General features: G+C 41.8%; 8 protein-coding genes across 35 annotated transcripts; 5 read left to right on the forward strand and 3 right to left on the reverse strand.

The window, feature by feature from the left end:
• Window positions 1-5,771: 5,771 nt before the first annotated feature.
• c2h19orf67 (chromosome 2 C19orf67 homolog) lies at window positions 5,772-18,513 on the forward strand. Of its 3 annotated transcripts, none has more exons than XM_062970753.1 (7): window positions 5,772-6,271; window positions 8,577-8,877; window positions 10,611-10,755; window positions 12,292-12,392; window positions 12,863-13,048; window positions 14,344-14,466; window positions 17,656-18,513. In XM_062970753.1, the coding sequence occupies exons 2-7, from the start codon at window positions 8,600-8,602 to the stop codon at window positions 17,801-17,803; spliced, it is 981 nt and encodes a 326-aa protein (XP_062826823.1). In that variant the 5' UTR covers window positions 5,772-6,271; window positions 8,577-8,599; the 3' UTR covers window positions 17,804-18,513. The 3 variants fall into 3 exon arrangements, with proteins under 3 accessions (XP_062826823.1, XP_008102419.2, XP_062826822.1); XM_008104212.2 differs by lacking the exon at window positions 5,772-6,271 and adding an exon at window positions 6,478-8,089 and having other exon boundaries at window positions 10,614-10,755; XM_062970752.1 differs by lacking the exon at window positions 5,772-6,271 and adding an exon at window positions 6,482-8,089.
• Window positions 18,514-24,866: 6,353 nt separating this feature from the next.
• On the forward strand, window positions 24,867-29,848 carry LOC103277817 (methyltransferase-like 26 B). Of its 2 annotated transcripts, XM_062970761.1 has the most exons (6): window positions 24,886-25,181; window positions 26,439-26,598; window positions 26,740-26,799; window positions 28,675-28,742; window positions 29,079-29,157; window positions 29,267-29,848. In XM_062970761.1, the coding sequence occupies exons 1-6, from the start codon at window positions 24,988-24,990 to the stop codon at window positions 29,318-29,320; spliced, it is 615 nt and encodes a 204-aa protein (XP_062826831.1). In that variant the 5' UTR covers window positions 24,886-24,987; the 3' UTR covers window positions 29,321-29,848. The 2 variants fall into 2 exon arrangements, with proteins under 2 accessions (XP_062826830.1, XP_062826831.1); XM_062970760.1 differs by having other exon boundaries at window positions 24,867-25,181; window positions 29,079-29,848.
• Window positions 29,582-42,501, reverse strand: hgs (hepatocyte growth factor-regulated tyrosine kinase substrate). 3 transcript variants are annotated; one of them, XM_062970759.1, is made up of 21 exons: window positions 42,342-42,501; window positions 40,065-40,149; window positions 39,148-39,223; window positions 38,863-38,955; window positions 37,470-37,593; window positions 36,368-36,420; window positions 35,972-36,040; window positions 35,676-35,800; window positions 35,300-35,378; window positions 35,131-35,220; window positions 34,523-34,618; window positions 34,166-34,204; window positions 33,910-34,053; window positions 33,418-33,631; window positions 32,942-33,114; window positions 32,644-32,784; window positions 32,351-32,528; window positions 32,078-32,211; window positions 31,319-31,447; window positions 30,823-30,918; window positions 29,582-30,349 (listed from the first exon to the last, which is right to left on the reverse strand). In XM_062970759.1, exons 1-21 carry the CDS (start codon window positions 42,376-42,378, stop codon window positions 30,236-30,238), a joined length of 2,289 nt encoding a protein of 762 aa, XP_062826829.1. In that variant the 5' UTR covers window positions 42,379-42,501; the 3' UTR covers window positions 29,582-30,235. The 3 variants fall into 3 exon arrangements, with proteins under 3 accessions (XP_062826829.1, XP_062826828.1, XP_062826827.1); XM_062970758.1 differs by having other exon boundaries at window positions 33,418-33,628; window positions 35,122-35,220; XM_062970757.1 differs by having other exon boundaries at window positions 35,122-35,220.
• A 36-nt stretch (window positions 42,502-42,537) lies between these two features.
• arl16 (ADP ribosylation factor like GTPase 16) lies at window positions 42,538-57,100 on the forward strand. 19 transcript variants are annotated; one of them, XR_010002959.1, is made up of 8 exons: window positions 42,560-42,732; window positions 44,115-44,173; window positions 45,221-45,334; window positions 46,295-46,410; window positions 47,463-47,534; window positions 51,892-52,043; window positions 52,744-52,803; window positions 55,403-57,100. XR_010002959.1 is itself a non-coding variant. In XM_062970768.1 (7 exons), exons 1-6 carry the CDS (start codon window positions 42,645-42,647, stop codon window positions 52,790-52,792), a joined length of 498 nt encoding a protein of 165 aa, XP_062826838.1. In that variant the 5' UTR covers window positions 42,561-42,644; the 3' UTR covers window positions 52,793-52,803; window positions 55,406-57,100. The 19 variants fall into 19 exon arrangements, 10 of the variants coding, with proteins under 10 accessions (XP_062826840.1, XP_062826832.1, XP_062826833.1 ...); XR_010002957.1 differs by having other exon boundaries at window positions 51,892-52,803; XR_010002958.1 differs by having other exon boundaries at window positions 51,892-52,803; window positions 55,406-57,100.
• On the reverse strand, window positions 51,009-82,358 carry tmc6 (transmembrane channel like 6). Of its 5 annotated transcripts, XM_008104209.3 has the most exons (20): window positions 75,252-75,980; window positions 71,770-71,894; window positions 70,827-70,958; window positions 70,493-70,651; window positions 69,726-69,831; window positions 69,445-69,538; window positions 67,456-67,710; window positions 65,630-65,823; window positions 64,428-64,572; window positions 63,627-63,782; window positions 61,857-62,029; window positions 60,006-60,087; window positions 58,207-58,304; window positions 57,420-57,515; window positions 55,517-55,592; window positions 54,892-55,025; window positions 54,294-54,470; window positions 53,274-53,352; window positions 52,703-52,783; window positions 51,009-51,928 (listed from the first exon to the last, which is right to left on the reverse strand). In XM_008104209.3, the coding sequence occupies exons 1-19, from the start codon at window positions 75,305-75,307 to the stop codon at window positions 52,727-52,729; spliced, it is 2,394 nt and encodes a 797-aa protein (XP_008102416.2). In that variant the 5' UTR covers window positions 75,308-75,980; the 3' UTR covers window positions 51,009-51,928; window positions 52,703-52,726. The 5 variants fall into 5 exon arrangements, 4 of the variants coding, with proteins under 4 accessions (XP_008102416.2, XP_062826825.1, XP_062826824.1 ...); XR_010002953.1 differs by having other exon boundaries at window positions 52,703-53,352; window positions 75,252-75,982; XM_062970755.1 differs by adding an exon at window positions 82,264-82,358 and having other exon boundaries at window positions 51,009-53,352; window positions 75,252-75,638.
• Window positions 82,359-85,623: 3,265 nt separating this feature from the next.
• On the forward strand, window positions 85,624-108,031 carry tmc8 (transmembrane channel like 8). Its single transcript, XM_008104207.2, has 17 exons — window positions 85,624-85,715; window positions 86,027-86,138; window positions 86,694-86,863; window positions 89,316-89,467; window positions 93,390-93,542; window positions 93,792-93,871; window positions 94,207-94,346; window positions 95,906-96,053; window positions 96,867-97,037; window positions 99,751-99,899; window positions 101,242-101,365; window positions 102,180-102,277; window positions 103,314-103,497; window positions 103,806-103,936; window positions 104,025-104,180; window positions 107,086-107,164; window positions 107,605-108,031. The coding sequence occupies exons 2-17, from the start codon at window positions 86,079-86,081 to the stop codon at window positions 107,665-107,667; spliced, it is 2,058 nt and encodes a 685-aa protein (XP_008102414.2). The 5' UTR covers window positions 85,624-85,715; window positions 86,027-86,078; the 3' UTR covers window positions 107,668-108,031.
• An 11,526-nt stretch (window positions 108,032-119,557) lies between these two features.
• syngr2 (synaptogyrin 2) lies at window positions 119,558-128,371 on the forward strand. The gene is made up of 4 exons (XM_003217130.3): window positions 119,558-119,766; window positions 123,808-124,045; window positions 125,747-125,886; window positions 127,089-128,371. Exons 1-4 carry the CDS (start codon window positions 119,635-119,637, stop codon window positions 127,284-127,286), a joined length of 708 nt encoding a protein of 235 aa, XP_003217178.1. The 5' UTR covers window positions 119,558-119,634; the 3' UTR covers window positions 127,287-128,371.
• A 176-nt stretch (window positions 128,372-128,547) lies between these two features.
• On the reverse strand, window positions 128,548-138,254 carry tk1 (thymidine kinase 1). Its single transcript, NM_001291393.1, is given in 7 exon segments — window positions 128,548-129,668; window positions 129,805-129,924; window positions 130,073-130,162; window positions 133,194-133,287; window positions 134,861-134,974; window positions 136,154-136,185; window positions 138,139-138,254. Coding segments are annotated over 7 exon segments (702 nt in total). The 5' UTR covers window positions 138,205-138,254; the 3' UTR covers window positions 128,548-129,482.
• Window positions 138,255-141,480: the final 3,226 nt, after the last annotated feature.

The following is a 141,480-nucleotide window of genomic DNA, read 5'->3' on the forward strand; positions in this document are numbered from 1 at the left end:
TATGCAAGCAACTGTCCCTTTTTATTATTTCCATGACTCAATTGAGTCATTCTGCAGTTTGTATCACAGATAACCCCTTGAAGAGCCACAGTTACAGGTAAGCCACCTGTCCACAGTTGCAACCAAAGCAGCATTCATGGTTTCTTTACTCCAGTGTGGATTTCCTCATGCTATCGTGATCATCACCCCAATCTCTTGATTGTGATAGCAAAAAGCAACCCTCATTCCCCAATGTCACTTTTTTGAGCTTTAAAAGAACATATACTTTATGATTCCCATATTTGTCAGACAACAAGTTTCACTCACCCACGTCTGAAAAAGCAGAATTTGATGGCATGTAATGGTATGCCAAAGGGATCAATTTCATTTTTGCTATTCTCCACAATTTCATGTTTCACAGTAAATCCTCACAGATAAAGGGGGAAGGGGTCCTACTGTATCCAGGCCTCAACAGAAAATAGTAATTTACTACACAACTATAGGCATTAAATGCTTCTGGGAAAAAAAACTGAAGTGCATATGGAACTAAGGACAATCTCAGTGCTGAGTTTCCTACAGTTGCATAAAATTACCTATTGTTGAAGATCTACAGTAACTGTCAGAACCTTAAAAGATTTATGGAATAGTTGGGAAAGATCCTCCAGATGCTATTGGACTGCAACCCCCATTATTCTTCACAGTAGGCTAGTCTGATAACATCCAGAGGACCACTATTGCTCTAAGACAGGTAAGAACTGTGGAGTACACCAAATATTGCCCTGAAGATCCTAGTAGTCTTCACTGCTGGCTAGACTCGCTGTGGCTTTGGGGACTTTCAGTCCAACAATATCTGAAAGGTTGCATGGTTCAGTCCTGCTTTAAGGCTTAAGGAGAAAGGGACAAATAGGGCACAGCCTTCATGTCCAAAAGCTTTCAATGAAAACTTACAAAGTACAATGTTTGTATTTGTTTGAAAGGGAAAATGCAATGCTTTCCACAGGTAAGTTAAAAGAGCTTAGGACACACATCATAACACACCCAGCTCTGCCTCTTAACGACATACCACCATTTATACTCCATGTGATACCTACTGATTTTCTGCACCTGTCAATAATGCAATGCAGCAGCAGTGGCACAAGTAAGTGGTAGAACAAACAGAGAGGACCAAGGCCATTATACCACCCTGGTTACACGTGGTCCTACCTCATTTGCAATGCTAAGCACCATTGGACTTGGTTAGTTCTTGGATGGAAAAAACCAAAGATTTATATTTAGGATTAGGAAGCAATTGTGTCTGAAGCCTCAAAAGCTTTTGTCAGGCAGAGTTGAAGCATGGGTCTAGATGGGCCCAATGATCTGATTCAGTGTAAGCCAGCTTACTATTTTTCTGACCTTTTGGTTTTTGACACAAATAAGAACAGTGGTGCCCTGCTAGAGAAAGAAACTGGATTGTCAGCTGAATTACAGATCATTATAACAAGTAGAAGAGGAGTTCATGATAAATATTCACAAGTTGCTGCCTTGCCATGAGCAACACCTGTGCAAGCAGAATCCTTACCGGACTGGGTTTCTTTCTTGGTCGGTCAAGAGGTCTTTATGATGCTGCTACTTGGGAAGTGTTGAAGGTATGTTGGAGAGACAGACTCAGGCAGGCCAGGTAACCCACAAGCAAGCATTGCCACCATGAAGATGCCAAAACAGAAGGATGAAAATGGCCATTCAAACTGGTTTATTCTCCCTCATAATAGGCCTGCCCCTTAATTTCCCCTTTTAAAAAGTAAAAAAGAGCAAGGGCATAGCTGAGTGGATAAACCATGCTTTCCACTAGCTTAATACAACAATTATGAGGCATGTGGTTTCAAAAACGCTTGGAACAGAATCAGAGGTTCTATGGATGCCCTCTAGTTCTCTGCATTATTAGGAAAAAGTAATAGTTCTATAGATAAGCAGTGCAACGATTGCTTAAAATCTGTTAATTTTCCTGAAAGATATGGCCGTCAAAGTGCAGAAACCCATAAAGATGCCACACCTTCCAACATTTTACAGATGGAAACAGGGATGGTTGCGGCCATGCATGATAAGAGTCTGGTCAAGATGGCAGAAGTTATTAATGAGGGAGAACATGCAAACTAGGAGAAGCTCTAGCAGTTTGCTTTTGCCTGAGTTTCCTCCTCCTGATAAAAGAGTGCCTTTCCTATTCTGTACTCTGTAACAAATTAAGTAAGCTAAGGACAAAGGGAAGAGACTGGGGGTGGTGGAGGATTAAAGCAGTTTAAAAATGGGATGACAGAAGATTAATCAGGATTGCTTCTGCCAAACCACAATTGGAGGACCTACAAAACTAAAGGCATGTTAGCATTTCTTAATGGGACCAGCAGCCAAAGCTATGCTGAAACCCAAATATTGGCTTCAAAAAGATAAAATGGATCTAAATTTAGGGAAGAAGACTTCTTGAATAATTAATTGTAATTCAGAAGTATTGGTAAACTGTTCTCTGTGATCTTCAAAATACTGTAGTCTAAAAGGGAAAAATAGCATAGAGATTGATGTATCCAAATACATGTTTTGGATTTTATCCCATCAAACTGAGAGCAAAAATCACTTTTCTTCCTTCTAAACATTCAGATCTTTCTCTTGGGGCCCTTCCACACAGCCATATAACCCAGAATATCAAGGCAGAAAATCTCACAATATCTGCTTTGAAGTGGGTTATTTGAGTCCACACTACCATATATTCCAATTCAAAGCAGATAATGTGGGATTTTACTTAACTGTGTGGAAGGGGCCATAGACTGAATAGTGTGACTTGGAGCTCTTCCAGACAGGCCCTATGTCCCAGGATCTGATTCCAGGTTTTCTGTTTTAAACTTGATTATATGAGTCTGCACTGCCAGATAATCTGGGATAAACAGAAAACCCGGGATCAGATCCTGGGATATAAGGCCTGTCAGGAAGGAGCCTTGGTTTCCATGGCTGAGGAGAGGTTCAAACCCTAATCTTTCACAGTTCTGATCCAATTATGAACTCACTGAACCAGGCTGGCTCTTTCAAGCAGTGCATTCCCAGCCACAGATTAGTGCCTAATGGATTAGTAAATAACCTTTTATTAAAAAGGAAACCTACTTTGGTGCAGGACAGTTCAGAAAAGAGAAACAACATCAGTACAGTAGAAACTCTACATAAGAATATCCCAAGATAAGTACCTTGCAATTTACAAATCCTCACTTGGCCTAGAGCAGTGGTTCTCAACCTGTGGGTCCCCAGATGTTTTGGCCTACAACTCTCAGAAATCCAAACAACTGGTAAACTGGCTGGGATTTCTGGGAGTTGTAGGCCAAAACACCTGGGGATCCACAGGTTGAGAACCACTGGCCTAGAGTGACTTTTTGACATTCAAATGTGGTTTTTCCCTAAGAACAGTGCAAAACCAGTTCTAAACCAGTTCTAAGAGCAAAGCAGAGAGAAACAAAACTTGGATTGGAGTCTTAGCCGGAGCAGCTGTGGCACTTTTTCCTGCGAGGCAGAAACTCCAGCTCCATGTGATTGCTTCCCCTGAATCTGAGATGAATTTTCAATGGGAAAATTCGCTTTGAGATACAAATGTTTTGACTTAAGAACACAGACACAAAACGAATTAAATTTTTCAATGCATTGCTGTACTTCAAAGTGGGGTGCTCAGTCACTTCCCACACATTGTATGGTCTTCCAAAATGTATTTATTCATTCAAATGCTTTAGGAATTCAAATCATTGTGACAGGGAGATCTGATTTGCAACCAATTACAAATATCTGCTCGTTTTCACAATCTATGTACATTCACAGGGGAAAGAAGCAGAGGAAGAGGTAATTATTTTATGTTTCTCAGCAAAGGAACCTTGTGCAGCCATGCTTTTTTGCCATCTAGGACCATTTGTGGTTACATCAATTCTTACGGGCTTTGGGATAAGGTGGTGAAGAAGGCCCTCTTGCCTTTATAGAATGCTACCAAGATAGGTGGGAAAACTGTATTGCCTCTCGTTTTGACCCCTACCATATATCACTGGAAAAGTCCACCTTGACTGAGGCAGGGACAGACTTCAGCTCTGCAGGCATTTTGGACTTCAAATGCCACAATTCCTGGCCTCGGGCCCTTTCCTTAAGCGGCTGAGGGGAAAAAGGAAAGGGCCGGAAGTCAGGAATTGTGGCAGTTGAAGTCCAAAACACCTGGAAGGCTGAAGTTTGCACAAAATGGATTGTTGTGGGTTTTCTAGGCTGAATACCCATGTTCCAGAAACATTCTCTCTTGATGCTTCGCCTACATCTATGGCAGGCATCCTCAGAGGTTGTGTGGTCTGTTGGAAACTAGGCAAGGGAGGTTTATATATCTGTGGAATAATGTCCGGCGGGGAAAAGAACTTTTTTCTATTTGGGGCAAGTCTGAATGTTGCAATTGGCAACCTCGATTAGCATTGCATAGTCTTGCAGCTTCAAAGTCTGGCTGCTTCCTGCCTGGGGAATCCTTTGTTCTGAGGTGTTAGCTGCCCCTGATTGTTTCCTATCTGGAATTCCCCTGTCTTCTGGGTGTTGCTCTTTATCTACTGTCCTGATTGTAGAGTTTTTTTCCATACTGGTAGCCAGATTTTGTTCATTTTCATAGTTTCCTCCTTTCTGTTGAAATTGCCCATTTGCTTGTGGATTTCAGTGGCTTCTCTGTATAGCCTGACATGGTGGTTGTGAGAGTGGTCCAGCATTTCTGTGTTCTCAAATAATATGCTGTGTCCAGGTTGGTTCATCAAATGTTCTGCTATGTCTGGTTGAGTGAGTCTGCACTGCAATGCCTTTCATGTTCCTTGATTCGTGTTTGGGCAATGCTGCTGTGTTTGGTGGTCCCTGTGTCTGCAGCTGCATGGTATACAGTAGACTCCTGCAGAGGGAAGAGGATCCCGCTTATCCTTGGCTAAACGGAGCATTTGTTGGATTTTCTTATATCAAAATGTAATATGAGTAAAATAATTTAAGATGATTTATAGCAGCCTGCAGGGTCAAAATAAAATGGCCAACGTCCTATAAGGTTGTCCTTATGATGTCCTAATTATATTATTATTGGTTTAAATAAAAGGTAAAGGTAAAGTTTTTTCCCTGACGTTAAGTCCAGTCAGGTCTGACTCTGGAGGTTGGTGCTCATCTCCATTTCTAAGCCGAAGAGCCAGCGCTGTCCGTAGACACCTCCAAGGTCATGTGGCCAGCATGACTGCATGGAGCGCCGTTACCTTCCTGCCGGAGCGGTACCTATTGATCTACTCACATTGGCATGTTTTCAAACTGCTAGGTTGGCAGAAGCTGGAGCTAACAGCGGGCGCTCACTCTGCTCCCGGGATTTGAACCTGTGACCTTTCGGTCTGCAAGTTCAGCAGCTCAGTGCATTTAAATAGCTGATTTTAAAGTAGATATAACTGATTTTAATGTTTGTGTATATTTATAATTATCTTATGTCTCGGCATGGAGTGTTTGCCGTAAATATGTTGTGCTCTGCCCTGAGTCCCCTTCGGGGTGAAAGGGTGGAATATAAATGTTTTAAATAAATTATTATTATTATTATTATTATTATTATTATTATTATTATTATTATTATTATCCTCCCAATAGGGGGCTGCCCAAAATGCCCCAGGGGTGTGAAATATATATGATGTATATATAATGTATTGCTTATTTCACATAGACTCTGAGGTTTCTCATTCAGTTTGTGTGACACACCTGCACACTGCTGCTAGCACACTAATATGTCATGACACTCAGAGCCCTTCCACACAGCCATATAACCCAGAATATCAAGGCAGAATAACCCACTATATCTGTTTTGAACTGGGTTATCTGAGTCCACAATGCCATATAAGCAGAAAATGTGGGATTTTATTCAGCTGTGTGGAAGGGGCCACAGTTTGGAAAAGTCTGGCTTCCTCTTTGTCCACTTCAGAAATTCTTACGCTTCCCTCGTTGTCATCATTTTCTCTTAACAGCAAGCCTGAGTGGCCCGATACTTTGAAAGCAAAGCCAGGCCATCTTTTATAAGCAGTGGCCTGCGTTTATGAAGTAAAATCCAGATTTCCTGTCAAGAATGCTGGTGGCAGTTATAATGAGGGCAGAAAGAATGCAAAGAAGCCAGAGGCCAGGCTTCTTTACAGAGCAGCTGAGCCACAGAACACGGGGATGTCGGTTGGAAAGTGTCTGAATTCAAAACCCGGATGGCAGTTGGGGTGGGGGAGGGGGAGCTAGCCAACTGCCGCACCTGGCAGCCTGTAGCAAGCGCTTGCAGGTGAGGGTGGAGGCTGAGAACAAAGGGGACTTGACAAATGATTGAAAAATGCTCCACCACACACATTATATATCAGGCATGGGCAAACTTGAGTCCTCCGGGTGTTTTGGACTTCAACTCCCACCATTCCTAGCAGCCTCCGGCCCTTTCCTTTTCCCCCTCAGCCGCTTAAGCGGCTGAGGGGGGAAAGGAAGGGGCCGGAGGCTGCTAGGAATGGTGGGAGTTGAAGTCCAAAACACCCGGAGGGCCCAAGTTTGCCCATGCCTGTCATAGATATACAGCTCTGTCAATTTTATTCTTTCTGCTTATTCTAATTCAGGGGTTCTCAAACCTTTAAAGCCGGGTGCCGGTTCACAGTTCCTCAGACTGTCGGGGACGCCGGACCATAGTTTGGAAAGAATATGAACAAATTTCTATCTTATTTGTAATGCAAGCCCCCCATGAAAGAACAATACAATATTTAAAAGTATTTAAAATATTTAAAAGAATATTTTAACCAACACATACTGACCAGTATTTCAGTGGGAAGTGTGGGCCTGCTTTTGGCTGATGAGAGAGTCAAGTTAATTGGATTGTTGTTGTTGTTGTGGTGTGCCTTCAAGTTGTTTCAGATTTAGCGCGACCATATGTTTAAAGTTTAGGGTGGGGGCCGGGTAAACAACCTTCGGCCCACAGGCCTTAATTTGGGGGGCCCTGTTATAATTTCAGCCGTTACGCATAATTATTGTAATATGACTTTCCAATGTTTAACCACAATCTTTCTTGGACGTTTGGTGGTTTAAGTTGGCCACTGCTTTTATACATTAAGCTAATACACGATTTCCAAGTTCTATCAAACAGATTGTTGTGTTCTCAAGGGCTTTCATGACCTTAATCGATGGGTTGATGTGAGTTTTCTGGGCTGTATGGCCATGTTCCAGAAGCATTCTCTCCTGACATTTTACCCACGTCTATGGCAGGCATCATCAGAGGTTGTGAGGTCTGTTGGAAACTAGGAAAGTGGGGTTTATATATTAGTGGAAAGTCCAGGGAGCGAGAAAAAACTCTTGTCTGCCTGAGACAAGTGTGAATGTTGGAAACCATTTAAATCCACAATCAGGTGGCCAATTTCAACAGAAAGAAGAAAACCATGAAAATGAATGAAATCTGGCTACCAGTATTTTAAAAACTCTAGAATCAGGACAGTAAATAAAGAACAACACTCAGAAAACAGGGATTTCCAGACAGGAAACAATTAGGGTCAGCTAATACCTCCTAACAAGGGATCCCCCTAAGCAGGAAGCAGCCAGGCTTTGAAACTACAAGGCTATCAATGCTAATCAAGATTGCCAATTGTAACATTCACACTTGCCTTAAATAAACAAGAGTTCTTTCTCCCACCCTGGACATTCCACAGATATATAAACCTCACTTGCCTAGTTTCCAACAGACTTCTCTGAGGATGCCTGCCAGAGATGTGGGTGAAAGTCAGGAGAGTATGCTTCTTTAACATGGCCATACAGCCCGGAAAACTCACAGGAACCCAGTGATTCTGGCCATGAAAACCTTCGACAACACAGGAAAGTAGACAGTTTATTCCATCATTATAAATTTCATTGCCCCCACATCAGATGTTCAAGAAGCCTCCCCATATGTTCTTAGCATATGTGTGTGTGCATGTTTTCCTTCAAGCCATCTGTCATTTTACTATTCTAATGTACCTAAAAAGGCATGTGAGTCTGCTTGTAGAGAGGGGCAAAGGTCACCAAGAGAAGATCCTGAATTTGAATGCAGGACTCCATTATGTCTCAGTGGCTACAACAGGATGGAAGGGTGAAGGTTCGTCTTTCACATGAAATCTGGGGAGCATCTACACCATAGAATCAATGTGGTTTGACACCACTTTAACTGCCATGGCTCAATGCTATGGAATCAAGGAAGCTGTAGTTTTACAAGGTATTTAGCCTTCTCAGCAGAGAAGACTGGTGACTCACTAAACAACAAATCCCAAACTTCCATTGTACTGAGTCATGTCAATTAAAGTGGCATCAAACTGCATTAGAATGATACATACCTAGAGACATAAATCCATGTTTTTATTTATTTATTTATTACAGTACTTGTATCCCGCCCTTCTCACCCAATAGGGGACTCAGGGCGACTTACAATAAAAACACATATATAAAAATAATACAGAACATTCAATCAATTAAAATTAAATATAATAAACATTCATAAAAATATACATATAAATATACAATTGGTTTGAGAGCACCTTTGGAAATAGGTGTGTTGCAATGTTGCTTAGTTCCTTTTCTCTTGGCAGATTCCTCAGACAAGTGCCTGAAGATGGCAAGCAAGCAAGGATACAGTTGCCTCTCTGATGGCTCTGTGGATGTCCAAACTTCTAGCTCTGAGGGCACTCTGAGCCACAGTCCTCACAGCCCGGGGCTGTGTCTCATCTCCCCTCCTATTGCTGAATCCCATTGGCTGAGTAATGTGGCATCACAGCCTGAGTCCCCATCGGAAATGAACATCATTTTGGAGGAACTTCTGGCTCCCATTACTGAAAAGCTCAAGTATTTGCTGAAGAAAGCAGAGGACTTCCAGACATACCTGTTGTACAGGTGACAGCTGGTTGAGGAAACATATACAGGAAGCATCACCCTTTGGGCAAGAAGCTTTGGCCTTCTAGATGGCCACAATTTCAACCCCCAAATGCCCCCAATCTGCATGGCCAATAGGAAAGGTTTTGGGTACTATACTGTACTTCTTAAGCTATCTGATATATGGGATGAACAATTTTTCCCCAATGAGCTAGGAACTAGTACCATATGTGTGCCCACTTGTTACAATTAGTTTTTTTCTTAGAAGCTATCTGGCCATTAGTCAAAGATTATTCAAGGTCCATGAACCACTTCTTTGAATAGCATTGTCTAATGCATCTGAAAGGCTAAAGATTCCCTTGATCTACTCTTGACTGTCCAGGCAGTCCACTCAGGATTTACTGAAACATGTTTTTGGAAATAAGAAAGAGCTGCTGATTGATGAGAGAATGGAAGGAAAGAGGAAGAGAAGATAGATGAATGGATGGGCTGGTTCTCAAGCAATGTTATGTCTAAGGTTGCAGTGTCCACAGGATTAATTTCCAGAGGTGGAGGGCTAGAAGCAGAGAGTAGTGAGGAAAATCAGTCCCACACATGCATACCCCCAGTTCTTTTGAGCTCATTTACCTCATGCCTAGGACCTGGAGAAAGCACAGAAATGTCTAACTTAACCAGAAAAATTTCCCAATCTGAAGATTTGGGTGACATATAATGTCTTTCTTGTGATTCCTCTGACTTTTCTGAGAGGCTAGAACAAAATTGGAATGGTCCCACTACCCCACTGCTTTATTATTTATTTTGTGTCAAAAACATTGCATAAATAAGTATAAAACTGATAAAAAAATAGAGGGAACATGAGCGGTTAAATAACTTTTGACTGAAAACGGGCAATAGCGACCACATTGTCTGTAGCTTTCTTCCTTTATGCATGAGACAGGATATTATGGACAAGCATGCATATGCAGAGTTGTTTGCTCTGCTCCACAGTCGCACAAGGTGGAAGATTCTTCTAAGTAGTGCCGTTTTGCCAGGTTATCTTTTGATCTGTCCACTCCACTTCTGAGTCTGTTCAGAGACTTCCAAGTTGCCCATTTTTTGTTTGCTCTGGAGGCAGACTCTTGTGGGGGGCCACCCATTTGGGATTTCCTGGTTTAGCTGCCCAGAGGGATACTCCTGATACTCCTGCTGTTGCTGGGGGAACATTAAGAGGAGTGGTGGTTCTCATGAAGCTTTTCCTTGATTTGAGTCTACTGGGAGGAGGCAGATAGCCATGCAGAGGATGGCTTTCACAGTGTTCAACCTTACTTCTCTGCCAGTTAGCAGCAACTCAAAATTCTAGGAAACATTTGACTTTTATATAGGGTGGTTAGAAGCTGCAGAGATTTCCTACATCCTGTTGCTGGACTTCCCAAGCAATTTGCAAGAGATGAGAGACTGAACTTGGTCTCCACACTACTGGGAAGAAGAATAAATGGGGCACTTTAGGATGGGGAAGTCTTATGTGGCTGGCTCAGCCTTCTCCAACCTGATGCCCAGCCATGCTGGTTGGGGACATAGGAATACTAATCCAATCCATCTGAAAGACTCCAGGCTGGGAAGCATAAACTAAGATCTTTTAAATGATTCATTATTTGAAAGGGAAAGTGTCTTAAAAAAATCCATCCCCTAGCCATGTACTGTTTTTAATGTGGCACCTATTAATGAGAGTTGAGCAAAAGAGTGCACAATGACTTATAGTGGGCCTCCTATTTTAGCAGGGACAGAATGCAGAAGGAGCAATTTGCCAAAGCTATGCCTACGTTCCTGCAGATGTGCCAGCCATACTTCCATTACCTGGAATCCACAGCACGCAGCTGCACACCTTACTTAAGACTCCCACAGGAGCCAGTCAGAAGGCGGGTGAGTCTCCCTTAGGAACAGGAATAGGTAGAATTGGGAGGTACGCTTTATCCAACCTGGTTTCAAACATAAAGGACATGCTATGTGCACCTTTGTGAATCTAATCTAAGGAAGAAGAAAAGGTTTCTAGGTAAGGGAGAAGATGCGGATGAAATCAAACTACATCTTAATTTGGCTCAGGGAAGGAAACTGAGATTAATTCAAAAGTTCTGTTTTATCAAGGCTCCCCCTTCAAAATCAACATCCTTTCTGTGAATTTCCAAAATGGCACCAATTTCAGCTTCTTTTTCCTAATGTCCCACTCACCCGTGGTCATTCTCTACCTCTTTTTTTCTTTTTCTTTTCTTTTTAAGATCCTATAATTGTGAAAGAGGTAGAGAAGTTTACATTTAGGACTAACTACCAATATATAACATATTGTTTCCTCTCCAAAAGCTATATATGGACAAACTCCAAGCTAGCAAACTATTTTGGAATGAAGTAAGATGCTGCACCTGAAATTAAACTAACAAAGAAATGACATGGGAAGAATGTTAGTACAATAGAAATATATGTCTAGATTCTGTGTTAACATTGTAGCAAGCTGATTAGCAAAGCATGGTCTATGTTAATAAGAAATGTCAATACCCCCTTAGACTCAGAAAAAGTCCAAGAGAAAATAACTATGTTCCTGATAGATGTGACTCCCAAAGAAGCTTTAATCATACAATCACTCCATCTCATCCACATAATTTCTCCAGTATTTTTTTGATAGTGTCCTCTTGATTCCCTATTATCTTTTCCAGTTTTTTTTTTTAAATCCCAAAACCAGTTGTTAAGACAGGGAAGACAGAATAATTCTGTCTTCCCTGCCTTTTACCACCTTATTGACATTTCATCGTTGGCAAAATGAGTTCAGACTGAAAGCTGCTGGACCAGTGTATGCTTCTTTTTCCTTGGACAGGGAAAGAGACAGCAGGAAACGAGGACAGGTGGCATATTTCACATTTGGGGATCTTGAATTAGCAGGCAGCAGAGTATGTATGTGTTGCCCTTTAGCTCAATGATGATCCATGAAGTCTTTCCAGTTTTGTGTTCTTTTAGAGATGCTACAACCTCTAACATTCCTAGCTGCCTTGCACTTCCAGTGTGTTGTATATGTACCTTCAAGTCATCTGTTGCCTAATGACGACCGCATTAATTTTTAGGGTTTTTTTTAGACTAGGAATACCCAGAGGTAGTTTCCCTATTTGTTCCTCTGAAATATAGCCTACAGCACCTAGTATTAATTGGCAGTCTCTCATCTAAGTATTAATCTGCTTAGGTTCCAAGATCAGACAGAAGTTGGTATCTCTGGAGTATTTAGGTGTGGGCCACCAAAGCTGAGGGATTATCTGAATTGCAGCCTTAAACCATATATAAGTCTAACTATTAGAGAGTAGACAGTTTGGTAGTGATTAGTGGAATCTTGACCACATTTGCTGAAGGCTCTAACTTTTCAGACTCCATTATCAGAAGAAAGTCTAGTCCAACTTGACTTCTTTATTTATCCCACAGCTCTTAGAGATCTCTCAGCAATTGGCTTGCCAACTTGAGCAACTAGTTCTGATGTATGCTTCCTTCAGCTTTGTGTCCTTGGAAGACACAGATCCATCCAGGTATGACAGTTTCCAAGAGTTGAGCTTAATTTATTTCAGCGTGCAACAAGTAGTTCCCATGTTATGAGGTCAGGAACAAACTAATTCAGAGGACTTGTTCTTCTTGGTCATTATAATATATAGGAATAAGAAAACTGGCTCTTCCAAATAAAATATGCAGCAAACATTGTACTGTACTATGAAAGACACAATATCAGTCTAAAAATTATTAAACTAATAAAATAATTTAATTTTTAAATGCATAAAAAGTCAAGATTTTAAAAAGATTTTATTTTAAAATTGCTTGACTGCCAACTTCCTCAAGTTAGTTACATTTTTGTTTCTTGTTTTTTATTCATTAGTTTTTGTTTATTAGTTTTTGCATACACTTTGAAAGTGATAATCTTCCAGCTCTGAAACTGTATTTCTATTTTATTTTGTTGTGTATATTCACATGCAATCCTATCTTTCTGTTTAAAAATCTCTACTAGTGTTTCCTGTTTCTTCTGTGGCAAGTTCTGGTTGAATGAGATGCGACAAGTTTCCATCTTTCGCTATTCCATCTCCGCACCCTACACAGCTGCTCATGTTCCCCACAATTTATACAAAAAGATGCGCTGGAACATTGACATCTTGGAAAAGTCTGCTGGCCGGAATCAAACACCTAAAACAGAATAGTGAGTTGCCAAACTCATGAAAGATGGACAGAGTGTGAGAAAGATAGACAAATGAATGACAGGCAGAGGGAGAAGAACAGTTCAGACCCTCTCCCATTTTATAGAGCTTTCTTTTCTTAGAAAATTGGAGAAAAATGAAGCATGGGACAATATGTTAATGTATTTGCTTCTATCCCAGAATCATTTCTAAAATACAAGTAGTGGTTTGACTTTTATATGCTTTGTTGTTTTCCTTTTCTCAGTTTCCCTCTTCTTTTCTCTTCTCTTCTCTTCTCTTCTCTTCTTTTTTTGAGAGATGGGGGGACAGGTATGAATACTTATGCCTGACCCATAGAGGACTCTAAGAGATAACATTTTATTTTACTAATTTTATGGCTTCTCTTGTTATTGTTTTCACCTCTTTCTTATAAAACAGCAAAACCAAAGCAGTCCAAATATAGATATAAACTCAATTTGCAATAACCATATGCATGAACTGCACTTTTAATTTACAACTTCCCCATATTTACTCAAGTCTAATGCATCATCAAATCTAATGTGCACCTCAATTTCCAAAACCCTGAAAACAAAAAAGTATTTGCTGGCGAATGTAATGCACAGTGGCAAAAGTACACCCTTTGTAATTTAGCCAAAAAAAGGTGAGTGTTGCAGTTGCTGCCTGCTTAAAATTCCTTCATTATAAACAATTATGTTAGAACACCAAAGCTTCCAGCAATGGAAAAGAAAACCTTGAGATGCATCTATGTTGTAAAATAAATCCACTTTAATTGCCTTGGTTCAATGCTACGAAATCCTGGGGGCTGTCGTTTGACAAGGCCTTGAGCCTTCTCTGCCAAAGAATGCTGGTACCTCACCAAACTACAAATCCCAGGATGGCACAGCATTGAGCCATGACAATTAAATGAGAGATGATGTCCCTCAAATAGGACTTCCAGGTGCAGATCCTGAAGCAGCTTCCCCTTTGGCTTTTTCTCAGCACTAAGATTACTGTATGACATGAATCTAACATGCACGCTAATTTTGGAGAAGTTATTTAGCCAAAAAAGGTGAGTGTTAGATTTGAGTAAATATGGTAATTTCCTGCCAGACCAAGTTATATGTTATGTTGCTACAATAATAAAGTGACTTTCAATTTATCAAAGACATTAATATCACATTTTCATTTTGAAATATAACATATATTTCCCTTTCAAAACAACAAGAATGTGTGGTGGGTTTCATTACACTTCTGCTCCTGGAGCTTTCTTGAGGCTTTCTCATTTTAGCCCTTTGTGATTTTGCCCCTTTTCTTGCAGCTATTTTCTGTGCTTCCGTGACACTGGTGATGAGGCAACTGTGAAGATGCAGAAGCTCTGGTCCATTGGACGCTGGGTGCCTGTAGATCCCGACAGCGAGCATAGTGCTGATGTGCTCTCCTGGTAGGTATGCAAGATGGCAACGCCAGTCTCTACAGAGAAAGAAAGCCTTCTGGCTGGCTGTGTCTAACATTAATGAAGTAAAACTTGAGATTTCTTTGTAATTAAACCACAACTACATTGTTAAATGAGCCTCTCTTGTCTTAAAAACAGAACAAATGCTTTGCTAGAATCTATCAAGTTTATCAAGTTCATCAGCCTTTGAAAAAATCCCAGTAGCCAGTAGGCAGGAAGCTGGGCAGTGAGCTAATAATGGTTCACTGTCTACCTTCTCTCCTCTCTTGGTATATAAACAGCTAGATCACTGTTTACTGAGTGTTGCTATGGTGAAAAGCATACTCCATGCATATTTATATGACACACAATCTCCATTGAGATGCATTGTTTTCTTTTGAATAGCTTCAGGCATGCATCTAACCACAGTTCACTGGTTGCTTACAATGTGATATTTAGGGACTATTCCAATAGCCAAATAGAAAAATATTGTCCTTCTGAATGACTGCTGAAATTGCTCACATTTTCAGTTGGACCCTTACTTGACTATTATACGTCTTGCAAACATTATTAACTATTCTGATTATCATATTTAAGCTTCTTGGTCAACCCTAGAAAATCACATAAGGTATCTTATTTTAAGAGGTCCTCATACCCTTCGATGTAGCCTGTCAACAAAAATTAAATACGGTACTGCTCTGCAAAGACACCAATTCACAGAATACTAACATATTATATACACTCATGGTTTGAGGACTACAGTTATGGATTTTGATATGACCCCTGAATAAATTGAGGGTCATTCTGTGGAGAGGGGAAAGTACCTCTGGAACCAGCTACCTCTATCTGCCAATTCCATTTTCCTGTGTAATCATTTATAAAGACCAGAAGTAGTGCCATGAAGGAAAGAGTGGTTCTTTTAGGTTCTCCTAAAATGGGCAAAGCTCTTGCCTTTTGCCACTCAGAGGAGGGGACAATTTCTTTTTGATTAGAGTTAAGGCACAGTATGTACAATTATTCAAGTATAAGTCAGCCCACATTTTTTGGTCTGATATTTTGACAAAAAAATCTGGATTTATTCATGAGTATATAGGTTTGTTTAATATAATTGGCTTATGTTTTAAAGGTGGGAAGGGAGTTAGACCTTTGCAATATCAGAAATAGATATACCAATGCTTATGTTGTCTTTGGCACCAACAAAGATGTCTAACAAGAAATTACTGTATATACTCGAGTATAAGCCGACCCGAATATAAGCCGAGGCACCTAATTTTACCACAAAAAACTGGGAAAACATTGACTCCAGTATAAGCCGAAGGTGGTAAATTTCAGAAATAAAAATATTTGGGTTGGCTTATACTTGAGTATATACAGTATTTAAAATCAGCATTAAATTGATTTAAACTGTGCTGCTACTCTCATTAATGAGGATTACAAAAAGTTTGATTTTGTTGGCTTGTGTAATGTTTGTAGCATTGAGGTTGGTGCTTTTAGTTGTCACCCAGTTTGGGTCCCCATCCCTTTTGATTACCGTATATACTCGCGTATAAGCCGACTCGAATATAAGCCGAGGCACCTAATTTTACCACAAAAAACTGGGAAAACATTGACTCCAGTATAAGCCGAGAGTGGTACATTTCAGAAATAAAAACAGATATCAATAAAATTACATTAATTGAGGCATCAGTAGGTTAAATGTTTTTGAATATTTACATAAAGCTCAAATTTAAGATAAGACTGTCCAACTCTGATCAAATCATTATTCTCATTTTCTTCAATGTAAATGTGCTTATGTATCCTTTTAATAATAATATAGTAAAATAATACATGTAATAATAAATAGAGTAAAATAATAAATGCAATAATAATAATATCAGAGTGAAATAATAAACGTAATAATAATAATAATAATAGAGTAAAATAAATGTAATAGTAGCAACAATAATAAAGAAAAATAATAAATGTAATAATACCAATAATATAAAGAAAAATAATAAATGTACCATATATTCTCGAGTATAAGCTGACCCAAATATAAGCCAACTAGGACCCTCACCTGAGTATAAGCCGAGGGGGGCTTTTTCAGTCTTAACAAAAGGGCTGAAAAACTAGGCTTATACTCGAGTATATACAGTACCTAAAAATCCTACTTACTAACTTAGACGATCCCTCGTAGTTCAAGGATGATGGTCCTCCATTTCTTGGAAGATGCCTGTGCGTGATTTTTTTTAATGTGTGGAGGTCGGTGCACGGCCGGTCAACACACAGTCTTCACAAATTGAGGTCCCAGCAGCACAACGAGAGTGGCTTCTCAGTCTGTTGCAGACTTCTTCCGCTTTCACAGCTGTTGTAACATGTACCATGTTATCCTCCGCCTGCTCTGCCGTTGAGGTCTTTGGGTCTTCGGATTGTTCTTGGTCTGGATTCTCCCCTGTGGCCACTCCTGGGAGTGTGTGACTCCTGTGGTTGTGCCCGCAGGTTCATTGGAACATGCAAGCCCCCTCACAACGTCAAGGTGACAATCCTAACAGTCAGGCTAATATAGCAACTGGTGTGTTGGACTGGTACTTGGTTAAAGAGATTCAGGTCAAATTTCCCACTGAGCCATGAAGCTCACCTTAAGTGAACCATATTCATTTAGCCTGGCCTGGCTCTCAAGGTTGCTGTGCGGTTAACATGGGAAAGGACAAAATACATGTATGCTGTTGTGAATTTATCAGAGGATTTAAAACAAATGAAAGAACAGACAAACAACTTTTCACCACTGATCATAATTTAGCGGCAATTTCATGGCCTCTTTCAAACTTTTGCAATATGGGGAGCATCTAAAACATATGCCACAAACTGCTCTCCTCTATTTTTGGTGAGTGGGATGTAATTTCCCACATATTTTTAGCATGGTAAAAACAAAATGTAGCTGAGGCTTGCTGCTTGGTTCAATATTATGACTCACAACCGATGATTGAAAGATGTTCATGATGACTACAATAAAGCATCAAAGAAGCAACCATGGAAATGATAAATCTTCAAACACTGAATGTCATCTGATTCCCTGCATAGTTACCTGTCATTGAACAAAAGCCCTTCTGTAGTCATGCTGATTGACCATTAAAACAAGGAGAGTGAGCTTCCAGGGCACCAGATAAAGGGATACCATGGAAATTGTCAACACTGACTTTCTCTCCTTTCTCTGCACAGGGTCTTGTGTCACCACCCCATGGGAGATTACCAGCAGCTCCTGACCATTGGATTTGAGGAACCTTCCCACACCTTAGCCACAGACCTTTTTGTGCAGATGTTTAATGCTCAGTGTTCAGGCCTGCTTAACCAAGAGTCGTCCTGCTAGACGAGCCAAAGGAACAAGTGCAGGAAAAGGTGGCCCACTCATACTTTAACTGTGTACTACAAAGTCCAGCTCTTGCTTCATAACATTACCAATACTAAAACAGTAGGTACACTGTGCTGGGTGCTAGCATTAAAATACAGCAAGATAGGACTAGAATACATGCTTAGAGGTATATTAGTTTAGGATTTGGGCCATTTTTGTTTGATATGAGACCAAAACTATCTTGGTTCCCCCATCATTCCTGCTCCTTTAGCTCTTGTGCTTGGGTTAATTACGCTACAAATTTTAAAAGGCTTTGGTGGCCACTGCCATAGTTTTTCCCATAACAGGTTCTTGAATGCAGATGCCAATATTGTTGATATCAATCTTATCACTGGCATGTGAAGACCCTTGTGGTCTCCATTACATGCTACTGCAGGACAGAAGTGGAAGTGCAATTTTCCTTCTTTCAGGCACAGGTTCCATTGAGAAACACTTTGTGTTGGGCCCTTGCTGGACACAGGCTAAGTATCTAGTTTTACCAACTTGGGGTCCATTTCCTTTTGAGGGCAAAGTCTCTTTGGCCCTACTCCCTTCTGACCTTTAAACATCTAGCAGTGACTCAGGACCAATCAAAGTCTCTCAAGAAGTGGTATCCCAAAATGTGTTGGATTGTTTTTAAGAAAACATATAGGATTATTTCATGAATAAAGGAACATATTCTGTTTTTACATATTTTTCCATATTGGTGGCTACTTTCAGTTTTGGCTTTGATGAAGGTGCAGAAGACTGCAAGAGTGGACAGCCTTTCCATTCATCTCCAGTTTTCCTTTGTTATTCACTGACTCACATTTCTACTATCAAGGGTGGCACAGAACTAAAATATAGCTTTTGAAAACAAATGCTACCAAAAGCATTAACAATTAGTAAACAACAATAAAAGACCATAAACTTAACAATTCAAGACAAATAATATGAGTTCACCCAAATGCTAGACACACAAACATGCCTACAATGCCTCCAGCAAGACTACAAAGAAAGTCCCGCACTCATTTCTGGAGAGTAACTATAACAGCCTACAGGTGACCATAGACACAACCTACACCATCCACTACAGCACTACCTGCAGTCATGGGAGCTTGAACAGAATCTCTTTAATGCACATATAGAACTAGCATGATATAGAGGTTGAGTGTTGGATTGGGAGTGCACCTACATTGTAGAATTAATGCAGTTTGATACCACATAAACCGCCATGGCTCAATGATCTGGAATCCTTCGAGTTGTAATTTGGTGAAGCACTAGTATTCTTTGGCAGAGAAGACTATGTACCTGCTAAAACTAGCCATGCCAATTAATATGGTGTCCAACTGCATTAATTTTAGACTGTAGATGCAGCCTAGTAATAATAATGATTCTTCTTCTTCTTCTTCTTCTTCTTCTTCTTCTTCTTCTTCTTCTTCTTCTTCCCCACCTCTTCTCATGGCTCGAGGCATGTTACAAAACAATTAAAATACATAAGTACAGCAAATACACTACAAACACACACTAAAATGTACCTCCATAAATGTTACACACCAAAATGTATCTCTACAAGGTACATAGTAAAACAGACAAAACAGAAATTGAACGAAGGACACTAAAAATTCATGTTTAAAGACTGTCTGGGTAGGCCTGCTGGAAAAGAGAGGTCTTTGCATGGATTTAAAATTCCAACAGCTAAATGAGTTTTTCCAGCAGGTCATACCACAGTCATGGGGTGGCCAATGAAAAGGTCCTCTGGGTGGTAGTTGCCAGTCAGGTTCTGGCTGGTTGGAGCAGACACCCCCTAGAAGACTGAAGTGTGTGGGGTGGACTGTATGGGAGAAGGCGATCCTTTAGGTAACCTGGACCCAAACCCCATATAGGACGTTAAAGGTCAAAACCAACACCTTGTACTTTGACCGGAAACTAATTGGCAGCCAGTTGAATGATTTTAGGGTAGGTGTGATATGCTAACTCCTAGATGTTCTTATAACCAATCTAGCTGCTGTATTTTGAACCAGCTGGAGTTTTCGAACTTGGTACTAGGGTAGCCTAATGTAAAGCGCATTGCAGAAGTCCAACCTTGAGGTTACCAGTGTGTGCATTACCATCTTCAGGTCCTTCAAATCTAGGAAGGGGTGCAGCTGGTGTATCAGCCAAAGCTGATAATAAGAACTCCTGGCCGTCACATCTATCTGGGCTGACATTAGGAGAGACAGATCCAGCAGCACCCCAAGCTGCGAGCACAGTCTTTCAGGGGGAGTGTAAACCCACCCAGAACTGGCTGACCCACCTCTGTTTCCCAGTGAGGACCCTTGATAGCAAGCCGGTTTTCTCTGGATTTAGTTTCAGTTTATTTTTCTAGCCCATTACTTCCTTCAGGCATTCATCAAGAGGACACATGCTATCCTTAGCTGAAGCTGTTTTTGAAGGCATGGAGAAATATATTTCGGTGTCATTAGCATACTGATAACACCCTGCCTCGTGCTTACAGATGATCTCTTCTTGTGGCTTCATGCAAATCAGTGGTTCTCAAGCTGTGGATCCCCAGGTGTTTTGGCCTACAACTCCCAGAAATCCCAGCCAGTTTACCAGCTGTTAGGATTTCTGGGAGTTGAAGGTCAAAACATCTGGGGACCCACATGTTGAGACTCACTGATGTAAATATTTTTTAAAATAGTACACTGGAAGGCCAGGCTTCTGATTCCCTGGTCAGTCATGGAAACCCACTGTATTACCTTAGGCAAATCGTACTCTGTCATCCTTAGAGTCATCTTAAGGCTGCCCTGAGTCAGAAATCATTTAAAGGCATGCAACAATAGCAACAAAATTCATGAGAGGATAATCTTTGTCTACATTCCACAAATGATCTTGTTTAGGAGAATCTATATGCAGCATGATCTACTATAAAGATCTGAAGTTTCTGGCAAGCTCATCTGAGAAGAGGGACTTTTTCAGATATATTGGGCAGTGGTTCTCAGCCTGTGGGTCTCCAGATGTTTTGGCCTTCAAGCCCCAGAAATCTTAACAGCTAGTAAACTGGCTGGGATTTCTGGGAGCTGTAGGCCAAAACACCTGGGGACCCACAGGCTGAGAACCACTGATTTAGGGCTTTGTAGTCAATACTGGCATCTTGAATTGAGCTCGTGTGGTAGCTGCATTTTACCAAGATGCAGCTACAAACACTTTTCAAGAGTAGCCCCCCATAGAGTGCATTACAGTCATTTTATTGAGAGATAACAAAGACATAACCCACTGTTGCCAGATCTGCCTTACCCAAGAAAGGACACAGCTAGCACACAACTGGCACTGTCATTTGTTGCTTTGGAGTTGATATCCAAAACTTCTAGGGGCAAAAGTTTCCACTCCCCTACTTTAATTGACTTTAGTCTGTGTGGTTTAGGAGAAATACTTCTGAGTACCCTATTCCTTACCTTTTAAAACCCTATGAAATTAATGGGTTTATCAACTGAAGAGGTGACTTGGAGGTTCATAGAAAAAGACACAGTGGTTGTAGTGGTTTGAGCACTGGACTATGATTCTGGAAACCAAGGTTCTAATTGCTGTTTGGTCATGAAACCCACTGGGCAAGTCCGGTTCTCTCAGCCTCAGAGGAAGGCAATAGCAAACTTTGTCTGAAAAAACTTGCCATGTAGCTATGATCATTTCACCTTGGAGCAGCATAGATCATATAGGACTTGAAGGCAAACAACAATATGCAAATCCCAGGTTGTTTATTATAAAAGATGTACCACGTATAAGGTCTAAAGGTGCTTAGCAGCAAATAATAAAATACACTCTGGCCTTTCACAGCCTGCAATAATATTAAAATGAGTTGAAATTCCTGACATGAAACTCCAGGCTCATAAATTTAACACAAAGCTATGCAAATAGATAGGAGCATGAAGAATAAAAGGACTTATTTGTTACGGATACAATATTTCAAGTGCTCCAGGATAGAAGCTATCAGCACAGATTGGCCAGATCTGCTGACCAAGGAATACTTTTGGTTAAAACTGGGTGAAGAAAGGCTGAGTCAGAAAGGAGTGAGTAGACAACAGGAAAAGAGAAGCACTGCCATCTAGTGGCACAGTTAGGCCATACCGTTTATTACTTTTTAAAGAATGTGCTCAGATGTACACAAATAAAGATACAATAATGTACACCATCCACAAAATAGTGATATCTTTTGGGGGCCAGCTAAAAAACACAAAACACATTATGTGAGCTGTTTCTTTCTTCATCAGCCAAAGATAGTTAAAAATCATGCAGTAGAAACAAAGTGATGATGTTAGAATTGTAGGGCTACTCTGTATCCGATAGTAATTCAGTTGTGGAAATCCATTGTATATCTAGGGCAGTGATTCTCAACCTGGGGGTCCACAGATGTTTTTGGCCTTCAATTCCCAGAAATCCTAACAGCTGGCAAGCTGGCTGGGATTTCTGGGAGTTGTAGGCCAAAAACACCTAGGTACCCCAGGTTGAGAACCACTGATCTAGGGGATAGATTGTCTTTACCTCGCCTTCTCACCTGGAAGCTTCACTCAGATTTTAAACCCCCAACTTAAGTCTCTCCTTTCCGCACCTCGGAGCCTCTTCCAAATTTTAAAAGTACTAACCTTTCTCTCTCTATCCAGCCTTGCCTAAAGTTTAAAGTTCTCTCTTCTTCTCTCCTTTGCCTTTCTTCCCACCTCAAAATAAACACTGACATCCTCAAGGAAACCTGCATTTGGAAACCTGCTATGGCAGACTCCAGGGCCCTTGGAGTCTATTTAACTTTGCAGCAGAGAAGGGGATTTTGACATCCCCATCCAACTACCCTTGTCTGATGTTCCTACACTAGATCTATAAGCTGGTCAACTGAGAGACAGACACATAGATGCAGATGGGTATTCACAGTGAGGAGGCGGAAGTTTACTCAGCTTCTGTATCCCAATTCTACCTTGTTTTTGGACGAGAATGGCTACAATCCTATAGCATGTAACATATAAGCAGAGGTGGCTTTGGATTGGGTGAGGGAAAATATAACTTTGGGATGTGTTTATTTGAAAAGGTATTATAAAATAATTTTATGGGTATTGGATTGTGCAGCTACTGTTTTTAATGTATTGCTTTTATAAGCATAGGACCACAAAGGAGACTCTAGGTATTCCAGTTCCAAGACAAATAGGAAGTGGGCATGGATGTAAGGTAAAATTCTGCCTCCTCACTGGGAAACCCCATCTGCATCTACAGCTTCACCGCTACCCAGATTATAGGACCAGGAGGCAGATTTAGTACACCAATAATCTCCTCAAACAAGGGTGGTTGGATGGGGATGTCTCCGAACCCCCTGCTTGTCTGCAAAGGTTTTGTTCATCCAAATGGTGGGGCCCCTGTTTGAAGGTCAAGTTTTCTTGAGAGTGTCAGTTTTGGCTAGAGGAAAAGAGAGGAAGAAAAAAAATTAAAATCTGGACAAGGCTTTGCTTGAATATTATTATCATTAACTTTATTTTTATCCCACCTTTCACCCCATAAAGACTCAAGGCAGCTAACAGTGACATGACACAATACAACAGAATTTAAAAACAATCAGATGTATATACATATGAATATAAAATTTAAAACCAATTAAATATTTGTGTCATGCATGTAAAAATTTAAATACAATTTTAAAAAATTAAACATCCCCTCCCCGAAATAGAATAGCTTCATTTGTTATTATGCTATTGCACAATGGAATTTCATACCTTCCCCCGCACACACCACAAAACAATACACCCATCCCTCCACACACACCCCACCACCACCACTACCCAGCCCCCAATGCCACATCAGTGCAAAACCACGGAGTTCAACATCGCCACAGCTCTAGGATAAAAACTATCCTTCAGTCTGTTTGTCCTTGTCTTTGTCACCCTGTACCATGTGCCAGATAGCAATAATGGAAAAAAAAATATGCCACTCCAAACATCCCCCCCCCCAAAGGTTTCTTTAGGGAGGGAGTTCAGGAGTCTGGTAGCAACCAATGAAAAGGCCCACTCTTTCTTCCCATCAAATATTAATTAAAAAATAGTAATATTTTATTACCCACCTCCCTTGATGACTTGAGGCACAATACAACAAAGTCAAAAGCATATGAACATAATAATAATAATAATAATAATAATAATAATAATAATACTTTATTTATACCCCGCCACCATCTCCCCAACGGGGACTCGGGGCGACTTACATGGGGCCATGCCCAGGACAATACAATATAACAAAATATAAGAACAACATAAAATATATACAAGAAATTATATAAATAAAAACACAAAAATATTAAAAACGTACACTAAATACAGATACAGAACTGACATACAGTAGCAAGAGAATGCAAATCAAAACTGATGGTTGAAAATTAACTGAGTCAGAAGAGATGGGTCTTCAAATGCATTTTCAATTCCAACACCTTGTTTAGCTGTCGGATCTCTTCTGGCAGGTTATTGCACAGTGTAAAAGGCAAGAGGGGTTGGGCCCCACAGCTGGCTGACATTACCTTCAGCAAGGCTACAGTGAGCATCAGGATAAGATGCTCCAAATGTAACCAAGCGCGTAAGAGAGAAATAGTGCATTCACAGGCTTACAAGTGGAATTGTGGCCAGTAAGGACCTTGAAGGGTTTCCTGGGCAAGCAGGGTCACAGGCATGGGCAAACCTCGACCCTCCAGGTGTTTTGGACTTCAACTCCCAGAAATCCCATTCAGTTTACCAGCCATTAGGAATTGTGGAAGTTGAAGTCCAAAACACCCGGAGGGCCGAAGCTTGCCCATGCCTGGTCTAGAACATGGCCGCCTATTTTCACACTGGCCTGTGCTTGATGAACCTTACATTTGCACCTGGGACTGAAATAGTCTTTTTAGTTTAACAAAATCAAGGGTTCCAAAGGGACAAATGTGACTTAGCTCAGTACAATTCTATCATATATAGAAGCGAAACACATTATTTTGGCTTGATTTCTATTAGACTGGCCTGTTTTGTACCTAAGCATCTGGGGCAACACAGGCCTTTGCGTCACCAGACAGGTTCATCTTGGTGTAATCTCCTTTGTGTTAATAAATCTAGCTTAAGGCATCTGAACAGAGCAGGAGGCATCAGACAACAGGCAGCAGTCCTGGGAGAAGAGAAGAAGGCAGAGCGTATCTGGAAGGTGCAAAGATGCTGGTCTCTCCTGTTGCTGAGAGGAACAAGGAGAGTATTCTGGAGGTGCTGGCTGATTACGTAGATGAAACGTGCTCAGCTTTTGGGCTGGAACTAGGTTCGGGGACAGGACAACATGTGGTGCACTTTGCCCAGGCTCTGCCTACTGTCACCTGGCAACCATCAGAGATCAGTCCAGCTTCACAACAAAGGTACACCAGTCTGTAATATCAGCATTGTTTGGATGCAGTAGGGCGGCTGTATAAAAGGTGAAGTCTTCCAAATGTTATTGAACTGCAGCTCCTAGCATCCCTCACCATTAACTATGCAGGCTACAGCTGTTGTGACTTACAATTCAACAATACTGAGAACTGCACCGTTCCTAACCCTGCTGTAGGATGGTGTGTCCTCCCTTTTCATCAGAAGATAGAGGAGCGGTATAACAAAATAGCTAGAACAGGGATGGGAACTGTATCTCCAGGAGTGAAACATAAGTCAATCCTGTTTGATGCTGGGTGTTTCAGTCCAACCTCTGGAGGCAAAAACTGTCCATTTCTGTGAGCTAGATTCTTACTTGTCTGTTCTGTACTGGAGTGATCTTCTATTTGTGTATGTTATTGGTAAGCAAAAGGATGAAAGAGTTACTGACTTCCAATCAACTAAAAACCATGTACTATAAAAAGATGTAGTAACCTACAACTGATCTGTACTGGTTTTAGTACTTTTTTTGCTATGACTGCTTAATCTGTTTGTGTAGTATATTAAAATCAGTGCAGATATTTTGTGCCAACTTGCAAATGAGAAATAAGGAAGTTGAGGAGTCATATAGAGAATTATGAACATTGATTATATTGCATAAAAATATGAAAACAAGGGACAGTTGCCAAATTTAATTGAGGGACAAGTGTAAGGATATCTAGAGAGTTTTCTAAGTAACAAACAAATGAATGCTCCAGATGAGGGAGGAAGCAAAATGTGGATGGTTGCAGGGGAAAAGCTTTAAGAAAAAGTGTGAGACATTCCTATCCGGTTAGAATTTATACAACAGGTGTTTTCCATTTCCAAGTAAATCTTACTTCTTCCCTTTACAATAGATCTCAGAGACATAAGCAACTCAAAATGGCTTGCTAGAGTGTGGCATAATGAACAGCTTGTCACCAAAAATAACCCATATACTAGTAACTGAGTACCTATTAATCATATATACATAACAAATCCACCCTTGTAACTTGTAGAATCACAGCTGAATGCATTCAGCTATCTTATTACCAAAGCACAGCAGTCTAAATCAGGTTCAGTCTTGATCAGCTTTAAACTGGAGCGTGTGATCATACAACTGCAATTGACAATCTGCTCTACTGTCTGAATCCATCTTGCTGCTAGTTCTGTTTTGGATGGGGAACTATGAAATGTCATTTCAATTTTTGTACCAGTCACAGAAACTTTATACTTTCCCTCTTTGTTCTCAGTATCTCAGCTTACATCCGTGCCACCAAGGTGACCAATGTTCGAGAGCCCCTCTTCATAGATGTGTCGCAGCCGTGGAACCAGTGGGCTGGCTTAGGTCAAAGCTGTTGTGACTTCATTGTCATTATCAACGTGTTACACATGACTGATCAAGGTCTAGAGGTATAACATGAGAACCAGGGGAAACCTACACCAATGGTATTGGAATTGACCCTTTCTTGGGAGTTATTACTTGACACTTTGTTCAGTGGGTGGTATAAAGAGAAAAATATTGTATTGACCTCACATTTGTTGTTATTGTAGGGAATGTTTAAAGGCGTAGGACAATTGCTGAAACCTGGAGGCATTTTCTTAGCCTATGGTGTAAGTATTAGGAACTCATTCTTTTCTGCTCATCCACTATTCAGTTTAAGGTCAGTATGAAAGCAATGCTTTTGAGAATAAAAGGAATGACTAAAACCTTTCAAGCCACCTGAACCTTGTTTTACCTGAATATTACCCTCAATTATTATCAAACCAGAGGGATATTCAAACTGGGCAGGAGACAACAGTGTGGGGATCTATCCACCTTTTGGCTCCTGTTATTTTGCCTAAGAAGACCTTCCTTTCCTCAGCTGCTAATACAGGCAATTCAAAGTTCTCTTGCTTTAAAGGAATATTTCTCAAACTCTGCTCCTCCAGATGTTTTGGACTTCCAATTCTAATTCCTAACAGCTGGTAAACTGGCTGGGATTTCTAGAAGCTGAAGTCCAAAATACCTGGAGGAGTACAGTTTGAGAAACCCTGCTCTAAAGTATGGAAGTATTTTGATCTGAAGCATATCTGTTTTATTATGCAATTTGGAGGGTTTTTTTAAAAATGTATACAGTACATATGCATCTTTGAATGGGAAGACTGTGGGAAAAGACACAGTATAGGCAGTCCTTGAGTTATGAACAACTTGTTCTTCAGTTGAATTTGTTCTTAAGTTGAATTTGTATATAAGTTTGAAAAGATACATTTTTACGTGTAACTCCAACCAAATGTAGTTTTAGCATTGGATTGCATAGGGAAGGGTTAATACCCCTGTGGCGATGTTCTTCTGTGCCCATTCAGAAGATTTTGCCTCACTTCCTGTCCCTGTGACAGAAATTGGATTTTGACAAGGAGAGCAATGGCCAACCTTGACAAAATAGTGAAGAGCAGAAACATCACACTGGCAACGAAGGTCCGCATAGTCAAAGCAATGGTATTCCCCATAGTAACCTATGGCTGCGAGAGCTGGACCATAAGGAAGGCTGAGCGAAGGAAGATAGACGCTTTTGAACTCTGGTGCTGGAGGAAAATCCTGAGAGTGCCTTGGACCACAAGAAGATCCAACCAGTCCATCCTCCAGGAAATAATACCTGGCTGCTCACTGGAGGGAAGGACATTAGAGGCAAAGCTGAAGTATTTTGGTCACATCATGAGGAGACAGGAAAGCTTGGAAAAGATCACGATGCTGGGGAAAATGGAAGGAAAAAAGAAGAGAGGCCAACCAAGGGCAAGATGGACGGACGGTATCCTTGAAGTGACTGGGTTGATCTTGAAGGAACTGGGGTGACAGCCGACAGGGAGCTCTGGCGTCGACTGGTCCATGAGGTCATGAAGAGTCGGAAACGACTAAACAACTGAGCAGCAGCTGCTAGCTTGTGGAAATAAGGATTGGTAATAACACTTCTGTGCAGACACCATTTCCTCTTCCAAGAGTAAATTTCTCTTCCTAGGGGTAGATCTCTCACTTCCTGTTGTCCTACACCCCCATTCTTAACTATGGGTTGTTTGTAAATCAGATGTTTGTAACTCAGGGGCCGCCTTTATTTGTATTTATAACAAAGTATCCATAAGAAGCAGTGAGGATTTATCAACTACCAGAATTGTTCCTATCCTTTTAAAGACTGGGGTAGGGATCCTATGGCCATCTAAATAACATTGGATGTGAGCTCCCATCAAACTTTCCTGGCATAACCAGTCTTCAGGAATAATGGAAGCTATCACCCAACACAAGATACACTTTCTCTGATCATTTTAAAGTCCAAAGCCAATGGTATCTATCCAGGCTCTACCTTCAGCTAACCATAGTGGCTGAGGTTTTTCCAATCCTATCTTAAGGCCTCTGGGTCTCCCCCCTCTCCCCTTGCCCACTAAGGTCAAAACCCTTTAGTACTCCTGTCTCTTTGGTGGCTAAATAGTAATTCTCACACTGTTTCCACTCTCCAGCCTTTTGCAATTAATGGGATCATCCTCCCGGAGTGCAACGTGAAACTAGACGAAATGCTCCAAGCCAGGTACGTTAGAAGGATGAAATTCCTTCTCATAAAGTCTCAAACAAGATTCTATTTTTGGTATCCATCAAAGTCCTGATGAGATATTAAAAATAGGGGAAGAGTGAAGGGACTACGTAAAAAGTTTAATTACATGTTCCTTATTGCCATTACACTTAGTAAGAACAGCATAGGTTATGCATATTTCAACAAGAATCCCTAAACTTCATCCTCCTCTCCCTACAGGATTGTGTGTAGTTCCTAATTTATTTTTTTCCGTCCTTGAAATAGGCTCTAAGTCCCTGTTGCAAGGAAGAGGGTTCATGTTCCAACTCCTAACGCAATACTTTTACATGGCAGGAATCCTGAATGGGGGCTGCGAGATGTGGAGGAGCTCCGTCAATTGGCAAACGTCAATGCACTCCGGCTTGAGCGCATGGTAAGAACTGCAGAAAACTCCAGGCCCCAGTCTGCTTTTTCCCTCCACTGCCTTCCATTTTGCATGTATCTACCTATCCTCTTCCATTCTGTGCCTTTTTCTCCCACAGCTGGAGATGCCTGAATATACAAAATGCCTGATCTTTCGGAGGAGGGAGTTATGATCTCTGACTACAGCCTGAGTAGCGAAATTAATTCGCAGTTTTGACAAGAAAAACAACAATTAAATTCTGAAGTAACAACGGATGCAACTGTAGCTTCCTTGGAAATTAGGTTTTAAGGCATGGCTTCCCTGTATCTCAAATTTCAAAGTGATCCCTGTATTGCTGTACAGCACACTTACACAACTGTGCTAGAGAGTTGCTCCCCATGAAAAGACAAAAGGAAAAAAAAAAGGCAGGACATACAAGGAAGCACAGACTGAAAACATTTTAAATTACTTTAATTGTCACTGGTTCCATTCTGTCTACACCAGCCACTACGAGAGACACGACTCTTCAAAAGCGGTGAAGATAAGTGAGATGGGGGAGGGGGGGGTATGGGCCTGGAATACAAAATGCTGAAATTCATGGATTCTCAAAAGGTATTGAGAGGGACATGGGGGAAGACTTTATTTGAAGGTGGGCAGAATGAAGGCCACTTGATTGGCAAGATGCAACCATAGGATGTGCGCCGGGGGGGGGGGGGGGGGGGGGGACAAGAATGAAGGCCCAGGTCATGCTCTGGGTTGGACCCTGTTTGTTTTGGTTCTGGAGCATGCTTTAATGCTGCTTCCTGTAATGGCACATGTGCTCAGGTCTCCATCTAAAATGGGGGATGGGACAAGCCCTCTCCACAACCAAGAAATGACATTGAGGGGATCTGGATACATTAGTCCCATGCTTCAAGGTAGAGATTCTCTTAGCAGCACTTTAGATGGGGTGGCAGTGTGAGGCAACTCAGGGCAAGCTCTCAGTTCTCCCTTCCCCACTGTGGGGGTAGCGCAAGGAAACAGCAATGGTGTAGCAGTGACAAACAGATGATAGTGTTAACAATGTCTTAGAAACCCACCCCTCCCTGTCACCATCAGCAGACAAAGATTAGTCAAAGGAAATTAGCTGGGCCTCTCCACTGCCCCCTTGTGCCTGCTGCACCTGGGCCGACGCCGGCTGGGGAGGTGGCTGCTGCTGAGGAGGGCCTCCTGGGGGCGCCATCTGCAAGGAGACAAACAGAGAAGTTAGGAAACGGAGCCCTTTGGAGTGAGTAGGCCGAAGCCTGTTAGAGTTAGTGGGTCAAAGTTAGTGTTGTCCTCAGGGGTGTGTGAGAAGGCTGCTGTGCGTAAAGTTATTGTGTTATGGAAACCTTGTTTTTGTAAATAGTACAACCATATTATTTTGCTATAAAGAGAAGCCTCCAAAGGAAGAGGTAACATTGGCCTGTGTGTTTGTTCATTTTATCACGTTTGGCTACTAGTGCTGAGTCACGCTGCTGCTAATACTCTGCTCTACGTTTAAGCGGAGGGTCTTTTGATAATAAGCCCACTCGCCCAACACAAACACCTGTAGGAAAGGGCTAGAGAGATCAACATCCATCAATGCTTAGCTTAAGGTGACCAGGGCATTGGCCCAGTCTGCTACTGAACAACAACATAAAACACATTCTCTTGAAACTAATTAGAGAGACTTACCTGCTGATACATAGGCTGTTGTCCTGACATGTAAGGCTGCTGGGGTGGCAAGCTACTCAAACCTGGCTCTTGGCCAGGGAGGGTTGACATGAGGTTCTAGCAAGGAGAAAAGAGAGTGTGTGTGTATCAGAAACCCCAGTGATCCAAGAAGCCACAGCCTGGACAACAGGCACCTTGTGGTTTTGTGCCATGAAGTCATTTCTGACTTATGGCTACCCTTAGGCAAACATATCTTGGGTATTCTTAGTAGGATTTATTCAGGGAGGGTGTACCATTGCCCTCTTCTTAGGCTGAAGTAAGACCTGCCCAAGTCATCCAGTGGGTTTTCACAGCAAAGTAGAGATTTGAAGCTTGGCCTCCCAGTGTGCTAGTCTAACACTTAAACCGCTATAAGACACTGGCTCTCTGGCACCTATGCACAGAAATTGGGTGTTCTCCACCAGTCCTTTTTGTGAGCTAACCATCTTCACACATCCATGCAAAAGTGATTCCTTACCTGCATGTTGTAGGGTTGGTAGCCCATTGAAACTGACTGATTGCCCATGTAGCCCATTGTGCCACCAGATGGTGGAGGAGCCTGTGTCATGGCAGGGATGGTCTGGGGTTGGGAAGAGGCCGCTGCATTCTGCAAGGCAAAGAGGGCAGGGATGGGCAAAGGCATGGAAGAGCATGTAGCATAAAATGATTCTGATCTTCTGCATTTCAATAGTAAGGAGTTATACAAGGCCAAAATGTATTGTACGTATACCACTGGCTCTCTTCCAGAGAATTCAAGGCAATATACATAGGTTTTTACATTTCATTCTCACAGCACTGTGAAGAAGGTTAGATTATGAGACTCGCCCAAGGGAGCTTTATGGCTTGACAGGAATAAGCTGGGTTTTGCAGCCCAACACTAACTACAGTCAGCTCTCCATATTAACTGGGTAAAGGGGCACAGTCCCCCACGCCCCAAGTGGAAAAATGTAAATAAAAAACAGCCACATTTTTGCATGAGAGAACACCTTTCTAGCAATCTCTAGTTCCTCCAGCATGACTCTGGACATCTTCCACTGAGAGCTGACCAGAGAATCACACTGAATTATCTAGAGATTACTAGAGAGAAGATTTTAGTCAAATCCTTGAATAATCAAAGCTTCAAAAGTCAAATAAGCAAATGCAGAGTTCCATCGGTATTTCACTAGGGCACTCCCTCCTCTTCCAAACAGTCTTAACCACGCTGGGTATGGGAAGGGACTTGTGGGTCTGAACTTACCTGATAGCCCTGGGTAGGAGTAGGCTGGTAAGAGGAATAGGCGGGGTTTGTAGTGGGCACTGGCTGCCCTTGTGGAGCTGTCTGTGCACTGTTAGTTCCAGTTGAGTACATATAGGTGCCCACCATGTTGGGATCTGAAACATAGGTCAAGAATGAGTAAAAGACATCCTTCTAGGATCTGCTCAGTAGTCTAGGTGTTAGATCAACATTCAGTTTGAGAGGCTTAGGCTAAATACCTTCACCTCTTCTTACTTTCTCCTCTACTGTTCTTACCTGTTCCTGCCACGGACATTGCAGTGTAGGGCCCAGCACTACCCTGGGCGGGTTGGCTCATGTACACTGTATGCATGGGTGAGCCCTCTACTGAGCTTGCTGGGCTGAAGGTGGCTGGGAAGCTTGTGGGGCCTGACGGCTGGTAGATCACCCCGCCAGCTGGAGGCATGGCCTGCAGCTAAAAAAAATAAGAAGTGAGGCCAGGGAGGGTGAGTTACTTCAGGTTCTACCCTTGCCTAGTTCATAGGGGGAAGAAACAGGACAGAAATGTCTGGTCTCCCCATTCTTCCTACCTGGGCATAAGGCAGGGAGAAAGCAGGCATCTGCGCCCGCATCTGGATTGTTTGCTTCTGTTGCTCCAAGCGCATCTGGCGCTCCTTTTCCTGCTCCTGAAGGCGCTGGATAGCCAACTGCCGCTGCATCTCCAGGTATTCCTACAAGTGAGCAACATGCACATTGGAGATTTAGTCCTTGGGCCACTGTGCTTCATGTTGTGCTGGGTTCTGCTACTTGCCAGTCATTTTTCAAGAAATAGCAAACATATCCTTAGGTTATGCAGTCACACTTTGCACATGCCAGTGGAAGGCTCACCTGTTTCTTCTGCCTCATAATCTCCAGCTTCTGGGCCAGTTGGATCTGTCGCTGTCGCTCTGCCTCCTCAGCAGCACGGCGCAGCTTCTCTCTGTGTTCCTCTCGCAGAGCATTCAAGGCTCCCCGGGCATCCCGGATCTGGGCAAGTTTATCTTGAAGTCCCTCATAATACACTGGGGGTTGATGGGAGAAAGGCAGTGTCAAGACTCTCACCAATGACCACTTTTAGACATACTTCCCCGAGACTGAGCAGCTCCCACCTGGACTAAAGCAGGGGTTGAATTCTCAATGAGAGCCAAAGGCCAGTAGATGTTGGGGTAGGAAAAGGGGATGAGATGGGGTTTGTACCAGAAGGACATAAGGTTGCCAGATAGCAGGCAATGATTTAAAGGGGAGCACAATACTGCTACATATCCATACACACACACCCCTCCCCGGTCTCCAACCCCACAGGGACTGGGATTCTGAGAACATACAACGGCGTTCATCCAGCTGATTCAGCAACTCCAGAAGCTGGGGATGCATGCTGTTGATGGATTGGAAGAGTGAGAGCACAGCTGAGTCATTAGTAATGCTCCGTCCCCGGAGGTGATTGCTCTTCATGCGGTTGACAAAGGTGGTGACAGCATTCTGCAAAGCCTTCAAGAACTGCTCGTGGCTCTCATCCGTCTCTCCATTTTGGTACTGCTGCTGAGGAGGAATTGAAACCAGGAAGTTGAAAGAACAATTCCCAATCCAGTTTACAATTTTAAGAGTACTTTTTAATCCAGGATTACCACTCTCATCTCCCCTACATTAGAAGCTCCTTTATAACATCCCTTTCCCTAAAAAGACAACACCCAGAACAAATGTGACACACCCTAAACGTCAATTCCTTTTGACCTGGCTGCTTCCACTGAAGAAAGAAACAGCAGTTGCCCCCATTTAGCCCACGAGACCTGTGGAAACACAGGAGAGAAAGTTCTTACCTCCACTATGCTGAGTGGGGCAGGCTGGACCTCAGTGGATTGGGCTGCTGGCTCCCCCATAGACAGTGGGGCCGAAGGTGTTGGGCTCTTGCGCACTTCCTCTTGCTTCTTTTCCCAGTAGTTACGGTTCAAGTACCGAGCCAACTGTCAGAAGATAGTGAGAAAATGAAAGCCAACTCAGATGTTTGTAGTCAAGCACTCACAAAGACCTGCAGCCATCTGGTCTAATGAGATTGAAGAAGTGGGGTGTTCTTACCTCAGGGTCAATATCCTCAGCTAGAGGTGCAGAGGAATTCTGAAATGAAATAGACACCAGATTCACTTTACTTTGTCGAAGAGCATTCATGAGGACTATCCTCAACTCACCCAGAACCCATCAGGGGCTAATCTTAAAAGCTTGAGGGCATTAGTACTGAGAGGTAAAAGGGGAGTTGCTTAAGCAAGGGACACAAGTTGAAAGACCCACATGAATCCCATGGGTTCAAACAGCTTGGGTAAAAACTACATAATTTTAATCAGTGATGTGAACCTAAGCATCAACAAGAAACTCTGGTCTTACAGGCTCCTGGATCTGAGTGCCAGGTACCAGGTGCTTCCTGAGCTGAACACTTACCACAGGTGATGAATAGAGAGTGCTGACTGGAGGGGCTGAAGACGTAATTGGTGTTGGTTCCGCCTTGGGGTATGTGGAAAATGTGCTTTTTTGCCTCTGCAGTGGGAAAAAATGATAAAGGATGTAATCTCCCAACTTGTAACAGACCTTTGTCAACGTGAAAGAGGAAATGGAGTATCTATTTTGCCCATTTAACAGTTGCCATGTTCAGCCAAATCTTTACAATATTGGCATGTGTGTGATGAGCGCCTTAGTAGGGCATTTACTACTCTCACACAGAAATAATATCTGAAAAGTAGTAAGGTCTCAGGTATTGGAGGTAAATTTGATTTGCATGGTATCTGGAATTGATTTCTGGCTCAGTTGATCCATAGCTTTATCCAACAGTGGAGGTCTTTTCTGCCTTAGAAGCAGGAGAGATTGAACCTCAGCATGAGCTGTTTCACAGCAGGAGACCAGTGCTGTCACAGAGATAGAGCCTTTATTTACTCCAAACATGGAGCTATCAAAACTCTTTGGCTAACACAAGGCAGCCAGCCATAGGGGGCCTACATGGCATTCATGTAATAGAAATCCCCCACCATAACCAAGACACAAACCATCCTTTCCTTCTCCTCAGCCTCTGACTGTGACAATGCAATTGCCAGCTGCAGCTCCTCTTCCTCCTGCAGAGCAGTTTCATCACGCTTTGGAGGCAGCTGCAGAAACAGTAAAGGGTAGCTGTGTAAGCAAGGTGAGCAAGGGACCCATCTCTACCCCTCCCATGTAAGCACTCACCTGAGACTGCTGAGAGAGGGGACTGGTCAGGTACTCAGGAGGAAGCTCTGTGCTACCAGTCCCTTTGCCTTCTGCTTTCCTGTGTGGACATTAAGGCCAAGGTCATGATCACTACTGATGGCTACCTTGCTAATAAGGTGAAGAGCCAACGGGGTGGGGGGGGGGGGGAGGGGCTCAACAACTGCTGCTAAACTGTGGCACAATGATTTATAATAAGCCAATTAAGCTCTTGGCTCAGGAAGCTGCACTTCACAGAACAGACAAACAGGAAAGTCAATTGAGTTATTATAGGAATGACTCACACCTGCAGAAAAGGCTGCCAACACCCATCTGTTCCCAAGTTTTAGTACCATAACCCACACGCTTCAATACTTACTTGTTGAGGTGCTCATAACAAGGCTCGCACACTCGCACCTCCTTCTCTATGCCAAACTTAGGGATGGTGGAATACTTAGAAGAGCACTTCCCACAGAAAATCTGCCCACATGCCCTACAGTGATGCTGTGGAAACAGTGGATAGGTTAAAGGTAGCAGCCAGTCACTTCAAAAAGACATCCACAAAGTGGAGAGAGCTTAAAATATTGTCCTTGCATCCATTTGCTCTCCCCTGGATGGCTCTGTGTTACCAAAATGGGAGAGCTAAGGCCTGGCCAAGGGAGCCACAGCACTCACCTTGCGAGTCACCACCCCAAACTGGACCCGGCACCGGTGACACTCTTCCGCATCCACCCAGTCAGGAGCCTGCCACATAGAAGCAGAATAATTCTTAAGTAACAAAAATGGTGTTAAGTTTTGAGATGATCCAAAGGGTGTAAAGAGCATTCCCAAAAACAACAGTATGTTTTAATGATCAGGCAGGAAAAATGCAGACACAAGCATTAGTGAGCACAACTGGAACAATGTGGATGTTACAGAAAATTTATCTCAGGGCTCAGAAATTATGGCACAGAAAGAAGCTCAGCTCAAATTCTCAGCACTGGGAGCAGTATCAAGTTCTAAATATCATAGAAAAAAAACAAAATAATGTCCTTGTTCATGGTATGGCCCTTTCCCAACTGGAAGACTCACCCTTTCTGCTGCAAACATGGCATCACTCTCTTTGAATTCTGGAAAAACATGACCTGCAGATAAAATTAATGCTGTTATTTCAGTTGACTCCAGCTGCTTGTGCCCATGTCCTTAAGATGGGAACTGTATGTCAGGCCTGTCAGATTGTGTAAGTTCTGTCCTGAGTGCTGCTTCTAGTTTAGAATGCATCAAAGCCATTACCTTAATCAAGAATGATCTCCTTTCTAGCTAAACAACAGCACACCAGCTCACTGCATAGAAGATGAGTCTATAATGTTTGACTCAGCCCAGCAGACCTTCCAAAAGTCAGTCCATGTGATTTCTTGGGCCATAATATAGCATGCATTCAGGAGATCTAGGTTTACATTTTCAGTCCTTGGAACAACATAGGTTACCAAAAATGAAGAAAAAACCTAAAGTAGATGAATGTTTTTGGAGGGAAGGCTTTCTATGTCAAATGATGCAGGAAACTCCTGCAACCTACTTAAAACATAACCTGTTGCTTTTGGATAACTTTGGAAAAGGCATTTCATCCTTGGAAAAAGGGGGGAAAGACTAGGTCCAAGATGGCCACAAAATAACTTGGGCTAGTGCAAATTGAAGAGCCTCATATTGTACACCTCTGCATTTGAGCTTATTCCTATAATGCTGAGTAAAAGTCTGTCACCACTTTCTTTAAAACAAAAAGTGGGGAATATGTGTCCCTCCAGATACTGTGGAGACAGCATTTCCCATTAGTTCTATCCAGCCCAGCCAAATAAGAACCGCAATTAGACACAGCTTCTCCATATCTGACATAAAGCAAAATGCATCAAAACAAACTCTCCACATATACCCCACTGTTCCAACATGCTTAAAACCATGCTCCTCAATACAGCTTGTCAAGAGACTTGTTTCTATTTTAAAACTAAGAAGCTAAGGCCAGGAAATCGGACTTCGCAATTTCTTCTGGAAAATGTAGCTATTAGAACTGCTATCAGCACTTGGTGCCAAAAACTTCATGCAGAGGGTCTCTAGGAGACAGAAGCCTCCTTGGTTCTTCTCCCAAGCCACCCATCCACCCATTTCATATCTTAACCTAAATTCAATCTGTTATCTTTACCTTCTACTTTCATGATCTGATATGTATCCTGGACGACCTTGTATTTAGGCTCATTGCGGAAAGCATGGGCCCATGCTTGGATTAGGTACAGGATCTTGTTGCGAACATTGGCTTCAACCTGTCTCTGTAGAGATAGGAACAATCAAGATAAGGCAGTACTCACATTGAAGTAGAATCTCAATTCTCACAGGGAGAGCATCAGGATATCTATTTTAGGATATGAAACTCAGAGCAATGCCTCATCCCATCTAGCTCTAGAAATCTAACCTCAGATTGTCTCTTTTTCTTCTTAACTCAGTACCTGCATACCAACACCTCTACTAGGGGTTTCTTCACAAATTTACTCCAGCTGCAAAGGTAAATGTAGGTTTAATGAATTAATATTTTGGAGCCAGAATGCTAACCGAATACTTACGATGCCCCAACACCCTAGCTAATGCAACCAAGTTAAAAGGAAGTAGCCAAATTTACTCCAGCTGCAAAGGTAAGTGTAGGTTTAATGAATTAATATTTTGGAGCCAGAATGCTAACCTAATACTTACGATGCCGCAACATCCTAACTAATGCAAGCAAGTTAGAAGGAAGTAGCCAAAGGTGTACAAGTCAGACTGCTGGCTTCTTAACATATAAATGTACTGTCTTTCATTGTTGCTGCCATCCCCTCCCCTATAGCACAGTTACAAGTTTAGGCCTTTGCTGGCAGGGTCTAAATGGACAGAAAACATCTTTCTTATAAATAGCACAAGAGCAAAGTGAAAAACAAGTCTAAACAAAACTGACACCAAAAAAGACCCTGTGGTTGTACGCATGTATGTATAGAGCTACACCAAATTAGTCCACTAATCCTTCTAGTTCTGTATGGTGTCTAAGGACTGGCAACAAATCTCTAGGGTGCCACAGGCCTTTGCTGATGTACCTGGGAAGGTGTAGAATGTGGTATGCAACCTGGGAGTTCCTTGGCCCAGTGGTAGGGAAGCAAGCAAAATATGTGCTCTACCACTAAGCCACAGGAATATTTCTAAACTTCAGTGAGAATAAATTCAAGATACTCATTCTTTCAAGTGTTATGTCCGTGATATTCTACATCAGCTAGAACAAATGGCTTTTGTCGTTCTCTTATTTTTTTGAAGGCAGTGAAAACTTTCTGCTTATTTGGCAGTGGTCAATAAAGATCCACATTCACTAGAAGATGTGACTGCAATCTTTTGTACACATTCTTAGGCATAAGCCTTATTGAAGTCAACTGGGCCTGCCACTCAAAAGATATGTATAGAATTGTATTCTACAATTCTGAATTTTCTCAATAAATCTCAGGCAAGTCGAAGCATATCAAAGCTGCTTCACTTCTGTTTTAGCACACTTTGGTACTCTCTAGACATATTGTCCAAATTACCTTCAGCAACTCCTTCAGTTCTTCCATAGTTTGTTTGTTAGCCACTTCATCATGGACTGTTTGTCCACAGTTCTTTACCACAGACTCCAATACCTAAAAAAGAAATACACAAAAGTAAGTACAGTCCACTTCTAAATCTCAACAACCTTCGATGTTAACAAAAGGTTTGATCCTTCTCTGAAAAAAATATGCTGGTGGCACATCTTAGAGATACAAGGGAAGACAACCTTTCTTTTATGACCAGAAAGACAACAAGTTGCAGAATTTCTGTTTACTTCATCTTACCTCCAGTGCATAAAGGGCCACATGTGGATTTTTGTCATTCACTTTCTTCTTTATTGCACCCACAGCATATTTAGCTCTGGACAAAAAGGAAAAGAGAATGACAACTGAAAGACTACAATTCAGTGAACAAAGCCATTGCTAATATGTAAGATGACAAAGACAATGATTGAACTAGTCTAAATAAATGGCTAATTAACAAATCAAATTTATTTACCTCAAGATAGGCATACTCTGCATATCTATGAATTTTCTATGAGAATTTTACCACTAAAAACAGGCTTGACTAAGCAGTTTCATTCTCAGTAGTTGTACTGAGAAAGCTCTTTGAAACATCTCTAGTCCCTTCTTAGCTTCCTAATTTTTCTAAAAATCAATTATTTGCCAATCACAGAATCAGAACATGTAGAATTGAGGTGAGACATGCAAATACCAAGTTTGTCTCTTGTGTTAAGCTGAAATTTCTTGTTAACATTAGATCAGTAATTTTTTAGGATCAAAACCCGTGGACTTTTTTCCTCTCTACTCCATCAGCAGAGGATATAATTCTAGAATGTCTGCCATCAACAGATGATGAATTTGATTGGCCTGACAATCCTGTTCTTTGAACAGTGAACATTTTTAGCTTCTTCAGAGATGTACTGTTCAGATTGCACTGATTCCTGGAGCAGGTTTAGGATATTAATTGCTCATTTGAATGGCCTGAAGATATTTCTGGATGAGCAAGTTCCAGAGAGCATTACAACAGTACGGATAATGTTGCATCTAAATGCAAAAGATCCAGATCCAAGTCTCTGTCCAATGAATAATGGCGGGCAAACCATATATTCCTATCTAATCACAAAGGAGATATACCAGAGGAAAAATAATGTACGAAGGGAATGAACAACACAAAAATTGATATAGATAACAGGACTTACTGAGTATCACCCTGACGAATCATATCACAAATCTGTAAGATGGACTCCCAGTCTGTCTCCAATAGAAGCTGACTGGTAGCTTTATCTGCAAAACATTGAAGCAACGATTCATCTCCCAAGTTAAATGTTATATTTTGTCTTTGCTGTGGAAAAGCATGGGGATGTATTATCCTTTCTTGACATTTCCTAGGCAAAGATTATTAAGATTTTACAAAGATTTTACAAAGATAACGTCAGTACATTTTTTATGTGAGTTACTTTTTTACTGTTATTAACTACACACAAATGCTGAAAAAAACCTTTCTATCCTCCAGTAAAAGGCACTGAGATATACAGATGTTGTATGTTGGCAAATGAGCCTGCATATGTGATGTCTGCTCCTTTGGTTCTACCATTCCTGTTTTCCAATCTGTCTACTCTTAATGACTGGAACTCTTTCTCTCCAGAAATCACATTCTCTTCTTTCATATCCCCCAGTCAAAAAAACTTGGTCTGTATTGTAAAGCATTTAGTGTAAGCTTTTTCATCCTACATCTAAAACAAAGTCTTCTTTTGTATGTGTTTTCTTTGTATAACTTCAACCCTTTCTGCAGCTTTTCTTTCATCATGGTTAATACTATAAGGTTCTTTGAACAAAACATGCTCACGTTACAATGATGTGCCATGTTCACAGAGCTCTATATGAAAACAATATTAATACTTTATTTGTAATCCGCCCTATCTGCCCCGAGGGGACTCAGAAAGGTTTCCAACAAAACAGGCAAACATTCCATGCCATAAACAGACAAACAACAATGAACTCAAAAACAATAAATAAAAACAATCACAATATATAACTTTTAATAACTAATGCAAAAAGTAACCAAAATTATTAAAAATTAATGACTTAAATAAACGAAGTGTAACACATCACAAACATTTACCACATAATAGAACTAACAGCTAAAAGGCATTAAAATATGGGGTGAATTACAGCAACCAACAGGACTGAGGTAAGTTTCAAGTATGTAGATGAGGATATATATAAAGATGTACTAGTTCTCCTCCTCTCCATGAGCCCAAATGCATAAGTGGGTTTTTAGAAGCTTCTTAAAGGAGAGAAGGGGGCAATTTTTAGTTCTTTAGGAAAGGAGTTCCAGAGGCAGGAGGTGATCACGGAGAAGACCCCGTCTCTCGTCCCCACCAACCGTGCATGAAATGGGATTGGGACTGAGGGTAGGGCCTCCTCTGCTGATTGCAGTGCCCATGCTGGTTTGTATACATAGATGTGGTTTTGCAAATAGTCTGGGCCCAAACTGTTTTTCTACCAAAAAGGGTAGAAAAGGCTCATAATGCAGACACATTGTCCTGCGTGAGCACCACTCCATATGATTAGCTGATCATTTGTTGACATTAAAGACCAGCTGACTAACCTCAAATATTTTCCTCTTGTAACATTTGACCTATAAATGCATCCTTGACTCAGTGTGATGTCAGCATTTGGCCTGACACTTCCTGGACTTGCAGAGCCTGATTTAAGCATAGCAATGAGGTCATCAACACTATAAAACATGCTGGCAGATACAATTGCCTTGCCCTAGAATTTAAATCGGGCCAGTTTACTCAGTAAACCAAAACCTCAGTTCTGACTTGGTAAAATATCCTTCATCTTCCAGCCAAAATAGCCAAAAACCTCTTTCTCAAATGCCTAATCTAAGATCAAGGAAAACTGCCATTCCGGATCAATACAACTGAGGCACAATAGAGGATCAAAGGCGTCAGACAGCCCAGCCGGCCATTTTGCTTCACCCTTGGCAAGTGGGGGAGAGGAATAAAAGGGGGCTTTGTGGCATCCATATAAACTTTGGCCCTCCCCCAATCCGCGAAGTCAATGTCCACAGATTCTGGGACCCGAGGCCCAAAAAACATGGAAAACCAAATGTTGAAAAGAACGGATATAATGGATAGACAACAGGAGGAAAACAATCGCGGCCCAAAACTTCGTTTCGGCCCCATCGATACTGCTACATAATGCAGTTCTAAACTGCATTATATGGCAGTGTAAACTGGGCCTTCGTTTTTGACACTGTAAGCTTTCTAATCACAGCGGCTTTTAGGAAGGAGCCGTTCTCCCTCAGAGGAGTGACAAGACTGGCCTTCTGACTCAGCTCGGCCCGCATAAGCCTCGGGCAGGCAGGGAAGGGGGGGAGGGAAGGAGGATTTGAGCTTCCCCGCTCCCGGGCTGCAGCTGAGCCTCCGGCAGCCGCTACCCTCAGCCTGCTCCCCGCCTCCAGGTACCGAGGAGCCGCTCGAAGGTGCCTCCGCCTCGCCCCATGTCGCCACTCGCTCGCTCAATCACCCCAAGACCAGAGAAGCCCGTCCGCTGACTCTGCGCCGCCAGGGAAGCTGTTTCCGCCACCTAGGCCCCGCTTCCGGATTCCGCACAGCGCCGAGGCGGGCTTTCCGGCGGCAGGCGCAGACGATTGGCAAGCGTGGAATCGGAATGACAGCTTCTTCCGCTGCCGCGCCTTAACCAATGATGGAAGCCTGAGGAGATCGCGTTGGCGGCAGTGCCCGGAAGAAGGGTTGGCCTCGGTTGCTATGGCAACGGCTGCCCGCGAAGGCGCCATGTACCTGCTTTTGGGCGGTTCGGGCGCCGGGAAAACGCTACTGGTTAAGCGGCTGCAGAATATCCGGACTATCAGAAGCGGAGGGGACCTGGCCCAAGCCCGGGGGGAGAGGCTTGGGGCTTGAAGTGCCGGGAAGAGGCGGGAAAGGGGGGAGGAGGTTTCAGGGCCGGGAGGGTCAGCCTTTGGGCTTTCCTGTCCTTTGGGGCCCTTCTACACTGCCATATAATCCAGATGATTTTATCAGATAATCCACATTATCTGTTTTGAACAGGATTATATGAGTCTACACCAGGAACGGGCAAACTTGAGCCCTCCAGGTGTTTTGGACTTCAATTCCCACCGTTCCTAACAGCCTCAGGCCCCTTCCTTTTCCCCTTAAGCGGCTGAGGAATGGTGGGAGTTGAAGTCCAAAACACCTGGAGGGCCAAGTTTGCCCGTGCCTAGTCTACACTACCATATAATCCAGTTCAAAGCAGATAGTCTGATTGTATATGGCAGTGTAGAAGGGGCCTTGGACTCACTTGTGCAGCCCCTTAGCATGGCTAATGCTGGCTGGGGCTTCTGGGGTCCCCCTTGCGGGCAGAGGGGACGTTGGGGTTCGGTGACCAGGCCCCCGTGGGTGCCATGCCAACATTCATGGGTGCTCAAGTTCCATTATATACAATAGTGAAGTTGTGTCCCTTCTATAAAAGGGTAAAATAGAGGCTTGTCTTTTGGAGTTTTGAAAAATTACCTTCAAGATGTGGATAGTTGAACCGGTGGATACAGAGGGCCGGCTGTATAATTTCACCTGCCCAGTCTCACAATACTTGTGGTTCATGCTTGCCGCTTGGCTGAGGGACGCAAGGATTGCCACACCAGATGGAGATTACCATGTGGGTCAGTTGAGCAAAGTCAAAAGGCAACAGTACCTTCAGAGTGGTGGCAGAAAAAGAAGCATTTCCCCCATTGAGGAAAGCTGGATAACCCAGACTCTCTCCCAGCCTATTCCAGGGATCCCCTGAGGGCAAGTAAAGGACTTTATGACAATGTGAGCCCCAGATCATCCAGGTTTTGAACTTTGGCACCTGTTCTTCATTGTGCATGATGCAGGCTAGTGCTGATTAGGACTGTAGGGTTAAAAAATTTTGTGTGTCAGGAGCAGCATGAGAAACTGCAAGTCGCTTCTGGTGTGAGAGAATTGGCCATCTGCAAAGACATTGCCTAGGGGATGCCTGGATGTTTTCCCATCCTGTGGGAGGCTTCTCTCATGTCCCCACATGAGAAGCTGGGGCTGACATGCTCCCCAGATTTGAACTACCAACCTTTCTAGGGTTAGAAATGGCAGGCCGCCATGGTCCACTCCCATTCTGCCCATTGAGGCCCAGTATGTGTTCATTCTATAACCCTGAGTCCCTCTCTTTTGTATCACTGCCACCTTCCTTAACAATTTTCCTCGCACAGCTTTCCTCTAAGGATGGCGCCAAGGAGCTTGGGGAGCCACCAGCCACACTGCCCACGGTATTGTATTCATTATGGATATTCTTTCTTTATTTATATCACATCCTTCCCAGGGTGTCTTCTCTTTTGTTCAGTGACAGTATGTTAGTTAATATGGTTCAGTGGCACAGAGCACAAGATTGGGAATGTGATGAAAAATGTTGATTTCAAAACACAGTGATGTGTGATTTTTGGTGCGTTTAGCTCAACAGTTTTCCGAGCTATCTGCTTGCTCCAGGTGTGAAATTTGCAGGTATTTCATTTGTAAAAGCAGTAATGGGGCAGGCTCTTTAATGAGAAATTTTAACGTTCAATAGATTTTCATTATTTAAGCGATAAAAGTACCAATGACTCAGCTATTCATTTCAATTGTGTGAGTCTCAGACTCTCAATCAGTGCAATTGGGCAGCAAGAGGAGAGGAGAATTTCATTCTAAAGATAAAACAAGCCTTCCTGTCCTTCCTGGTTAGACACTACTAACTGAATGTAATGGTTCACAGCGCAAGAGCTAGGGAGGGGAAGACAGCTGAATGTTTTATGGTTCTCATTCTTCAAGAGTTCTTCACAAATGGTTTGGTTTCTCTGTCAAGGGTGAACTAGTTGAAATACCTTGCTCTCCAAATAGCACCGGGAATAGTGATAAAATGTCTTGCTCCCTCCATGAATGAGAAGGATAAAGAGGGAATTAATATCAGTGCACCAGATTTGCAACCAGAAGATACCTAGTGAAAAATGTATTTTGGCCAGGCACTAGGCAGCTGTTCATTCAGACTAGAGCCAAGACAAAAAACCTGTTGTTCTTTAGATGTTGCAAAATCCCAATAGGATGATCAGTAGATGGAAATGATGGAAGCTGTAGCTCAACAACTTCTGGAGGGCCATAGGTGACTCAATCTTTCAGTAGATAACTGAGCTAATGAACTATTGGTTTGGCTGCTTCTTTTGTGCTGACTACTTCAGGATGCTAAGAACACAGATTACACATGATTTACTGGGCTGCCACTGACTGGTGTTGGCAGCTGAAGGTGATGTAGACAAATTGCAGAATAGAAATTTGTTGCATTTCAGGTGGGCACAAATCTTACAGACCTCTCACTAGGAAAGAAGATTACAGTGCGGGAATTGGGAGGATGCATGGGCCCCATCTGGTCCAGTTACTACAGTGACTGCTGCTCTGTCCTGGTAGGAGCTCTGTTTGCATATACTGTATATTTCACTCACCCCTCTGTGGTTGGCTCTTTACTTTGTTTCAGTTAAGCATAAGCACACAGAAACTTTGTGCAGACCTGCTATGTTTTGCACTGGAATTGGTAGGGCTTATGCTTGCCTTACAATACATTGTTTCTAAGATACTATTCTGTGCAGTGGACTGGATTTTCTTGGATTTTAAAAATCTTTCATGATGTTGTAACTTGTGGTCACTCCAGCAGTGATACTAAGACATTTGTATAAGCTGCTGTTTTTTATTTTTTTTGTATAATTTTATTAGGTTTTCCTTATACCTGAATAAGAAATAGAGAAGGGAGGGAGGGAGGGAGGGGAAAATAGGGAAGGCAGAGATATGGGTGGGAGGAAGGAAGTGGAAAAAGGGAGTTAGGACAAAAATGATTAAAAGTCCCACAGTTGTAAGCTGCTGTTTTTTAAACTATGGGTCCTGACCCAAATGGGGACCCTTTAGCTTAATGTCACAAAAATTTTGGCAACAGTCAAAGATTTGTAAATGATACCTATTTACACAAATCTGTTAACAACATGTAATGGTTACAGTAGACTTTGCAAAAAATATGCTTCCACTTTAACAAAAAAAAATCAGTCTTAACTTTCAGGAAAATCTGCTGTGATCCTAAAAACGAACCAGACATTCCACAGCAGGCATGGGCAATTTTTGGCCCTCCAGGTGTTTTGGACTTCAACTCCCCCATTTCCTAACAGCCTCAGGCCCACCTGGGGGGGCCAAAGTTTGCCCATGCCTGATCCACAGGCTATGCGCCATGAATGACAAGAGACTGTGTATATAATCTGTCTTTTCCTGCTGTGCTCAGTACTGGGAAGTTCTGGCACTTGAACCAAAAGCTCTCATTGCTTGTTACCGATATTTGAGCCTGTATATCTCTCTCTCTCTCCTTCCTTCTGTCTCTGCAGTACATGATTGACGCTGCCAGGCCTACCCAGATTTCTTCATCCTGTGTACAACTTCTGTCACTCCTTTCTGCTGAAAAGCTAGCATCAGTTCCTGTTCTCATCATTTTCAACAAGATGTAAGAAATGCTTAACTTGCATGCCCATTCAGGAGATCAGACAGTAAGGAGGAGGGAACAAACAATGTATTGAGCTTCAGTAATTATCGATAGGCGCATCAAACCCAGACCGATGGAATAACTACATCATGTTTCTATTTGGGGAGTCTTTCTGAAAGCAGTTCAGCAAGCAGATAGGAATGCATAACTATTTTCTTTCTTCTCTGGTTCTAGAGACCTACCCTGCTACATGTCCCTTGTGGAAATGAAGTCATTATTCCGAATCCAAGATATCATTACCTTCGCCAAACAGCCCATTGCTGTTTTGGAGACGAGTGCCCGGGATGGCACAGGCTTATCCAATGTATTGCAGTGGTTCAATTCCACTCTGTGCAATTAAAGCTAAGCATTACAGAAGCTAGGGCTGGTTCTCAGCTCAAAGACCTCAATGAAACAATAAATATAAGAAAGATTGCTGGTCAACAGGGATGCATCTGGAGAACTGAATTAGGAAGTACAAGCAAACTGAACCAACTGTCCCCTGCCGGCAGTGGGCAAAACATTACTTCTATAGAATCGGATACAATATAAAATTGCAAATAAATATTTTTCTGTTGAATCAATTCATTGCCTCTTGTTTGACACACTGAAATGCTACTAGGTTTCTAGAGCAGATTGCATGCTGCTAGACTTGAGACTTGGACATATTGAGTTGCTTCATTCTACTGGTGAAAAGTTAATCTCATGTAAAAAAATCTATATTGGCACCATTGGAGCCAATGGAACTAAACCATAAACTGGTAAAATTAGCCCACCTCTATAGTTTCATTGCTACAATGCTGGCTGCTTCAAATGATAAAACTATTGTCATACCACTTCCATGCCCATCTTTGCTCAAAAAGGATCCACAAAACAAATATTCTCAATAAAGCAATTTGTGAAAATTGCAAGAGCGAGCAGCAGTCTAAACCCATGAATCTGATTTTACATGCTATGATGTTATTGTGTCCCTTCAAGCCTTTTCTGACTTACGGATTCCCTAAGGTGAATCTATCCAATATTTTTCTTTGCAGAATTTGTTCAGAAGAGGTTTGTCATTGTCTTTTTCTGGGGCTGAGAGACTGTGATGTGCCCAAGGTCATCCGGTGAGTTTCCATGGTTGAGTGGGAATTTGATCCCTCCAAGAGTGCTAGTCTGACATTTAAACTATTACACTATGCTGTTGCTTTTATATGCTATACCGGGGTTTCATAAACTTTTCCACTTCCAACCCCTTTCAGCCCAAGAAATTTTTATGTGACCCTGGGTACATACCGTGTTTCCCCGAAAATAAGGCAGTGTCTTATATTAATTTTTGCTCCCAAAGATGCGCTTGGTCTTATTTTCAGGGGATGTCTTATTTTTCCATGAAGAAGAATTCACATTTATTGTTGAACAAAAAAAAATGAACATCTATTATATACTATACAGTAGTTGTCATCACAAACCATCATAACCAGACAAACTGAATCCTATCAAGAATTTCTTGTTACAGTCGAGTCTCACTTATCCAACATAAACGGGCCGGCAGAATGTTGGATAAGCGAATACGTTGGATAACAAGGAGAGATTAAGGAGAAGCCTATTAAACATCAAATTAGGTAATGATTTTACAAATTAAGCACCAAAACATCATGTTATACAACAAATTTGACAGAAAAAGTAGTTCAATATGCAGTAATGCTACGTAGTAATTACTGTATTTACTAATTTAGCACCAATATATCATGATGTATTGAAAACATTGACTACAAAAATGTGTTGGATAATCCAGAACGTTGGATAAGCGAGTGTTGGATAAGTGAGACTCTACTGTACTACCATTATTTCCATGTACAACAATCTATGGTACGTACATTTACTGATCCTGCATGTTCTGGTGTTCTGTTCAGCGGCATGCTTCCAAACAAAAACTTCGCTAGGTCTTACTTTTGGGGAAGGCCTTATATTTAGCAATTCAGCAAAACCTCTACTAAGTCTTATTTTCTTGAGATGTCTTATTTTAGAGGAAACAGGGTAGGGATATAAAATAGGTATAAAAATCAAACATTTACTGCTAATAAATCATCATTTTTAAGTCTTGCTAAACAGAATGCTTTTCTGTTTTAGGAAATACAGCTGCAGTATCTTCTGCAGAAACCACCATAAAAAATGGAGCAGATTCATGTAAATATCTAAAACAGCCACTAGGTGATGTTCAGAAAACTTTCTGTTGCCAAGTTTTTCAGGAACCCAACATTGAGCTTAAAGGACCCCATTTAAGAAGCAGTCTGATATACAACCCTTCTGCCAATCTTCTTTTTGTTCTAAGTTAATTGCTGTTCAGTCAGCTTTGATGTATGACAGACCTATGTATGAAAGAACTCCAAGACACCCTGTCATCAATAGTCCTGTTCACATCCTGCAGATTCAGGGCTTGATTGAATCTATACACTTGTAATGCAGTCTTCCGCTTTCCCTACTGCCTTGCCAAACAGTTTTCTTTTTTGAAAAAAAAATGTAATGCAAACATGCATGTCATACATTTCCAGTCAGTCTTAATATCTTATTACTCACTTATGTCACCAAACTGTAATTTTCCTCTAAAACTTATCCATACATAAACAAGAAAAAAAATCAACCCCCATTTAAATTTAAAATTAGCTATAAAAATTAAAAAGCACTACGTCCATAGAGACAGTAATTCTGTCTATTTAATTTGTTGTCTAGTTACAGGTATTTTCCGTCTATTTCTATTATGTTTTAATCCTCAAAACCCACAGATATCTTCATATTATCTTCTTTAGGAAGATTATGAAAGGTACAAATAATTTTGAAAGTTCTTTGTTCTTTGTAGATTTTTAAAATCATAATTGACATCAGTTTCAGTCACTTCCGCTAACTTTAAAATCCAAACTTGTCTGAATGACAAATCTGTTCTTTTTCCACTGCTCAGCATAAAATATTCTTGCAGCTAAAACCGTGGAATGCATACTAGGTCAAATTTTTAATTTGTTCATTTGATAAACTCTCAAAAAATAACGTTAGATCTAAAATTACCTTAATTTTGTAAATTTCTTGCATCAAAGATCATATTTTCTACTTAGATGTGTTGTCTCATGATATGGCAAAACTAGAATAGTCTACATTATTATGTTCCTTTCTTATCCCTCCTAATTCTTCCTGGCACAGCATCAGTAAAAAGTATAACAGGTCCATTAGCCTTCTTTCTTCAATAATCTCTTGGAGGATAGCATACATTCAAACTACAACCACACTCTGAGGACTGGATACTGTTAAATGTGTGCGGTCAGTTTTCAGTGGATAATAGAAGCCCTGTCTTCATTCAAACACACACCATTTCTCTGAAAGTCAAGAACAATAGCTCATTGTTCCATGGTGCCAGGCCATTTTTCACTAGGACCATTTATTAAGGCCTTATCAGTCAGGAGGTGGGAGAGAAAGAAATCTTTCTCTCACTACATTAAATAACAGGTAACTTTTAACAGTTATACAATCCTAATCATGCAAATCTGAATACAGAAAATATGGCAGTAGGAACAACATGCAGTGACCTTATGCCATGTATCATGTATTCTAAATATTGACTTTCTTAGGCTTCATGAAAACTGGTGAGATGGTTAATGAAAAGTCATGTACAGAGTTGAAATTTTTTCATTCCCAAACCCAGTCCCACAGCTAGCCTGTTCTATGTGTGGCAGGAAGAGGCTAAATCATCCTCTATTTGTGAATTAGTGCTCAGTAGTGAAAAATACAGTAGAGCCCCATTTAACCGAGCTCCACTAATCCGAGCGTCCGTATTATCCGAGGCACTTCCGAGTTCAAGAGAAGGAGGGAGAGGGAGGAGGAAGCGCCCTGCGATCGCTGCTCATGAGGCACTTGCCAAAGGGCGAGGCTTGCTGAGAAACGTCCTGTGGAGAGCCCACATTTCCCCAAGCAAGCACCTTAACCAGAGGGAAAAGAAAACTCTTCCCTTTGGTAAAAGCGCTTGCCTGGGAAAACGTGGAGGCATTGCTCCGCATTGCCCCAGTCTCAGCCCTTTACCAAAGGGAAGAGAAAACTCTTCCTTCCGGTAAAGGCGCTTGCCTGGGCAAACGTGGAGGCGTTGCTCCGCATTTCCCCAATCTCAGCCCTTTACCAAAGGGAAGAGAAAACTCTTCCCTCTGATGAAGACGATAACCTGGTAAAACGCGGAGGCATTGCTCCACATTTCCCCAGTCTCAGCCCTTTACTGAAGAGAAGAGTTTTCTCCCTTTGGTAAAGGCCTGACTGAGACTTTGGGGAAACGAGGAGCGTGTTGCTAAACAGCAACGCGCCCCGGGTTTCGCTAGGCCGGGCCTCCCTATTATCCAAGAGATCCGGCTATCCGAGACGCGGCCCATTCATTTAACTCGAATAACCGGAACTCTACTGTAGTTCTGTCCACAACTGTGAGATACAATGCAAGAGCATCCATGTAATGGACTTGACTAATTTCTTCACAAGAACTTTCTAAACTAAATCAACATTCACCGCAGTTTAGTCATGACACATCATACTGCCAACCAAGGAGGAAATTAAAAGTAATACTGTTGAGGAAGGTTTTTTAAAAAAAGAGTAGTTTAATTACACTAAATCATGATTTTCCTGACAGTAGTTTAAGTAAGTCTCACATTATACTCCCATGTTTTCATAAGTCCAGTACAGGAAGCCCATGGGCCATTTCCATCAATTTCCATCAATTCGGTTTTTCTCTTTTAAAAAAAACAACAAATCCACTTCCATGTTTTTCAAGCAGTTCTAAGATCATTTATTCCAGTTCGAGGAAAATGTCCACGTGCCTGTCCATGAAAGCTGGAATTGCTCTCAAATGCTAGAAACTGTTGTTCTCGGACTGAAAGCAGATAGGAGTCCTCTAGAATCTAAAAACAAAGATGCCCAAGGGCCAACCAGTGAGGTCAATGTTTTCAGCAGCATGGGCCTGTTCCCAGAGCAGTTCCAGCAAGATTCTTCATCTCCATATAATCTTTTTAGGTCCAGAATGAGAATTCACCCTTTGAGCGAAAAATGCTAGGAATATTTGAGCTGTCGTTTTTAATCACAAAGGTCTTTGCTGTCTAGATAATTGTTCCCATCACTGTCCTGTGCCAAAAACCTAACTTTTTTCCAAAGCTCTGTTTTATCGTTTCTTTTGTATTCCTCATTCCAGGTATGTGGATAAAGCACCCTCCTCCTTCATTCCCTTCATTGTCCCTGGAGTGTTCTAAACAGAATGAGCAAATCCACTGTCCTGTTACCCTGCTCCAGGGACAGAATTAAAGATTTCCAATTTCTGGTGCAAAAATGATGTAATGATGCATAATCTTCTTATTGTGAAGTGGTCTCCCCTGCCCAGATTCCTTTGAACCTGGTGGCCATGCTTTAAAATGAAGCTCGGGAGTAACAGGAATGCTGAATTATTCCACTTGTTCTTGCATCTCACAGCTACCTCTCTTTTGATGCTGCTTCCAGTCTCAAGAGCCTTGCCAAGAGAAAAAATACAGAGATGATCGTTTGTTAGGAAAGGAGATGTATATCCAGAGTCCAGCAATCCACTTGCTTGCCCATAATGTTTAACTCACTCCACCTAATTCCAGGTGAATTTGCCAGCAGTTATTTCAATCTGCCAGCATCATGTTCAATTTACTCTCAGTTATACAGCTTGCATCAAGAATATTTTCTAGCAGGAGATTTTCATAAATAAACTGCTTTCACTTTCTTTTCTATATGTCTGTGCAGAGGTCCTCATGCTTCCACCTGTGAAGCCAGCTGAGAGTTCTGCTTGCCTCTTACCTTCTCTAGAGAGGCAGAACCCTATTACTCCCTGAACTGCCTTGGGGCATCTGTAGCTCCTGTTTGTGTTTTATTCATTTCAAAAAAGGAGTAAGCACAGAAATAACGGGTGCTGCAAACATAATTGAAATGCTCCTCATGGAAGCAGTTAGGCTCAACACAGGTAGAGACACACAGGATGCATGGATTCAGTGCTAGGACTTTTGTCCAGGACCGGGGGACTATAAGTCTTATAGATGTTGTCAAACTCTAGTTCCTATCAGTACCACCCAGCATGGCCAAGGGTGAAGACTGGTGAGAGTAGTACTTTATCAACAGCAGGAGGGCCTAGGTGTCCCGACTGCTATTTTTGACCATACAGCAATGTATGTATATGCTAGACAGCCATGCACTCTCCACATCCTCTTCTCTGAGCTGCAGTCATTTTACGCAACTCTTCCGTGTAGAGCTCTGAAGCACATACCTTATCTTCTGCTGCATGGCTCTCTCATTTCCCATATATAGTATGAAGCTTCTCAATGAGGAACATCTTATCTTCTCCTTCCTGGAATAGAGGTATTTAAGGTAAGTAAAAGAAAAGTGACATTCTTGAAAGACCAAAAGGATGTACCATAAGTCTGAAACTAATCTGCTCTGCAATCACTTGTCTTATGAGTCAGTGCAAGAGATTGTGTTTGTTTCTTTTTCTTACTATGAAATGAAAGATTTGGATCAAGAGATTCTGAATATTGCACAGATCCAATATGAAAGGTGCACTGCACCTGCAGATCTTTATGGGTAGACACTTAGCATGCATGTCTTTAATCTGTCAATGAAAATTGGGCCACCAACTGCATCTTTGTTACAGTGTTGTTCCTATCCAGAGTACTTTTCATTTTACTACAGCAGTGACTTTTACTGTGACACAGCATTCACTGACAAAAAAAAACAATTGATGGAGTACTGCCATTTATTTTTGTTTCAATAAAACCCAAGGCTAAAGGGCTTGATGTTCTCTGGTAAGAGACTGGCCCTGCTTTGCACTTGGCACTCACGTTGGCAATCTGCTCCTTCAGGAGGGTGATAATTCTTCGTTGACCCTGCACCACTTGAATGTTGAGGTAGATCACAGCTCTGTAAATCATAAGGATATGGAATATGAAGATTATGCTGAGAAGCTGAGCAATACGTATGCAAAAAATCCCAATATGCGGAAAAAATTGCTAAATGAATCGCCCACAGAAGTATTGTTTTAGTCCAAATTCTCCACACAGAGGAAGGCAATGTTCCCAGGTATTGGGTACACCTAAAACACTCATTTGGATGAGTATTTTGGCCTCTCAGCCACTGTGAGCTACATGAAGCCTGTTTACTTAAATCTGTGTGACTGGACAAGAAGCAACTTGTTTGTGACCACTACAATTACACAAATCGGATTTTTTTTATAGCAGCCTAAGGTGCCGTTGGGCAGACCTCAAGCTTGCAATATTTACTTAGGTCTTCACTAGAACTCAAAGGTCCATCAGCCTGAACAAGGTTCAAAATAGTGGACAGGGAATTGTAAACAAATGTTTGGTTGGTTTGCAGCACCAGGAACTGGAGTACATACAGAAATCACCTCCTGATTCCCCTAAAACTTTTAGCACTCTTAATAGAGAACAAGCAGGGCAGGAAAATTATTTACTGCTTTTCTACAAACCATTACTATCAGTAGATTGAAATATACACTGTGATTGCCCCTTGGCATTAACAGGACAGGAGAAAAATACTTATGTTCTATTTACTGGCACTATTTTCTGTTTCATTAAGAAAAAATTGTTTTAGCAAGTTCTATGAGTCAGCGTCACCAAGGAGGTGCCTCAGCATCAGCTTTTCAAAAAAGTACCAATAGCTCGGAGAATTTGCTTATGTTGCATTAGGCTGAGAACGGGGCACAAAAAACTTATTTATTATATGACAGAAATATTCCATGTGAACAATGTTACTGCCAAACTACTCTGTATATTCTAGACTGTGGTAAGGACAGTGCTTATAGTTTTTAGGTGTAAACAGACAGTGGAGTCCTTTCAACTTACAGCAAAATTCCAGAAATTAAAAACAAAAAGAAGCTATTTTGGATCAGATGCTGATGGATCCAGGTAAACCAGGTAAGGTTTGGGCTAGATTGCTCTAGATCCACTACCCATGTCTTCCCAGAATCATAGATGGTCTCAAAAGTTTGGAAGGGTCCACACATCTCTGAGGGTTTTACTCTGAAAACACAAAAAGAAAAAAGAAAAAAAAGATGAGCATGAAAGGACTAATCAAAAGAGTGTTATTCTACTTGGCACATCTAATGAAATATATATATCAACATACATACACAACCTTTCTACATTAATACACAGGGCAAAGGCTGTAATTAATATACAGTGTGTGCATGTGTATATGTATCTGTATGTGCATATTTGACTATGCACAGGACATGTTTGTGTCTCTCTGTTTGTATGTATATTACTATATAGTAAAAAGAAAAGCAAAGATCCCAAAAAGATACACGCGTAGGATAGTTCTTATTTCAGATGTAAAGGGATGACAAAACTAGAATTACACAAATGTAATGGCTGAAGGTTTAACACGCAATGTCTAGAATGCAGATGCAGCAGATGACATTTTCCCTGAAGATCTACTCACGCCCATATAGTGTAGGAGAGGAATATGGAGGCACCCAGGAATGAAGGGAAGCACAACAAGGTGATGAAGATGGTACTCATGTGGGATGCACGCCAGGGCTTACTGGGAGACTGGCAATTTCTCATCAAACTGGCCTAGGAAGAATATAGTAGGCTAGAATTAGATCACCTCTAAATGAAACTTAACTACACATTGAGGAAGACTGGACACAACTACACCTTCCTTGGTTGCTCCACATCTCCCTTACGGGGTAACACACACCTAGACCCTTGCATAAAATAAAGCAACTTGGGGCTGATTCTGGATGGGAAAATCACCAGCATAGAAAGGGATTTGTCACTGTATTTCTCTCCAGAACTGCAGTCTCCCAAGGTTGTTTACATTTTTTTAACACCCCAGGGTTTTTACTACAAAACTTAACATGTAACTTAGCCCTTCTCAGCACACACAAAGCTGCTTCCTGTTGGCCTAAGATTTATATTGGATTTGTATTTCCTTTATTTGTTTCCAGCAGATCCAGAGGTCCTGCTCAACATGGTCGTACTCCACCCCCCTCCATTTCCAGTTATTTCTATAATCCTTCCTTTTGCTCAGACTGCTTGACTGCAAATAGAAAAGCCACTACCTTCTTTATATAAAACAAGAGCAGCAACTTGAGGATCTGAACAGCAGGGAGGAGTGGGGCAAAGAAGACACCCAGCCTAGAAAAAGAAAAGTGAGGTGGATATTATTAAATCATTTAGCTGTATTTTCCTCAGCATCAGAAAGACTGACATGTTCTACTTTGGGAAGGAAGGCAAGGGCAACTGTGCTGGAAACTGAGGACCTTCTCTATCTACATTTATTGCTATAGGCTTGCTAAGTTAACTAGCAAATGTCCACTTACTACTGCATATCCTAATTTATAAGTCTAGAAATGTTAGTTTAAAAATTGACCCCAAAAACCTGTTTTGACTTATTCATGGGTCAATGTAAGTACTGTGCCTTCACTCTTATGGACATGAATCTTCCCCTTCTCTGAGCAGCTTGGAACATACACTTGTTTATTTTTGAGCTTCCACTGGATTCCAACCAAATATTTTCAGGCCTCTATCAACTACATTGTAAAATAAAACTGATTTAAAAAAAACTGTCTCAAGAAAACTAATCTGGGCCAAATATTCTGTAGTTGTATTGAAGTTTATCAATGCACCGTTCTATCTACAGATTATCCTGACCTGCTGAAGGTATTACAGAAGGAGATACACATGGAACCTAGTGATCTGGACAGTTTAGGGGAGCTGGATGTCATGGACTGTGTTCCAAATTATGCACCAGGAAGTTTAATATAAGCAATCAAAGAGGAAAGAAGAACTGGCTCAAAACAATCTGAAGTTCTACACAGATGGCTTCTCTTTTAATCAATACACAGACTGTACATCAACTGTGTTTTTTTCCTGAAAAGCTTGCACCTTCCTGTAATGGTTTTTATATAGTAGAATTATCTACTATAATGTTCCGACTTATGGCTCTCTTTGGAAATAGTTTGAGAAAAGCAACTAAAGTGAAATGTTTCATCTTGCCTCCTCACAGGCATGAAGAAAGGACATATTCATGCTGATTCCCACATGCTACTTTTATCTTTATTTGTTACCCAGTATCCTTCAGAGACTGGGCAACAAATATCATTAAAATGTCCCTCTTTCTTTAGAATGCCCTGTTATGATCTCAGGCAGGGGAAGTGAAGGGCCACTGTTGAAAGATCTACTTAGAAAAGCTGTAAGAAGAACTATAGCTTTGTGATAGTGTATGAACTGTAAAGCACCCTGGTTTCAACATCCTTTCCGAGGTGGCCAGATCAGAGTTCCTTAAAATTCCAGGCATTTGAGTAATATTGCTCTTTGTATGGCAAGGGTGGAGATGCTGTTGGACTTCAGCTCCCACCAGGTATGGTCTGCCTAGAAAATGCCTAAGCCTGGTGAGAGCCACATCAGAAGGACCATATGTTTCCTGTCCCTTGTATAAATTGAACAGTTCAGTGATATTTTTATATATTTTTAATTCATAATGTATTTTAATAGTTTTAACTATTTATGTGCTGTTTTATATTGGTTTATATGGGCATCTAATTGTTGCCACTGTTGTAAGCCGCCCTGAGTCCCTTCGGGTGAGAAGGGCGGGATATAAATGTGAGAAATAAATAAATAAATAAATATTGCATTGTTTTGTATGCAAAGGGTTTGGGATTCAAACCCTGACACCTCCAAATGTCATTGTAGGAGACAACAGTGAGCTAGTTCGACCAGTGACTTGACTCAAGGCAAGGAAGATGCTTATGTTAATTTGTCTCAGAAGCCACCTCGAACACTTCTTATGACAAAGGATGCACATGCTTTACATAAATAAGCATATATTCTGCGCATCCTCAGACTTTTGTCCAAAAATAGTTTAGTATTTTTATCTTCAGAAGGAAGTAAGCAAATTAAGAACAAGAATGGCAAAAGAGAGATGCTGTGATTTAGCAGAGAATGGGACTGAAAATTTCTTACCAGGTCAGGGATTGTCCATAAATCAATTCCAGCACATTTCTAGCAATGTCAAACTCCGGTCTCTGTTTACGTTGCAGCTTCTTCTCTAAAATCACTCTAAATAGCAGAGAGAAAGAAAATGTGTCTGACTCAACAATTAAATTGTAAGTCTGCTCTTAGAATCTATCAATTAAGAAGTTAAGAAGCCCTCATTATGATAGTACACAAACACATATTCTTTCCCACAGATGCCTTTTCATTCCCATTCCTTTTTATTCAACAACCCAGAGAAAGTCACCCTATTTCTACAGGGCTTGCCCACCAAACAGCAGAAATGTCTGTTAATGCTCCAGAGCTCCTGCCATGAGGTTCAACCCACAAAGTTTGTATTAGTGTGAAGCTTTTTACTGGAGCAGCATAATGTTTTGGTGGGGGGATAGCTTAGCCCTAACCTATGTTCATACCAAAATAAGTCCAACAGCCTGCAACATGACCAGTTTTAGGGCTGCAATGCAGTGGGACAACCTCCATATGTCATGCAGCCAATAGCAAACCTCCCACCAACATCCCAAGATCTATCATGGCTATGTACAAAAGAAGATGTGCTTTATTCTTTTTGCACATGTGAACAATAAGTGGTGATGAGGAATTCTTATGTGTCTTACTATCCCTTAGATTGTCGGCTGCAAGTGAACTCAAGTACATTTTGTCTGCCTGAAGTGACACTGTGTACAGTCTCCAATGATCTTGGGGAGGGAAAGTTAGATTACATTTTGGTTTGAGGGAAAAGGAGTTTCCTGAATGTTACCTCCACATCAGCTCTCCAAAGAAAGTGTCCAAGAGGGTGAAAATGAAATCCATCACCACCAAGCGATAGAGCTCCTGCCCTACAAAGGTCTCCCAGCACTGTGGAAAAAAGATAAGAGCCCTCTGAATCAGAAGAAGCAGAAGAAAGGGCATCTTCTTTACCACCCTTGGAGCCCCTTCCATAGTCCTCACAGGGGATAAATGAGCACCAAACAATACATACGTGTGCAGCAACTAATTTCTGACAATACCCATGTGTTGAACTGAGCAGATTTGAAGGGCCAATTGTCTTGAAAGGAGACATTGGCAAAAAAAAAACCCTGTTCAGTTTTTCCTGCCTTGGGCGATTGGACATGAAATGTATAAAGGTTTTCTTCCCATATAGATCTACATTTATAATTCTTCATTAGCCTGGATCTTCTTGGACCAAATGCAAGAGGTGTGTGGTGGTGACCTGCTCAAAAGTAGAACTATACCAGTGTTTCCACTTCCACTCCTACTGGAAATAGCTTGAAGAACTCTTTCCCAGTGCTCTGTATCAGGAGAAAGTGGCCAAGGAGCTAACTAATGCAGGTGGATGTGTCCCGGGGGGAGACTGGGACCATAACAGGAAGTCAACACGGGCGCTGGACATTAGCTGTTTACTTCTATGTTATCAATGTATGAGAGAAGGGGAAAGATATGGCCTGCCACATGTTGCTGAACTTCAAGGCCTGTCACCATTGGCTGTGCTGATTAGGGATCTCTTCACATGGGGCATTTTTGCCAATTTTTGCCGTTTTTAATCACTGCAAATGACACACGGTAGGCCCCACTCACATTCCTCCCAAAGTGGAGAAGCACTGAAAGGCGCTTTCTCCTCCACTATGGGGAGGAAAGTGTTGTTTGGGTAGCTCCAACACAGCAACCTGCACTTTCCCTGGAAATTTCCCCTGGTGATGGCAGAAACAGTGGTGGGGCAACACTCATTGCCACCCTTTCTGCCATTTGATGGGGGTGGGAAAGGGTACCAAAGCATCTTGTCCCCTACATTTAATGTGGGGAGGAAGGCATGCGGGCCGCCCCAAGCCACGATGCATGCCTTCTTTTTCGCTGGCACAATGGCACAGTCGTGTGAACAGGTCCTAAGGCTGATGAGAAATGCTGTCCAAGAACATCTGACTACAACATCTCCCATCTCCGTTCTAGAGCTCTTCCCTAATTTTTTTTCTCCCAGTATCTCATGGGATGGATGCTTTTGCTTTTAAAATCACAAACATAATAGTCTATGCTGGATACATCCCAGCTCAGCAGAAAGAGCTTTATTGATCTGAGAGATCTTTTTACTTGGCAGAATGAGGAACCTCCTGCCTCTGGCTTTTGAAGCGGGAAGGTTGCAATTGCTGCTGCGTGAATGCAGAAATGCTAACCAGCCCCAAATAACAAACAGCTTATCCTTTTGTTCCACAGATACACCATACTGTTTAGTTTAGCACTATCACTGCAATAGTTTGATTACAGAGCCCCATCTGTAATTAGCAACAGAAAAAGCTGCTGACATCAATGCCCTTTTCCCTTTCAAAAAGTTGCTTTTTGTGACTACAGCTGAAAGTCATGAGCAATCTTGGGGGAAGCTATCTGCGTGCCCACAGCAGTGCATACAGAACTAACAAGAGTAGGGAAAGACTCTTCTGTTCCAAGCATTCAAAGCTGCTTTGTGTATTTGGCCCATTGTTTAAACAAGTCACAAGAGCCTAGTCCTCATCATCTCTGGAGCTATTCCAGCAGCACAAAGCTTAGGGGTTACAAATTCCCACTGACCTGAATCTTTGAAGAGGTCACTTCCCGACTCAGCCAGTGGTAACAGAGCAGGCCTAGAATGACCATCTTAAGAATTAAGTTCCTGCAGACGAAAGAAGAAAAGAGTTTCTAGATCAAGGTAACTGGTGTCCCTGATTTCATCACATAAATCCTCTTATTATTAGGAGCAGGAGGAACTCTACCACTTTCAAAGCTGAAGAACTGTGAAAAGGAAAAGGATGACTCCCCGTGTTATAAACTGCAAATCTGTAGGGTTTAGTGGTGCAAGCTGTCTTATTCATTTATCTGCAACTGTGGCATTGTTATACCTAAGTAACCTAAAGGCACCAGATCCTGTCTAATCTTGAGTTAGCCCTGATTAGTACTTGGATAGGAGACTGTCAGTGAAAACCAGATATTGCAGGCTATAATATACACAGATGCTATAGGCTCTATTTCAGAGAAAGGAACTAGCAAAAGATACATAGCTTTGAATATTCATTGCCTGAGAAATCCCAGTGAAATTCATGGGGGTAATCAAAAGTCAACAGATAACCGAAGGCACATATATACACATGCAGATTCTTCAAACGAGTTCAGCCTCTTTCTCTGTAAAGTTATCCTTAGAAAAACTCTGACGAATAGGTCAGGGCGACAGACAGGGAGCGGGCCAAAGTCACTCAGTAATTTTGTGGCTCAATGGGGAGTAGGATTTGCATCTCCCAAATCTGAGCAAAACAATGTAAATCTTCATGTTCCACTGGTTCCATTCTAAAAGGACTTGTGTGTCTATTCTTGTGCCAGACAATGTTTTGGATTGTCCAGACTGAAGTGGTACTGAGGGATGGTTCTACTTTGCAACACAGTGTTGAAGTAGAAACCGTTTTTTGAGTTTTTGATTAAAAAAACTAGTGAAAATGTAGTAATGGGACCAAAACAATTAGCTCTATTTGCCTGAAAACTACACCATCAAACAAAACATTGGAGAAAGCAGAAGCCACCCGATGGAAGAAATATTTGTCATTAAAAAGTAAGAGTAATATTCCATCTTGACTTCTCCATAGTAATGATTTGTCAGTCCAAAGTAATGAAAGTTACCAGCTCAATAGATAAAAAGCAAGCCATTTTCTATAACCATTAAACTCAATCAATATGCTGTTTAGGTATTGACTGAATTTCCCGCTTTGCAAGAAAACCAGTAAAGATGTGAATATTGCTTATATGTCTTACTGATATGATAAATCTGGGTATATAAAAGCCTTCAAGAACCAGCTGCATAATAGATAATTCATTGAATCCAGCAGTTTCTGCCTCTATTTTGCAGTCTCTGTCCTAGACAAGATGGGCACCAAGCACTGGCATCATTAACCCATCTATGACCCATAATTGGCTTCCTCATACCAAACCACAAAATGAAATTCAGCAACAAATTCAGTGTTATTACTTCTTCCTTTTTTCTGCAAGACCCAGAAATGGCATGTTCTACTTTATGGCTGCTGCCTTGATCCCTGATGCTAATACCCAGGTCCATGGCTGTCGATGGTGCTCAAATCCCTTTCTGGTACAGTGTAGGCAGGAAAGATATAAACTACTACAAATAGAAAAGAGAAACAAGATGTAATATGTCTCCCTTAAATCTGTGTTGCCTGCCTTATAAAAATGGGGCACTGAGATTATCTTGGAGAACAGATTTGTTCAGTGTTCTTCTTGGAAAAAGTAAAAAAAGAAAGGAAAAGGGTCTACAAATCCATACAAACCGGGGGACAACCTCAACACCTAGACTTCTGCTGGCAATGGCCAACACATACAAACTGCAGAAGTAGCAATATTCCCCATCCCCCACTTCATTTTAACTGTCAGGCTTTGGGTTACCTGCAGATAGCAACATACACCTCTAGGACTGGAGACTCCTGCTTCTCCCAAGCGGCCAGGAGGTTGTACATATATGGCACCAACAGGTTTATCAGAGACACCAGCAATGGCAGGAACAGCAGGAGGGCTTCTTTGCCAACACGGTTACTTGCTGAGAACTTGTCCTGGTGAACCTGGGGAAGAGAAGGAATTGCTCTGTGGGCTGCTTTGCCCTCACTTCAAAAACCATTTAGCTGGGAATTCTCTCAGTGCCAACTAGCATGTGCTGACTTGTTCATACAGTAGTCTCACTTATCCAACATTCGCTTATCCAATGTTCTGGATTATCCAATGCAGTTGGCCTTTTAGTAGTCAATGTTTTTGTAGACAATCTTTTCAGTACATTGGTGACGAATTCGTAAATACAATAATTACTACATAACATTGCTGTGTATTGAACTGCTTTTTCTGTCAAATTTGTTATAAAACATGATGTTTTGGTACTTAATTTGTAAAATCATAATGTAATTTGATGTTTAATAGGCTTTTCCTTAATCCCTCCTTATTATCCAACATATTCGCTTATCCAACGTTCTGCCGGCCCATTTATGTTGGGTAAGTGAGACTCTACTGTATTTAACAAAAGCTGAGTTGGACATAACAGAACAAGATTTAAAAGAACCTTTCCTGTGACATTACAAGACACATGGCAGGCATCTAAAGAAAATGGTGAAGGCCACAGCAGTACTGCAATGTCTAAAGAGTTTATTTTCTGGAACGTAGCCATTTACGTATCAGAAGTAGCAGGCTGCTGCTGTTGTGGCTGATTACGGAAGTTCTTGGCCTCATATGTGTTTCATACTAAAATAATGTAATAATACAATACAATAATGCAATAATGTAAATAATACAGCCCCATATCCACGAGACCCATACCCATATTTTCATATACCCACATTCAATAAAATATGCTATCTCTAGGAATTTTCTAGGACCTTCAGGGCAACATGCTTGTGGACAATTTCAATAGAAAGGAGGAAACCATAAAAATGAACAAAATCTGGCTACCAGTATTTTAAAAAACTCTAAAAGCAGGACAGTAAATAAAGAACACTCAGAAAACAAAGGAATTCCAAACATGAAATAAGTAGGGCCAGCTAACACCTCCCAACAAAGGATTACCCCAGGCAGGAAGCAGCTAGACTTTGAAGCTGCAAGTCTATTCAGGGCTAATCAAAGTGTCCAATTGCAATATTCACACCTGCCTCAATCAGGCAAGAATTCTTCTCGCACCCTGGACATTCCACATATATATAAACCCCTTTTGCCTAGTTTCTAACAGACCTCATAACCTGCCATAGATATGGTGAAACGTCAGGAGAGAATGCTTCTAGAACATATCCATTCAGCCTGGAAAACTCACAGAACCCCATTTCAATAGGACACACTACTATTCATAATTTCTTGTTTCCACAGTAAGTTCAGAACCATATCCTCCACAGATGCCGGGGACTGTATTGTATTCAAAAAAATCCACACTGAATGTCTATTATAACACAGAAGAAAGCAAACTGCTGTTAGGTCAGCCATCAAGGTACCACCAGATCCTGTCTTTGGAAGAAATCTAGAACTGTAGCTCTGTGTGTAAAAGGCAACCCTTCAAAAAATAACTCCTACAGAAATACTTGATCCTATCTATTCATGTGACCAGAAACTTAGCCTACAGCAGAGGCTACGCATTCCCTCTTCTGCACCCAGCAAGGGACTCCAACTGCCAGAAAACTCACTCACCTGGTGGCTGTACTCTGAGAAGTAGTAAACACCAATGGCACAACCCAGAACAACACCCAGGGATACGGCCCAGCATATCAACAGGATGGCCATCCTTTGCAGTCTCTTACACAAGTTTAATGGATTCGATCTAGCCCAGTGTTCAGCCAGACACTCCTAAAAAAACAGAATAAACCCAAACATCAGGACAATATGTTAGAAAAAGTCCTAAAATATGATTGCCTAGGCCAGTGGTTTCCCAACCTTTGGTCTTCCAGATGTTTTGGACTTCAGCTCCCACAATTCCAAACAGCTGGTGAGCTGGCTGGGGTTCCTGGGAGTTGAAGTCCAAAAAACCTGGTGACCAAAGGCTGGGAACCACTGGCCTAGGAAGTCAAGGATCACAAAGAAGCTAAACTGCATCTTGAGGCGATGGTGCAGAGACATGTTGACTGTGGGATTCTGGGCATAAATATTTCAAATTCTGTGAACCCCAATTACCTAAGTCTTTAGAGGAACTCAAGTCAGTGATTCTAATGTGCTTCTGTCTAGAGTGAGATTTTTATATATATATATATATATACACACACAACATAAGGTAAAGGCAGAACTATTTTTGTTTTTATCAGATAGTTTGGAAAGTTATCAACACCATAGCCCAAGATGCTTTGGATATGCCACTGCCTTGGAACTTCTTTGTACGTATTTTCTGTGGCCCTGGAGCCAAAAATGCAGGCATTTGGTTTCTGGAGTCCTCTTATTCTATCTATTCAGGGGACCAGTTTCCTACTTCATTTAATTGTTGAATTTCTATAGCCTTGCCTTCAGCTGAGTGCAGATGTTTTCACTCTGAAGTAGGACGGAGCGTTTCTGGATCACCTTGTAGTCCCAGGCACAGAAGACCTTAACAGCCAGCTCCCCTGATGCACTGCCCACTCGGTAACTCTCCCCAAAGGAGCGAGACATACTGAAAAGGGAATATACCATACCAGACTATATGATTAGGAATGCCTTTTTTAAAAAATCCTGTAAGCAAAGTCCTATACAATCTTTCCATTTTAGCTGAGATCCAATAAAATGGATCAGCAGTAGTAAGTAAGTACACCCGACTGATTGCAATGGGGCTTACATCTGGGTAGAAATGCATGGAACAAGTGGGGTAGGAGAACCAGGGCTTGCAGGACATTTTCATTGGCACAGAAAGTGATATCAACCTCTCCTTCACCTTTGGGCTGCTTTCTTCTTTCTGCAGGAGCAGGTAGCTGGTGGCAAAATGTTTCAGATTTTGGGATGCTTCAGATTTCAGACAAGGAATGTTCAACCTGTACTGACTGGCCTTGTATTATACACTCATGTTTTACATCTGAAGTATGAATAAAATAACCTTGACTTTTAGTGTTGTTGCTGATAATATATTAGAATTTTAAAATTGTAGTACAGTAGAGTCTCACTTATCCAAGCTAAACGGGCTGGCAGAAGCTTGGATAAGTGAATATCTTGGATAATAAGGAGGGATTAAGGAAAAGCCTATTAAACATCAAATTAGGTTATGATTTTACAAATTAAGCACCAAAACATCATGTTATACAATAAATTTGACAGAAAAAGTAGTTCATTATGCAGTAATGTTATGTTGTAATTACAGTATTTACAAATTTAGCACCAAAATATCACAATATATTGAAAACATTGACTACAAAAATGGTTTGGATAATCCAGAAACTTGGATAAGCAAGGCTTTGATAAGTGAGACTCTACTGTATTTGAATTAGAAAAGATTTTCCAATATTATTTCTGAGCATGGCTCCTCAAAAGCAAGAGCCATTGAGAACAATGATTTTCCCTCCAAGTGTGTATGAACAGAATACAGGCAAGAAGGAAAACAGAAACTGATGGGGATTACTATGATTTTCAAGCAAATGTTCAAAAGCAAAAAATTGTGGTGGCCAATATGTTTCTGATCCAGAAGAAAGAACGAAAAATATGCCATGTCCTGTGCAGGGTGAGCAAGGGGTGCATCTCACCTGTAGACCAGAAGAATGCATGTCACAAAAAAGGAGACCCCAGTGACAAATAAGTAGGCCAGGGGCATGTTGTAGGGCAGCTGGACCTGACTGGGCTGCCTGCAATGTGTGACATTAGAGCTGGAAGCACAGGGGTCATTCAGTGTGAAATTACTGTAGTAGCCGTAATACAACAGGGTGTGAGTGAAGTATCCCTGTGGAGAGAAGAGAGAAAATTATCCTGGTCTCTTGCTTTGACACTTGATGGCCATTATATGAGACAATTGACTCATGTAAATCGTCCATCAAAGCCAGAAGGAAATTAGAGTTCGATCCTACACTCAGTCATGGAAACCCACTGGGTGAGCTTTGGTAGAGTCACATACCCTAAGCCCCATAAAACCTTGTGATAGGATGTCCTTAGGGTCACTTTAAGTCAGAAAAGACCTAAAGGAATTCAGCAATAACAAATGGTTCATCAAAGCAGTTAACATCAGAAGCTTTACATCTCCTCTAGTAATCTACCAGAATTGAAGAAACATAGGAGTATACCATGCATCATTTTACACATCCATTGTGTAGTTCATACTTTTTAATAGTGTCAAAAGCGACTTGAGAACATACGGCAAGTCACTTCTGGTGTGAGAGAATTGGCCATCTACAGAGACATTGCCCAGGGGATGCCTGGATGTGTTACCATCCTGCTAGGAGGCTTCTCTCATGTCCCCGCAAGCTAGAGCTGACAGATTCACCCCATCTCACAGATTCAAACCAGCAACCTTCAAGTCAGCAACCAACCTTCAGGTCAGCAATCCAGCCAGCACAAGAGTTTAACTAATTGCACCACCGCATCCCCTGCATAGTTCATACTGCAGAGATATGAGGTAATGAGCATGCAGGTGTACATTACACTCACATTTCCATAGTCTAATGGGTAACTGCTGTATATTTGGTCAGGACGATACCATCACATTTTGAGTTAACAGTTGGTCATTCTATTCTGCTATGGCCTGAAGCCTGACTTTCCCAAATAGTGTGCATGTACAATTTAGATGGGGGGCAGGAGGGAGGTAGAGATACATATTTAAGGCCTACAACAGAGAAAGGCAACCCCTGAGGATGGGGAAGTTGGATTGGCTCCCTCTGAACCCACTAGTGCAGTGGTTCTCAACCCGTGGGTCCCCAGGTGTTTTGGCCTACCCGTGGGTCCCCAGGTGTTTTGGCCTAGAAATCCCAGCCAGTTTACCAGCTGTTTGGATTTCTGGGAGTTGAAGGCCAAAAACATCTGGGAACCCTAGGTTGAGAAGCACTGCACTACTGCCTGTATGCCAGTTCTGGAGCAGCACAGCTAATCATGGACAACAGTTGGCTAAAATAAAGGCCCTTGAATTTTCATTCAAAACAAGGCGTGTGAAGACCAATTTATGGATCACATCACACTTCCAGGAAGCTTTTGGGAGCAACAATTTGCTCAAACTGAGAAATATGCTCCACACTCTTCTTGCTTTACAGGAAAACTTTGAGTAACTTTCCTGGTAGCAAATTCAGTAAAATTCAGAATTTGCAGACAATGGGCAACTTTCAAAAATGTGTGGGTGAGAGTGGTCTACATGTTCCTATTTCCTTCTCACAATAGAGAGGTATTATGTCTTTCATTTGCGTTTGGGAGAAAAACTCTCATGAGACAAGCAAGCCATTCTGCTGCATCTTTTTTCTTAATCCATGGTGGGAACAAGGAATAAGGTAAAAGGCATATTTATATTTTCCAGCACATGTCACACGTAGAAGCACAATGGATTGTTCTAACAATGTTAAAAGCACACACAATTTATTCGATGAATACTCACTGCTCCAGTGAAGAGCTCGAGCCCTGTAAAGGCTTCTCTGTTGTGTGTGGCAGGAGGGTAAGCAGCCTGCATGGCAACTACAAAGACCAGCAGAATCAGGAACAAGAAAAAATTAAATGTAAGCAAAGTCTTGACGAACAGGAAATAAGAAAGGATGCTGGATCCAAAGCGACCACTGATCTGCTTGAGAGAATAATGCCATGGCTGGAGAGTGTGAAGGAGGGACAGCAGGCTGTACCAGAGATTTCGGAAACCCTGTAAGGAAAATAGATATGAATGGAAAAGCTTTTCAGTTCCAAAGATGGTCTAAGCTATCTTGGACTAATGGGCCATTTGGGCCTTTTTCCTATTGGCATTTTTGAAGTGTTTTAAAACCATGCATTCAAGTATATCAAACATGCAGTTGTTGCATTGTTCCTCTAATACAGTGGTTCTCAACCTGTGGGTCCCCAGGTATTTTGGCCTACAACTCCCAGAAATCCCAGCCAGTTTCCCAGCTGTTAGGATTTCTGGGTTGAAGGCCAAAACATATGGGGACACACAGGTTGAGAACCACTGCGTTTAATATCTAGATGCTAAAATAAGATACATCAAAGAAGCAAATTGATAAAACTTGCAAAGCAGCTGATAAAGAAGAAATGTCAAAACAGCTTTTTCCCCGGGTCTAGCTTATTATGAACTGAGATGTTCAGTCTCTACAGAGAGTGATTTCTCCAAACATAAACAGAGACTTATATGTAGTCATGTTGAAGAGAGAACTGCCATATCTTCTCCTCTGCTTGCTCTTAAATGGTTGCCGAGAAGCACTTTGCTTATGCAAAGTGAAACGAAATAGTAACAGCCTCCACTTTAGATGAGGAACACTTTGTATTAAGCCACTCTTTGAGCATTTTTGCATAGCAAACGGGATGCTTCTTGGTTAACCAGAATGAGTGAGCCAAAGCCCATCTTTCCTATTTTTCCAAATTCTCAGCATCAAAATTGACCTGCTGCCGTTTTTCACAAACTCATCGAACTCATCGAACAAAAGTCTGCTCCCTTTGTACCAATCACTATCATGACAAGGGATGAACCGTTTCTTTCTGCACTCCATGTAATAACTCAGATTTTCGTAAAGCATGCTGAGATCAATAGCAACTCTGAGGTTGGCAAAGAGACAAAAGCTAAAAGCTCTCACAGTTCTTACAACTTAAAAAAATCCATTGATTTCATGAAAGAACTTTGTAAAAATTTCTTTCCAACAGCAGTTGGAACATAGGAGCCACACTTTCACCCCAAGGAGACTCCAAATGTGGGCTTAGAGGTTTTCTGGTACATTTTACCTTTATTATTTATTAAATTAATTTGTCTTGCCCTATTTTGTAAGATCCCCCTAGAACCAAATCCCATAGTAAAGGTAAAGGTTTTGCCTTGATCTTAAGTCTAGTCGAATCCAACTCTGGGGGGTGGTGCTCATCTCCATTTCTAAGCCAAAGAGCTGGCATTGTCCATAGACACCTCCTAGGTCATGTGGCCAGCATGACTGCATGGAGCGCTGTTACCTCCCTCCCGAAGCGGTATCTATTGATCTACTCACATTTGCATGTTTTCGAACTTCTAGGTTGGCAGAAGCTGGGACTAACAAAGGGAGCTCACTCTGCTCCCAGGATTCAAACCACCAATCTTTCAGTCAGCAAGTTCAGCAGCTCAGTGGTGTAACCCACTGCGCCATCAGGGGGGCCTAAATCCCATAGGAGTCTTGGAATCAAATCTCAGCAGGAGCCAAAGACTCACTTCACTTGGTGAAGGAATGAAACTAATATCTGTTCTTATTTGTGTGAAAATTTGCAATCAATTAGCCTTGGTAAGAAGGTTGAGGGTGAAATCTATTAGCAGCATCTGCCCTAGACATGAACATAGAATACACACCTCCCTGTTTTGAGATTATGAGTACCAAACTAGATGATTGTTCTTATACTACATAGGTAGAACAGATGGATAATGGCTTACTATAATGATGTGGTATTTAAGCCGGCTGCACTGTGACAAAGGAGCAGTCGTCTTGGGTTTTTGCAAGGTCCCTGAGTAGCCACTTGAATCGTGCCTACAAAAGAAATAAGCAGGCAGATTTAAAAGCACTCCAGAAAAGTTGTTGCTTTGAACAGAATTATGAATTCCCCATGCTGTTTCAGGTTCAGCCCCTCAATCTGATCCCCACAATGCTTTTTCTTTGTCCAGAAAGAGCTAGTGGCCAGAAAAGGTAGAACCTAAGGATGCATAAAAGCACTTACCTGAGTCGGCGCTTTTCGGTCAGACTTAGAGGCATTGCTTGCAGCATGTTAATGCGCTGATTTGCTGGTAGGCTCCGAAGTTCTTTCACCAATAAGGCACGCTTGGCTAGGAAGGAAAGCACATAGGTAGCAAGAGGTCAGAAATCAGGGAGACAGAAACAACAGCATTCCCCATAGACACACATTTTGGCAGCAGAAAGAAAAAACAACTCAAAGGAGAACCCCTCTAATATATTCCACTTTGGATCTAGGCACCATTAAAACAAAATAATATTAATAATACAGAGAAATAGTGGCTGACAACAAGAAAATAGAATGTTTATGGTGAAATGTGCCAGAAAAGTGAGCACCATCACTCTTCTGGACATCATATCTGGAAAACCTATAGAGCTCCTGTCTCTTCTGGTGAGGAAGTCAGATTTTTACAATGTACCAGTAATACCAGGAGAAAGGGACTGGGTGATGAAGACATCTGAATGGAAGGATAACATATGGTAGATCTGGGATTTATCTGGCCCTCCACATAGTACACTGACGAAGTCCTATGATCCTGCAACATTGCTTTTACTAGCTAAGGCTGATGGGGATCACAATCAAACAATATATGGAGGACCACTTACTCATTCCTGTATCATGCTAATCACTAGTGTTAGCTATTTACATTTATAGCACATAGTTAGTAGCCTTGGGGAAGCATTGCTCCCAATTCCCTGGAACTGCCTCCTTGCCCAAGAGTGCCATCCTCCTAGCTCTTTCAGCCAACTTACTTTCTTCCTCCTCCTGACCAGAGTCAAGCTCTAGATCAAGCTGCCGAACACTGGGCCGTGCAGAGCGGGACACTTTTTGCAATGGTACACGGCTGCTCCTACGGCGCAACCTGGCAGTGCGATTATAATACTGGGACAGGATGGCTCCTCTGCTACGGCCTGCAAGCAGAACAGAGAGGCACAAAAAATGATGAGTACAGCCCATCAAATAGACAGCTATTGCTCTACTAAGCTCTTGAGCATTCAGGTCCCAGAATTTCAACTTGTGTCTGTGGCTTTTGCTTCATAAAAGGAAGCAGACCAGATGCCTCCATGCAGGTTCACTCCAACTTACCAATGGTTCTGCTCGGCATGCTGGCAAGGATCCTCAGTGTGGCGGAGGAGAAATCGGGATGTTCCACTGTTTCCTCTGGCGATTCCCCAGCCTCCGACCGTCGGGGAGAAGAAGCCACGTAAGCCACATTCTCTGGACAGGTGTGAGAGGAAACAGATCTTCTTTACAAGAGAAAAAAGGTGTCTATGCTAAAGATAGTGCCAATTTGCGCTGCTAATCTAATCTGCAAATGTGTACAGATGGTTTTCATAAAACACAATTAGGCTGCCTACCGTGCAAGTGGTAGATTTTGCATTTTTAAAGAAATCTGTTTTTGAAGCAGTCACAGAAAGATAAATAAACAGGACGAGAGTTGGTTTCTAGGATTGCTTGCTTGTTTCCACAACTTTTAAGATTCAGTGTTGTTAACAAATTAGGTTTCAAGGAATTCTTAGGCTTTCATAATGATCAAATGAATTTTCACAGCACATTCTGCTATCTAGCCTAATTCCTCTATGACCATAGGAAATCCTCTCCAAGTGATTTGTATAGTGAAAAACAAATATTTAACAGTTTGTAATACCAGAACTGGTTCTTTTGCAGCATCAGTACTTGCTGGGGAGATGTCATTGTGGGTTTACACACAACTCCATCTCTCACGGCTAATTACAGCATCTGGAAAAGATCACTGAATTTTACATTCACTGGTTTTCTCCAGAAACTTTGTAACCTGTGACATGTTTTACTTTTTAATTGCTAATCCAAATGTTGTTAGTAAAAACAGTCTTTTCCCTAGTTGATAATTCTACCTGCCTCAGAGGAAAAGACTTAACAGAAAAAGCTACTTCCAGTAAATATGTTTCACTTCCACCACTATTTCTGTTTCAACTATTTCCCTGCAATGTTTCTGAAATGAATATACCCACCCCTTAAACCTCAGCACTGCAGCTGTGACCTGTCTCACCTCTGCCCCTTGAAGCCAGATCCTCCATCTCCACCATCTCTTGTTCAGCCAACTGGCTCTGCTCCTGGATGAGCTGATGGAAGGAATCATGCACGGCACCTTCATCATATGGACTTGTGTCCTCGCTGTCAAGAACAAAGAACCAGGGAACAAAACTATACAACTGGCATGTTTCCTAAAAGGACATTATTCTAGCTCACACTTGATTCATGTGGGACAATACTATAAGTCAGGTACATAGCGAGAAAGAGGGAGAATTATGTTTAAGAACAGATAGAGCCTGGCAAGTGTCTTTTGTTCCTTTCAGCCATCATAGTTTCTGTTCTGAACAATGAGCTCCCATATGCCTCATGTCTATATTTCGAAATACGCAGGTATGAGTTTGTGTACAAGAAGAGCAGGGCATGGGTCTTGAAAGGTTGTAGCTTTAAAGAAACTAAAGGCTACTCCAAACATTACAGTAAAAGCAGACACACAGTCGCTGCTTCCAGTTCAGAGCAATAAAAGGTAATTAATGTATCCTTAGTCAGTTGTTGCTTTTTTATGTCCATATTTTCTTATATACAGCAATGGCTAATGAAGCTTCCTGTTATATACTCCAATTCTGTGTACTGAGTGGCGAAAACAGTACATAGCTATCTGAAATGACGTGAGAGAAGCCTCCCACAGGATGATAAAACATCAAACATCCGGGCATCCCCTGGGCAACCTCCTTGAGGTCCAATTCTCTCACACCAGAAGCAACTTGCAGTTTCTCAAGTTGCTCCTGACACGGAAAAAACATCTGAAATATTCTGGGATGGGGGAAGCACTTTTCTGTGAACATATGAAGTAACTCCAAGAGTAGATGAAAGTAAAAAACCTCACAGACACCCACCACACAACCTAGGTGTAGGGCATTCTTCCTTCAGCCTAATGGGAATATTAGTTGAGATAGGACAGTACAGAAAAATGAGGCCACAATGAACCTCAAGGTTCAATAGCTTTAGATTTGGTACTGCTGAATGCCATCAAGTCGCTTTCAACTTATAAGAACCCTTTCATTGGGTTTTCTGAGATTAAGAATATCTGATTTGCCAATGGGTTTTCATGGCCAAACAGGGATTCGAACCATGCTCTAAAAAGTCATAGTCCAATGCTAAAACCATTATGCTAAAAGTTTCTGAATGAACACTCTTCAGGAAAAAAGAACCATTTTGGGAATGAAAAATGCTTTTTTCAGCCCCGTATCATGCTGCAAGTCCCTAGAAATGCAACTGGAACCCACTCAGGGAACTAAGCCAAAGGTGGTACCACTGCCCCCTTTTCTTCTGTCCAATTGAATGCATCTTAAGATATAACATAATTGTTATGTTTGGTAGAGTTGCAGTGTTGGATTTTCCCAGGCCCTAAAGGCTTCTGGACTGAAACTGTGACTTAGATCCCTTCCACACTGCCCCTATCTCCCAGGATCTGATCCCACATTATCTGCTTATGCCAGATCGTCTGGCAGTGGAATCCAGTTTAAAGCAGATAATCTGGGATCAGATTCTGGGATATAGGGCAGTGTAGAAGGGGCCTTAGAGACAATTCCATAATTAAACAGTATACACTAAGTTCTTACCACAGTTGCTCACAGAAAGATAACATATTTCTTGTTTGGGAATCAAAACTGAAATCTTAGCTAGAGGGGCTGTTTGGAGATAGGTTTTTCCTTCTCACTTACTTAGGAAGACAGAGAAAGGAACATTTGTTCAGGCTCGCTTGCCCTGGTGCTGTAACAACTGGGAAGGAAGGCGGGAACTGGGTAAATAAATACCCAGCTGTCCTGGAGAGCTTTCACAACTTGTAATGAGAAATCAACAAAGTTTTGTGACTTATTGTAAAGTGATGCTCTACTAAGTGCCCTGGTGATTTGCACAGAGCCATTTTTGCTTTTGTCTAACAAGAATGTGCTTGTGTGAATCCCATCTGGAGATGACACAGGAAAACTAAAGACGAGATCTGGCAGTCCTAATGTAAGTGTTTTCCTCCAGAGTACAGCCCTTAGCCATATGCTCTACAGATCCAGTTAGGGTGGACAATGTGAAACTCCATGATCACAGACAACAGGCACACCAGAGATCTGTGTAGAGACAATTTAGACAACACAAATATAAACAAGAGAGCAAGGATTATGAGAATTCCTTAGTTTGATTAAATAAATCTCTGTAAACCATTTCTCTGTGTGTACCATCTAAAGTCCACAGTTGCAGAAACCTTCTCAACTCAGAACTTTACTGTTTATGGGAACTGTGATGCAATCTACTTCTATCAAAAGATCAAAAAGCTAATGAAACAATGGGATACTTTGCACTGTTTTGGTATCAGAATATTCCGATGACTGCGGCACTCTGAGCATGGACAAAAACTACAGTTTTGAGTAATCGTTTTTTTACTGTGGATCACTAACTTTGTACTTCCTCTGACTGACTCATTGAAGACAACATATTAGAGCAAACAGTCCAATTATCATGCCCAATAAAGACTTTTTTGTCCTCTGTCCTTTTTTTTCCCATCTTAAGTCTGCATGGATACAAGTGGACGTGCCTCTTCTACGCACACACAGGAAGAGTCTAAAAAGGCAAAGAGGCCTCCGTGCTCCAGCATTCCCATCCCCTGTGTGGGCTGTTTCTTTCTATGGTGAAATTCTGACCTCTTATCAAGTAAAAACAAACATGTCTGTCACACCCAATTTTACAGTCTTAAACTACTATATGTGTGCTCCAATGTTTCTGAGTAAGTGTCATAGTGCATTTCCTGCTCTTCTTGAATGTCTTCCTCTTTCAGATTGTCAGCAATCAGGATGCTATGCTCTAAATAGATAAGGAATTTCATCTTCTTGGTTAGTTTTTGCTTCCTAGGAGTGTGGGGATATTATTTATTTATTGAATTTATATCCCACTCTTCCTTGAGTGACCTCAAAACAATTTACATAACTTGTTTCCTTTCCACTTTATCCCATATAAAATAGATTAGGCTGAGAGAGAGAGTGACAGACCCAGGATTAAGATGTGCCTTAATCCGGTAGGGACTAGAACCAGCAACTCTCAAGTCTCAGTTTAATTCTATGTGTCTTACTATGATACCGCACTAGCTGTTTGACTCTCAGGCCCCTTCTACACTGCCATATAAACCAGATGATCAAAGCAGATAATCCACATTATCGGCTTTATATGAGTCTACACTGCCATATAATCCAGTTCAAAGCAGATAATCTAGATTTTATATGGCATCATAGAAGCGGCCTCGGAAATCTCTGGTTAAGAGTGTCTTGGAACAGCGTCATCTGATTTTTGGCAAAATAGAAGTATTTCAAAGGAAAGAGGTACTACTAGATTAATTTTTTCTAGTAATTAAGGTGCATTGCACTAGTCATATACCACATTTTAGTGCTTATCTAGGTCACAGAAAAGCAATCTTACAAATTTAGTACTCATAACATGAGACTGAAGTACACTCACCTCTTAGCCTCATTGTTCTCAGGAGCATGAAATGTGAAAGTCACCGTGTGGGACATCCTGAAGTCTCTGCTTCACAGTTAGTGACTACTAATTTGCTTCCCTCCTTATTTTGATTTCTGAAGGTATGTCTCAGTGCAGGTTAAAGAACAAGCCCATCATCATCAGATGAAACTGCTTCCGCTGCCGAGCTTCTGCATCATCAGAAGTTTATACGATGCTGAGGACAGGATGTCTGCTCTTACAATTTTCCACCCCCTTAGTCGACAAAGAAGGGCTCAGAGACTGCTTGCAACATTTGAGCCTTTGCAGAAATGCAAAGCTATAGTCACTTCCCTCCGAATGGTCAAAAGTCTGTCATACCAGCGATCCACTCAGGGGGCAAACATACTGTGGAAGAGAAAGGAAACAAGCAAGGTTGAGACAAAGTTCGGTCTGGTGCACTGACCTTGCTCTGCATTTCAGAACTCAGATAACACAAACACAACTGCAGGAAACAGGACTTTGTTTCCACCCCTCAGAGTTGAAGAGCTGAAGGGAGGAAAAAGGAGTTTTGGTATTTCCAAAAATGAATGGGAAGCCAGTGGCTGGTAGAGAAAGTGGCAGGCGACCCGCAAGTGCTTCTCTTGCCTCCATGGTTCTAGCCTGAAGACCAATAGAGATGAAGTTTCTTGTGCTTATCTCAGCCCCAGCTGTCCCAACATATTATCAGGGAGACTGGGGCTGTTGAATACACAAGGGCTGGCTGATCAGCACCAGAGCACAAGGAATGTCCAGCCCCTGCATTCTTGGGGGTGGAGGGAACACAGCCCCCTCGTCACTCACTCGCTGGTTGAAATCGCTTCCTCATTAACATGGCACTTGCTTCAAATGGCAAGCCAACAAGGCAAATGCTGTTTCCTGGCTAACAGGAAACTTGCCTTCACCGCATTCTGTCCTGCCGCAAATCCCTGAAAAGGTCCGTAGCTATTGGCAGGGTATGAGCAGGTTGAAAAATGGAGGATAATTTGGATGCCGGCAGTATACTTTATACCAGATTTTTAAAAATCTATGTTGCCTGGAGCCAAGAAGCCACTTAGTTTACCTTAGAGTGCTCTGTTCAACAAGAGTTGTAACACAGTTTTACTTCAAAGGACATCTTATTTTGAGAGCTTTGCACAGGGAACATCCCTATTTCATAAGTCTGGATCTGAGAACTCAGAAAATAACTCTCTGGTACAGTTCACTCACCCCAAATACCTGAAACTATTTGTAATAGCAAAGCTCATGGTTTGACTTGTTTAGAAGGATACCATAGACTCATACAGGAAGACCCAGAAAGGTTCACAAACATTTTAGGGAGATATATTTTGGAGTGTGGGTAAGTGAAATCATGGATGTTGACTCCATGGGTACAGTTAGTTTTAAAAAAAGGTAAATGTTTTCCCCTGACATTAAGTCCAGTCATGTCTGACTCTGGGGTGTGGTGCTCATCTCCATTTCTAAGCCAAAGAGCCGGCGCTGTCCGTAGACACCTCCAAGGTCATGTGGCCAGCATGACTGCATGGAGCGCCATAACCTTCCCGCCGGAGCAGTACCTATTGATCTACTCACATTGGCATGTTTTCAAACTGCTAGGTTGGCAGGAGCTGGAGCTAACAGTGGCCACTCATGCCGCCATCAACTATATAATATAAACAGATAGGAAGTCTAAAAACCATTAAATTCATATAGTAGGTGCTTATCTAAACAGGGAAGTCATAACTCAACATGGGACAGAATATGATAACAGAAGATCCCTCAGTGAAGTCACTGAGACTTCTGTGTTTTCATCAGCCATGCTTCTGTGGTCATTGAGACTTTAAAAAGGACAAACTCTCTTTTAGATCTTAGGGTTTGGGTTGGCTAAGACATCAGAAGACCACTCCCAAAGGACACTTAATGTAAGCCATCTAGGACTTGAAGAAACACCACCAACAAACTGTGCTCAAAAAGAAACTGGTAACTACCGAAGCCCTTCTTGGAAAGTGGTGACATAATCTCAGAAGCCACAGCCCACCTGCTTTGTCACTGTTGCATTCTGGGCCAGATTAATTTTCTGAACACTCTTCAGAAGGAGCCTCATGTTGAGTGTGTAATCCAGTCAAAACATTACCAAAGTGCGAGTCACCACAGCCAACACTGACCTCATCAGGAATGGATGAAGTTGGTGGACCAACCTGAGCTGGTCAAAAACTCTTCAAGTTATAGCTACAGGCTGGCATCCAGGAGCAAAGCTGACCTGAAATGCTCCAAACTGAGAACTATCTTGTTCAAGGGGATAAGTGGGTACCATCCCATCCAAGATTAAATTGATATGGCAGAACTCATGAACATGGAGAGCCAGTTGTGCACCTTTATTCAGCCCGAGTCTAGGTTTTTGTTTCCTTTATATGCAGACACAGAAAAATAATCATTATAGGTGGTATATCATATACAGCCACCACTGAGAATTAAGGGGTTAACTGTGGCACACCCATCCTCCCCCCCTAGCACCAGGAACTGGAATTTCAGAGTGCTTTGTTCATGTGCCCTGCAGGCAAGTTTATGTAGATAGATGGGTTGGGCTGGTTTTAATTTTACACATTTTAGAAACAGCTTTGTATTAAAAAAAAACACATACACAGAGATACATTGTCATGCATGTTGCCAATGTTGTAGAATGACCCATTTCATTGAGTATATATCACATAGTAAAACAGAAGAATATACAACTGACCGATAATGACTGGCACAAAATTATAAGCTTTTCTGTTAAAAAACGAAAGAAAGAAAAGAAAAGAAAGGGGGGCTTTCCTTGTAGGAATTAGAATAACAAAGGGCCCTTCCACACAGCCATATAACCCAGAGTATTAAGGCAGAAAATCCCACAATGTCTGCTTTGAACTGGGATATCTGAGCAGATAATGTTGGATTTTATTCATAAGATGAGATCATGGCAGATAAAATGGAAACACAGCACTATGACCGTGTGGTCTTAAAGGACCCTAATAGCTCAACAGGACTAAACACAGCAACCAGAATGGTTTCTTAGCTGCAACAGGTTAGATATGTGGAGGGGGACAGAACTAGATCTGAACACAGAAAACTCTGAACAGGGAGCCTGTTGCTCTCCGAATATTTCAGATTACAAGTTTCACAGTCCTTTATCATTGGCCATGCTGGGTGAAGGAGAGAGCCAGCGTGGTGTAGTGAGTCATGTGTTAGTTAGACTGTAACTATGGAGATTAGGGTTCACTCTACCATGGAAGCCTACTGAGTCCCCTTCTACACTGCCATATAATCCAGATTATTTTCTTTGAACAGGATTATATAGAAGTGTAGACTAATACAATCCAGTTCAAAGCAGATAATGTGGATTATCTACTTTGATAATCTGGATTATATGGCAGTGTAGAAGGGGTCTGAGTGATCTTGGGTAAGTTATATTTTCTCAGCTGCTGGAAAGCAAAGGCAAATTTGCTCTGAACAAATCTTGCCAAGAAAACCCCTTAATAGGGGCACCTTAGGGTCACCAAAAGCTGAAAATGAACTAAAGGTACATCACAACAACAACAACAGCAACAGCAGAAGCAACAACAGCAACAACAACAACAACGCTGAGTGTGACATTTGAGAATTAAAGACTATGGCCTGTTCTACACTGCCATGTAATCTAGATTATCAATGCACAAAAATCCACATTATCTGCCTTGAACTGGATTATATGAGTCTACATTGCACTGTAGAAAGGGCCTATATCAAAAGACAGGGCATAAGTTCACAATCTCTGCCCTATGAGAAGACCAAAACAGCCCTGGTCTTGTCACCTTGTAAGGCAAAGAGAGCGAAAAACGTTCATGGATCTGGGAGCCAATTTTCTGTGTAGGGATTCCCAGGAGACCTGTACACATTGCCACAAATAGCAAAAATAAAACAAACACAGCTGGAAGGCCATTCTTGGTTTTTAACTATTGGACGGTTTGTGTGTGTGTCAAATTGTACTGGGGTATGGGGGCTGCAATCCATTTAAAAATATCAATTGCTTCTACAGGAGAACTTCCTGAGTGGCCATTCAGGAAAGCCCAGGGAGATAGTGTGTGTATGGGCAACAAAAATAGTGCATTCTTCCTATCCCACAAAAAGGCCTGTCTACTTGGGTATCATACACACACTGCCTGGTGCCTTTCCACTGCTACATACTGATCATAGTGGGTGGAGGTAGTTTGGTTTGAGTTTATCTCCAGTGAGACAACGTGGGCAATATAGTGGAAATGCATAACCTCCTTCAGTGAGTGGTATGTGATTTCAGAAAACTGATCCTTCCTTCTTCCAAAGATACTTCTTCTTTTGCCTGTCCAACACAACAGCTCTTAAGGAAGGGTGTTGAAAGCTGGCTCCCATTCTTCCCACACAAGAATCTTCAGATAATTGACTCGCTAACAAAAGTCCATCTTAGCGCTCTGGTTTTGTCCAGCTTCCAGAGTTAGGTTCAACCTACCTCTAGAGCAGAGTTTCTCAAACTGTGCTCCTCCAGACAGGCCTGTAGCGAGGGGGGGGGGGTTAGGGGTTCAATCCCCCCCTCCGAAAATGTTCAGGTTATAAAAAAAACCTGGTTTACTCATGAATTTTAACTGGTTAACCAAATCCCCATGATAGTCTATGAGACGCAAAACATTAAGAGTCCCTCCAGGCACTATCTCAAGCAGATATTGGCAGGTTTCTAGCGGGGTGTGTGTGTGTGTGTGCTAGGGGTTCATCCTCCCCCCCCCCAAAAAAAATTTCAAAACCCCTCCCGAAATTTTGTTCTGGCTACGGCCCTGCCTCCAGATGTTTTGGACTTCAGCTGAGCATCCCACAGAGGCAAGCTTCCTTGATACATTATAACTTTTCCCCTTGCTCTCCCAGTGTAGCTATTTCTGTGATAATGGAAAGGCTGCATGCCCAAGGCTTTCTGCTCCTCCTGTGCCAGGCAATACAGCCTGCAGTTTCATCTTCCACCCTTCCCCCTTTTCCATTCCCTCCCTCCTCCTCCAGGACGTCCCAATAGGATTCAGGAAACCTCACTCAACCACAGTTCCCCCTCCTTACATTGAGTGCTGGAAACCTCAGCCTATTTACTCAGAAGCATATTTCTTGAAAGTATATTTGGCTTTGGACCTGGATTCAGAAGTGACTCCAGTTAGGAGAGTGGGTGAAATGTCAAGCCCGGCTACCTCTACTAAAGAAAAATATGATTCATTTTAAGGTCATAATTAAAACAAAGTTTTCAAAGCTTTCTTGTATCTGAGTCTTCTCTATAATCAGGAAAGCTATATTTTTCATCACAATAAGATATACTGTAGTTAGCATACTAGAACTATCACCCCTTCTGTGGACTCCAAGTAAATAATGCCACTCTGGTTATTGGGTGCCTTCAAGTTATTTCTGACCTTTGGCAAGCTTCAGGCAAACCTATCACAGGATTTCCTTGACATGATTTGTTTATAAGAGGGTTCCCATTGCTTTCCACTATGGCTGAGACAGTGTGACTTGCCCAAGGTCACTCAGGGGATTTCATGGCCAAGTGAGGAATTGAACCCTGGTCTGAAGAGTCCCAGTCCAATGCCCAAAGCACAAAGGGCCCTTCCACACAGCCCTGTATCTCAGAATATCAAGGCAGAAAATCCCACAATATCTGCTTTGAACTGGGTTATATGAATATATCCCAGTTCAAAGCAGATAATGTGGGATTTTATTCAGCCATGTGGAAGGGGTTTAGGGGCCCAGAATATCCCAGAAAATCCCACAATATCTGCTTTGAACTCAGTTATCTGAGTCCACACTGCCATATATCCCAGTTCAAAGCAGATACTGTGGGATTTTTTAGGTTATATGGCTATGTAGAAGGGCCCTAAGTTTCACTTTGCAGGAACGTCTGATCAAAATAACAGCACACAAAAGGGTTGTTGTATGTTTTTCGGGCTGTATGGCCATGTTCCAGAAGTATTCTCTCCTGACGTTTCGCCCACATCTATGGCAGGCATCCTCAGAGGTTGTGAGGTATGGAGAAAACTAAGCAAAGAGGTTAATATATATCTGTGCGAAGTCTAGGGTGAGAGAGGTCAGTGTGAATGTTGTAGTTAATCACCTTAATTAGCATTGAAAAACTTATCGGCTGTCTTCTTCCTGCCTCTGGGGCATCCTTTGTTTAGAGTCGTTAACTGCCCTTGGTTGATTCATTTCTGGAAATCCTCTATTTTCAGAGTGCTGCTTTTTATTTACTGTTCTGATTTTTTAGTTTTTTAATACTGGTAGCCAGATTTTGATCATTTTCATTGTTTCCTCCTTTCTGTTGAAGTTGTCCACATGCTTGTGAATTTCAATGGCTTCTCTATGTAGTCTGACAGGATAGGTGATTAAAGCCTTCGACAACACACAGCACACAAAAGCTTTCACAATTGTTACGGTGACTCAAGAGCCACTCTTTTGCCTAGCAACATTACTTGTTTCCTTTCAGAAGCCTTTAGATTCACACTTGCCATAGACAATAGACAAGAGTCCTTTTCCCACCCTGGACCTTTCACAGATATATAAACCCCATTTGCCTAGTTTCCAGCAGACCTCACACCCTCTGAGGATGCCTGCCTTAGATGCAGGCGAAATGTCAGGAGAGAATGCCTCTGGAACATGGCCAAACAGCCCGGAAAACTGACAGCAACCCATGATTCCGTCCATGAAAGCCTTCCGCAACACAGGCTCCCACGACTCCACCACACTGAGCCATGGCTGGAACCCAAAAGGGCGCTGACGTCACCAGCCCCCCGCTGCAGATCGCAAGGCAAAAGGGAAACGTGAGATGGCTCACCAAGTCCAGGAAACGGCCCGTGTCCCAGTCCCACCAGTGAGGGACGGTCCGCCTTTCTCCCCCAGCCTTTGTCTCCCACCTGGCGACTTCCTCTTCCAGGAGCGTTTCTACCTAAGAGCCCGAAAACTTTTCCTCCAAGTTCCAGCCGCCAGACCGCACCCCGTGCCTCACCTGCGTTACAAAGGACGCTGGGAGTTGTAGTCCTCGGGCTTCTGAAGCCGCTCCCTCGCGCCTTCGCTTCTGGTTTCATAGAAAGGAGAAGAACCTGCTTGCAAAGAGCCCGCCGGTTTCCTTCGTTCAAAGGAGCTGCTTGCGCACCGGGGAAACGCACCTCCGAGTTCTCTCCCAAAAGAATGACTGGGTTGCTGTGAGTTTTCCGGGCCGTATGGCCATGTTCCAGAAGCATTATCTCCTGACGTTTCACCAACATCTATGGCAGGCATCCTCAGAGGTTGTGAGGTATATTGAAAACTAGGTCAGTGGGGTTTATATATCTGTGGAAGGTCCAGGGTGTATTAAAAAAAACCTATAAAATCAGGACAGTAAATAAAGAACATCACTCAGAAAATGGGAATTCGAGGCATGAAATAATCAGGGCCAGCTAACACCTCCCAACAAAGGATTCCCCCAGGCAGGAATCAGCCAGGCTTTGAAGCTGCAAGGCTTTTCAATGATTAATCACAACATGCCTCCAACAGACAAGAGTTCTTTCTCCCACCCTGGACCTTCCACAGATATATAAACCCCACTAACCTAGTTTCCAATATACCTCACAACCTCTGTGGATGTCTGCCGTAGATATGGGCGAAACGTCAGGAGAGAATACTTCTGGAACATGGCCATAAAGCCTGAAAAAATCATAGCAATCCAGCAAACACATTTTTACACTCTACTTTCTCTCTTTGATGATTGGGGAACCTGAATGTTAAAATTTTATGCAAATAATAACCAAAGCTGAGGAAAACATATATAGGTGTTTGTATTGTCTCAGTATCCCTTCTCTGAAATGCTTGAGACCAAAAGTGTTTGGGATCTTGGATTTCCAGCCCCTAAACGTTGGAATACCTGCATTTGCATATACTGTACTTACATTATGAGATATCTTGGAGAACAGATCCAAGTCTGGCTATGAAATTCATTTCTGTTTCATATACACTTCGTACACACAGCTTAGAGATAATTTTATACAATATTGTTAATTGTCTCTGAAATAAAGTTTGTGCATATCAAAAAGCAAGGATGTTACTCTCTCAGTCACCTATATGAACAATTTTAGATTGTGGAATATCAGATATCAACTTGCTTGTATAGTCCATCTTCAGGTGTCTTTACGTTTCATATGCTGTAAAGAACATGGCAATATGTTTCTTCCAGAGCTTGATATTTTTAGACTATAATTCTTCCAGAATCATCAAAGGCTTTCATGGCCGGAATCACTGGGTTGCTGTGAGTTTTCTGGGCTGTATGGCCATGTTCCAGAAGCATTATCTCCTGACGTTTTACCCACTTCAGTGGTAGGCATCCTCAGAGGCTGTCATCAGTGATGGACTGGATGAGGGCCAACAAACTGAAACTAAATCCAGACAAGAATGCTGGTCAGTCGTAAGGCGGATCAGGGTGTGGGATTACAACCTGTGTTGGATGGGGTCTCACTCCCCCTGAAGACACAGGTTCGCAGTCTGGGGGTGCTCCTGGACTCATCGTTGACTCTGGAACCCCAGGTGTCGGTGGTGGCCAGGAGCGCCTTTGCACAGCTAAAACTTGTGCACCAGCTGCGCCCATACCTTGAGATGCCGGACTTGGCCATGGTAGTCCACACCTTAGTAACATCCCGTTTGGAATACTGCAACGCTCTCTACGTGGGGCTGCCTTTGAAAATAGTTCAGAAACTACAGCTAGTTCAGCAATCATAGAATCATAGAATAGTAGAGTTGGAAGAGACCTCATGGGCCATCCAGTCCAACCCCCTGCCAAGAAGCAGGTAGGTTACTAACTGGAACCCCGTACAGGGAGAGAACCACTCCCATGTTGCGGCAGCTCCACTAGCTGCCAGTCCGTTTCGAAGCTAAATACAAAGTGCTGGTCGTTACCTATAAAGCCTAAACGGCTGAGGTCCAGGCTATTTGTCAAATCGCATCTCCCTGTATAGACCATCTCGGGCACTTTGGTCAGTGGAGAAGGCCCTGCTCTCAGTCCCACCCCCGACACAAGCGTGGCTGGTTTTTTTTTTCTTCTTCTTCCTGTCAGGAGCAACCGGAGTTGCTTCTGGAGTGAGAGAATTGGCCGTCTGCAAGGACATTGCCCAGGGGACGCCCAGATGTTTTTTTCTCTATGTTTTACCATCCTTGTGGGAGGCTTCTCTCATGTAACCGCATGGAGCTGGAGCTGATAGAGGGAGCTCATCCGCGCTCTCCCCGGGTGAGATTCGAACCTGGCAGCCTTCAGGTCAGCAACCCAACCTTCAAGTCACAAGGCTTTTATCCCCTAGGCCACCAGAGGCTCCAGCGCGGCTGGTGGGAACAAGAGAGGGGGCCTTCTCCGTGCTCGCCCCTCCATCTCTGGAACTCCCTCCCTAAAGAAATTAAAATGCCCCCCACCCTCCTCTCCTTTAAGAAACTGTTAAAGACACATCTATGCACCTTAGCATACGGAGAGGAGGAGGACTAACATAACTGCCACCCCATAGCAGCTATGGTCTAAGTGAAAGTAAAACAAGGACTGACTGTCATGTTTAAATTTATTGTTTTTCTAATGTGGAATTTTATTATAATGTGTATGTTATTGTCATTTTATACTTTTAATATTAATGAAGAAATTGTGGCATTGAATGTTTGCCGTTTATATCTACGTTAACCGCCCTGAGTCCCTCGGGAGAGAGGGTGGTCTAGAAATATAGTTTTATTATTGTTGTTGCTGTTGTTGTTGTTGTTGTTGTTGTTGTGAGGTACTTCACAATCTCTGAGGATGTCTGCCATAGATGTGGGTGAAATGTCAGGAGAGAATTCTTCTGGAACATGGCTATACAGTCCAAAAAATCTTCCAGAATCCTTTACTCAGCGGAGCTATTGGCTGAAGGATTCTGGGACAAGTTATTCCCAAATCTTGACATTTTCTCAAAAAGCTAAGACCTTTAAAGAGCTGTTGTCATATAGTGCACCTACAGTTTAAAAATAATGCAGTGTGATGCCACTTGTGAGATGGTCTTTAAGCTTCTCTGTCAAATACTTCTTCTAGTGCCTCATGGAGCTGCAGCTCCCTTGATTCCACAGTGTTGCTTCATGGCAATTAAAGTGGTGTTAACCTGCATTAATTCTATAATATAGATGTACCCACAAGACAGGATATATGGACAAAACATCTCTCTTACTGCAGATAATTTTCAATTTGCTATTTCTCTATGTCCCACACCATGTAAAACAGGGTGATACTTACAGATAAATATTGCAACACACTTCCTACGTACCCTGACTACTTGCACTTCAGGAAATGGCCTGTTCCTGTCACATGGGGTTGCCTTCACCATCCCTTCGTACAAGTAATGAAAATCCACAGTTGGGCTGAATAGACTGTACTTCAGTCCCCTCGCCCCTGAAAGAGCCTTATTGCCAGAATAACTCTCAGGGGTAACCTGTCATATTTTGAGGCTGTGGGAATTCACGACAAAGGAGCTAAAATATTGAGGGTTGAGTTATTTTTTTCCTCCAAAGTCAAACTGAAATTAATTGCTGTGCCAGCAGACAAATTGGGAGGAATCATTTCTGCCCCTTTGTGTGGCTGAAATAGTATGGCTGTGTGAGGGTGACAGTGGGAGGAACCCTTTATCACAGGCTCACATATGTATGTAAAAATTATCAGATAGGTAATAGCCAGCTGGAGAGAAAAGGAAATGAAAATGGAGCAACATGTGGCAATAACACTGTTTCTCTTTTCTCAGAGCTGACTGTATGGCGGGTTGACCAGAGGCACTCTCGGGTCGGAAGTTCTCCATGAAAACAAGAGCCAGAACAGCAGAGCGGCTCCCGGAGAATGCAACTTCCTTCCAAGTGGTATGTAATATCTGTTAGCCAGTTCAGCAAAGGCATCAAGTAACCTTAAATATGTTATTGTAACTGCAATTCCTCCTTATACTAAAGTTTACTCCAAGTTGCTTTTTTCAGCTTGAAAATATTTATTAAAAATATCCAAAAAGCAAACCTTGATTTTGCCATTTTATATGCTTTCTTACAACACCATTGTATATGATGGCATTGAGCATCTGTAGATTTTGTTTTCATGGACGCTCTTGGAACCAAATCCCAACAGATAACAAAGATCCTGCTGCAATTTGGGGCTGTTCTTATTCTCAGCTAAAATAACGGAGAGATAAGGCTGCAGTAGTAGAGACTCAAAGGCAGTTGTGAGCCATTAATAGATAACATTTGAGGTAAAAAAGGCATCTCGGATCCGAGATGGATAGTGAAGCTGGTGCTTGAATGTGAATTCCTAGCATCACTGGTTATGGATCTTGGGAGTTATGATGCCTATAATCTGAAGAGTAGATTATATGGCCTAACTATTCCTATCACCAAACATTCCAGACCTGTTCCGCCTTGTTGTTTCAGGTCCCTGAAGTGATGGATGACACACAGAAACTGCAGTACAGACTTGCCCAGCATGACACTCTCTCTGTCTGCTCAGACTCCAGCCTGGAACTTGCCCTGGAGCAGCTGGATATCCAAGAGTCACATCTCAAGGCCCTGCCCTACCCTATGAGGAAGAAACAAGCCCTCAGGTCAGGAGCAAGATCATAATTACTTTCATACAGACTTATTGTATGAAATGAGGCATCATGGCTCATAGTAATAGGTTTAAAAAAACAAAAAACAAAGTAGATTAGTACAGGCCACGTTCAGTTAAAGGTTCTTTTTCTCATGCAGTTGTCCCTGCTCCATTCAATGAATTTCACAAGTTGTCCAGATACTGCCTTATCTAACTTCTTAAACTACATGCATTTTGCTACTTACTGTTGCTGGAATCATTTTTTAACCATAGAAAATCCATTAAAGGGAGAATATATGAACTAGTGCCAGAATATTTTTGACTGATAGTGCTTAAAGCCTGTAAACACCCACAAAGAATTTGGCAGGAAAAGTGTGCCAGTTTTCTTAATATAATCAGTAGGAAAGGTTGTGTTTTTCTGTCTCTGCTGTAGATTGTGAGTTGTAGCTACAAGATTGATATTTGATCATCTTGCATTGTTTTAGCTTAGGTCTGTAATTCTTTCAGTGGCACTGCAGTCAGAAACCTTGAGCCACTGAAATCAGATACATTGCAGGCAGGCCCTCAGCCAGGATTTTGATTGGGGGGGGGGGGGGGGGTTGCTGGGATTTTGCTTCAGGGCGGGCTGAGTCTGGGTAGGCAGAGGATCTACCCTAGCAAACCTTTCGTATTGTTATCCCAATACCCCCATGCATATGGGATATAGTGAGCATGGTGATCAGATCATGATATGAATAAACATAACAGTTTAAATAATACCAGTAAGGCCTTCTCGCCAACCACACTGAGAATTTCGGGGGGGGGGGGGGGGGGCTGAAGCACAAAATTATTATAGATACTGTTTAAAATTACCTTCAGGCTACGTATATAAGGTGCATAAAAAACAGAAATGAATTTCGTTTTTAGACTCAAGTGTAATCTCTAATATAACTCATTATGTACGTGCATGTAAATACAGGTATTCCAAAATCCAATAATAAGTGTTCGACTTGTGATTTTGTGATACGAAATCCAGCATATCTATCTTGTTTGCTGTGTCATAATAATAATAATAATAATAATAATAATAATAATAATAATAATAATAATTGGTTCCAGTCATGATTGGCACGCTGGCTGCCCTGCCTAAAGACCTTGGCCAGCACTTAAAGACAATTGATGCTGACAAAATTACTATCTGTCAGCTGCAGAAGGCCACCCTACTCAGATCTGCCCGCATTATTCGCCAATACATCACATAGTCCTAGACACTTGGGAAGTGTCAGACGTGTGATCCAATAGAACAGGCAGCCTAGTGGTCTTGTTTGCTGTGTACTAATCTTGTTGTTTATATAATAATAATAATAATAATAATAATAATAATAATAATAATAATAATAATAATAATTCACAATTCAAAAAACTTGTGGTACCAAGCATTTTGGACAACGGATACTCAGCCTGTGCCCCCAGTGGACAAGGGAATAAAACTGTAGGACTGAGAACCAAAATGTTTCGAAGTGCAAATGTTTCCCATTCCTGTTATTGTAATGTCCTGTACACTTCTAGAACATGGCCATACAGCCCGGAAAACATACAACAACCCTGTGATCCCGGCCATGAAAGCCTTCGACAACACCTGTACATAATGTTTTCTTGGCAAGATTTCTTCAGAAAGTGTTTGCTGTTACCTTCCTCTGAGGCTGAGATTGTCGTTCAACACTAAAACTGCTACATTATCATCATGTTAGTTCACTGTATGACTTACAAAAATAATCCCCACAAATCCTCTTTTTCTTGTTGAGAAAAGATACCTCGAGAAGTCACATGTTTTGACATGTCAACAAATCCATGTGCAAAAACCACTGTGAGAAAGAGAAGCAAGCTGCCCATCTAGTGCTCTCCTTTTAAAAACAAAGTAGCAGCAAAAGGTTTTTCTGTTATTTTAAGTTCTTCATTCTGCAAAAGCCCTTCACACAAAGAAGGAGGGGTTGGAAATCTGGAAAAAATGTATATTTTTTCCAGAATTTCATCCAGCAGGGAGAAAAATTTTGAAATGGTTCAGATGAAAATGAATCAAGTAAAGATTTAAATCCTTAATATGCTGTCTCTATTGGGGTCATGTATGTGGCAATCCTCAACCAGAGCATGGGCTGGAATATTACTTATTTATTTCTTTATTTACTTTATACCCTTTAGCCACCTTAACCCTTCCTCCCTGAGGAAACTCAAAGTGACTAACAGTCACCCTTTGATCAATTTAAAACAAAGCAAATACAAAAATTAAAAAATAAGCAAGAGTGTACGTGTTAGATTAAAAATAGAATTAAAATACAATAAATACAATTAAAATGCATTTTAAAACACTCAATTCCTCCCTCCACAAAATCCGACCCACAACCTCCCCAGCAACGTGCTCTTTATCCCCTTATATATGATATTGTCGTAAGCATTACAGATGTAATTACAGCCACAGCTCCTTGCAGAAAGCAACTCAGAGCATCCACTGGAAGAAATGTGTCCAACTGGGTAGCCTTAAAACAAAGACAATACAGGATCCAGAAGCAGCTTCAAGAAGGCATTTCGGACTTTTCCAGAATCTTCCGGCTCTGGAGGGTTTCTCTGGATGACATTGAAGGTAAGCAGAGAATGGTTTTCAGCACCATAAGCAGGAAATATCACTGGTATAATGCATATCATCCAGCTGTCCTGACTTGGCAGAGGCCATGCCAATTAGAAATGCTTTAGAAATGCCGTAGTTTCTTCCTGCTTCCCTTTTTTCCCCCTTTGCCCTGGACTCACTTCAGGTGGTGAAGAGATCAATGCAAAAATAATTGCACTCAATTAATAGAGTAGAAGGGAGAGGCAAAATCTTACTCTTCCCAAAAGGCTCAGGCTCAAGGAAACCACTGCAGCTTCTGCTGAGTAATCCGCTGTACCTTGTTAAATGCCTTTTGCCATCTTGACCAAATCTAAATGGATTTGGCCACATGTATACTATACTATCTCTGAAATGTTGCAAGGTAAGATGTTGTCTGGGTTCAAGACAATGCCAACAATTTATTTATGGCCGAAGACATCGGATAGAAAAGCTCTCTGTTTTAAGAAGGAAATTGATTTTATAATACTGGCTGAAAAAATAACCTATCTAACCATTAGTCAGGTTGATACGGAGCAAGGGAGACCTCTGGAGGCTGTTTGGCTGGCTGCAAAGATTATTGGGAGGGAAAATTGTACCCTAATTTTGTGTAATAATAAAATCCCTACTCCAAAGTAGTAGGATCCCACCTTTGCGCAACTCTGTGGATATCATTTGTGTTATGTTGCATCCAGAGTTGTAGATTGATAGTGAAGGGAAGGGAGGCATGTGGTGTTTAAGGAAAACTACCCCTTTCTCCACAAAAAATATATGTTTTAAAATTCACAGAAGCCTATATTTGCCCACCAGTGACTGAAACTGAACTAGACTCATAGAATCATAGAGCTGAAAGAGACCTCATGGCCCATCCAGTCCAACCCCTTTCTGCCAAGAAGCAGGAAAATCACATTCAAAGCATCCCTGACAGATAGCCATCCAGCCTCTGTTTAAAAGCCTCCAAAAAGGAGCCTTCACCACACTAAATAAAATGGTTAACAGAAACAGACAAAATCCTCAAACTGGTTGGATTGAAAGTCACCAAAGGTGCATCTATACTATGGAATTATTGCAGTTTGACACCACTTTAACTTTTGTGGCTCAATGATATGGAGTCCTGGAATTTGTAGTTTGTTGAGGCACCACCAGTCTTTGGCAGAGAAGTCAAGAGAATGAAGTTGGCAGCATAAGCTTTAGTAGGCTCAATCAACTTCTTCTGAGTTTGCATCTGAAGAAATAAAACTGGATCTACACTGCCCTATATCCTACCCTGTTTCCATGAAAATAAGACATCCCCAGAAAATAAGACCTAGTAGAGGTTTTGCTGAATTGCTAAATATAAGGCCTCCCCTGAAAGTAAGACCTAGCAAAGTTTTTGTTTAGAAGCAGGCAGGATTGGTAAATGTACATTCCATACCGTGTTTCCCCGAAAATAAGACAGTGTCTTATATTATTTTTTACTCCCAAAGAAGTGCTAGGTCTTATTTTCAGTGGATGTCTTATTTTTCCATGAAGAAGAATTCACATTTATTGTTGAACAAAAAATGAACATTTATTCTATACTGTACAGTACTTGTCATCACAAACCAATACAGTAGAGTCTCACTTATCCAACATTCGCTTATCCAACGCATTTTTGTAATCAATGTTTTCAATACATCGTGATATTTTGGTACTAAATTCATAAATACAGTAATTACTACGTAGCATTACTACCTATTGAATTACTTTTTCTGTCAAATTTGTTGTATAACATGATGTTTTGGTGTTTAATTTGTAAAATCATAACCTAATTTGATGTTTAATAGGCTTCTCCTTAATCTCTCCTTATTATCCAGCATATTCACTTATCCAACATTCTGCCGGCCCGTTTGTTGGATAAGTGAGACTCTACTGTATAACCAAACCAGACCAACTGTGACCTTTGTCAAGAATTTCTTGTTACTACCATTATTTCCATATACAACTGGTATGTACATTTACCAATCCTGCATGCTATGGTGTTTTGTTTGGTGGGTGCCGGGCATGCTTCCAAACAAAAACTTTGCTAGGTCTTACTTTCGGGGAAGGCCTTATATTTAGCAATTCAGCAAAACCTCTACTAGGTCTTATTTTTTGGGGATGTCTTATTTTAGGGGAAACAGGGTAGATTGTTGTACATGGAAATAAAGGTAGTAACAAGAAATAATAATAATAATAATAATAATAATAATAATAATAATAATATAATAACTTTATTCTTGTATCCCACCTCCATCTCCTAGAAAGGACCCAGGGCAGCTTACACAGGGACAAGCCCAACAACAACATAAATTTACATACGAACAGAAATTTAAAACAGTAATTTAAAAACTGTATAGCAATAAAATATAATATAGAAATTCTTGAAAGGATTCACAGTTTGGTTATTTATTTATCTATTTAAAAATTTGTAACTCATAATGTGCAACTTGCTTATCCATTATAGCAACCTCATTGTTTTTAATTCGATGTTTTAATACCTCGTTGTGTTTTTTTCGGTTGCTGTGTATATATTATTATTGGTTTTTGTTATTGTTCTTTGATGTTTCATATTTTATTTTATCACTAGCTTTGCCCGGCCACGCGTTGCTGTGGCTTATGCTTTCAGAGTGTTGCTCTTTATTTACTGTCCTGATTTTAGAGAATATATTATATTAAATTGATAATCTTATATTATCTGCTTAGAACTGGATTATATGAGGCCCCTTCTACACAGCTGTATAAAATGCACACTGAAGTGGATTATATGGCAGTGTGGACTCAAGATAATCCAGTTCAAAGCAGATAATATAAGATTATAAATGGGTAATATAGTTGTGTGGAAGGGCCTTGAGTCTACACTGCCATATACTGTAATCCAGTTAAAATCTGATAATCTGTATTTTATAGGCAGTGTGGAAAAGGCATAAGTGAGGCCTAACTCTGCCTGTCCCTGGGCTGAGTGGGTTGCTAGGAGACCAAGTGGGCGGAGCTTAGCTTCTAACTGGCAGCAATTGGATAAAAACAATTATTCTTCTTCCTCTAATTAGGACTTTATTTTTCTTTTCTTTTTGTTGTATGAACGTAGAGGCATGGATGAGGGGTTGTGCTGCCAAGTTTAGTGTTTCTGGGATGTGTGGTTTTGTTGTTTTGTCCTAGGCCGAAATTTCATTACCCTTTTATATATATAGATTGTTTTGTATCTGATTTTGCTGTAAGCCGCCCTTAGTCCCCTTTGGAGGAGATGGAGGTGGGATGTAAATAAACTTATTATTATTATTATTATTATTATTATTATTATTATTATTATTATTTGGTTATGCTAGTTTGTGATGACAACTACTGTACAGTAGATAATACATTTTCATTTTTTAAAAATTCAACCATAAATGTGAATTCTTCTTCGTGGAAAAGTAAGACATCCCCTGAAAATAGGACCTAGCGCCTCTTTGGGAGTGAAAATTAATATAAGACACTGTCTTATTTTCGGGGAAACAGGGTAAAATCTGATCCCAGATTATCTGCTTTGAACTGGATTATACGCATCTACACTGCCAGTGCCAGATAATCTGGGATAAGCAAATAATCTGGGATCAGATCCTGGGATATAGGGCAGTGTAGACTTAGCCTCAGGGTGCATCTTCACTGTAGAATTAAGGTAATTTTACACCCCTTTATTGGTCATGGCTTAATGTTATAAAATCATGGGAGTTTGTAGTTTTACAAGGACTTTAGCCAGTTCTGCCTTAATAGTGCTGGTATTTACCAGAAAAGTCCCATGACTCCACAGCTTTGAGCCATGGCAGTTAAAGTGATGTCAGACTGCTACCAACTTTGTTCTCTCTGCTAGTTTGTATGGTGCTGTACAATCCCTTTGCCTATTGATATTCCAGACTAACATGGCTATGTCTTTGAATACATACAGGAAGCTTTGGCCCTGGAATCCAGTCGTATTTCACCTTCCTGAGGTTCCTGCTTCTTGTCAACTTCCTGGCTGTGCTATTGATTGCAAGTTTCATACTGCTGCCTATTACCATTTCTCAGGGTGTGAACCCCTTTCCTCATAGTCCAAGCACAGGTACATCTTTGTGTATACCTTCAAGTATTAGAACAGTTCTTCCTAACCTACTCTCATCATCCCAGTAAGCATGACAAGCGGCCAAGTAAGATGAGCTATAAAGTTTAGTATGTGGCAGGAGAGGCACTTATCTGGGCAAAGCTGCTTTTGTTTGCTACCCTACCATTCAGATGGATTAAATCCTACAATTTCTGACATCAAAGTACCGGAAGACCTAACTCTACAAAGCCATCCTGTCCTTTTCTCTAGCATCTGAGTGCATGAACTACAGTACTGTCATCGGTCCTCGATCTGCCTGGAGGCGCTTGCAAGACATCTTCACTGGGGAAGTGAGTCTACAGGGGGGAAAAAATCTGGGGATTGGTTGTTCTGGAAGCGTATGAATACATACTATTACTTGACTGTGTGGCTAGAAATTAGGGATGGAGAAATGTAATAATGTATGTTGGAGAAGAGAAATGGAGACAAGTAGAAAAGGAACTCTGTTTGATTTAAGAGGAGGTGTGGGGGCTAGATTGTTTCTATCTGAACCTTGTCTTCACTGCACTTGAGATTTTGAAACTTTATAAGAAGCTATTATGAATTTGCTCAATCTACATATATAAAGGCGGTGGTAGATGGGGTTGGATTACTTTGCCATTCCTCCTATGCTTCTCTTTCTTAGGGCACTCTGGAGCATTCCTACCTGTTCTATGGTGCTTATAATGTGAAACAGTATCAAACCAATCACTACAATGTGCATTTGGCCTACCTACTTAGCATCCTGGGATACCTCTTTGTCTGTTTCATTTGGATCTTCCAGAGGTAAGTTCTCCTAATAGAGGTAAGATGGATATCTTCTAGGCCAGTGGTTCTCAACCTGTGTGTCCCCAGGTGTTTTGGCCTACAACTCACATAAATCCCAGCCAGTTTACCAGCTGTTAGGATTTTTGGGAGTTGAAAGCCAAAACATCAGGGGACCCAAAGGTTGGGAACCACTGCCCTAGGCATAAAGGTGGTGCAGCGGGTTAATCCGCTAAGCTGCAGAACTTGCTGACTGGAAAGTTGGTGGTCTGTGGGACAGGGTGAGCTCCCATTATTAGCCCCAGCTCCTGCCAACCTAGCAGTTCAAAAACATGCAAATGTGAGTAGATCAATAGGTACCGCTTTGGGGGGAAGGTAACAGCGTTCTGTGTAGTCATGCTGGCAATATGACCTCGGAGGTGTCTACGGACAACACCAGCTCTTTGGCTTAGAAATTGAGATGAGCACCAACCCCCAGAGTTGAAGATGACTAGACTTAATGTCAAGGGGAAACCTTTACCTTTTATTGAGTAAGAATCAGGAAAAACACAAGAAACCTCACAGCGAAAGCTTCAGGGAAGAGAGGGATCAACATAGGTAACCCCTTATGGTCTGATTCAAATACTGACTTCTTCCTGTGATGTCTCAGAATATCATCTGCTCCATACGTTTCCCAAGCAGTTTGGGTTATGTATTGCTAACCCGCCCCATCAATTAACATCCCCTGGAAAGGGAATAATAGAACATGTTCTCGTACACAGCCTAATTATACTCACAGCTTTGTCTATACTGCACTTGAGTAGACAAAACATGTAAGCAAAACTTCTGTTTCTTATTTTTAATTTCATATATTTTCTACAATAAGGCTAATATGTATTTCTGTTGCAACAACATTCCCTGTGTTGGTATCCTATTATAATACATGTACCTAGCCTTCCCGATGCTAAGTATTTCAAATTCTTTATCCCACTGTTCACTGGAAAGATTTCAGTTATTTTACTTGCAAACCTTTCTACTTAATCCCTAACATTTTAAATATTTCACCTGATGGTTCTTCTTCTTTAGCTGGGGATAGTGGGAATTGTAGTTGGAGTGAGTGTATCACTTCAGCGCAGGCATTGCTCTAAGAATGCAGATGTAGTTTAATGCAACCTTCTTCCATGTGGCCACCTTTTGCCAGTGCCTGCTCTGGAGTGATATATCCTTCTTCGTAAATCAATATATTTTTAATCTGGAAGATGGGTGTTAGGTAAAAGGTAAAGGTTTCCCCTGACATTAAGTCTAGTCGTGTCCGACTCTGGGGTGTGGTGCTCATCTCCATTTCTAAGCCGAAGAGCCGGCATTGTTCGTAGACACCTCCAAGGTCATGTGGCTGGCATGACTGCATGGAGTGCCGTTGGAGATAGATGTTACTCATGGAGACAGATGTTACTCATGCTGAATACCAGTTCTTGAATTGAACAATGTGACCCGTTGTTATGCTGGATGTTAAATTCGATCATTCTTGTGAAAACAATTATTCTGTGTGGTGAAAGTTCTTGCTTGCCTTTGGCACTCTCTATTGCTGCCTCAATATCCAGGATCGTGGCCAACTTTGTGCATGGACAGATACTACAATGGGAATTCAAGCCATGTGTCAGTGCTAGAATTTTCAGTGAATGGGATTTCTGCATCCAAAGCCCTGAAGCAGCCAGACTCAAACAGAAGACTATTTACAATGGCCTTAAGGTACAGAAGAAAAATAGCTTTTGAAACATAATGATAATTTGGTCCCATTCCCACAGGTCTAGCCAATGGTTACTCCCACCTGGAAGAGATCAATTGAACCAAAAGGAATTTGGTGAATCAAGTTCCATTGATCAAATGGGTTTAGTGTACATGGGACTAACTATAATTTAGGCCAAAGTCCCATTCCTTTATCCTGGTCCTCCTCTTTAACTATTCAACCATATACCATATATTTGCAATACATTTGTCTTAACCTATGGGTGGAATTACAATAAAAAGTGAATTAGGATGGCCTTTTTGAACCTTCGTTTCTTTGCCTCCTTTTCATTTGATCTCCAGTTTGGCATCAAATGCTTTCTTATAATTAAGAACATGTTCATATTAAAAGTGCTGGTAAATTTTACTTTTTAAAAGGCTCCAGAAATCCCCCAGCCACTAAACAAGCCTTGAAAAAGCATGGATTTTGTAAAAAGACTGAGGAATCTTTACAATGCAGATGGTGCTAGACTGCAGCCTCCACAATCTCTTAATGCAGTGTTTCTCAGCCTGTGGGTCCCCAGATGTTTTGACCTTCAATTCTCAGAAATCCTAAGTAAACTGACTGGGATTTCTGGGAGTTGTAGGTCAAAACACCTGGAGACCCACAGGTTGAGAACCACTGCCTTAATGGCTGTGCTAGCTAGGCATTCTGGGAGTTGAAGTGCAAAATATTTGGAGGACTAAATGTTCTTCACTCTGTCCTATAGGGATAATAATAACTGTTCTGCATGCTAACGTGCACATCTAGCAACTGACTCTTATCTTTCCTGGCAGATAGACCTAGCAGAGGAAACTCGACGTTTGCAGAACCAGCAACGGACACGAAAGCAACTGGCTCAGCTTTACTTGCTACGCCTGGTGATCAATTCTGTAATCCTCCTGTTGATGGCTGCAGCTTTCTACTTCATCCACTTGGCCACAGAGATTTCCCAGGGCTACAATCAGGTAGGCCAATTCAGGGCGAAGCTGGGACTGCAGATGGTTGTACCCAAATCTGTAATTCAGGTTTCTGCTCGCCAGCTAGTGTCTCTGATAACAGCTGCTCAAAGCGGGACTAGGGAATTTAAGGACTTGGATGACAACTGGGCATGGACATTCAACATTCATACTACCCTTAAGGGCAATAATGCAGAAAACCAGGCCTACAGTATTTTACTAGGTATGGGACAATTCAGATACCGCATACCATCCATGCTAATTGCAAAATCCGATATTATGCTGGAATAGAGCCACCCTAAATTCCAAGGAATGGCCTGATGTCCGTCTCTGGTTTGAACATTGATATTTGTTGATGTTAAATAGTATAGGAAGCAACCTTGTAACTGCTAGTATTTTTTGCAAAACCCCATTGAGCAACACAAAACAAATTACTCTTATCAGTCTTGTATGTACCAGACTTGGGGTCCAATCTAATATCAGCTTAACACAAAAGGAACTGTTGTTTATTTGTTCAGTTGCTTCCGATTCTTGGTGACCTCATGGACCAGCTCATGCCAGAGTTCCTTGTCGACCCGCCACCCCCAGCTCCTTCAAAGTCAAGCCGGTCCCTTCAAGGATACCATCCATCCATCTTGCCCTTGGTCGGCCCCTCTTTCTTCTTCCTTCCATTTTCCCCAGCATCATTCTCTTCTCCATGCTTTCATCTTTACCTCTAATATCCTTCCCTCCAGTGAGCAGTCAGGGTTTATTTCCTGGAGTATGGACTAGTTGGATCTTCTTGCAGTCCAAGGCACTCTCAGAATTTTCCTCCAACATCACAGTTCAAAGGGTCTATCTTCCTTCGCTCAGCCTTCCTTATGGTCCAGCTCTCGCATCCATAGGTTACTACAGGGAATACCATTGCTTTCACTATGCAGACCTTCATTGCCAGCGTGAAGTCTCTACTCTTCACTATTTTATCGAGATTGGTCATTGCTCTTCTCCCAAGAAGTAAAGTCTTCTGATTTCCTGGCTGCAGCCTGCATCTGCAGTAATCTTTGCACCTAAAAATACAAATTCTGTTACTGCCTCCACGTTTTCTCCCTCTATTTGCCAGTTATCAATAAGTCTGGTTGCCATAATCTTGTTTTTTATATTTAACTGCTACCCAGCTTTTGCATTTCTTCTTTCACCTTGGTTATAAGGCTCCTCAGCTCCTCCTTGCTTTCAGCCATCAAAGTGGTATCATCTGCATACCTAAGGTTGTTAATGTTTCTTCCAACAATTTTAATTCCAGCCTTGGATTCACCAAGCCCCGCATGTCGCATGATGTGTTCTGAAAACAAGTTTAATAGGAGGGTGAGAGTATACAGCCCTGCCCTACTCCTTTCCCGTCTTGAACCAGTCTGTTGTTCCGTGATCTGTTCTTACCGTTGCTACTTGGTCTTTATACAGATTTCTCAGGAGACAGACAATGTGACTTGGTATCCCCATACCACCAAGAACTTGCTACAATTAATTATGATCCACACAGTCAAAGGCTTTAGAACAGTCAATAAAACAGAAATAGATGTTTTTCTGAAACTCTCTACCTTCTTCCATTATCCAGTGGATATTGGCAGTTTGGTCTCTCATTCCTCTGCCTTTTTAAAACCCAGCTTGTACATCTGGCAATTCTCATTCCATGTATTACTGGAGTCTGCCTTGCAGGATCTTGAGCATTACCTTACTGGCATGTGAAGTAAGTGCCACTGTATGAAAGTTTGAGCATTCTTTAGCAGAGTATGAAGGAGAACATTGCTTTGTATGTTATAATAACTAAATTCATAATGCTGGTTACTGCTTATCCTGATGTTGTTGATCACAAAACCAAATGTGTAAATGCTGTCAAACAAATATGAGAACTGTTTTAGGCTGTGGTACATAAGAACTGATGTCTTTGCTCCTTAATAAGGATCTCTGGCTCCTTAGTGCATACTCTGTGAGTAACCTCTTTAAAAAGTGAATTGGAGGCTTTTGTGGAAAAGTGGGGTCAAGGAACTATGGCTTTGATAGGGGGGCACAGAAATAGCCACAAGGGGCCACTTATGGCTCATCCCTGCAATGCATCAACATATATATGACTTGGTGGCATAAGGATTAATATGACTTCTTCTAACATGCATTACTTTACACTAAAACAGCAAAGGAAGCTGTGGCACCTTTAAGACTAACACATTTGGAATTACATGGATTACAATCCACTTTCTGAGATGCAAAGAGGATAATCCAGATATGCCACATTTTTTTACAATCCACTTGCTGAGAGGCAGGGAGGAAAGTCCAGATATGCTACATTTCTGAGAAAGTGAGTTGTAAACTGCTATAATCTGTCCATTATTCTTACAAATGTGATGAGGCTTTTTATATTGCTGAAAAAGCAGAAAAGACTGCTATTCCTTCACATTCAGTTGTGCTAGCCCCAAAATGGAAATAAGCGTAGAAGTATGAATATTCATTAGTGAAGTTACCAGTGCCATCCCAATAAATAACATGATATCTGTCTAACAATTGAGAAAAATACACACATACTTTTCAAGGCAGGGCTCTCATCCTAAAGATCAATTAGTGCATAGTATCCCTGTGTTGGGTCTGGATTAGAATTCCCTCTTGAGATGCACCTGCAGTTTGGGAAGTCTTAACTATGATTTTTTATTCACAAAAGAGCCTCTCCATACTAATCCTGATTTTGTACCCCCAGCATTATGTATCCAGGCTTGGAGTATTGAGTCAGTACTTGCCACCCATGACTATCTCCATAGCAAACGTCCTCCTGCCCTTCCTTTTCCATTTTCTGGTCCAGCTGGAGAACTACTCGCCTAACACTAAAGTCAACATCACCCTTGTGAGGTAGGTGCTTTTGATTTGATAGGGACAGATGTTTCTCAATGGGGAAAAAATGAAGCTGGAATCATAGATGTTACTCTGAATAGCCATTTCAGATCCAAGCATATGCTGTCCCACTGGGTCATCAGTCCCATTGCCCAGTATTGATAATAATATGGCAGCAAAGAATAAGGACCCGGTGCAATCAGAGGTTGATAGCTTTGCAATCACACAAAGCTCAAGACAGACGTTTTGGAACACTCTGAGCACAGAATGAGTCACCCAGTTCTCTCAAGGAGCCCTTATTACCGGAAAACCCATACTTTTAAAATGCAAGATCATTACCCAATTTTTATTTTTGCACACATGAATAATGCACTTTCCTTTCAATGCATCTAGCTCTTTCCCACCACAATTCCCCATTCTTCTGCCCTTATTAAACAATGATGTAACCTAGCATATGGAATGGATAGTGAATGAAACAACCACCAGAAAAATACAAATTAAGACGCAGAGTACAACTGATATTTTTAAAAAGTTTCAGAATTTACAGGAGATTTGAACTGTCAGGTAATCAGGACTAAATACAGCAAGAACAAAGGACAGGGGATGCAGCCTGCTTCTTCATATCCATGGATTCTGCATTCAACCATCCAAAGTTTGAAAATATCCCCACCCAAAAAAAGTATCCCAAAAAGCAAACTTTGATTTTGATATTTTCTATGAGGGACACAATTTTACTAAGGATTGTATATGATGGGATTTGGGTTCCCACAAGGGGGTCTAGAGCCAAACCCTAGTGGATACCAAGGGCCTACTGTGTATCCATATATATTTATCTGTAGATGGAGGATGAGAGGGACTCAATTTAGTATCCATGGGGGGTAGGGTAGTTTGAAGCTTTTATTCATTTATCCTAAACTCTGCATGTAGCCAATGTACATGCAATGCATGAAAATGGGTTCTCTCCATGTAATCTGTGTATTCTGCTAGACATGAAGTGAACACAAACACCTGTTAATGTTTAATGTTTGCATATATGTATATTTTAAAAGGTATTCTAATGCTTTTATGAGTCCCCTTTAGGGAGATAAAGCAAAGTATAAATAAATATAATAATTGTTTAACAAGGGATAATTTAGAATGGTTTACATATAACTATGTACCATGCTGCTTCTCTGTATCATCTTAAGAAACAATGAGAGGAAAATTGTTCCATATTGGATGACTGCATAATAAGCATTGTCCTGGATCCTGTTCTGGTCAGGTGGAGATCTTAATATCATGGTGTGTACAGTAGGAGTGTTTAGTGAATGAACATGTAGAGAACAAGCCATAGATTTTTTCTTCCCTATGTTTCTGCCAGGTGTGTAATCCTAAATCTCTCCAGTTTGGGCATGTTCCTGTTCTTCTTAGGCCACAAGGTTCTATGTGTGGGAAGCAGTAGTGCTGTCCAGTGCCGGCCATGTGGCTACAACCAACTCTACCAGGTGACGCATATGAACTTCAGACTGGAGCTGTCCTATTCAATGCAAATAATCTGTTTTATCTATGTGTCAAATTGTTAGTGGCTTCTGATGTTGAGACATCTGAGCCAACTATGTGCTGTGTGCATAGGAATTTGTTCATTTTTTTTCAATTAGTTTATGCAAACACTCACCATCCATCTGCCACTGGCCCAGGCTGTCTGTCAAATTTTAAAACACAATGTGTCCAAACGTTTGCCCATGCCTGATATATATACATATTATATAATTTAATATAATATAATATATAAACACTTCTTGGGGCTCCACAATAAACCTTTGCCTCAAAAAGGGCTCCATGGCTGAAAAAGTTTGAGAATCCATGAACTAGAGGATTTGGCTTTAGATTTGTAACTACAGCTCTTTGCTTAAATATCTTTGAATATTCCTCTTTCCAACGTCTTTTCTTTTAGTCTCTTTTTCCTCTTTTTTCTTGGTCCCAATGGAATCTCACCCATCAATGAAGACACATGCTGTTTCTGTGTTCCCAGCCCTAATGCAAAGAAAACTCGGATTTATTGTTTGAAATTAATGTCTATGTAATTTTTCAGTTCTTCCTGGTTTGCAGGCTCCTAGCATTCTAGTGCTGATATTGTCCATATGTTTGAAATAAGATGAAAGCTAGTGATATTATTTTCAGTTTTACCATCAATACAATTATACCATATGTTTTACTGACTGATGTTTTACTGATGTTTTATAACATTTCTAGAATTAGGGGTTTCTTCTTCTTCTTTATACTCATGAACTATTCCCTTTGTCTTGCTTGAACATATAGTGTTGGGAGACCCACATTGGGCAAGAAATGTACAAGATGACTATCTTCAGTTTCTTGACCACCTTGGCATCTGCTTTTCTTATCAGCCTGCCACGGAGGTAAGGCAAGAGATCATAATCAAGGCTAGTCTGACTTGATAACCTTCCATCTTTGATCAGCTACCCTAAACACAGATTAGAAAAGATGCTGGGGTTTTGGAGGTGGGGGTGTTTGCTTTTGCTTTTTATTTTGGTCCACAGCTCCCTAAACCTCCCAGCCAATACTGTCACTAGTGCCCCTTCCACACAGCCATATAACTTCCTATATTATCTACTTTGAACTGGGTTATATGGTAGTGTGGACTCAGACAACCCAGTTCAAAGCAGATATTGTGAATTATATGCTTTGATATTCTGGGTTATATGTCTGTGTGGAAGGGCCGTAAGAGAATCTACAAGTTATGAACCAAAACATTAGCTTTTCCAACCTCTGAAAAGCAGTTGGCTTCTTTTTTAACCCATGCATCGACCATTAATGTTTTGGATGCATTGGTCCTCTTGTTCTGATGCTAGACACAGTATAATGTCAGGATAGCAGAAGGAAATAAGAACAGGCTTGCTGGATCAGACTTGAGGCATATCTTGTCCACCATTTTTGTTCAAGCGATGGTCAGCCATCTGCCCAGAGGCAGAACCTGAGAGCCTTTTCAAGGACATAACTCTCTGTTCCTGGAATAAGCATCAAGATGGGTAACCGTTATAGCCTTATCTTGTATGAGTTACCCCAAACCTTTGAATCTGTACATTGTTTATGGCTATCACCACATCCTGTAGAAACAAATTCCATAGTTTAATAATGTCTTAGGCAAAGCAGCATTTCTGTCTATCTACACCCTGTCATAATTAAGCTTATTTTGATTATGAAAAAGTTTTTATGAAAAGGCATTGCAAGATAGATAATTTAATTTTTGTTCCTTGTGGAATTCACTTATTTTAAGAACTGCTGTCAGCATTGTCTCATTGCACTTTGTATTTTCTTGGATAAATAACAAAATTTGGTGCTGAGAGATATAGGAATATGGCATTGGTAGTGATGCTCTGTTGGAAGAACATATCATGTACCTAGCTCTGAAAGCATTTTCTCTTTGCGTTGCAGATTGCTAGCTAAGCATTCATCCAGTGCACTGGCCCAGTGGCTTGGCAAAGAGGAATTTCTGGTGCCACACAATGTACTGGACATTGTTGCAGGTCAAACCGTGATATGGATTGGGATCTTCTTCTGCCCACTCCTGCCCTTGCTTGGCTGTGTTTCCATCTTCCTTACATTCTATGTAAAAAAGGTAACTGTTGTGAGTTTATGACAGAGAGCAAGAGAGAATGGGATTGTGCATACAAAAGGATGGGGAAGATACCAAGGGTATTGGCCCATCCTGCATTAGAAACCTCAGACCTTTCTACCCACCCTGCACTACAACACATGAAGTAACATGATCATAGCCTGGGGTTTGTGGAGGAGTCAAAACCTTAAATGTTTGTCACTGGTTTTATTCTTGAGCAGCATGACATTAGGGTATTGCCATGTAATACAAGCCCTATGTGGGGGCATAGTGAGTACACTCTTGAGATCCTTTCCTTTTCTCACCCACAGTATACCCTGTTCCAAAATTGCCAGCCTTCCACTCAGCTATTCCGAGCCTCCCATTCTAAATTCCTCTTCCAAATCATGCTGCTGCTGGGCCTTTTCCTGGCCTGTTCTCCCCTGAGCTATGTCATCACCAGGTGAGTTGAAATGAAACTGAGATGTGAGCAGCTTCAGTATAGAATCTGGTAAAGATTCTTCTTGACTGTCATTTTGTTTTCCTTCCAGGGTTTCTCCATCCCATGCTTGTGGGCTCTTTAGGAACTATTCCTCTCCATGGGAGGCAGTGCCTGTGGCTGTGTCCCATTTATCACCCACCGCACAGCTTGTTTTGAACTATGCTGCTTCTAACGGGTTTTGCTTCTCACTTTTGATGCTGCTCAGGTGAGTACTTTTGGGGACATAGAGAAAATGCCAGGGAGTAATGATTACACATATAGGACATTCTTGCAGGAAAAGTGCTTGAAAAGCTATTTTCTTGGACCACAACTCCCAGCAATATTACACTGGTGGAGAGAATGTAAGTGGGGTGGCAAATCTACTCCAGGTCCTAGTCCAAAGGAACTATCAGTTTTGGGGATAGGATCCCATACATTGGATAGCCCCTTTACAATCCAGATTGAAACCCAAAAGAAATGGATCACCTATGTGGCCTGGGAATCACATTTGAGTATACCAGGGACCACTGACTCCAGGAATTTTCCAGCTAGCATAACCAGTGGCCATGCTGGTTGGAAATTCTGAAATCTTCAGCCATGTCTCAGATGCAAAATGCATAATGAAGGGAATTGTAAAACAACAGAGGATCAATTGTTTCATCTTGCATTGCAGACCACATAGCTTTAGGAGCATTTCCGGTTTTAGCCAATTTACCAATTATCTATATTATGTTACTGAAATAAATGTGCTGTTAATGTAAGACATAAGGCAAAATAATTATATTTCTTCCCCTATTGACTGTTGGTGGAGAAATAAGAGGCCGCTTGTCCCTCTAGAACACAATTCCCCCATTACTTGTTTCAGATGGTTCATTCATTTTGACCAATTATGGCCACCAGAGCAAGAAATACCCCCGTCTTCAAACTGTCTTCCTTTTCTTTTACTTCTGTCAGAAAGGAAAGCTCATTGATGTTAATGGCTTAACCAAACTTAAGCTACTACCCTGTACATTAGGTTTGGCAACTTTGTTGGTTCTGGAAACCTACAACAGCACATACAAACTAGCAGATCTCTCTCTCTCTCTCCTCTCCCACGTCCCCCACCAACTCTTCTAGATATGAAATGCTTTCTTAATGTTAAACAGGCTGCATGAGAGGCTTATTCCAAAAATCAAATCATAGCTCCTGGACATTTCCAGGGGAAGCCATTTTCTCTCCATCTCTCTTCCCCTCACATATTTTTGCCATAAAAAAAAATGGTCTAGGACAAAGTTCCTCAAATTGTGCTCCTCCATATGATTTGGACTTCAGTTCCCACAATTCCTAACAGATGGTAAAATGGCTGGGATTTCTGGGAGCTGAAGTCCAAAACACTCGGAGGAGCACAGTTTGAGAAACACTGGTCTAGGATAATCGGAGGGGCAGCAAAAACTGTCTTGTGGTATCATACTTTTTCCCATCTCGGTTATAAATAAATCCCTTTGAGTTTAGTGATGGTTGTTTTTTTTAGTGGAGTTCTGTTGGACTGTGGCTACATTGTATAATTCCAATTAACTGTCGACCAGGACTTCCTAAACTTTTTCCACTTGAGACCTCTTTCCGCCCAAGGGTTGTGTAAAAAATTGACACAGTTTATAAAAGGTTCTTGAACACCACCTACAATCTGTTTTAGACCTTACACAAAACTGTTAGTAAGAAGGTTCAGTGTTAAATCTGGTTGCTCCCTGTAAAAGCCTAAAAAGCCCGTAATGCTCAACTAAGTGGAAAACAGTAAGAAAAGAAAAAAGATCAGAGTATACAGTATATGAATGGGCTCTATCTAGAAAGCTACAGCTCTGAGTTTGCAAGACCTGGGCTAAGTTCTCTTCTTTCCATCTCACCACTCTCCTCAGAGAATAGGATGGTTCATTTTTAAATAAGTTAAATACAATACCTGACCCATGGATAAGCTGACCCAGTTTTTGGGGGTCATTTTCTTGACTAAAATTCTAGATTTATACAAATTTGTCATAGCTTGAGAGTGCAAGGGCACATTAAACTTTTGTTATGATTTTTCTCTGCTATTATCCATCATCTATATCCATTAGACTTTTTAAATTTGATAACATCTTCTTTAGTACCTGAGGCTTGTTCTGTTTTCAGCTAGCTTTCAGACAACTGTTTGGTTACAGAATTGTTGTGTGTTTTCTGGGCTGTATGGCCATGTTCCAGAAGTGTTCTCTCCTGACGTTTCGCCCACATCCTCAGAGGTTGTGAGGTTGTGAGGTATGGAGAAACTAAGCAAGGAAGGTTTATAAATATGTGGAAGTTTTATAAATATGTGGGGGGAAGAACTGTTGTCTGTTGGAGGCCAGTGTGAATGTTATAATTAATCACTTTTGTTAGCATTAAATTGCCTTCTCAACCTTACATCCTGGCCTGGGGGAATCCTTTGTTGACAGTCGTTAGCTACCCCTGATTGATTCATGCCTGGAATTCTTCTGTTTTCAGAGTGTTGCTCCTGATTTACTGTTCTGATTTTGGAGGTTTTTTTAATACTAGTAGCCAGATTTTGTTCATTTTCATGGTTTCTTCCTTTCTGTTGAAGTTGTCCACATGTTTGGTTAGTTTGAGTGCTTCAAGACCCAGCTTAAGACAGCTTCTTAGGTGTCAGTATAGCTCCCAGCTACGTGAGTTTCAAATGCCTTTTCATTTAATGGAGGGAAGAAGTGGAGATAGATATAATTTGCATATTGATGATGACACCTCAACTTAAATCTCCTGATAAATACATCTAGCAGTTTCACGTAGATGTTGAAAAGCCTGGAGAGCAAGAAACAGCCTTGAACAATCCCATGTCACTGGCCAAATGTTATCTCCAAACTTTTTTCTGTGTCTGACCTCTCCAGGAATAACAACATGCCTCAAGCCCTAACCTAGAGCTAGTCTAGAAAGATACCATGGTCTGTGACAAAAGATGATCCTGTCAGAATAACTAAGAATAACACAATCACTATCCTACCCCTACTAAACTCCTTTTTTACAATTTGATATAAAACAAACATAGTTTTGCTTTGACTCTTTTATGCTCAGCACCATGTTTCACTGTTCTGGAAAGCAAGACTAATGGTCCTTCTTTTTTCTCTTCATAGCATAATCCTTACAGTGTACATTTCACAGGCACAAGCCAATAAACAAGTCATTGAGAGACTCAAGAAGCAACGTGTGCTGGTGAGTGGTCATCATCATAGGCGATCACTCGTGGCTGAATATCCAAGGGTAGAGCCTTGGAGGTTTTTGCCCCTTTTGTTTTCATGGGCTATAGCCAACATCAGTTTGAAGCTGCATTTGCATATGCAAACACATCACAGAGGGACAGGGAGGTTTAAAGCTCCCTTACTTACTCACTGAGATAACTGGTGCACATTAAAGCATCTTCCATCCTTGGACAATCATCATTGCGGTTTTGCTGCTACTAGAAGCAATGGAGAAACAGTAATATCAGAAGTGAGGTTATTGGAGATTAGGGGGAATCTTGGCTTTCTTTTTTGTGACAGAAAAATAGTGCCTCCCAAAACCATGGAACAATGTTAACCTTTCCTACCACCAGCCTTCTGATCAACTGGGCTGGGCTGTGATCTAACGTATTTCTCTTTTACCCCTCCTTCCAGTGCATCCAAGAAAAATGGTGTGTGGTGAGGAAACTGGCTCATCTTATGGTGAAATCACAATGAGTCAATGACAGTTAAACCTCCAGGGAAAGTAAATGACTGGCAGAATTTCTGTTGAGAGAAGGAACATGTATTTTGCTTCGAAGAAAAGCAGAACCCACAGAGTGGTCCAAGTTTACCTGACCTAAATGAAAACAAGAATCTCTTGCTGCTTTCAATTGAGTTTCTCCACTTTTGTCTTTTAAATAGATATAGCACCCATTTTTCCACTGTGGATGGTGATTGCTCGACTGTATTTTTTGTTTCAACTGTTAAAGCTTCCCATTCTCTCAAGCCTGCAACTGCTATGTCCTGAAAAATGTTTCTTTTGGGAATTAACATAGAAAATACTGTATGTGGCATAATAAAGATATGCTTAAACTTCTAACATCAGTCATATATGGCAGTTATTTGCTTACCTTTTGAGCACAAATCTTTGGATCATTGAAAATAAACCAAGTGCCTACAAATGTCAAACACATTGCCATACGAGTGTGGCAATGTGTTACGGACAATCTTAACTATATTGTGTGGTAAGCTCTTGTCAGATTCTCTGCTTATTAAAGGGTAGGTGTGTGCATATATGTGATAAATAAGCATGTATACATTTGAAAATGGAGATAAAGTCTCTACCATGCATTGGATAGCCCTGAATTTGAATTGCTCCTGTTTGTAAGTCCTGTTACATTTTATCTAAGTAGTATTATTCTTCTCGATTCATATTTTACGCAGATTTATATCCTCTTTTGCCCCCTTTTTGGTGTTTAATTCCAGAAATCTAATACAACGTGGCTTGAATGCTTATCTCCCTTCCTTTACAGGTAACATCGTACCCTCCCCTTTTTTTTTACACTGTTATAAGGTCAGAGGTTGTACTTGTGGCAGGAACAATAGCAAAAAATGTGTGGATTAAATAGTAGAAAGCTACCTACTCAAGCCACAACCTATCTCTGCACATAAACCCAGCTTTCATTTGTGGTGCAGTTCATGCATCTGCAATGGTTCAGTCCTGTTGTGACAAGTGGAACCTGTTGCAACATCAGACTGCTGTTTATCCCTAGCCCACAAGATGGCAACTCCCTTGTAGGTTTCCAGCCAGGCTGTAATGGGAGCCTTGAGCACGGTGGTTGTATGTTGTTGGAGGGGGATAAACCTTGCTGTACAAATATTAACCAAAACCTATTTCCACTCCCTCCAAGATATGTATTACAACCTGGTGCTATTAAAAGCTACAAACTGGGGGGCATGTATAAGCCAGTGACTGGCAGTCTAGAGCAAGTTTCCTGGAAATAAGTAGTTAAGGTTTCTGACACACTAGGGACTTCATCACACTAGAGTTTAGATCCATTTTAAATCCACTCTAGGGAGGGGCCTTTAAACAGCTCAACCAGACAGGTCCTGAGCTTCACCAAACTACAAACTCCAGAATTCTACAGGAGGCAGAAACCGGATTTAAAGTGGATCCATTCTCTGGTGTGATAAGGCAGCAAGAAAAATAGCCTGCCAGTTGCCTACCTAAAGGCAGATCCAGAGTGATTGAATAGTTTTGCTGCAGTTCTTTCTGATTTTATACCAGGTTAACATAAATCTATTTAGTGGGCTGGTTTTAAAAGTTGCTGATACTATTGGGAGCTTTCAGAGGTTATTTGGAATATTGGGGTCTGGTTTTAGCAACATGCTGCATGCTGACTTTCTTTTCTGTCTGACTCAAAGAAAGTTGCCACAGTACTGAATCAGACAAATCATAATGGTGTACAAATTGAAAGATAATTTAGGCAAGATAGCTGGCATATAATTGAATAAGCAGACATTTAGTTCACCCTAACAACTCCCATCACTTCTGTTTACCTGCCATTGCTACCCAACAGCACTTGTAGCTCTGTGATTGGGGAAAGGTTAAATGACATTTTAAAGTCAGGCATCATATCCTCAAAGCTTCTATCTAAATCCAAAACCTATTATCCTGACTAAACAGGACAAACTGCAGTCTTCCAGATGTTAGTGTATTACAACTCCCATCAGCTCTGGTCATAATGTCTAATGAGAAAAAATACAGGAGTTCTAGTCCAGCATCTGGAGGGCCACATAAAATGACATGGTGGGCCAGATATGCCCTGCAGGCTTTGAGTTTGGCTCATGTGCCCCAGAAAACATTTGGGGACACAAGAGCATTTGAGGGGACATACTGTGATCATCCCAAATATAGACTCTGTAAAGCAGTGGTTCTCAACCTTTGGGCCTCCAGGTGTTTTGAACTTCAGTACCCATAATTCCTAACAGCTGGTAAGATGGCAGGGATTTCTGGGAGTTGAAGTCCAAAACACCTGGAGGCCCAAAGGTTGGGAACCACTGTTGTAAAACATGATTTAGAGCACTGCTTCTTAAACTGTGGGTCCCGACCACAAATGAAATCCCTTAGTTCTATGTTGGTGTTCCAAAACTTTTTCTGAATGTCACCTCGTGGCTATTTAAGACATTTACACCAATATGCTGCACTAGGTTTACAATGGACTCTGCAGAAGATGCTTCAGCTGTACTTCATAAAAAGCAAAATTCGTCTGTTTAACAAGTTTTGTGAGCCTGCTGATTTGTTATCGGCAAATGTTTGATTTTTATACCTATCTTATATATCCAGATCATGTAAAAATTTATCGGCTCAGAATGGATCACTAGTGGAAAAGTTTGAGAAGCCCTCTTTGAGACTGCTTGAAGGCACACAAATAGCACAAAGCCATTGCGACAATTTCCCAGCTTTTCTATGATTCATTCATTTATTTCACTTAACCCTACCAATTGATAAATCAGCGCATCCTCCCATAGATCACTTTCAGTATATTTGAAATCACAGACCATTGATTCAGAATGAATGAAAGAAAGAACCCAATCAGAAGGTGGACAAAATTAGATTTAAGGACTAACAGTCTGGAAAAGTTTCAGCTGGCACAAATGGCTTGAAAGGTGAGAGCTAGAACAAAAAGGGCACTAGCAGCAAATCATTTTCACTCTTTCAATCAAGAAATAGCAAAATTTGAAGATGCGACCTATTCTCAGCACAGTTTAGCAACTGTGCCCACCTGGCACATGCAAAGGGAAAGTGCTATAAGTAGACAATCCATAACAATGCATCTGATGGTTTCAGTTCTGTAAAAAGACAATAGCTGCGGGCTCAAGCGCTGCATCTGTTAAACTAGTCTATTCTAGCAGCAAATCTAAAAGAGGTTGGTCCCATTTAAATTTATTTGAATAGGCTTGAACCATCTCTGCTATGCGAAAAAGGCACCAGGGATATGCAGAGTCTGGAGAAGGCAGCATATCCCTGCTTAGATGTTTCCCATCTGGCTTACATTAAATATACTTTATGAAATGTATTCTGAAGTCTGCCAGTTTTATTTCGCGGGAAGACTGGATGAATGAAGTCCACTATCAGCGTTGTGCTGGCAGTGGAAATTGGGGCAACATATGGGGTCCAGTTTTAGTTTCAGGCAAAAATTTGTGTACTTAGGTGGATGAAACATTTTAAGGGAGTTTACTAATTTTCCAGGGAGTTGGTTTGGATTGGAAGGCCTTTCCAATCTCACCCAAATCTATGGTTCTAAAATTAATGGCATAGCATTTTCCACGTAGGTTTACTACAGAAAAATTGCATTGCGGAGTCATTTTTATTCAAAACTACTTCAAAATGAATTGGTTGGAGAAAGAATGGCTGTTTGTGTTCTTTGATCTACCTAAAAACATTAAAGCAAGATCTCAGCATAGGCCAGGTATTTTGGACTTTAACTCTTAAAACAAATCTTTAAAATGTGGAATAAACACTGAGAACAGGGAGGCCCTGGCCCCTGAGCCTTCTTTTTTTCCTCGTTAATATAAATTTTTATTTACATACATTAACAGCTTACAGTGTAAGCAGAACACAAAACAATGAACATTTTGCAAACACATAACCCCACTATCAAGGTCTGAACAAGTACAATTTCATTTGCAATAAATTGATGAGTCAACCAGTAAACCAGTACCAACAGTGCTGTGGATTTTGAAGAGGTGGGAATAGAGAAACGTGTCAAGAGGAAGGTGTGATCAAGGATATTCTTGTGTGACCACCTTCCACCTGGAAATCTATGTCCTTGTGCTGTTGCACCCAAGTTGGTTTAAATGACTTTAGCGTTAACATGTTCCAATTTATTAACAATTTATTAATTGGTCTTGGGCCTATCTCCACCCAGGCACCCTATTGATTTCCCCACAACAAAGACCATGCTTAAAGTTTGAAGGTAACTAGTTGTTCTTGAAGTTGCTGGTCGTGGATGACAGTTTCTCTTGTGTATGGCTTGTCAGCTCCAACTGTGTTGCTGTGGGTTAGTCTTCTTTGTAAGAATACGCCAAGACACGCAAGGGCTAAAGATACCATATGTCTTTATTGTCCGAAATACAAGAGTCTGCTCTACTGCCCGTGTATATAGGCCTAGCTAGGTAAAGGTAAAGGTTTCCCCTGACGTTAAGTCCAGTCCTGACCGACTCTGGGGGGTTGGTGCTCATCTCCATTTCTAAGCCGAAGAGCCAGCGTTGTTCAAAGACACCTCCAGGTCATGTGGCCGGCATGACTGCATGGAGCGCCATTACCTTCCCGCCGGAGTGGTACCTATTGATCTACTCACATTTTCATGTTTTCGAACTGCTAGGTTGGCAGGAGCTGGAGCTAACAGCGGGAGCTCATTCCACTCCCAGAATTTGAACCTGGGACCTTTTGGTCTGCAAGTGCAGCAGCTCAGTGGTTTAACACACTATGCCACCATAAGGCAGGAATGAAGGGGTAGGAGGAAATGGCCATATAAGGAGGTACGAGCAGGCCAGGAACACAGCCGATGGGTTATCACATGGTTTCCCTGAAATCATGTGTTTTGAGAGAAACGAAAGTAATGAAATGTAATACTGCACCACAAATATGCACCAATGGTTTGATATGTGGGCGGTCGTAAACTGAACCCACTGAATTGTATAAATAGACACTCGACCCTGTCTGCGGGGTTCTCCCTTTTCAGCATCTAGTTGTGCGTGGGATGAACCTCTGCAGCTGCAGGAAACTTTTAGTAAACTGCTTTCTTTGGAAAAAACCTCCAGTTGTCTGTCTCCTACTTCCACTGCGTCCGCACAGACACACAAGCCGAGAAGAGGGGAAGTCTGGTTTCCGCTACATTTTTCTGGTGACCCCGACGTGATTCCACAATAAGACGGGCCAGGAGATCGGAGACGGATCCCGTTGGCGGGACGGTCCCAACTCGGCGGTGGGGGCCAGAGGCAACTACCGTGAGACGAGAAGGGGCCCCTGAATATTGTAAGACCGGCTGCGGTACTTGCCTCTGATGCCAACGCCGGCCGACGGTGGGAGCCGCAACGACAGCGAGGTTCCAAAGAAACCAGGCAGGGAAAAGGATCCAGGGAAAAGTCCAGGGGCGAAGGTTGGTCCGACGTCTACAGCAATCTGGCAAGTATAGTGGTTAAAATGAGACACTAAGGGAACAGCGCCGGGAGGGACACAAAGGTTCCCAGGGAGGTATAAAGGGGTTCTGTCTTGTTATTCCTGACACACACCGTTGAGTGTCCAGGTGCCCAGTCCAAGGCAGTCCCCTCTATTAGGCAGGATGGGAGGCAGTGGGTTCAAATCCACCACCCCATTACAGTGTATGTTAGACAATTTCGGCTCAGTTGCAAGTAGAGCCGTAGAAGGAATTCCCCAGAGAACAAGACTTGTGAGGGTGCCCCAAGACCAAGTCGTGCAGGACTCATGAGGAGTCGCAACTCCCGGGGAAAGGAAAAAAAAAAAAAAAACTGTTTGATTTCTTTGTTATGTGTGGGGAATAATGAGTTTCAAGTTCTGCATGTTTCGTGGTAATATTGAAGTGAAAATGAAAAATGAGTCTATAGATTTACACAAAAAATGTTGAGCACAAATATCTAGAAATGTTTTATTACGGTTGAAAAAATCTGATCCGAAGAGGGTCTGTCTGTGTTAGTTTGCTTTTGCTGACAAGCTGCAGAGAGGCGAGAAAAAGGGAGGGAGTTAAAGTGGTGTTGAGGCTCAGAAAGTTTTTTTTTTTTTCCTTGTTATTTCTGAGGAACAAAGGCTGTTTTCTTAAAAAGTTTTCCTTTGCACCTGGGCCTCATGCCAAAAAGATAGTGGGAAAATCTTGGCAACAGTTCAAGGTAAAAACTCCCTGTTATTCTTGTTAAAACTCAGGCGAAATGCCCAGAGAAAGATAATGGAATTCCAGTGGACAGCCAAGGTCAATGAAAGCCGCTGTAAAAATGTAATGTGAATTTAATATGAAAAAAAGAAAGAAAGAAAATGATGATGTAAATGTGTGTATATATATATATATATTGGGGTTCTGTCTTTCACCTGGATCTTAAATCCTTGCTTTTGGACTTATTTTGGGACAACTGGGTGAGAATGTTTCATGAGCTGAGATAGAGTGTGTGACTTTATCTAAACAACTAACCACTAATCAGAATTCCTGTGGACCTTGTGTGAATGAGATGTATGTGTTGAATTCAAAATGCATAAAGAGTTATAAACAATGTTAGTAGATTTGTTCAGAAGCAATTCGGAAGCTGTAGATATTTTTTTTGGAAAAAAAAAATGGTCTTAGGCTTGGAAAAAAAAAATCCTTGTTTTGAAAGAACAATGCTTCAGTGTTTTTAGAGAACATGGTGCTACAGACTTTAAACCCCTTACAGGTTATAGGGAAATGTTGGAGGTTCTTTTTTTTTTGCAGCACTTTGGAATACAAGGAGAGGAGTTATTGGTTGTAGAGACTTTGTATGGAAAACTGTCACAAGTTGGCAGTGCAAGAAAAAAATATATATATATATTTGTTTTTGAAAAAAAAAAATTGACCCCATATTCCTGACACAGAAGGATTAAGAACTGACATTGATTTTTAAATTTTTGATTGACATTTTATTCAAAAAGGGAGCTAGTGCCCAAGTGATAAAAAGTTATCCTTTTGAGAACCAAAGACATGATATAATTGGCTACGTCTCATGTTGCTTCATAATAATTTTGTGAGATTTGGATTCTGGACTTTGTGATTTTGGCCCAACTCTTTCTAAAGGTTACGGAAAGGAAGGACTAGGACTTTTGTAAACGGGACATTAGATCATGCAAATAGGGGCATTTTTTTCCATCGCCCCCAGCCTGGATTTTGCCAGATTTGAGAAGCGGCAGGAGGCTTTTCAACGTGTGTTACTAACAAATTTTGAGCTGTTCAACGAGTCGGTGTAAAAGGGGAATTGAGTAAGTTTAACACTGCAGCAGGACTGGAGTGGAAGATTGCATTGCAGCAAGTGGATACACGATTGTTAAATCGTTTGCGGAAAGGAAAAGAAAAAGATGTGGAGAAGAAAGATTTTGTTGGATTTCAAGACAGATGAGTGTGTTGTCAAAGGCACAACCTCTGAGGAGGCCTGCCTTGGATGTGAGCGAAACGACTAGAGAGAGTGCTTCAAGAGCCATACAGCCTGGAAGGATGAGTATTTCCCTCCCCTTCTTTTCCCTCTCATTGTTTTTTGCTACAGGTCCTGAACTCCTGTATGGGATAAACCCAGAAGTCTATGAGACAAGTTTATTGAGAGGCCTGGGAGGGCCTATAGGTGTTGCTGAGTGCTAAGGCTGTGATGGAGTGTGGCATAAGGCTGGAGGCTGTAAGGGCTGACCAACTCAACAACATACAATTTTCTATTTTGACCCAACTCTCCTGGATAGGACCTTTTGTAATGGGACATTGCAAATAATTCGGATTTTTGACGGATTTGAGAGACAATGAGGGACTTTTTCATATGCCATCTAACAACCTTGCTTTTTAAGCCAAAAGGAGGATATAGCACGGAGGCAATGTGACAAAGAATAAAATAAGTTAACCATTGCAGCAGGACCAGAGTAAAAAGGATTACTGCAGATCGCGAAAGAAGGCCCATGGAGGAATCATTTCTCAAGAGGCCATGGAGGGGTCGTTTGGGAGCTGAATAGTGGCCTACCTGCCTCACCCGTGGAGAGACAAGGGATTTCAACAAGATTGGCTGAGACAAAAGTGATGCCGAACAGGATGATCGACAGATGGGTAATCCGTTCCCCCTCCCCCATTCTCTCTCACTGTCTTCCTGCTTTCTTTTTCAGCTTTTTGGACTCCTGTTCCTAAATTGGAGATCCATAAGGCATTGTTACTGAGAGGCCTGTTTTCCAAAATGGAGATCCATAAGGCATTATTACTGGAAGGCCTGTTTTGGAATCAAAAACCCGTAGGAGTTTAAGTCTACCCCACGCCACACATACTGGGTATAACAGCTAAAGCCCTGTGAGAGATGGAGATTTTCTTTACAGACTTTTCTTTACACAGAGACAATTCTTAGAGACTAGAGACTTGATTGGACAAAGAGACTTTCTTCAAATTAACTGAACATTATTCCTTTGATCAAGGAAGAGGAAACACACCCCCAGTTTGACTTTATGCCAAAGACTGAAAAGACCTGAAAGTTGGACATGTATGTGAATGGCCACCTCTGGCCATAGCAACAAATCCATCATCGGAAGAAGCCAAATGACTGGGCTAGATCAGAATTCTACTGTGGACTATGTCCTTTCTAAAACCTGATTAATATTTTTAATCCTCATGTGTTGTTTACCTCTGGTGATGAAACTATGTACAAATGCTATTCTGCGCTCATTTTCCACTGAAAAGATAGCTTGGCTGCAAGCTAGAAGGGATTGGAGGGACCCATAAGTCTGCTCATTTAGTTTGCTTCAGCTTTTGTATACACGCTTCGCAAAAAAAAAAAAAAAAAAATGGGGGAATAAGGCAGGAATGAAGGGGTAGGAGGAAATGGCCATATAAGGAGGTACGAGCAGGCCAGGAACACAGCCGATGGGTTATCACATGGTTTCCCTGAAATCATGTGTTTTGAGAGAAACGAAAGTAATGAAATGTAATACTGCACCACAAATATGCACCAATGGTTTGATATGTGGGCGGTCGTAAACTGAACCCACTGAATTGTATAAATAGACACTCGACCCTGTCTGCGGGGTTCTCCCTTTTCAGCATCTAGTTGTGCGTGGGATGAACCTCTGCAGCTGCAGGAAACTTTTAGTAAACTGCTTTCTTTGGAAAAAACCTCCAGTTGTCTGTCTCCTACTTCCACTGCGTCCGCACAGACACACAAGCCGAGAAGAGGGGAAGTCTGGTTTCCGCTACAACCAGGCCTAGCTACATTAATATAAATCACTCTAGAGTCCTGGTGCCTGGAGGTTGCCCATTTTCACATTTCAGAGTCTGTTTCCCCCCACCTCAGGGCAATTGAGTTTTATGGCTGGTTCATATGTCCTGTCCTCCCTTTTGGTCCATGGCCATGTGCTCTGTGTCAACGCTCTGTGTCTGGAGATGGTATGTGATGGGGATCATGACACCTTGCTCACTTTCTCTGGTAAAGGAGCCTCTGGGGCACCCAATACCCAACATGGTCAGGACGGAGGAAGAAAGAGCAGGTCCCTCCTATTGAAGCTTGGCACCTCGCTGAAGGCACTGGAAATTCCACATACTGTCACTGACCACTGACTATAGCCAGATGAGTTCTCAGATTAGTTAGTCATTGACTTGAAATGGCTGGTCCAAGTCTAGATCTCACTGGGACCAACTACAGACACATTTTGCTTCCAAAGTTCCCTGGTGGTAATAACCCTAAACTAAAAATGGCCCTCTTTCCCCAAGCAAAAAAAGGCAGGCCGACTTATTGATCCAAAGCAGGAATGGTCTCCTTAAATTCCACCTTTGTAAAACTAAACTGTGGGTTGGGCAATCTAACAAGAAAAGCTGGGACTTATAGTTCTTAAGAAATTGTCACTAGATTCCTCGATATTAGATAACTACTGGCCTATTTCAAATCTCCCTTTTCTGGGCAAGGTTCTGGAGCATGTGGTGGCTTCCCAACTCCATGGCTTCTTGAAATACAATGATTATCTTGATCCTTCACAGTCTGGTTTCAGGTCTGGGCACGAAACAGAGACAGCTTTGGTTGCCTTGGTGGATGACCTCCGCAGAGGACTAGATGGGGAGTGTGTCCCTGCTAGTTCTCTTGAATCTCCTGGCGGCTTTCGATACCATTGACCATGGTATCCTTCTTGGTCGATTCTCTGGAATGGGTCTTGGGGGCATTGCTCTGCAGTGGCTCCGCTCCTTCCTGGAGGACTGGATCCAGTTGCTGAAGCTGCGGGACACCTGCTCAGACCCTTGGCCATTGACCTGTGGAGTCTCACAAGGTTCTATTCTTTCTCCCATGTTTTTGGCATCTATATGAAACCACTGGGTGACGTCATTTGGGGTTTTGGAGTTGGGTACCTTCTCTACGCAGATTACACTCAACTCTACAAATCTTTTCCACCATATTCCAAGGAAGCTCCCTGGATCCTGGACCAATGTCTGACAGTGGTGACGGACTGGATGAGGGCCAACAAGCTGAAGCTTGATCCAGACAAAACAGAGGTTTTCCTGATTGGGGTATAGGGTGGCAACCTGTGCTCAGTGGGTCACACTCCACCTGAAGGCAGAGGTCTGCAGTCTGGGGGTCCTCCTGGACTGACGCTTGAGGCTCAGATGTCGGCAGAGGCCGGGATGGCCTTCGCACAATTAAAGCTTGTGCGCCAGCTGTGACCGTACCTCGAAATGTCTGATTTGGCCATGGTGGTCCATGCTTTAGTTACATCTAGAATGGACTACTGCAATGCACTCTATGTGGGGCTGCCTTTGAAGATGTCTTGGAAACTGCAGTTACTGCAAAGGTCGGCAGCCAGATTACTAACTGGAGCAGGTTATAGGGAGCACACCATGCCCCTATTAAAGCAGCTCCACTGGCTGCCGATGAGTTTCCGGACCCAAATAAAAGTGCAGGTTATTACCTATAAAGCCCTATAAGCTCCAGGTCCAACCTATCTTTGAGACTGCATCTCTCTCTATGAACGGCACAGGCTTTAAGATCTACTGGGGAGGCCCTCCTCTCAGTCCCACCTCCATCTCAAGTGCGGCTGGTGGGGACGAGAGAGAGAGAGAGAGAGAGAGAGAGAGAGAGAGAGAGAGCGAGCCTTCTTGGTGGTGGCCCCCTGGCTCTGGAATGCCCTCCCGAGGGAGATCAGGCTAGCCCCCACCCTTCAAGCCTTCTGCACACAATTAAAGACCCGGCTTTTTCCGACAAGCCTTCAATCATGATAAGACTCTCTAATAGTACATATGAGAACCTTTAGATTATTTATTTGCACTTTACAATTCTGAGATCAAATACAGCTCTTTTATCTACAGCAACTGCTGTATTTTATTGTTTTTACCAGGGAGTACTGTGAATTTAAGATGTTGTGTTTGACTGTTTATTGTCTATGTTTTGTTTTGCACTGTCTGTATTTTGTATGTCGCACCTTGAGTGTTCTGTGAAATGCCCCGAGTCCCTCCGGGAGATGGTGGCAGGATATAAATAAAGTATTATCATCATCAGCATCAGCATCATCATCTAGGGAGTTATTGTTTTATAGGGCCTTCAGCATTATCTGCATAAGATAGGCATGGGCAAACTTCGGCCCTCCATGTCCCACCTACTAGCTGTAAGGAATGGTGGGAGTTGAAGTCCAAAACACTGGAGGGCCGAAGTTTGCCCATGCCTGGCCTAAACGCACCGCTGCTTCTCCAAACTACAACTCCCGTGCCTCCATGCCAGTTAAAAGTGGTGCCGAGGTGCCTTCACTTTAAAGCAGAGGCGCAGAGTCACTTCCTTCAAGTACTTCCCAAGCTTCGGTGGTGACCTAGGTGTTTTGGACTTCAGTTCCCACCAAGCCTGAGCATCAGCCAAAGCAGTGAGGCTGTTGGGAGTTGAAGTCTCCTCCCTGGGGGTGTGGCCTGTGGAGGAGGCCACTCAAGTTCGGGCGTGGTGGCCGCAGCTTGCTCCCAGCACTGGCGAGGAATGGAGGGAGGCAGCGTGGAAAGCGGGGGCCAGGGAGACGGGGGAGCCTATGGGGCGGCCAAGGCGGGCAGCCCCTTCAACCTGTGGCGCTTCCTGCAGCAGCCCCAAGTCCTCGCCCGACTCCTCAGCGCCGTAAGTGTGTGTGTGTGTGTGGGGGGGGGGGGGTTGGGAGGGGGTTGAAGGAGCTGTCTGAGCACTCCTGGGAAGGGCTGAGGTGCGGCCTCCTGATTGGCTGCTTCAGATACCTGGGCTTGAGGGGGGGAGGGAGGGAGGAAAGAGGAAGAGGGAGGAGAGAGGAAGTGGCTGGAACAGAGCCGGCCTCGCGCTGCCCATTGCTGGACCCATGCCAGGTTGCCTTAGCATGTCCCCACCTCAGCACCGCAGAATTATCAAAGTTTCACACCACATTAAGTGCCACGTCTCAATGCTATGGAATCCAGGGAAGTGTAGTTTGGTAAAGCACCGGCCGGAAGACCGGATTTGATAGCATTGAGTCATGGCAGTTAAAAGTGTTGCCAAGTTGCATTTGTTTACTTTAGAGCAGGCATAGGCAAACTTCTTCCCTCTGGTTGTTTTGGACTTCATCTCCCACAATTCCTAATTGCGAGAGGCAACCATGAAAACTATTTGTTCAACTATCAATGGCAGGCATGGGGCAAACTTCAGCCCTCCAGGTGTTTTGGACTATAACACCCGGAGGGCCGAAGTTTGCCCCATGCCTGATATTATTATTATTATTATTATTATTATTATTATTATTATTATTATTTCATGTCAGGAGCGACTTGAGAGACTGCAAGTCGCTTCTGGTGTGAGAGAATTGGCTATCTGCAAGGACATTGCCCAGGGGATGCCCGGATGTTTTGATGTTTTTATCATCCTCGTGGGAGGCTTCTCTCATGTCCTCGCATGGAGCTGGAGCTGATAGCGGGAGCTCATCCGCGCTCTCCCCGGGTGGGATTCAAAGCTGGTAGCCTTCAGGTCAGCAACCCAACCTTCAAGTCACAAGGTTTTAATCCACTATGCCATCAGGGGCTCCCCCATGCCTGATCTAAGGCAAGCAATTGGCATAATAAAGCATACTGGGTTCAAGTTAACTAGCAAAGAAAGTGGGATGATGGTCATATGGGGAGTCAAGGCTCTTCTGGACTCTTGGACCAGTTCTTAACACGCTTCATGTATTACAAGTAGACTGAAACATAGTCCTAATCTTTTTTTTAATACTGGTTTTAAACCACTTAATTGGATGTGTTGCAACAGCAGATTCCCAGATTAGTTTAGTGTTTACACCTTATTTTATTTTTGGTTATTTAATACTTATTTTACTTAAGTGATATTTGTCTTTACTGTTCTAATGTAGCACAAATCCTATGTGAAACTACATGTTTTTGACATTAATATTGAAATCTGAAATATATACAGAAAGTCTTTGCCCATGCCTGCTGTACACCAGTGGTTCTCAACCTGTGGGTCCCCAGATGTTTTGGCCTTCAACTTCCAGAAATTTTAACAGCTGGTAATTTCTGGGAGTTGTAGGTCAAAACACCTAGGGAACCACAGGTTGAGAACCACTGCCCTACAGTATGGATGCCCCCCATCAATTTTTCTCTATCAGAGGCCCTATTCATACTGCAAAATTGTGACAATTTGACATCACACCAAGTGCCATGGCTCATTGCTATGCAGTCATGGGATTTGTAGTTTTGTGAGGTGAATTCCCCTTTGTCTGAGACCTCTGGTGCTCTGCTACATTTTTCATGATTTCCTAAGATGGTGCTGTGGCAGTTAAAGTGGGATGGGATGGCCGTAATTCTGTAGGGATTTGCATGGCATCAAATACCCTTCAGACAAATACAAGCAGCCACTCTATAGGCCAAGAGAGAAAATAGATGTGGTGGCACAGTGTGTTAAAGCGCTGAGCTGCTGAACTTGCGGACCAAAAAGTCCCAGGTTCAAATCCCAGGAGCGGAATGAGCGCCTGCTGTTAGCCTCAACTCCTGCCAACCTAGCAGTTCAAAAACATGCAAATGTGAGTAGATCAGTAGGTACTGCTCCGGCGAGAAAATAACAGCGCTCCATGCAGTAATGCCGGCCACATGACCTTGGAGGTGTCTACGGACAACGCTGGCTCTTTGGCTTAGAAATGGAGATGAGCACCAACCCCCAGAGTCGGTCACGACTGGACTTAACGTCAGGGGAAGATCTTTACCTTACCTAAAATAGGGCAAGCCACACTCTCTTGGCCTCAGAGGGAGACAAAGGTGAGCCCTCTTGCCAAGAAGACCCCCTGATTGGGGTGCCATGGGTTGGAAATGCCTTGAAGGCACACAACAACAAAGCAAGGCCCTGTCATGGGGCAGCATTGGAAGGAAACCTGGACATCTTCAAGGAGACAATGCCAGATGTTTCCCACAATGGCTTGTGGCAATGACTTGACTTGACTCTGCTTTTGTGAAGCGGGTTTCCATGGGAGGCGCTCTGGCTTTGAGCCCAAGAGTGTACTGACTCAACTCTGTGTCTGTGTGGACAGAAGGCTTTACCTCACTGTTTCCCAAGCTCTGATCTTCAGTGTTTTGGACTTCACTACCTCTGACCATTGGCCAGGGCAGCTGAGCCTCCTGGGAGTTGAAGTCCAAAGCACTTGGAGGACTAGAATTTGGGGAACTCTGCTTTAATAACTTCTTTAGGTGTATAATGTCTGTTTGGGAATCACTGCTTTAAGATTAAGTCTAGTTTGGGAACCCCTGCTTTTAACTCAGCAGGGCTTCATATTCTCTTTCCAAGGCCTGTGGGTGACTGGCTTGGGTCTGAACAACTTGGCTGAAGCAATCCCCAGGTTATGTTTTTTTCCAGAAGCAGCCAGGCCATGTGAGTGTCAGCTGATGGGCTGTGGGCGGAGAAGGAAGCTAGGGGGCTGGGTGGTTTCAGTTGTCTTTTTATGAACTCCTGCTGACCAGACTGGGAATTTGATCTAGGCTTCTTCGAGAAAGGAGTTGTTGTTGTCACTGCTTCATATAACACCCTTCACTTCCTTTTCCAAAGCTCCTGGAGTTCCCCCTGTGTTTATAGGCATAAGTAAATCCCACAGTACAGGGAATCTGGACAAACTATAAGACAAACAGAATTTATTTAGGAAGGAGAGAGCAGCCTTGTTCAATCAGGCGAATTAAACAAAAGCTACTCTCTGATCTCTCTAAATCACCCATCCAAGAGCCTGCAGTTTTCACTTCTGTATGCCTATATGCATAAATATATTTAGGACTAACTGTAATTCGTCATGAGGTGGAAGTTAGGCAACCTCCCACACTGTCTGAAAGCCAGCAAATTTTTGAGAACGATTAGTCCCTAGGCCCAGTCCTTAGGTAACTAGATAGCACATGGTCCTGCACTTTATCCACTTCCCTGGCCCTATGATATGTTGTTGCACTATCTCTGTCCCAGCCCTTTTATAGTTGGCCACATTCATCTTGTAATCCTGGCTACTGGTTTGTTGAGTCTTTTACTGATGGAGCTGCAATGAAATGAGTTACTGTATTAATATTTTATTTTTACGTTTAGTGCGTTTTAACAGGTTTTTGGCATTTTAGGATGCTTTTAGTTGTTGATATTTTGGTAAATTAGGTTGTGTTATATTGTTGAATGTGTCTATTTTGAAAACTTTTTAAATTGGCAGGGATAGAGGATTGGAATTTTGCCACAAGCTGAAACACATTGCTGCCATTGGGTGCCCTCAAATTGTTTCTGACATGCAGTGAGCCTTTCGTGGGGTTTTCTGGGGCTGAGAGTGTGTGATTTGTCCAGAATCAAACCAATGACTAAGCGAAGAATCTAAGCCTGGTCTCCAATATTGTAGTCGGCACTGGGTCACTGCTGAAACATTAGAGTTTCATCAGCTGACAGTACTCTAGTACCCACAGATTATACTGACTACATTTATATGAATAGGCATGTTTTGTCTTATTTTGGTATGAAGTCAGATCCGTAATGGGCCTTTGTTCCTTTGTGTACTGTTTTAAATGAGTATCATGTAGCTCTGAGATGCAGCTGACCACCTTGCAGTAGTAAGGGGTTCCTTAGTTCATGCTGACAGATTTACACTTTCAGTGAGTTATTTCCTTGTTGTGGGAGATGTTAATGCTATGTTATTTCCCCACCCCTTTCTCTCATTTGCAGCTCTTTGCACTGATAGTTTTTTCCTGTATCATTGGTGAAGGCTACACCAACATTCATAGTGAAGGTGAACTCCACTGCATCTTTAACCACAATGAGCACGCTTGTCGTTATGGGATTGGCATCGGCGTGGTTGCCTTTCTGGCTTGTGTGTTCTTCTTCATGGTGGATATCTACTTTCCACAGATTAGCAATGTCACGGATCGCAAGTACCTCGTAATGGCTGATTTGGGCTTCTCAGGTATTTATTTCTTGGACATATCATTCCAAGCAGTTCTCTGTAGAGCGGGCCTGGGCTCTGTCCATGTTCTCTCCCTCCTTTTCCTCTGTCCCTGGAGTTTGACAATGTTTCCCTTTGTCTTGTTCCCTAATGATATGTGTGTGTTTGGAGCAACTCAGATCCCCTGGCACAGTGCTGTTTTGTGTGGATGAAAGTGCCTTCTAGGGAAGATGTTTCCAAAATACAGTAGAGGCTCACTTATCCAATCTAAATGGACCGACAGAACCTTGGATAAGTGAATATCTTGAATAAGGAGGGATTAAGGAAAAGCGTATTAAACATCAAATTAGGTTATGATTTTACAAATTAAGCACCAAAACATCATGTTATACAACAAATTTGACAGAAAAAGTAGTTAAGTACGCAGTAATGCTATGTAGTAATTACTGTATTTACGAATTTAGCACCAAAATATCACGATGTATTGAAAACATTGACTACAAAAATGTGTTGGATAATCCAGAATGTTGGATAAGTGAGACTCTACTGTACTGGGATACTACAGGGTTTTAAAAAATAAGCATAGTGCTGGAAAGGGGGAATGAGCATTGAATTGGAGCCCTCTTCTTCCCTACTATAAATATCTTAGCGCCCATCTAGATGGAGTAGAAAAATCAGAAAGTTCCTGTTTTTGTTGCTGTCCTTCCCAAGTTTTTGAAGGTAGAGTGGGAGAAGATTGACATCATATTTTCTCCAAGGAAACCTATTCCCAGGAAATGTAGCAAAAGACTTTTCATTGCCACTTCTCAAGTCAAGATTACGGTTAACTCAAAATGAAATATATCAATCTATGGCAGTCTAGTTCTATTATGCCAGTACTAGCTAAGATGGCTACCACCAAGAAACATAACTGTTTCTAAGACCCATATTTATTGTTGATCAAGCAAGAGGAAGAGTATGAGCAATAAAAGAAAATTATACTAATGCTTAAGGAGTGTAATATTGCTAGAAAAATTTACATGTAAACTCTCTGAGTTAAGATTAAAAGAGGCTCAGTGGAATTTAATAAAAGCCTATTTCTGAAATGTTGCCTGAGACTAGATGTTGAATGTGATCAGCTGGGAGGAGGAAGAACACAAGCCAGGGGGAATGAGGAAAACGTGGGATAGTTCAAAGTTGTGAACTAAATTTTGCAGTTACTTTAATGGGTTTGCTTGATAGTGATGCGTTTGCGCCATGAAACAGGAGAGAGTGAACACATTTCCTCAAGGACACGAAACCATTATGAGTCTAGGCCCAGATTTCAACAATAAAGCAAAACTTTGGTCCACACAGTTTTCAGTGTGGAGAGCTGCTTTCAAATGCTGTAGTGGCCAGAGCTCAAGTTGCTGTTACTGGGTCATATGTTAAAGTGGAAGAACTATGGTTGAGCTGAAGAGAAAATAAAAGTGGTAGCCTCTTGACTTGATCCAAACTGGATCCTTCTGAGTGTTTTCTACTTCATTTTCCATCATCCTTCCCTGAGCCCTATGGGTCAATAGTCCGAGATGATGAGTTATCAAAGAGGGATCCAAGCTAGGGAATGCACAATATCCTGTGCTTATTATATGTTTGTGAAAACTAACTTGCAGGAATTCAGTCCTAAAATAATATAAAACAGGTTTTTATATATATTATCCAGCCTCTTCCTCTGTTGCTAAATGGTAATATTTCTTTGCTCAGCCCTTTGGACGTTTCTGTGGTTTATTGGGTTCTGTGTGCTGACAAACCAGTGGGCATCTACACTGTCTACAGATGTATTCATTGGTGCTGATTCTGCTCGTGCTTCAATTGCATTCAGCTTCTTCTCCATTTTCTCATGGGTGAGTGAGGATTTATCTGTTTCTCTGCCTTAAGAAAGCTTACAAAATCTGCCAGTCCAGAAAGGCCAGGCAGTGTACCTATTATCTTTTGCATTGGGCGTTATTATGATAACTCATTAAAGACATTGAGCACAAAACCAGGAGGTAGTTGATTCAATTGTCATTATAGGCATCCACTTCTGGGATTGTTTTTCCTAAGTATTTTTTCTGGGCACCCAGTCCCTTTTGGGGAATGATGGAGGAGAGCAGGAGAAAGAGAAACTTAGGTTGCAGCAATATGTCTATTGTAAACAATGCAATGAAGTTTGACCAGGAAAGAATGGGATCTATTTTAAGTGATCCTACTGCAGTTGGTGTGTGCTTAAGATCAACAGGCAGAGTGAACAACTGCCTCCAGATTAATTTACTGAGCATGTGGGAAGAACAAAGCAGAAGGAAAACAGTGTAGCCTCAAAAGCATAGATCTTGCCCATAAAATGGAAATTGTGTGAAAAGTGGAGGCTTTTTGAAAGACAAAAGTCATCCTGGAATGGATTTTGGAAGCATTCAGATGGTTTCTAGAAAAATCAAAATATTTTTATTTTTGCAAAGGTCATCTGACCTGTTTGTTTCACTTCACAAAGTGAAGTGAATTTTGGTTAAAACATTTCTTTAAATTTGTTGAACTGCCTTCTATTTTTTGTAGAGAAATGTATCTCTTCTTTCCATGTTATTTCTACATCTAGTATCAAAGTTTTCAGGAACACATCTGCTTGGTTAACAGAGTTTTAACTGTAATTCCTAGTGTGGCCCTTTCTGAGCCTTCTATCTGCAACAAAGGGGTCACACCAGCTTTCCTCGCAGGAAGTGTTGTAAGAACAACTGAGCTCTAGACTCATGTATAATCACTTGGTGCATCCTCCACTACTTGGTACAATAAGTTCGCTTTGTCTGGTGAACGAGAGGTAACTGGACATTGGCTGCGGCATGAAACATTAAGAGCAATGTTGCCTGGCTTGCCTTGACAAGTGGAGAACCATTTATCAAAGATTTATCTGCATGTTTATTCATTATTCAACAGTTAATTTAGCAAGACTCCATTAACTTGGATTGACCAAAAGGATGAAAGCCTGTGTCTCAGGGATGCAGAATACCTAGGCTCTGTTCACAGACTGTAGTTCTGCAGAAGTTAAGCTTCAAAGCTAATCCTTTCTTCTCTACAGGGGCTCCTGATCACTTTTGCCTTGCAACGATATCGCATGGGTGTCCAAGATTTTGATCGCAGCTATGTCGACCCTGCTCCAGGTCCTGTATCCCCCTACTCCAGTTTCCCCAATGTCAGCCATGACAGCTACCAGCAACCGCCCTTCACCCGGACAGTGGAGGACTCAGAGGGCTACCAGCCTCCCCCTGTGTACTGATTGCCACTGGTACTGCTGAAAGCAGATGGCAGGGATAGCCACATAAGTGCAATTGATTCACTGCTTGGGTTGGGGAAAAGGCCTCTACTCTGAAGAGCTAGAGTGCCGTGGCTTTTTCATGTGTGATTGTTTTGTGTGTGTGTGATGGTCTCTGAAGTATTCCTGCTGTCCCGTCCTTTTTTGAAGCTTATTTCCTCAGAGAAAATGCTTTCTGTTCCTCTCAGGGGGGTTGAAAGCTTTCTTGCTGGCCTGCGTACCTTGAAAAACTGAATCTATGGAGAGGACTCCTGTGTGTTGAAGAGTTGGATGGCTGTGTCTCCATTGTTGTAGCTAACCCCAACTCCTGGTCTGACACTGGCTAGAGATTTTGTTCAGCACTAGAGGAAAGGTATTCCTCCATCCTACTGTGGATACTGAAGTGGAAAATTTTGCTTCTACCAGTCCAGTAGTGCAGGCCTTTCCCACCAGGTGCCTTGGGATCCTTAACTCATTTTTACCATTTCAGACCCAGGAAGGGCCTTAGTTCCCCTGGCTCCTATGGTGCTGCCTTTCTAGACTGAGTCATGCAGGTGAAGTGCCTTGTTCTTGCTCCTCAGCTGCCAAGAATGCCAAAGCCTAGGCCTAAAGGTCTTATTTCTTTCAAAGAATGTGTATATAAAGCATTGAATTTATTGTATTACAGAGAATAGAAGTTCGGTTTCTGTGTGCTTTGTCGGCTGCCAATTTTAGTCCTGGTTCGCAGTGGGAGGGACCAGGCTCTCTGAAGACCATAACAATTGCTTTTCTGTGCTAAGAATTCTCATAGAATGTTACATCAGTCGCTGCCAAATAAAACAGCCAAGATAAGGCCAGTTGTATCTGGTATGGAAAGTGCCCTTGCAGAAAGCTTACACTGCTAACCTTCCCCAAACGGGTGCCAGGCCTTTCAGGGAAAGCTGTGCCTTCTGTATACTCCTTGTGGGCCCTGCCTTTGAGGCACTGGGGAACTGTTTTTGCATTAGGAGAAACAGTTGGGAAAATACTAACTGATTCAGGAATGTTTTGGATGTGTTACTAGTAGAAATAAAGCTTGTCACTCCCACCAATGTAGAGTGTCTGGTCAGTTTTGTTGTGGTCCTGCCATTTCAGGGGAGAAGTTAAATATTCTGGTTCTTTCTCACAGGGGCAAGGAGGGAAGTAATCTGTCAAATTCTTCAACTTAAAGGCTAGCCCCTACAAATGAGGTTAGAAATCAAATAGGATCCAAGGTAGAGGCAAATACTGAATATTAACATTTTTATTAAGACAACATTACTTAAAAACAACCTTTCATTTACATGAAACCTACAGGCAAGTACAACACATCTTCATACTACCCTGAAGGGAAATGGAGGTCATGTTTAAGTGCAATAGCATAAGTTGGTTGTCGAAGGGAATGCAGCATCATTATTCATCACTCCAAGCAGACAACAGTAAGAGTAATTTGTCAGAAGCAGACATTTAGAGGGATAGCAGTTGCATAAAGACTGAACATGATTGATGCTACCAGCAAATCTGAATTAGACACTGAAGGCCCACTGGGAAAGTCTAACTTTTAAAGTCAATTTTTGAAGTATTTCTTGTTCAACTTCTATCCACACACTCCAAGGTTAAAGACTTCAGCTGAAGAAAGGCTTTTCTGGTCCTAGGACTCATTCTGTAAGTTTACAGAACTGCTGCATAGCTATTAAGATCCAAGCAACATTGTGAAATGAGCCAGTTGCTAAAGGACACAGGCCAGGACTTGGAGGAATTGGAGGAAGTTGACTTCAAATACTCAACGAGAACAGAGCTTGAAGAGTAGCGTTCTGGTCTTAATATGAAATATGGTTCCCCGAAACAGAAATGGCAGTTATATTCAAAAGTAAATATTGCAAGGAAGGCTTGTGCAAGAGGAAATAAATAGCAATTCTGTTGAACAGGGACATTAAGAAATCTTGCCTCTAGAGACCAAGCAAAGAAGACATCACCAGCAGAGAGCAGTTTTCAGCACAGAACACCTAAATCCCAAAGCCTGTTACATTGGGCTCCAGTCCTGCTTTCCCTACACAGAAGATGTTTTCTTTCACAAGTGTGGTAGTTTGCAACAACTCAGCTTAAGCAGCCTAGAGCCAAAAATGAAGTTTGGATAATTGCTTTCCTGTCCCAGCCCACCTCACAGTCTCTTAGATCTTGTATTCAATTTGAGGGGCCCCACTGCATGTTCTGACAAATACCCAGGACTTTCCGGGAAGCAGTAGGCTCCAACTGCTTATGGCCACTTGGTAGGTTCTCTTTGTTCTCTGTTGGCTGCTGTGGTCGTTTCTTGAAGTAGCAGACGCGACAGACAGAATGATACTTGTCTGCTCCTCCTATTACTTCCACCTATTTGGGACAAAAGAAGAGCTTTAATCGCGTCCCTCATTGTTAAATTCCTGTTCTCCGTTTACCACTGGTATGTCTCTATTTCATAAGATCTGCCTTTCTAAGGAAAGGAAGGGGAAACTCACTGGAACCGTACCTCCTTCTCTGCTCCCAGCCTTTTTGTATATGATGCCTCACGAAAACACTCCATGCAGACAGCATTCAGTTTCACCACACTTTCTGCTAAGGGAACTAGGTGCAAAATGTTGCCAAATGCCTACAACGAGACAGCAAATGTATCACAGTTGGAAGGCCCATATAAATTGTTTTAATTTTCTCATATCTACTTTTTTGCCCAAGACTGGATCTTGAGGCAACTTAAAGGCAAGACCAAATGAAATACAGAAAATTTAGGTAAACTTTACCTTCCTCTGGAATGTCCCATCAAGGGCTGCCACAATGACAGTCTTCCCTGCGTTGGCCATTGCCTCACAGAACTCAATGATATCTGGAAACTAGATGGGAGAAACAAAGTTGTGATTCTGGAAAGTACAATTCTAATCTAAAAAGGCATACCATCAGTTGTGGCAAATCCTGTTCTGATAAACAAGAAGCAGACCCCCCCCCCCTCACTTATGGTTGTGATACTGGGATCCAGGGTGGAAAGTAAATACAGGCCCCAGGATCTGCTTGAGGTTCAAAACAAATTGTAGGAATAAAGGACAGTAAGGATTGAACATCCCTTTTCCAAAATTCTACAGCTGTCCATACAGGTGACGGATGCAGTGATCCTTTTGCTTTCTGATGGTTCAGCGCACAGATTCCCATTTCATCACAAAATTACTAATGATGTTTAAAATTAGCTTCAAGATATGTGCAGGAAATGTATTTGAAACAAATGAATTTCACATTCAGACTTCTCTCCCATCTCATTATATTTGAGCACACAAATTTTAAAAACCCCAAAACTCTTCTTTACCAAGCATTTCAGATAAATGATACTCAACTTGTATATATTTGAGGGAACAGATCTCATTTGTGTTGACTTCAGCTTAGGCCACTTAGTTGCATCTTAGCCTCAGTTTGTCTTTCTTGAAATTGATATTTTGGGAGTGCCTCTACTGGCTCCTTCCACATTGCAAAAGAAAACAGGGAGCATGGAGAGCATTTCCACTATGTTTTAGGGACCTTCACAACAGGAAATGGCATAATAGTTCTTCTGTTTAAGAAAAAAATCTCTCCTGGGCCCAAGTGGACCAAGACGGCAAAAATGGCTGCCTTTAATTCCAAATGTGCCCTGACCCAAGGTTTCCATCTAGGACAGAGGTGTCAAACTTGTGGTCCTCCAGATGTCTGGGCCTCCAGCTTGTCCAATGGCTAGAAATGTTGGTTCAAAACACCTAGAGGACCACAAGTTTGACACTACAGATCTAGGAGAGGAGCCCATCTAACAATGCTGCTTCTGAGAAGTAATAGTTAAACAACACAACACAATTCACAAATTTTTAGCAGCTGATATGCAAACCACTCCGCTGAGGACAATTCCATTTCACACCAACCAGCCTTAGCTGACTGACATGAATTCTCCTAAGACGCAACAAGTTTTTTTTTTTACTGCTACAAAACAAGGAACCAGTATTATGTTACAGGATTTAGCAAGGTGTGTTGAACTTCCTTACTACATTGTTACGCCACAGGTTGTTCAACTACTTTCACTTCCTTAATCTTCATTCTGAAAACAGGACACTTACTCTCTCAAACACTGACATCATTATCCAGTTTTATTACTTTTGTTATTAAAGGTTACTTTGCAAACAACAGTTTCAATCAATCTTACAGACACAAGAATATGAAATTAAACTCTAAGGAATATAGCTTATATTTTCCCATGCTGGTCATGTCCTCAAAGTTTTAACAGGAGGAGGTGGTTTCAGGAAGGGGATCTATTGGAAAAATGAAGATGAAACATACTGCACCTTCTAATGGAACTGAAGTTCTAGAGTTTTCACTCTCAGGTCACTTTTTGTAGCTTTAAGTGAGTCAGGAAAAGCTATAAACAGTACAATATTCTAACTGCAGTTTGGAGTACAGTGTTCCCTCACTACTTTGCGGTTCACTTTTTGTAGATTCGCTGTTTCACAGTTTTTCAATACATTCTTTAAAAAACTATTATAAATCGTAAAAAATTACAATTTACTGCCTAAGGAAGGGAGGAGGTAGAAGCCAAAGGGAGATAAAATGAGCCCAAGTGGCAACAGGAGAAGGAGGTGATTTATCAACACACGATTAGTTGATAAAGACTTAAAATAATGTATAAATATTAAAATTAATATAGTGTCCCTACTTCGTGGATTTTCACTTATTGCAGGTGGTCCTGGAACCTAGCCCCTGCGATAAGTGAGGGAACACTGTATTCTGAAATTTCACCGTAATTGTGCTTTTTAAACCTCAAAGACAAACACCTTCATGCATACTTGCATGAACAGAAATGTCATCAAAGAAAACAGTCCAAGGTGAGCAAAATGAGTACAAAGACATTCAGATACATCCTGTTGCAATTTGCCCACTGGTGTGGACAAAGTGAAGAGGATTCCTTGCAATAAAACACATGGCAGGATCAAATTGTATGGAAACTAGGGCGCAAACTTGCAGTGAACTGCAATGTCATAACATGAAACAAAAAAAATACACTGCAATGTGCAACTGGATTCCACCTCCATTAACTTTTGTTTATACAGTGAGAAGTTATGGAAGTAGCAGTCTAGCAGCACTAGTAAGATCTCAGAATCCTGCTCTGTATCAAGGTTAGGCTGAAATAATCTTGGAGTGGGTTATTTGTTTTATTCTGTTTCTGAAAATATTTTACATTCATAAAGCGAAGTGTATATCTTTGGGATTTATTCACAGCAAAGGCACAGCTATTTTTCTTATTTTTCCTGAAATATTTGCTTGCTTTTGAGGGAAAAAAACAAATGCTTAGGTGCATCCAATCAGGATCAACCAATTCGTTATCCTTGCAAGAACAGCAGCGACCACAACACCGTTTGTGCCTGAAATGGGTCAGGAGTATACTCATTTATATCCTGTTCACTCCAGCTTATACTACACAAAATGTCAGTTGCAACTTTTCATCAATATACGTACAACCCGATTGAAGCAGCCAAAAAGCTCACCGCCAAGAAAGTAATTTCCAAGGAACCTCTTTTGAGTAGCCTACTTGTAACAGATATGCACACTAAAATTAGTTTACTGAGGGAACTGCCTTAACATGGAACCAGGAAAAATATGGTCTGATGAATAACACTTACACTTGTGTCTTCTCAAACTTCAGGAAAGTTATTTTTGGGATGACAACTCCCAGTATCTCTCACTCTTATGAGCTCTGATCATGCTTCACAGAGCTTACAGTGCAACACTACACAGGACGCCCCAGAAGGCTCATGGAGCTCAACAGTAAGTAAATATAAAAGTATTGCCCCAATAACTCTTTGGGAGAGAATTAGCAGCCCTGGACTCAATTAAATCAGAGCAGCACAATGAACTTACAAACTGGCCTTCGTCAATGCCAATCACAGCAGAGCTGAGAGCTTCCTGATGCACATCTTTCAGGCAACAAGCAGATACAGCTTCCATGGTGTTCCTGCAAAGAAAAAGAAATGTTCCATCTCAGATCAGGCATTATGTGTGCCCACTACCCTCAAATCTAGATTGTCTCTTCACAACTGGTCTGCCTCCCTGTCATTTTCTATGTGTATAATGCTGTTCAGTAGAGATACAGTAATCATACAATTTATACTAAAAATATGAGCTACAATCAACCATAGGCTATGTAAGGAAAGTTCAGATAAAGCAATTTGTACAAAATGATTTCCTAGTAGATGCGTGACAGAGCTTGGGAAAATTAATTTTGGAGTGATAACTCCCAACCCCCCCCCCCCTTGCGGGCCAGGATGGCCACACCACAAAGTGGCTACTTTTACATTTTCATTCTTGCAAAACTTGCTTCTATGCACATAAGCCATTATTTGCAAAAGAACTGCCCTAAGATGTGGATGGTTGCTCGTATAAGGAGTCATGTGGCCACTCAAATGATGCTGGGTAGAATTCTAATTATGCCTAATTATGAGTTATGCTTATTAGGTGTAATGGGAGCTGCAATTCAGCAATGTTTGGAGAGTCAAAGAATAAATAGCAAGCTATCAAAAAATTAGCACTCTTACAGAAGTTATAAAATAATGATATCTGAACTTAGTTGTCACTCTCATTTTATTAAATTCCTTATGGATATCTTTCCTGCTTACACAAGGAGTATTAATTTACATGTATCTCTATGCAGAACGCAGAAGTCCTGATCAGTTCCTACACGTCACCAAAGACTAAGTGTGCATCTACACTGAAGAATTAATCCACTTTGATACCACTTTAACTGCCATGGTTCAATCCTATGGAATCCTGGGATTTGTCTTTTTATGAGGAACCAGTCCTCTTTGACAGACCCCATAAAACTACAACTGCAATGACTCCTTAGCATTGTATCATGGCTCAATGGTAAGGAGTCATGGCACTTGTAGTTTTATGGAGTCTACCAAAGAGGACTGGTTCCTCATAAATTAATGTCAATCAGCATTAATTCTACAGTGTAGAATTCAAACCAATCATACATTAAGTTCAACGCACAAACACTGTGTAAAGCACAAAAACTGAATACAGTAGAGTCTCATCCAATCTAAACGGACCGGCAGAACCTTGGATAAGTGAATATCTTGAATAAGGAGGTATTAAGGAAAAGCCTATTAAACATCAAATTAGGTTATGATTTTACAAATTAAGCACCAAAACATCATGTTATACAACAAATTTGACAGAAAAAGTAGTTCAATATGCAGTAATGTTATGTTGTAATTACTGTATTTATGAATTTAGCACCAAAATATCATGATATATTGAAAACATTGATTACAAAAATGCCTTGGATAATCCAGAACCTTAGATAAGTGAGTCTTGGATAAGTGAGACTCTACTGTATAAGCAAAAGTTGGAATCTTGGAATGGCAAGCTGTCAGATATACTGCATAGCTATTTGGTATGATCAAAGACATAGAACATACATATGCGTTGTGCCCATGGCTGTTTCTTGAACAAGCACAAAATATTACATTAGAATTTTCTTTCTATCAGGGTAAATAGTGTATACAATGCCTTTAGTGACTCACCTGTCATGCGTGGAAACTCCGTTGACACAGTAGCGTGTGTCCTTTGCGTACTTGATCAAGAGGCACTTGTACTGCGCAATCTGGAAACGTCGGACTCGACGCATGAGTTCAGTACTGCAAAACAAAAAGGGAGACTTCACATCCAGAGGAGAATTGAAGCATAAAATTGGCTACTTTGATCACAAAAAAACTCAAAATGCCTGCTATCCCCCCCCCATCCCCTTAAATACATTTCCCTACCAAGCCCTTTGATTAAAGGCATTCCTTACTGTTTTACCATCAGACAAACAGCAGCATTATAGGTCTGGACAAATGAGAAAGCTGAATCATGGGAATTACTTCTATTCCACTCACAGGGTCCAATCACAGCTTTAGAAGAAAGATAGACAATGCTGATCACCTTGATTAGTATTGAAAAGCCTTGCACCTTCAAAGCCTGGCTGATTCCTGCCTGGGAGAATCCTTTGTTAATTTGTCTAAAATCAGGACAGTAAATAAAGAACATTCTGATAACAGGGGAATTCTAGACATGAAACAATCAGGGCCAGCTAACACTGCCCAACAAAGGATTCCCCCAGGCAGAAATAAGCCAGGCTTTGAAGCAGCAAGACTATTCAACACTAATCAAGGTGATTAATTGCAACATCCACACTTGCCTCAAACAAACAAAGAGTTCATTCTCCCACTCTGGACATTATTCCACAGATATATAAACCCCACTTGCCTAGTTTCCAACAGATCTCACAACCTCTAACAGATGCCTGCCATAGATGTGGGTGAAACATCAGGAGAGAATGCTTCTGGAACATGGCCATACAGCCCAGAAAACTCACAGCAACCCAGTTTGAACTTCAATTTCCAACACTCCTATCAGGAATATTGGGAGCTGTAGTCCAAAATACCTGGACTTCACCTTCTGCGGCATTTTATGAAAGTGCAGGCAGGAACTCCAAGGAACATCTAGTACAACCTCTGCCGTACAGGAATTCACAGTTAAAGTTCACTGAGGCTGGATCTACATTATATGGTCAGCGTAGACCATACAACACAGTTTAATGTACCGGTAGTTAAGCTGCATTACGTAGGTCTATATACTGACCATATAAAGCAAATTGCATTATATGGCAGTGTAGATCCAGCCTGAGAGATTATAATGAGAACACTAGTAAATACTATTGATAGTATTTTAATATTTAATGGAACCAGAACCCAGAAACTCCAGAACCCAAGTCATAGTTTTGTTCAGATCCAAGTAAGGTGAAATGTTAATTTCATGTTTCTAACATCAGATACCTTTTCCCGGAGAACATGGGTCCAAAGATGACCTAAAGTGGGGAAAGAGAGAAAAACTGTATTGAGTTTTACCGCATTAAAGTATTTGTTGGTCCTCCATATCCATGGATTCTGTATCCACGGATTTAACCATCCACAGCTTGAAAATATAAAACCAGTAACAAAAAGGTTTGCCTTGATTTTCCCATCTATCTATCTATACCGTACACATAACAAAAGTGAAAACATGTATGTTTGTGTGGTTGGGGTGTCCACTTAGACAACCTCCCACTCACACAAACAGCTATAGTTCCCACAGCTTAGGAGACACCAATGGCCCTCCCTCCAATGACATTGCAGGTTATGATGAGCGCCGTGAACATGTCCTATCTCCTCCACAAACACCATACTGCCCACCACCCAATTAAAGGCTTTCCTATAGGGACAATTTCATCCTAGATTTTGTGTGTTTCCTACCCCACAGACATCCCAGTGTTTCTTACTCTCTCCACTGGAGTGGAATTTGCATGACCCCACCCACTGCCTCTCCCATAACCCTTTCCTATTCTTTCCTATGGCACACAGCAAACAGAGGAATTGATTAGCAACTGAAAAAAATATACAGTAGTGTCTCACTTATCCAACATAAACAGGCCGGCAAAACGTTGGATAAGCAAATATGTTGGATAATAAGGAGGGATTAAGGAAAAGCCTATTAAACATCAAATTAGGTTATGATTTTACAAATTAAGCATCAAAACATCATGTTATACAACAAATTTGACAGAAAAAGTAGTTCAATACGCAGTAATGCTATGTAGTAATTACTGTATTTACGAATTTAGCACCAAAATATCACGATGTATTGAAAACATTGACTACAAAAATGTGTTGGATAATCCAGAACATTGGATAAGTGAGTGTTGAATAAGTGAGACACTTATCCAACACTAGAGATTTGTACTAGAGATTTGGGGAGAATTCATCATGATTCATAGGCATTTTAGGTACTGGGATGTATAGTTCACCTGCAGTCTAAGAGCACTCCAAACTCCACCAATAATGGACTTGGAACTAACTTGGCACACAGAACCCCCACGAACAACAAAAAATACTGGAGGTCTTTGGAGGAGTTGTAGTTCACCTACATCCAGAGCACATTATTAACCCAAACAATGATGGATCAGGACCAAACTTGGCATGCATACCTGATATGCCCAAATTTGAATACTGTTGGGTTTTGAGGGGAACTGGCCTGGACATTTTGGAGTTGTAGGGACTGAGATTTATAGTTCACCTGCAATCAGTGCGCACCCTGAACTCCACCAAAGATGGAATTGGATCAAACTTGGCACACTGAGCCCTCATGACTAGCAAAAAATACTGGAGGTTTTGCGGCAAATTCACCTTGATTTGGAGGAGTTGTAGTTCACCTACATTCAGAGAGCACTGTGAATCCAAACACGGATGGATCTCGACAAAACTTGGCACACAAACATGATATGCCGAAATTTGATTACTTGGAGGGATTTGGGGAAACTGATCTTCCTTTCTGGAAGTTGTAGTTCACCCACAACCAGGGAAACTGTGACCTCCACCGACGATGGGCCTGGACCAAACTTAGCACACAGAGCCCCCATGACTAACTCAACCTACTAGAGGGGTTTGAAGGGAGTTGTAGTTTATTCTACAGCTAGAGAGCACGCTGAACCCCACCGATGATGCATCCAGAGCAAACTTGCGCAGCATAACAAACTTTAAGTACTGATGGAGTTTCTCAGGGTTAACCTAGCACGACGTGAGTTGTAGTTCAGCCACAATCTTATGCATTTTGGACAATTAAACGAGTTTTTCAAATAACTCGGGCAACGCCGTGTACCCAAGCTAGTTTATATAAGACACAATTTCACACTTCATTGTATATAAAAGCTCCATAACTGCGGATCCGGCACCCCAAACTCTCAATGTCTCCCCCCCCCCCCCCCCAAAAGATCTCCTTTTCCTACCTGGATCTGGCCCCGGGCCTTGCGAGGCGATCCCGGCTGCACCCCTGGCATCATCAAGCAGTTCATCTTCCCGAAACGTTTCAAGACACAAACCCTTAAACCAACAGCCTCTCCTCTGAGCGCGCCGTTTTGGGCCTCTTTTATAGCCAGCGCGAACAACGGACCAATCAGAACGGGCCCTGGCACCAAACTGGCGCTCAAAACACACTTAAGCGCGTCCTAGCCAATCACAAGTCAGGCGGGAAAAAACTTCATTTGAAGTGGTTGACCGCCTTCGCCTCCAGAGGCTAAAGAAGGACGGCTTCCTCCTCGCGTGCTTTGCGGATTGGGGGAGAGGCAGACACACTCCCGGAACTAGTCTTTTAAAACTCTTTGGTCTTATCAAAATGTCGTTTTCTCCATTGTTTGCAGATACGTTCATCTACATAGAATGAAAGCAATTTGACCCCCAGGCTCAATACCTTGGGAGACTGGGAGTTGTAGTTTTCCAACACCTTTAGCCCAGTGGTTCTCAACCTGGGGTCCCCAGATGTTTTTGGCCTACAAATCCGAGATATCCCAGCCAGTTTATCAGCTGTTAGGATTTCTGGGAGTTGAAGCCCAAAAGCATCTGGGGACACCAGATTGAGAACCACTCCCTTTCCTGCCAAACTGCAAATCCCATTATTCCAGAGCATTGAGCCATGGTAGTTATGGGGTCAAACTGCATTCATTCTGCTGTGCAGAAGCAGTCTAAATCTCATTTTCTTCTTTGTTACAGGCTATTTATTAAGATAGAGCAGCTGGGAGTGTTACTGCCAGTAAAAAAAAGTGTATTGTTCAATGTATTGTCAAAGGATTTCATGGCCGAAATGTCTGGGTTGCAGTGAGTTTTCCGGGCTGTAAGGCCATGTTCCAGAAGCATTCTCTCCTGACATTTTGCTCACATCTATGGCACGCATCCTCAGATGTTGTGAGGTCTGTTGGAAATTAGGCAATGGGGGGTTATACATTAATGTCCAGGGTGGGAGAAGGAACTCTTGTCTGTCTGAGGCAGGTGTGAATGGTGCAAATGGCCAGCTTGATTAGCATTGAATAGCTTTTCATCTTCAAGCGGGATCTGATTGATTGAACATGAAAGGCACTGCAGACTGATCCAATCAGAGGAGTCAGCCATAGCAGAGCTCTTGATGAACCAACCTAGACACAGCATATGATTTGAAAACACAGAAATGCTCGACCATTCCAACAACTGTCATGCAGACTATACAGAGAAGCTATTGAAATCCACAAGCATGTGGACAATTTTAACAAAAAGAAGGAAATCTTGAAAATGAACAAAATCTGGGTACCAGTATTCAAAAACTCTGACATCAAGGCAGTAAATAAAGAACAACACTGAAAACAGGGAAATTCCAGACAGGAAACAATCAGAACTAGCTAACACCTCCCAGCAGAGGAGACAGTAAGCAGCCTGACCTTGAAGCTGAAAGGCTATTCAATGCTAATCAAGGTGGCCAATTGCAATATTCACACCTGCCTAAAAAAGACGAATTCTTTCTCCCATCCTGAACATTCAACAGATATATAAACTCCATGGCCTAGTTTCCAACAGACCTCACAACCTCTGAGGATGCCTGCCGTAGTTGCAGGTGAAACATCAGGAAAGAATGCTTCTGGAACATGGCCATACAGCCCAGAAAATTCATAGCAACCCAGGGCCCATCCACCCAGCCATATAACCCAGAATAAAAAAGGTAAAAGTTTCCCCTGACGTTAAGTCCAGTCATGTCTGACTCCGGGGGTTGGTGCTCATCTCCATTTCTAAGCCGTTGTCCGTAGACACCTCCAAGGTCATGTGGCCAGCATGTCTGCATGGAGCGCCGTTACCTTCCAGCCGGAGCGGTACCTATTGATCTACTTACATTGGCATGTTTTCGAACTGCTAGGTTGGCAGAAGCTGGAGCTAACAGTGGGCGCTCACTCCGCTCCCGGGATTTGAACATGCGACCTTTCGGTCTGCAAGTTCAGCAGCTTAGTGTTTTAACACACTTTGCCACCGGGGTTCCATAACCCAGGATATCAAGGCAAAAAAAATCCCACAATATCTGCTTTGAACTGCGTTTTCTGAGTCCACACTTATATATATTCCAGTTCAAAGCAGAAAATGGGGGATTTTATTCAGCTGTGTGGAAGGGACCCCAGAGTATTGTTCCATTATCCGGGTGGAGGCCACAAGGGGGCGTTAGACAGAGATGGATAGTACATTAGGTAAAGGTTTTCCCCTGACGTTAAGTCCAGTCGTGACCGACTCTGGGGGTTGGTGCTCATCTCCATTTCTAAGCCAAAGAGCCGGTGTTGTCCGTAGACACCTCCAAGGTCAAATGGCCCGCATGACTGCATGGAGCGCCATTACCGTCCCGCCCGAGCGGTACCTATTGATCTACTCACATTTGCATGCTTTTGAACAGCTAGGTTGGAAGGAGCTGGGGCTAACAGTGGGCGCTCATTCTGCTCCCAGAATTTGAACCTGGGACCTTTTGGTCTGCAAGTTCAGCAGCTCAGCGCTTTAACACACTGTGCCACCACCAGAAGCCAAAATGGCTACAATGCTACAATCGTACTGTGGACATATCGTGAAGTGACTAGGGTCCTTAGAAAGCATGATACAGATTGAGTGCATCACTTATCCAGAAATGCGACATCCAAAATACTCCCAGATTGTTCGGGATGATGGCTGAGATAGTGATACCTTCACTTCCTGGTGGTTCATGTACAGAAACTTTGTATCATGCCCAAAATTATTTAAAATAACATGTTAAAATAACTTTCTGGTTATGTATGTAAAGTGAATGTCATGTTTACACTTGAGTTCCAGCTCCCAAGAAGTATATGCAAATATAGGAATTCCAAAATGTCCCCAAAATCCAAAACATTGCTTATCCAAAACATTCTAAATAAGGGATATTCAACCTATAATGCTTTAAAAAGTTGAGGGTAGTAAGAAAAGAAAAAAACTGTAATAATTTTATTTTTTAAGCTTTTTTAAAAGTATTTAACTTTGTTTTTGAGAAATAATATGTCAAACCTGACTTGTTTCTTGTTTGATCTTTTTTTTTAATGGCCATTGGAATAACACATTGTTAATAACTCCTTTTAGAGGGGGGAGATGAAATCAGCATTATAGATGCAACCATTCAATCATGGAAACCAGGGTTCACCCTGACCTGGGATCAAACTGCTGACCTTTTGATTGGCAGGATTTTTCTGCAGCATAGCGGTTTAGCCTGCTGTGCTAACTACTGCTATTTCATTTTGTGAAATAACTAACAGCCCTGAGGCAGGTAAACTTACTTCAAATGC

This window comes from Anolis carolinensis, chromosome 2 (assembly GCF_035594765.1).
Source record: "Anolis carolinensis isolate JA03-04 chromosome 2, rAnoCar3.1.pri, whole genome shotgun sequence".
In the NCBI taxonomy this organism is placed as follows: Eukaryota; Metazoa; Chordata; class Lepidosauria; order Squamata; family Dactyloidae; genus Anolis; species Anolis carolinensis.

What these genes read in the sequence shown, in the direction of transcription:
- c2h19orf67 (XM_062970752.1), top strand. Translation starts at nt 7,882, where the DNA reads ATGTTCAAGAAGCCTCCCCATATGTTCTTAGCATATGTGTGTGTGCAT. An exon ending in AACAGGATGGAAGGGTGAAG is followed by an intron (nt 8,090 to 8,576) that starts GTTCGTCTTTCA and finishes TTCTCTTGGCAG; the next exon opens with ATTCCTCAGACAAGTGCCTG. An exon ending in AGGAGCCAGTCAGAAGGCGG is followed by an intron (nt 10,756 to 12,291) that starts GTGAGTCTCCCT and finishes TTTATCCCACAG; the next exon opens with CTCTTAGAGATCTCTCAGCA.
- LOC103277817 (XM_062970760.1), top strand. Translation starts at nt 24,988, where the DNA reads ATGCTGGTCTCTCCTGTTGCTGAGAGGAACAAGGAGAGTATTCTGGAG. An exon ending in TGACTGATCAAGGTCTAGAG is followed by an intron (nt 26,599 to 26,739) that starts GTATAACATGAG and finishes TTGTTATTGTAG; the next exon opens with GGAATGTTTAAAGGCGTAGG. An exon ending in GACGAAATGCTCCAAGCCAG is followed by an intron (nt 28,743 to 29,078) that starts GTACGTTAGAAG and finishes TTTACATGGCAG; the next exon opens with GAATCCTGAATGGGGGCTGC.
- hgs (XM_062970757.1), bottom strand. Translation starts at nt 42,378, where the DNA reads ATGGGGCGAGGCGGAGGCACCTTCGAGCGGCTCCTCG. An exon ending in TTATGAGGCAGAAGAAACAG is followed by an intron (nt 32,785 to 32,941) that starts GTGAGCCTTCCA and finishes GCTCACTTGTAG; the next exon opens with GAATACCTGGAGATGCAGCG. An exon ending in AACAGCCTATGTATCAGCAG is followed by an intron (nt 30,350 to 30,822) that starts GTAAGTCTCTCT and finishes GTCTCCTTGCAG; the next exon opens with ATGGCGCCCCCAGGAGGCCC.
- arl16 (XM_062970762.1), top strand. Translation starts at nt 42,645, where the DNA reads ATGGCAACGGCTGCCCGCGAAGGCGCCATGTACCTGCTTTTGGGCGGT. An exon ending in ACTGGTTAAGCGGCTGCAGA is followed by an intron (nt 42,733 to 44,114) that starts ATATCCGGACTA and finishes TTTTCCTCGCAC; the next exon opens with AGCTTTCCTCTAAGGATGGC. An exon ending in CTCATCATTTTCAACAAGAT is followed by an intron (nt 46,411 to 47,462) that starts GTAAGAAATGCT and finishes TTTTCTTTGCAG; the next exon opens with AATTTGTTCAGAAGAGGTTT.
- tmc6 (XM_062970755.1), bottom strand. Translation starts at nt 75,307, where the DNA reads ATGTCCCACACGGTGACTTTCACATTTCATGCTCCTGAGAACAATGAG. An exon ending in GTGTATGTTGCTATCTGCAG is followed by an intron (nt 60,088 to 61,856) that starts GTAACCCAAAGC and finishes TTTCGTCTGCAG; the next exon opens with GAACTTAATTCTTAAGATGG. An exon ending in TCTTGTTTTATATAAAGAAG is followed by an intron (nt 55,026 to 55,516) that starts GTAGTGGCTTTT and finishes TATTCTTCCTAG; the next exon opens with GCCAGTTTGATGAGAAATTG.
- tmc8 (XM_008104207.2), top strand. Translation starts at nt 86,079, where the DNA reads ATGAAAACAAGAGCCAGAACAGCAGAGCGGCTCCCGGAGAATGCAACT. An exon ending in TTTCCCAGGGCTACAATCAG is followed by an intron (nt 97,038 to 99,750) that starts GTAGGCCAATTC and finishes TTGTACCCCCAG; the next exon opens with CATTATGTATCCAGGCTTGG. An exon ending in TCAAGAAGCAACGTGTGCTG is followed by an intron (nt 107,165 to 107,604) that starts GTGAGTGGTCAT and finishes CCCTCCTTCCAG; the next exon opens with TGCATCCAAGAAAAATGGTG.
- syngr2 (XM_003217130.3), top strand. Translation starts at nt 119,635, where the DNA reads ATGGAGGGAGGCAGCGTGGAAAGCGGGGGCCAGGGAGACGGGGGAGCC. An exon ending in TCGCCCGACTCCTCAGCGCC is followed by an intron (nt 119,767 to 123,807) that starts GTAAGTGTGTGT and finishes TCTCATTTGCAG; the next exon opens with CTCTTTGCACTGATAGTTTT. An exon ending in GGCTGATTTGGGCTTCTCAG is followed by an intron (nt 124,046 to 125,746) that starts GTATTTATTTCT and finishes TTCTTTGCTCAG; the next exon opens with CCCTTTGGACGTTTCTGTGG.